Source organism: Schistocerca americana, chromosome 5, assembly GCF_021461395.2.
Source record: "Schistocerca americana isolate TAMUIC-IGC-003095 chromosome 5, iqSchAmer2.1, whole genome shotgun sequence".
Classification (NCBI taxonomy): Eukaryota; Metazoa; Arthropoda; class Insecta; order Orthoptera; family Acrididae; genus Schistocerca; species Schistocerca americana.
Genome location: NC_060123.1, coordinates 775,059,263 through 775,203,441, shown reverse-complemented (window position 1 = coordinate 775,203,441; position 144,179 = coordinate 775,059,263).

Here is a 144,179-nt window from a genome sequence, read left to right as displayed (position 1 = left end):
TGCCTCGGGCACCTTTTGGTCGTTCTCTTGTAAGTCTAGATTATCGAATCCGACGCAAAAATGATAGTTAATTGTAACGTTCAGGTCCTCCTAATGAAGATGGAACTCTCAAATTGCGTCGAGATTCAATACATCGGCCTCCAGCCGACTTGTCTCCAAGGGTCTATTGCTGCCTCGGGCACCTCATGGTCCTTCTCCTGTGAGTCTAGATTTTCGAATCCAACGCAAAAATGATAGTTAATTCTAACGTTCAGGGCCTTGTAGTGACGATGGAACACTCAAATTGCGTCGAGATTCAATACATCGGCCTGCAGCCGACTTGTCTCCAAGGGTCTGTTGCTGCCTCGGGCACCACATGGTCCTTCTCCTGTGAGTCTAGATTTTCGAATCCGACGCGAAAATGATAGTGAATTGTAACGTTTAGGGCCTCCTAATGACGATGGAACACTCAAATTGCGTCGAGATTCAATACATCGTCCTCCAGCCGACTTGTCCCCAAGGGTCTATTGCTGCCTCGGGCACCTTATGGTCGTTCTCCTGTGAGTCTAGATTTTCGAATCCGACGCAAAAATGATTGTTAATTGTAACGTTCAGGGCCTCCTAATGACGATGGAACTCTCAAATTGCGTCGAGATTCAATACATCGGCCTCCAGCCTACTTGTCTCCAAGGGTCCTTTGCTGCCTCGGGCACCTTATGGTTGTTCTCCTGTGATTTTAGATTATCTAATCCGACGCAATAATGATAGTTAATTGTAACGTTTAGGGCCTCCTAATGACGACGGGACACTCAAATTGCGTCGAGATTCAATACATCGTCCTCCAGCCGACTTGTCTCCAAGAGTCTAATGCTGCCTCGGGAACCTTAAGTTCGTTCTCTTGTAGGTCTAGATTTTCGAATCCGACGCAAAAATGATAGTGAATTGTAACGTTTAGGGCCTCCTAATGACGATGGAACACTCAAATTGCGTCGAGATTCAATACATCGGCCTCCAGCCGACTTGTCTCCAAGGGGATATCGCTGCCTCGGGCACCACATGGTCCGTCTCCGGTGAGTCTAGATTTTCGAATCCGACGCAAATATGATATTTAATTGTAACGTTCAGGGCCTCCTAATGACGATGGAACACTCAAATTGTGTCGAGATTCAATACATCAGCCTCCAGCCGACTTGTCTCCAAGGGTCTATTGCTGCCTCGGGCACCTTATGGTCATTCTCCTGTGAGTCTAGATTTTCGAATCCGACGCAAAAATGAACGTTAATTGTAACGTTCAGGGCCTCCTAATGACGATGGAACTCTCAAATTGCGTCGAGATTCAATACATCGGACTCCAGCCGACTTGTCTCCAAGGGGATATCGCTGCCTCGGGCACCACATGGTCCGTCTCCGGTGAGTCTAGATTATCGTATCCGACGCAAAAATGATAGTTAATTGTAACGTTCAGGGCCTTGTAATGACGATGGAACACTCAAATTGCGTCGAGATTCAATACATCGGCCTCCAGCCTACTTGTCTCCAAGGGTCTGTTGCTGCCTCGGGCACCTTATGGTTGTTCTCCTGTGATTTTAGATTATCTAATCCGACGCAATAATGATAGATAATTGTAACGTTTAGGGCCTCCTAATGACGACGGGACACTCAAATTGCGTCGAGATTCAATACATCGTCCTCCAGCCGACTTGTCTCCAAGAGTCTAATGCTGCCTCGGGAACCTTAAGTTCGTTCTCTTGTAAGTCTAGATTTTCGAATCCGACGCAAAAATGATTGTTAATTGTAACGTTCATGGCCTCCTAATGACGATGGAACTCTCAAATTGCGTCGAGATTCAATACATCGGCCTCCAGCCTACTTGTCTCCAAGGGTCTGTTGCTGAGTCGGGCACCTTATGGTTGTTCTCCTGTGGTTTTAGATTATCGAATCCGACGCAATAATGATAGTTAATTGTAACGTTCAGGGCCTCCTAATGCCGATGGAACACTCAAATTGCGTCGAGATTCAATACATCGGCCTCCAGCCGACTTGTCTCCAAGGGTCTATTGCTGCCTCGGGCACCTCATGGTCCTTCTCCTGTGAGTCTAGATTTTCGAATCCGACGCAAAAATGATAGTTAATTCTAACGTTCAGGGCCTTGTAGTGACGATGGAACACTCAAATTGCGTCGAGATTCAATACATCGGCCTGCAGCCGACTTGTCTCCAAGGGTCTGTTGCTGCCTCGGGCACCACATGGTCCTTCTCCTGTGAGTCTAGATTTTCGAATCCGACGCGAAAATGATAGTGAATTGTAACGTTTAGGGCCTCCTAATGACGATGGAAGACTCAAATTGCGTCGAGATTCAATACATCGGCCTCCAGCCGACTTGTCTCCAAGGGTCTATTGCTGCCTCGGGCACCTCATGGTCCTTCACCTGTGAGTCTAGATTTTCGAATCCGACGCAAAAATGATAGTTAATTCAACCGTTCAGGGCCTGCAGCCGACTTGTCTCCAAGGGTCTGTTGCTGCCTCGGACACCACATGGTCCTTCTCCTGTGAGTCTAGATTTTCGAATCCGACGCAAAAATGATAGTGAATTGTAACGTTTAGGGCCTCCTAATGACGATGGAACACTCAAATTGCGTCGAGATTCAATACATCGGCCTCCAGCCGACTTGTCTCCAAGGGGATATCGCTGCCTCGGGCACCACATGGTCCGTCTCCGGTGAGTCTAGATTTTCGAATCCGACGCAAATATGATATTTAATTGTAACGTTCAGGGCCTCCTAATGACGATGGAACACTCAAATTGCGTCGAGATTCAATACATCAGCCTCCAGCCGACTTGTCTCCAAGGGTCTATTGCTGCCTCGGGCACCTTATGGTCGTTCTCCTGTGAGTCTAGATTTTCGAATCCGACGCAAAAATGAAAGTTAATTGTAACGTTCAGGGCCTTGTAATGATGATGGAACACTCAAATTGCGTCAAGATTCAATACATCGGCTTGCAGCCGACTTGCCTCCAAGGGTCTATTGCTGCCTCGGGCACCACATGGTCCTTCTCCTGTGAGTCTAGATTTTCGAATCCGACGCAAAAATGATAGTTAATTGTAACGTTCAGGTCCTCCTAATGAAGATGGAACTCTCAAATTGCGTCGAGATTACATACATCGGCCTCCAGCCGACTTGTCTCCAAGGGTCTATTGCTGCCTCGGGCACCTTTTGGTCGTTCTCTTGTAAGTCTAGATTATCGAATCCGACGCAAAAATGAATGTTAATTGTAACGTTCAGGGCCTCCTAATGACGATGGAACTCTCAAATTGCGTCGAGATTCAATACATCGGCCTCCAGCCGACTTGTCTCCAAGGGGATATCGCTGCCTCGGGCACCACATGGTCCGTCTCCGGTGAGTCTAGATTTTCGAATCCGACGCAAAAATGATAGTTAATTGAAACGTTCAGGGCCTCGTAATGCCGATGGAACTCTCAAATTGCGTCGAGATTCAATACATCGTCCTCCAGCCGACTTGTCTCCAAGGGTCTATTGCTGCCTCGGGCACCTTATGGTCATTCTCCTGTGAGTCTAGATTTTCGAATCCGACGCAAAAATGAATGTTAATTGTAACGTTCAGGGCCTCCTAATGACGATGGAACTCTCAAATTGCGTCGAGATTCAATACATCGGCCTCCAGCCGACTTGTCTCCAAGGGGATATCGCTGCCTCGGGCACCACATGGTCCGTCTCCGGTGAGTCTAGATTATCGTATCCGACGCAAAAATGATAGTTAATTGTAACGTTCAGGGCCTTGTAATGACGATGGAACACTCAAATTGCGTCGAGATTCAATACATCGGCCTCCAGCCTACTTGTCTCCAAGGGTCTGTTGCTGCCTCGGGCACCTTATGGTTGTTCTCCTGTGATTTTAGATTATCTAATCCGACGCAGTAATGATAGTTAATTGTAACGTTTAGGGCCTCCTAATGACGACGGGACACTCAAATTGCGTCGAGATTCAATACATCGTCCTCCAGCCGACTTGTCTCCAAGAGTCTAATGCTGCCTCGGGAACCTTAAGTTCGTTCTCTTGTAAGTCTAGATTTTCGAATCCGACGCAAAAATGATTGTTAATTGTAACGTTCAGGGCCTCCTAATGACAATGGAACTCTCAAATTGCGTCGAGATTCAATACATCGGCCTCCAGCCTACTTGTCTCCAAGGGTCTGTTGCTGCCTCGGGCACCTTATGGTTGTTCTCCTGTGATTTTAGATTATCGAATCCGACGCAATAATGATAGTTAATTGTAACGTTCAGGGCCTCCTAATGCCGATGGAACACTCAAATTGCGTCGAGATTCAATACATCGGCCTCCAGCCGACTTGTCTCCAAGGGTCTATTGCTGCCTCGGGCGCCTCATGGTCCTTCTCCTGTGAGTCTAGATTTTCGAATCCGACGCAAAAATGATAGTTAATTCTAACGTTCAGGGCCTTGTAGTGACGATGGAACACTCAAATTGCGTCGAGATTCAATACATCGGCCTGCAGCCGACTTGTCTCCAAGGGTCTGTTGCTGCCTCGGGCACCACATGGTCCTTCTCCTGTGAGTCTAGATTTTCGAATCCGACGCGAAAATGATAGTGAATTGTAACGTTTAGGGCCTCCTAATGACGATGGAAGACTCAAATTGCGTCGAGATTCAATACATCGGCCTCCAGCCGACGTGTCTCCAAGGGTCTATTGCTGCCTCGGGCACCTCATGGTCCTTCACCTGTGAGTCTAGATTTTCGAATCCGACGCAAAAATGATAGTTAATTCTAACGTTCAGGGCCTGCAGCCGACTTGTCTCCAAGGGTCTGTTGCTGCCTCGGGCACCACATGGTCCTTCTCCTGTGAGTCTAGATTTTCGAATCCGACGCAAAAATGATAGTGAATTGTAACGTTTAGGGCCTCCTAATGACGATGGAACACTCAAATTGCGTCGAGATTCAATACATCGGCCTCCAGCCGACTTGTCTCCAAGGGGATATCGCTGCCTCGGGCACCACATGGTCCGTCTCCGGTGAGTCTAGATTTTCGAATCCGACGCAAATATGATATTTAATTGTAACGTTCAGGGCCTCCTAATGACGATGGAACACTCAAATTGCGTCGAGATTCAATACATCAGCCTCCAGCCCACTTGTCTCCAAGGGTCTATTGCTGCCTCGGGCACCTTATGGTCGTTCTCCTGTGAGTCTAGATTTTCGAATCCGACGCAAAAATGAAAGTTAATTGTAACGTTCAGGGCCTTGTAATGATGATGGAACACTCAAATTGCGTCAAGATTCAATACATCGGCTTGCAGCCGACTTGCCTCCAAGGGTCTATTGCTGCCTCGGGCACCACATGGTCCTTCTCCTGTGAGTCTAGATTTTCGAATCCGACGCAAAAATGATAGTTAATTGTAACGTTCAGGTCCTCCTAATGAAGATGGAACTCTCAAATTGCGTCGAGATTCCATACATCGGCCTCCAGCCGACTTGTCTCCAAGGGTCTATTGCTGCCTCGGGCACCTTTTGGTCGTTCTCTTGTAAGTCTAGATTATCGAATCCGACGCAAAAATGAATGTTAATTGTAACGTTCAGGGCCTCCTAATGACGATGGAACTCTCAAATTGCGTCGAGATTCAATACATCGGCCTCCAGCCGACTTGTCTCCAAGGGGATATCGCTGCCTCGGGCACCACATGGTCCGTCTCCGGTGAGTCTAGATTTTCGAATCCGACGCAAAAATGATAGTTAATTGTAACGTTCAGGGCCTTGTAATGACGATGGAACACTCAAATTGCGTCGAGATTCAATACATCGGCCTCCAGCCGACTTGTCTCCAAGGGTCTAATGCTGCCTCGGGAACCTTAAGTTCGTTCTCTTGTAAGTCTAGATTTTCTAATCCGACGCAAAAATGATTGTTAATTGTAACGTTCTGGACCTCCTAATGCCGATGGAACACTCAAATTGCGTCGAGATTCAATACATCGGCCTCCAGCCGACTTGTCTCCAAGGGTCTATTGCTGCCTTGGGCACCACATGGTCCTTCTCCTGTGAGTCTAGATTTTCGAACCCGACGCAAAACTGATAGTGAATTGTAACGTTTAGGGCCTCCTAATGACGATGGAACACTCAAATTGCGTCGTGATTCAATACATCGGCCTCCAGCCGACTTGTCTCCAAGGGTCTGTTGCTGCCTCAGGCACCTCATGGTCTTTCTCCTGTGACTCTAAATTTTCGAATCCGACGCAAAAATGATAGTTAATTGTAACGTTCAGGGCCTTGTAATAACGATGGAACTCTCAAATTGCGTCGAGATTCAATACATCGGCCTCCAGCCGACTTGTCTCCAAGGGGATATCGCTGCCTCGGGCACCACATGGTCCGTCTCCGCTGAGTCTAGATTTTCGAATCCGCCGCAAAAATGATAGTTAATTGTAACGTTCAGGGCCTCCTAATGCCGATGGAACACTCAAATTGCGTCGAGATTCAATACATCGGCCTCCAGCCGACTTGCCTCGGGCACCTTATGGTCGTTCTCCTGTGAGTCTAGATTTTCGAATCCGACGCAAAAATGAAAGTTAATTGTAACGTTCAGGGCCTTGTAATGATGATGGAACACTCAAATTGCGTCAAGATTCAATACATCGGCCTGCAGCCGACTTGTCTCCAAGGGTCTATTGCTGCCTCGGGCACCACATGGTCCTTCTCCTGTGAGTCTAGATTTTCGAATCCGACGCAAAAATGATAGTGAATTGTAACGTTCAGCGCCTCCTAATGACGATAGAAGACTCAAATTGCGTCGAGATTCAATACATCGACCTCCAGTCCACTTGTATCCAAGAGGATATTGCAGTCTCAGGCACCTCATGGTCGTTCTCTTGTAAGTCTAGATTTTCGAATCCGACGCAAAAATGATAGTTAATTGTAACGTTCAGGTCCTCCTAATGACGATGGAACTCTCAAATTGCGTCGAGATTCAATACATCGGCCTCCAGCCGACTTGTCTCCAAGGGTCTATTGCTGCTTCGGGCACCTTTTGGTCGTTCTCTTGTAAGTCTAGATTATCGAATCCGACGCAAAAATGATAGTTAATTGTACCGTTTAGGGCCTCCTAATGACGATGGAACACTCAAATTGCGTCGAGATTCAATACATCGGCCTCCAGCCGACTTGTCTCCAAGGGTCTAATGCTGCCTCGGGCACCTTATGGTCGTTCTCTTGTAAGTCTAGATTTTCGAATCCGACGCAAAAATGATAGTTAATTGTAACGTTCAGGGCCTCCTAATGTCGATGGAACTCTCAAATTGCGTCGAGATTCAATACATCGGCCTCCAGCCTACTTGTCTCCAAGGGTCTGTTGCTGCCTCGGGCACCTTATGGTTGTTCTCCTGTGATTTTAGATTATCGAATCCGACGCAATAATGATAGTTAATTGTAACGTTTAGGGCCTCCTAATGACGATGGGGCACTCAAATTGCGTCGAGATTCAATACATCGTCCTCCAGCCGACTTGTCTCCAAGGGTCTAATGCTGCCTCGGGAACCTTACGTTCGTTCTCTTGTAAGTCTAGATTTTCGAATCCGACGCAAAAATGATTGTTAATTGGAACGTTCAGGGCCTCCTAATGACGATGGGACTCTCAAATTGCGTCGAGATTCAATACATCGGCCTCCAGCCGACTTATCTCCAAGGGGATGTCGCTGCCTCGGGCACCACATTTTCCGTCTCCGGTGAGTCTAGATTTTCGAATCCGACGCAAAAATGATAGTTAATTGAAACGTTCAAGGCCTCCTAATGCCGATGGAACACTCAAATTGCGTCGAGATTCAATACATCGGCCTCCAGCCGACTTGTCTCCAAGGGTCTATTGCTGCCTCGGGCACCACATGGTCCTTCTCCTGTGAGTCTAGATTTTCGAATCCGACGCAAAAATGAATGTTAATTGTAACGTTCAGGGCCTCCTAATGACGATGGAACTCTCAAATTGCGTCGAGATTCAATACATCGGCCTCCAGCCGACTTGTCTCCAAGGGGATATCGCTGCCTCGGGCACCACATGGTCCGTCTCTGGTGAGTCTAGATTTTCGAATCCGACGCAAAAATGATAGTTAATTGTAACGTTCAGGGCCTTGTAATGACGATGGAACACTCAAATTGCGTCGAGATTCAATACATCGGCCTCCAGCCGACTTGTCTCCAAGGGTCTGTTGCTGCCTCGGGCACCTTATGGTCGTTCTCTTGTAAGTCTAGATTATCGAATCCGACGCAAAAATGATAGTTAATTGTACCGTTTAGTTCCTCCTAATGACGAGGGAACACTCAAATTGCGTCGAGATTCAATACATCGGCCTCCAGCCGACTTGTCTCCAAGGGTCTAATGCTGCCTCGGGCACCTTATGGTCGTTCTCTTGTAAGTCTAGATTATCGAATCCGACGCAATAATGATAGTTATTGTAACGTTTAGGGCCTCCTAATGACGATGGGACACTCAAATTGCGTCGAGATTCAATACATCGTCCTCCAGCCGACTTGTCTCCAAGGGTCTAATGCTGCCTCGGGAACCTTACGTTCGTTCTCTTGTAAGTCTAGATTTTCGAATCCGACGCAAAAATGATTGTTAATTGTAACGTTCAGGGCCTCCTAATGACGATGGGACTCTCAAATTGCGTCGAGATTCAATACATCGGCCTCCAGCCGACTTATCTCCAAGGGGATGTCGCTTCCTCGGGCACCACATTTTCCGTCTCCGGTGAGTCTAGATTTTCGAATCCGACGCAAAAATGATAGTTAATTGAAACGTTCAAGGCCTCCTAATGCCGATGGAACACACAAATTGCGTCGAGATTCAATACATCGGCCTCCAGCCGACTTGTCTCCAAGGGTCTATTGCGGCCTCGGGCACCACATTGTCCTTTTCCTGTGAGTCTAGATCATCGAACCCGACGCAAAACTGATAGTGAATTGTAACGTTTAGGGCCTCCTAATGACGATGGAACACTCAAATTGCTTCGAGATTCAATACAACGGTCTTCAGCCGACTTGTCTCCAAGGGTCTGTTGCTGCCTCGGGCACCACATGGTCCTTCTCCTGTGAGTCTAGATTTTCGAATCCGACGCAAAAATGAATGTTAATTGTAACGTTCAGGGCCTCCTAATGACGATGGAACTCTCAAATTGCGTCGAGATTCAATACATCGGCCTCCAGCCGACTTGTCTCCAAGGGGATATCGCTGCCTCGGGCACCACATGGTCCGTCTCCGGTGAGTCTAGATTTTCGAATCCGACGCAAAAATGATAGTTAATTGTAACGTTCAGGGCCTTGTAATGACGATGGAACACTCAAATTGCGTCGAGATTCAATACATCGGCCTCCAGCCGACTTGTCTCCAAGGGTCTGTTGCTGCCTCGGGCACCTTATGGTCGTTCTCTTGTAAGTCTAGATTATCGAATCCGACGCAAAAATGATAGTTAATTGTACCGTTTAGGGCCTCCTAATGACGATGGAACACTCAAATTGCGTCGAGATTCAATACATCGGCCTCCAGCCGACTTGTCTCCAAGGGTCTAATGCTGCCTCGGGCACCTTATGGTCGTTCTCTTGTAAGTCTAGATTTTCGAATCCGACGCAAAAATGATAGTTAATTGAAACGTTCAGGGCCTCGTAATGCCGATGGAACTCTCAAATTGCGTCGAGATTCAATACATCGTCCTCCAGCCGACTTGTCTCCAAGGGTCTATTGCTGCCTCGGGCACCTTATGGTCGTTCTCCTGTGAGTCTAGATTTTCGAATCCGACGCAAAAATGATTGTTAATTGTAACGTTCAGGGCCTCCTAATGACGATGGAACTCTCAAATTGCGTCGAGATTCAATACATCGGCCTCCAGCCGACTTGTCTCCAAGGGTCTATTGCTGCCTCGGGCACCTCATGGTCCTTCTCCTGTGAGTCTAGATTTTCGAATCCGACGCAAAAATGATAGTTAATTCTAACGTTCAGGGCCTGCAGCCGACTTGTCTCCAAGGGTCTGTTGCTGCCTCGGGCACCACATGGTCCTTCTCCTGTGAGTCTAGATTTTCGAATCCGACGCAAAAATGATAGTGAATTGTAACGTTTAGGGCCTCCTAATGACGATGGAACACTCAAATTGCGTCGAGATTCAATACATCGGCCTCCAGCCGACTTGTCTCCAAGGGGATATCGCTGCCTCAGGCACCACATGGTCCGTCTGCGGTGAGTCTAGATTTTCGAATCCGACGCAAATATGATATTTAATTGTAACGTTCAGGGCCTCCTAATGACGATGGAACACTCAAATTGCGTCGAGATTCAATACATCGGCCTCCAGCCGACTTGTCTCCAAGGGTCTATTGCTGCCTCGGGCACCTTATGGTCGTTCTCCTGTGAGTCTAGATTTTCGAATCCGACGCAAAAATGAAAGTTAATTGTAACGTTCAGGGCCTTGTAATGATGATGGAACACTCAAATTGCGTCAAGATTCAATACATCGGCTTGCAGCCGACTTGTCTCCAAGGGTCTATTGCTGCCTCGGGCACCACATGGTCCTTCTCCTGTGAGTCTAGATTTTCGAATCCGACGCAAATATGGTATTTAATTGTAACGTTCAGGGCCTCCTAATGACGATGGAACACTCAAATTGCGTCGAGATTCAATACATCGGCCTCCAGCCGACTTGTCTCCAAGGGTCTGTTGCTGCCTCAGCACCTTAAGGTCGTTCTCCTGTGAGTTTAGATTATCGAATCCGACGCTAAAATGATAGTGAATTGTAACGTTCAGCGCCTCCTAATGACGATAGAAGACTCAAATTGCGTCGAGATTCAATACATCGACCTCCAGTCCAATTGTATCCAAGAGGATATTGCAGTCTCAGGCACCTCATGGTCGTTCTCTTGTAAGTCTAGATTTTCGAATCCGACGCAAAAACGATAGTTAATTGTAACGTTCAGGTCCTCCTAATGACGATGGAACTCTCAAATTGCGTCGAGATTCCATACATCGGCCTCCAGCCGACTTGTCTTCAAGGGTCTATTGCTGCCTCGGGCACCTTTTGGTCGTTCTCTTGTAAGTCTAGATTATCGAATCCGACGCAAAAATGATAGTTAATTGTACCGTTTAGGGCCTCCTAATGACGATGGAACACTCAAATTGCGTCGAGAATCAATACATCGGCCTCCAGCCGACTTGTCTCCAAGGGTCTAATGCTGCCTCGGGCACCTTATGGTCGTTCTCTTGTAAGTCTAGATTTTCGAATCCGACGCAAAAATGATAGTTAATTGTAACGTTCAGGGCCGCCTAATGTCGATGGAACTCTCAAATTGCGTCGAGATTCAATACATCGGCCTCCAGCCTACTTGTCTCCAAGGGACTGTTGCTGCCTCGGGCACCTTATGGTTGTTCTCCTGTGATTTTAGATTATCGAATCCGACGCAATAATGATAGTTAATTGTAACGTTTAGGGCCTCCTAATGACGATGGGACACTCAAATTGCGTCGAGATTCAATACATCGTCCTCCAGCCGACTTGTCTCCAAGGGTCTAATGCTGCCTCGGGAACCTTACGTTCGTTCTCTTGTAAGTCTAGATTTTCGAATCCGACGCAAAAATGATTGTTAATTGCAACGTTCAGGGCCTCCTAATGACGATGGGACTCTCAAATTGCGTCGAGATTCAATACATCGGCCTCCAGCCGACTTGTCTCCAAGGGTCTATTGCTGCCTCGGGCACCACATGGTCCTTCTCCTGTGAGTCTAGATTTTCGAACCCGACGCTAAACTGATAGTGAATTGTAACGTTTAGGGCCTCCTAATGACGATGGAACACTCAAATTGCGTCGAGATTCAATACATCGGCCTCCAGCCGACTTGTCTCCAAGGGTCTGTTGCTGCCTCAGGCACCTCATGGTCTTTCTCCTGTGAGTCTAAATTTTCGAATCCGACGCAAAAATGATAGTTAATTGTAACGTTCAGGGCCTTGTAATGACGATGGAACACTCACATTGCGTCTAGAATCAATACATCGGGCTGCAGCCGACTTGTCTCCAAGGGTCTATTGCTGCCTCGGGCACCACATGGTCCTTCTCCTGCGAGTCTAGATTTTCGAATCCGACGCAAAAATGATAGTGAATTGTAACGTTTAGGGCCTCCTAATGACGATGGAACACTCAAATTGCGTCGAGATTCAATACATCGGCCTCCAGCCGACTTGTCTCCAAGGGTCTATTGCTGCCTCGGGCACCTCATGGTCCTTCTCCTGTGAGTCTAGATTTTCGAATCCGACGCAAAAATGACAGTTAATTGTAACGTTCAGGGCCTTGTAGTGACGATGGAACAATCAAATTGCGTCGAGATTAAATACATCGGCCTGCAGCCGACTTGTCTCCAAGTGTCTGTTCCTGCCTCGGGCACCACATGGTCCTTCTCCTGTGAGTCTAGATTTTCGAATCCGACGCAAAAATGATAGTGAATTGTAACGTTTAGGACCTCCTAATGACGATGGAACACTCAAATTGCGTCGAGATTCAATACATCGGCCTCCAGCCGACTTGTCTCCAAGGGTCTGTTGCTGCCTCGGGCACCTTATGGTCGTTCTCCTGTGAGTCTAGATTTTCGAATCCGACGCAAAAATGATTCTTAATTTTAACGTTCAGGGCCTTGTAATGACGATGGAACACTCAAATTGCGTCAAGATTCAATACATCGGCCTGCAGCCGACTTGTCTCCAAGGGTCTATTGCTGCCTCGGGCACCACATGGTCCTTCTCCTATGAGTCTAGATTTTCGAATCCGACGCAAAAATGATAGTTAATTGTAACGTTCAGGACCTCCTAATGACGAAGGAACACTCAAATTGCGTCGAGATTCAATACATCGGCCTCCAGCCGACTTGTCTCCAAGGGTCTGTTGCTGCCTCGGCACCTTATGGTCGTTCTCCTGTGAGTTTAGATTATCGAATCCGACGCAAAAATGATAGTGAATTGTAACGTTCAGGGCCTCCTAATGACGATGGAACTCTCAAATTGCGTCGAGATTCAATACATCGGCCTCCAGCCGACTTGTCTCCAAGGGGATATCGCTGCCTCGGGCACCACATGGTCCGTCTCCGGTGAGTCTAGATTTTCGAATCCGACGCAAAAATGATAGTTAATTGTAACGTTCAGGGCCTTGTAATGACGATGGAACACTCAAATTGCGTCGAGATTCAATACATCGGCCTCCAGCCTACTTGTCTCCAAGGGTCTGTTGCTGCCTCGGGCACCTTGTGGTTGTTCTCCTGTGATTTTAGATTATCGAATCCGATGCAATAATGATAGTTAATTGTAACGTTAAGGGCCTCCTAATGACGACGGGACACTCAAATTGCGTCGAGATTCAATACATCGTCCTCCAGCCGACTTGTCTCCAAGGGTCTAATGCTGCCTCGGGAACCTTAAGTTCGGTCTCTTGTAAGTCTAGATTTTCGAATCCGACGCAAAAATGATAGTTAATTGTAACGTTCAGGGCCTCCTAATGACGATGGAACTCTCAAATTGCGTCGAGATTCAATACATCGGCCTCCAGCCTACTTGTCTCCAAGGGTCTGTTGCTGCCTCGGGCACCTTATGGTTGTTCTCCTGTGATTTTAGATTATCGAATCCGACGCAATAATGATAGTTAATTGTAACGTTCAGGGCCTCCTAATGCCGATGGAACACTCAAATTGCGTCGAGATTCAATACATCGGCCTCCAGCCGACTTGTCTCCAAGGGTCTATTGCTGCCTCGGGCACCTCATGGTCCTTCTCCTGTGAGTCTAGATTTTCGAATCCGACGCAAAAATGATAGTTAATTCTAACGTTCAGTGCCTTGTAGTGACGTTGGAACACTCAAATTGCGTCGAGATTCAATACATCGGCCTGCAGCCGCCTTGCCTCCAAGGGTCTGTTGCTGCCTCGGGCACCACATGCTCCTTCTCCTGTGAGTCTAGATTTTCGAATCCGACGCAAAACTGATAGTGAATTGTAACGTTTAGGGCCTCCTAATGACGATGGAACACTCAAATTGCGTCGTGATTCAATACAACGGCCTCCAGCCGACTTGTCTCCAAGGGGATATCGCTGCCTCGGGCACCACATGGTCCATCTCCGGTGAGTCTAGATTTTCGAATCCGACGCAAATATTTTATTTAATTGTAACGTTCAGGGCCTCCTAATGACGATGGAACACTCAAATTGCGTCGAGATTCAATACATCAGCCTCCAGCCGACTTGTCTCCAAGGGTCTATTGCTGCCTCGGGCACCACATGGTCCTTCTCCTGTGAGTCTAGATTTTCGAATCCGACGCAAATATGATAGTGAATTGTAACGTTTAGGGCCTCCTAATGACGATGGAACACTCAAATTGCGTCGTGATTCAATACATCGGCCTCCAGCCGACTTGTCTCCAAGGGTCTGTTGCTGCCTCAGGCACCTCATGGTCTTTCTCCTGTGACTCTAAATTTTCGAATCCGACGCAAAAATGATAGTTAATTGTAACGTTCAGGGCCTTGTAATAACGATGGAACTCTCAAATTGCGTCGAGATTCAATACATCGGCCTCCAGCCGACTTGTCTCCAAGGGGATATCGCTGCCTCGGGCACCACATGGTCCGTCTCCGGTGAGTCTAGATTTTCGAATCCGCCGCAAAAATGATAGTTAATTGTAACGTTCAGGGCCTCCTAATGCCGATGGAACACTCAAATTGCGTCGAGATTCAATACATCGGCCTCCAGCCGACTTGCCTCGGGCACCTTATTGTCGGTCTCCTGTGAGTCTAGATTTTCGAATCCGACGCAAAAATGAAAGTTAATTGTAACGTTCAGGGCCTTGTAATGATGATGGAACACTCAAATTGCGTCAAGATTCAATACATCGGCCTGCAGCCGACTTGTCTCCAAGGGTCTATTGCTGCCTCGGGCACCACATGGTCGTTCTCTTGTAAGTCTAGATTATCGAATCCGACGCAAAAATGATAGTTAATTGTACCGTTTAGGGCCTCCTAATGACGATGGAACACTCAAATTGCGTCGAGATTCAATACATCGGCCTCCAGCCGACTTGTCTCCAAGGGTCTAATGCTGCCTCGGGCACCTTATGGTCGTTCTCTTGTAAGTCTAGATTTTCGAATCCGACGCAAAAATGATAGTTAATTGTAACGTTCAGGGCCTCCTAATGTCGATGGAACTCTCAAATTGCGTCGAGATTCAATACATCGGCCTCCAGCCTACTTGTCTCCAAGGGTCTGTTGCTGCCTCGGGCACCTTATGGTTGTTCTCCTGTGATTTTAGATTATCGAATCCGACGCAATAATGATAGTTAATTGTAACGTTTAGGGCCTCCTAATGACGATGGGACACTCAAATTGCGTCGAGATTCAATACATCGTCCTCCAGCCGACTTGTCTCCAAGGGTCTAATGCTGCCTCGGGAACCTTACGTTCGTTCTCTTGTAAGTCTAGATTTTCGAATCCGACGCAAAAATGATTGTTAATTGGAACGTTCAGGGCCTCCTAATGACGATGGGACTCTCAAATTGCGTCGAGATTCAATACATCGGCCTCCAGCCGACTTATCTCCAAGGGGATGTCGCTGCCTCGGGCACCACATTTTCCGTCTCCGGTGAGTCTAGATTTTCGAATCCGACGCAAAAATGATAGTTAATTGAAACGTTCAAGGCCTCCTAATGCCGATGGAACACTCAAATTGCGTAGAGATTCAATACATCGGCCTCCAGCCGACTTGTCTCCAAGGGTCTATTGCTGCCTCGGGCACCACATGGTCCTTCTCCTGTGAGTCTAGATTTTCGAATCCGACGCAAAAATGAATGTTAATTGTAACGTTCAGGGCCTCCTAATGACGATGGAACTCTCAAATTGCGTCGAGATTCAATACATCGGCCTCCAGCCGACTTGTCTCCAAGGGGATATCGCTGCCTCGGGCACCACATGGTCCGTCTCCGGTGAGTCTAGATTTTCGAATCCGACGCAAAAATGATAGTTAATTGTAACGTTCAGGGCCTTGTAATGACGATGGAACAGTCAAATTGCGTCGAGATTCAATACATCGGCCTCCAGCCGACTTGTCTCCAAGGGTCTGTTGCTGCCTCGGGCACCTTATGGTCGTTCTCTTGTAAGTCTAGATTATCGAATCCGACGCAAAAATGATAGTTAATTGTACCGTTTAGGGCCTCCTAATGACGAGGGAACACTCAAATTGCGTCGAGATTCAATACATCGGCCTCCAGCCGACTTGTCTCCAAGGGTCTAATGCTGCCTCGGGCACCTTATGGTCGTTCTCTTGTAAGTCTAGATTATCGAATCCGACGCAATAATGATAGTTATTGTAACGTTTAGGGCCTCCTAATGACGATGGGACACTCAAATTGCGTCGAGATTCAATACATCGTCCTCCAGCCGACTTGTCTCCAAGGGTCTAATGCTGCCTCGGGAACCTTACGTTCGTTCTCTTGTAAGTCTAGATTTTCGAATCCGACGCAAAAATGATTGTTAATTGTAACGTTCAGGGCCTCCTAATGACGATGGGACTCTCAAATTGCGTCGAGATTCAATACATCGGCCTCCAGCCGACTTATCTCCAAGGGGATGTCGCTTCCTCGGGCACCACATTTTCCGTCTCCGGTGAGTCTAGATTTTCGAATCCGACGCAAAAATGATAGTTAATTGAAACGTTCAAGGCCTCCTAATGCCGATGGAACACTCAAATTGCGTCGAGATTCAATACATCGGCCTCCAGCCGACTTGTCTCCAAGGGTCTATTGCTGCCTCGGGCACCACATTGTCCTTTTCCTGTGAGTCTAGATCATCGAACCCGACGCAAAACTGATAGTGAATTGTAACGTTTAGGGCCTCCTAATGACGATGGAACACTCAAATTGCTTCGAGATTCAATACAACGGTCTCCAGCCGACTTGTCTCCAAGGGTCTGTTGCTGCCTCGGGCACCACATGGTCCTTCTCCTGTGAGTCTAGATTTTCGAATCCGACGCAAAAATGAATGTTAATTGTAACGTTCAGGGCCTCCTAATGACGATGGAACTCTCAAATTGCGTCGAGATTCAATACATCGGCCTCCAGCCGACTTGTCTCCAAGGGGATATCGCTGCCTCGGGCACCACATGGTCCGTCTCCGGTGAGTCTAGATTTTCGAATCCGACGCAAAAATGATAGTTAATTGTAACGTTCAGGGCCTTGTAATGACGATGGAACACTCAAATTGCGTCGAGATTCAATACATCGGCCTCCAGCCGACTTGTCTCCAAGGGTCTAATGCTGCCTCGGGCACCTTATGGTCGTTCTCTTGTAAGTCTAGATTTTCGAATCCGACGCAAAAATGATAGTTAATTGAAACGTTCAGGGCCTCGTAATGCCGATGGAACTCTCAAATTGCGTCGAGATTCAATACATCGTCCTCCAGCCGACTTGTCTCCAAGGGTCTATTGCTGCCTCGGGCACCTTATGGTCGTTCTCCTGTGAGTCTAGATTTTCGAATCCGACGCAAAAATGATTGTTAATTGTAACGTTCAGGGCCTCCTAATGACGATGGAACTCTCAAATTGCGTCGAGATTCAATACATCGGCCTCCAGCCGACTTGTCTCCAAGGGTCTATTGCTGCCTCGGGCACCTCATGGTCCTTCTCCTGTGAGTCTAGATTTTCGAATCCGACGCAAAAATGATAGTTAATTCTAACGTCCAGGGCCTGCAGCCGACTTGTCTCCAAGGGTCTGTTGCTGCCTCGGGCACCACATGGTCCTTCTCCTGTGAGTCTAGATTTTCGAATCCGACGCAAAAATGATAGTGAATTGTAACGTTTAGGGCCTCCTAATGACGATGGAACACTCAAATTGCGTCGAGATTCAATACATCGGCCTCCAGCCGACTTGTCTCCAAGGGGATATTGCTGCCTCGGGCACCACATGGTCCGTCTGCGGTGAGTCTAGATTTTCGAATCCGACGCAAATATGATATTTAATTGTAACGTTCAGGGCCTCCTAATGACGATGGAACACTCAAATTGCGTCGAGATTCAATACATCGGCCTCCAGCCGACTTGTCTCCAAGGGTCTATTGCTGCCTCGGGCACCTTATGGTCGTTCTCCTGTGAGTCTAGATTTTCGAATCCGACGCAAAAATGAAAGTTAATTGTAACGTTCAGGGCCTTGTAATGATGATGGAACACTCAAATTGCGTCAAGATTCAATACATCGGCTTGCAGCCGACTTGTCTCCAAGGGTCTATTGCTGCCTCGGGCACCACATGGTCCTTCTCCTGTGAGTCTAGATTTTCGAATCCGACGCAAATATGGTATTTAATTGTAACGTTCAGGGCCTCCTAATGACGATGGAACACTCAAATTGCGTCGAGATTCAATACATCGGCCTCCAGCCGACTTGTCTCCAAGGGTCTGTTGCTGCCTCGGCACCTTATGGTCGTTCTCCTGTGAGTTTAGATTTTCGAATCCGACGCAAAAACGATAGTTAATTGTAACGTTGAGGTCCTCCTAATGACGATGGAACTCTCAAATTGCGTCGAGATTCCATACATCGGCCTCCAGCCGACTTGTCTTCAAGGGTCTATTGCTGCCTCGGGCACCTTTTGGTCGTTTTCTTGTAAGTCTAGATTATCGAATCCGACGCAAAAATGATAGTTAATTGTAACGTTCAGGGCCTTGTAATGACGATGGAACACTCACATTGCGTCTAGAATCAATACATCGGCCTGCAGCCGACTTGTCTCCAAGGGTCTATTGCTGCCTCGGGCACCACATGGTCCTTCTCCTGCGAGTCTAGATTTTCGAATCCGACGCAAAAATGATAGTGAATTGTAACGTTTAGGGCCTCCTAATGACGATGGAACACTCAAATTGCGTCGAGATTCAATACATCGGCCTCCAGCCGACTTGTCTCCAAGGGTCTATTGCTGCCTCGGGCACCTCATGGTCCTTCTCCTGTGAGTCTAGATTTTCGAATCCGACGCAAAAATGACAGTTAATTGTAACGTTCAGGGCCTTGTAGTGACGATGGAACAATCAAATTGCGTCGAGATTAAATACATCGGCCTGCAGCCGACTTGTCTCCAAGGGTCTGTTCCTGCCTCGGGCACCACATGGTCCTTCTCCTGTGAGTCTAGATTTTCGAATCCGACGCAAAAATGATAGTGAATTGTAACGTTTAGGACCTCCTAATGACGATGGAACACTCAAATTGCGTCGAGATTCAATACATCGGCCTCCAGCCGACTTGTCTCCAAGGGTCTGTTGCTGCCTCGGGCACCTTATGGTCGTTCTCCTGTGAGTCTAGATTTTCGAATCCGACGCAAAAATGATTCTTAATTTTAACGTTCAGGGCCTTGTAATGACGATGGAACACTCAAATTGCGTCAAGATTCAATACATCGGCCTGCAGCCGACTTGTCTCCAAGGGTCTATTGCTGCCTCGGGCACCACATGGTCCTTCTCCTATGAGTCTAGATTTTCGAATCCGACGCAAAAATGATAGTTAATTGTAACGTTCAGGACCTCCTAATGACGAAGGAACACTCAAATTGCGTCGAGATTCAATACATCGGCCTCCAGCCGACTTGTCTCCAAGGGTCTGTTGCTGCCTCGGCACCTTATGGTCGTTCTCCTGTGAGTTTAGATTATCGAATCCGACGGAAAAATGATAGTGAATTGTAACGTTCAGGGCCTCCTAATGACGATGGAACTCTCAAATTGCGTCGAGATTCAATACATCGGCCTCCAGCCGACTTGTCTCCAAGGGGATATCGCTGCCTCGCGCACCACATGGTCCGTCTCCGGTGAGTCTAGATTTTCGAATCCGACGCAAAAATGATAGTTAATTGTAACGTTCAGGGCCTTGTAATGACGATGGAACACTCAAATTGCGTCGAGATTCAATACATCGGCCTCCAGCCTACTTGTCTCCAAGGGTCTGTTGCTGCCTCGGGCACCTTATGGTTGTTCTCCTGTGATTTTAGATTATCGAATCCGATGCAATAATGATAGTTAATTGTAACGTTAAGGGCCTCCTAATGACGACGGGACACTCAAATTGCGTCGAGATTCAATACATCGTCCTCCAGCCGACTTGTCTCCAAGGGTCTAATGCTGCCTCGGGAACCTTAAGTTCGGTCTCTTGTAAGTCTAGATTTTCGAATCCGACGCAAAAATGATTGTTAATTGTAACGTTCAGGACCTCCTAATGACGATGGAACTCTCAAATTGCGTCGAGATTCAATACATCGGCCTCCAGCCTACTTGTCTCCAAGGATCTGTTGCTGCCTCGGGCACCTTATGGTTGTTCTCCTGTGATTTTAGATTATCGAATCCGACGCAATAATGATAGTTAATTGTAACGTTCAGGGCCTCCTAATGCCGATGGAACACTCAAATTGCGTCGAGATTCAATACATCGGCCTCCAGCCGACTTGTCTCCAAGGGTCTATTGCTGCCTCGGGCACCTCATGGTCCTTCTCCTGTGAGTCTAGATTTTCGAATCCGACGCACAAATGATAGTTAATTCTAACGTTCAGTGCCTTGTAGTGACGTTGGAACACTCAAATTGCGTCGAGATTCAATACATCGGCCTGCAGCCGACTTGCCTCCAAGGGTCTGTTGCTGCCTCGGGCACCACATGCTCCTTCTCCTGTGAGTCTAGATTTTCGAATCCGACGCAAAACTGATAGTGAATTGTAACGTTTAGGGCCTCCTAATGACGATGGAACACTCAAATTGCGTCGTGATTCAATACAACGGCCTCCAGCCGACTTGTCTCCAAGGGGATATCGCTGCCTCGGGCACCACATGGTCCATCTCCGGTGAGTCTAGATTTTCGAATCCGACGCAAATATTTTATTTAATTGTAACGTTCAGGGCCTCCTAATGACGATGGAACACTCAAATTGCGTCGAGATTCAATACATCAGCCTCCAGCCGACTTGTCTCCAAGGGTCTATTGCTGCCTCGGGCACCTTATGGTCGTTCTCCTGTGAGTCTAGATTTTCGAATCCGACGCAAAAATGAAAGTTAAGTGTAACGTTCAGGGCCTTGTAATGATGATGGAACACTCAAATTGCGTCAAGATTCAATACATCGGCTTGCAGCCGACTTGCCTCCAAGGGTCTATTGCTGCCTCGGGCACCACATGGTCCTTCTCCTGTGAGTCTAGATTTTCGAATCCGACGCAAATATGATATTTAATTGTAACGTTCAGGGCCTCCTAATGCCGATGGAACACTCAAATTGCGTCGAGATTCAATACATCGGCCTCCAGCCGACTTGTCTCCAAGGGACTGTTGCTGCCTCGGCACCTTATGGTCGTTCTCCTGTGAGTTTAGATTATCGAATCCGACGCAAAAATGATAGTGAATTGTAACGTTCAGCGCCTCCTAATGACGATAGAAGACTCAAATTGCGTCGAGATTCAATACATCGACCTCCAGTCCAATTGTATCCAAGAGGATATTGCAGTCTCAGGCACCTCATGGTCGTTCTCTTGTAAGTCTAGATTTTCGAATCCGACGCAAAAATGATAGTTAATTGTAACGTTCAGGTCCTCCTAATGAAGATGGAACTCTCAAATTGCGTCGAGATTCCATACATCGGCCTCCAGCCGACTTGTCTCCAAGGGTCTATTGCTGCCTCGGGCACCTTTTGGTCGTTCTCTTGTAAGTCTAGATTATCGAATCCGACGCAAAAATGATAGTTAATTGTAACGTTCAGGGCCTTGTAATGACGATGGAACACTCAAATTGCGTCGAGATTCAATACATCGGCCTCCAGCCTACTTGTCTCCAAGTGTATGTTCCTGCCTCGGGCACCTAATGGTTGTTCTCCTGCGATTTTAGATTATCGAATGCGACGCAATAATGATAGTTAATTGTAACGTTTAGGGCCTCCTAATGACGATGGGACACTTAAATTGCGTCGAGATTCAATACATCGTCCTCCAGCCGACTTGTCTCCAAGGGTCTATTGCTGCCTCGGGCACCTCATGGTCCTTCTCCTGTGAGTCTAGATTTTCGAATCCGACGCAAAAATGATAGTTAATTCTAACGTTCAGGGCCTTGTAGTGACGTTGGAACACTCAAATTGCGTCGAGATTCAATACATCGGCCTGCAGCCGACTTGTCTCCAAGGGTCTGTTGCTGCCTCAGGCACCACATGGTCCTTCTCCTGTGAGTCTAGATTTTCGAATCCGACGCAAATATGATATTTAATTGTAACGTTCATGGCCTCCTAATGCCGATGGAACACTCAAATTGCGTCGAGATTCAATACATCGGCCTCCAGCCGACTTGTCTCCAAGGGTCTGTTGCTGCCTCGGGCACCTTATGGTCGTTGTCTTGTAAGTCTAGATTATCGAATCCGACGCAAAAATTATAGTTAATTGTAACGTTCATGGCCTCCTAATGCCGATGGAAAACACAAATTGCGTCGAGATTCAATACATCGGCCTCCAGCCGACTTGTCTCCAAGGGTCTAATGCTGCCTCGGGCACCTGATGGTCGTTCTCTTGTAAGTCTAGATTTTCGAATCCGACGCAAAAATTGTAACGTTCTGGGCCTCCTAATGCCGATGGAACACTCAAATTGCGTCGAGATTCAATACATCGGCCTCCAGCCGACTTGTCTCCAAGGGTCTATTGCTGCCTCGGGCACCACATGGTCCTTCTCCTGTGAGTCTAGATTTTCGAACCCGACGCAAAACTGATAGTGAATTGTAACGTTGAGGGCCTCCTAATGACGATGGAACACTCAAATTGCGTCGAGATTCAATACATCGGCCTCCAGCCGACTTGTCTCCAAGGGTCTAATGCTGCCTCGGGCACCTTATGGTCGTTCTCTTGTAAGTCTAGATTTTCGAATCCGACGCAAAAATGATAGTTAATTGAAACGTTCAGGGCCTCGTAATGCCGATGGAACTCTCAAATTGCGTCGAGATTCAATACATCGTCCTCCATCCGACTTGTCTCCAAGGGTCTATTGCTGCCTCGGGCACCTTATGGTCGATCTCCTGTGAGTCTAGATTTTCGAATCCGACGCAAAAATGATTGTTAATTGTAACGTTCATTGCCTCCTAATGACGATGGAACTCTCAAATTGCGTCGAGATTCAATACATCGGCCTCCAGCCGACTTGTCTCCAATGGGATATCGCTGCCTCGGGCACCACATGGTCCGTCTCCGGTGAGTCTAGATTTTCCAATCCGACGCAAAAATGATAGTTAATTGTAACGTTCAGGGCCTTGTAATGACGATGGAGCACTCAAATTGCGTCGAGATTCAATACATCGGCCTCCAGCCTACTTGTCTCCAAGGGTCTGTTGCTGCCTCGGGCACCTTATGGTTGTTCTCCTGTGATTTTAGATTATCCAATCCGACGCAATAATGATAGTTAATTGTAACGTTTAGGGCCTCCTAATGACGACGGGACACTCAAATTGCGTCGAGATTCAATACATCGTCCTCCAGCCGACTTGTCTCCTAGGGTCTAATGCTGCCTCGGGAACCTTAAGTTCGTTCTCTTGTAAGTCTAGATTTTCGAATCAGACGCAAAAATGATTGTTAATTGTAACGTTCAGGGCCTTCTAATGACGATGGAACTCTCAAATTGCGTCGAGATTCAATACATCGGCCTCCAGCCTACTTGTCTCCAAGGGTCTGTTGCTGCCTCGGGCACCTTATGGTTGTTCTCCTGTGATTTTAGATTATCGAATCCGACGCAATAATGATAGTTAATTGTAACGTTCAGGGCCTCCTAATGCCGATGGAACACTCAAATTGCGTCGAGATTCAATACATCGGCCTCCAGCCGACTTGTCTCCAAGGGTCTATTGCTGCCTCGGGCACCTCATGGTCCTTCTCCTGTGAGGCTAGATTTTCGAATCCGACGCAAAAATGATAGTTAATTCTAACGTTCAGGGCCTGCAGCCGACTTGTCTCCAAGGGTCTGTTGCTGCCTCGGGCACCTGATGGTCGTTCTCTTGTAAGTCTAGATTTTCGAATCCGACGCAAAAATGATAGTTAATTGAAACGTTTAGGGCCTCCTAATGCCGATGGAACTCCCAAATTGCGTCGAGATTCAATACATCGTCCTCCAGCCGACTTGTCTCCAAGGGTCTATTGCTGCCTGGGGCACCTTATGGTCGTTCTCCTGTGAGTCTAGATTTTCGAATCCGACGCAAAAATGATTGTTAATTGTAACGTTCAGGGTCTCCTAATGACGATGGAACTCTCAAATTGCGTCGAGATTCAATACATCGGCCTCCAGCCTACTTGCCTCCAAGGGTCTGTTGCTGCCTCGGGCACCTTATGGATGTTCTCCTGTGATTTAGATTATCGAATCCGACGCAATAATGATAGTTAATTGTAACGTTCAGGGCCTCCTAATGCCGATGGAACACTCAAGTTGCGTCGAGATTCAATACATCGGCCTCCAGCCGACTTGTCTCCAAGGGTCTATTGCTGCCTCGGGCACCTCATGGTCCTTCTCCTGTGAGACTAGATTTTCGAAACCGACGCAAAAATGGTAGTAAATTCTAACGTTCAGGGCCTTGTAGTGACGATGGAACACTCAAATTGCGTCGAGATTCAATACATCGGCCTGCAGCCGACTTGTCTCCAAGGGTCTGTTGCTGCCTCGGGCACCACATGGTCCTTCTCCTGTGAGTCTAGATTTTCGAATCCGACGCAAAAATGATAGTGAATTGTAACGTTTAGGGCCTCCTAATGACGATGGAACACTCAAATTGCGTCGAGATTCAATACATCGGCCTCCAGCGGACTTGTCTCCAAGGGTCTGTTGCTGCCTCGGGCACCTTATGGTCGTTCTCCTGTGATTTTAGATTATCGAATCCGACGCAATAATGATAGTTAATTGTAACGGTTAGGGCCTCCTAATGACGACGGGACACTCAAGTTGCGTCGAGATTCAATACATCGTCCTCCAGCCGACTTGTCTCCAAGGGTCTAATGCTGCCTCGGGAACCTTAAGTTCGTTCTCTTGTAATTCTAGATTTTCGAATCCGACGCAAAAATGATTGTTAATTGTAACGTTCAGGGCCTCCTAATGACGATGGAACTCTCAAATTGCGTCGAGATTCAATACATCGGCCTCCAGCCTACTTGTCTCCAAGGGTCTGTTGCTGCCTCGGGCACCTTATGGTTGTTCTCCTGTGATTTTAGATTATCGAATCCGTCGCAATAATGATAGTTAATTGTAACGTTCAGGGCCTCCTATTGCCGATGGAACACTCAAATTGCGTCGAGATTCAATACATCGGCCTCCAGCCGACTTGTCTCCAAGGGTCTATTGCTGCCTCGGGCACCACATGGTCCTTCTCCTGTGAGTCTAGATTTTCGAACCCGACGCAAAACTGATAGTGAATTGTAACGTTGAGGGCCTCCTAATGACGATGGAACACTCAAATTGCGTCGAGATTCAATACATCGGCCTCCAGCCGACTTGTCTCCAAGGGTCTAATGCTGCCTCGGGCACCTTATGGTCGTTCTCTTGTAAGTCTAGATTTTCGAATCCGACGCAAAAATGATAGTTAATTGAAACGTTCAGGGCCTCGTAATGCCGATGGAACTCTCAAATTGCGTCGAGATTCAATACATCGTCCTCCAGCCGACTTGTCTCCAAGGGTCTATTGCTGCCTCGGGCACCTTATGGTCTTTCTCCTGTGAGTCTAGATTTTCGAATCCGACGCAAAAATGATTGTTAATTGTAACGTTCAGGGCCTCCTAATGACGATGGAACTCTCAAATTGCGTCGAGATTCAATACATCGGCCTCCAGCCGACTTGTCTCCAATGGGATATCGCTGCCTCGGGCACCACATGGTCCGTCTCCGGTGAGTCTAGATTTTCCAATCCGACGCAAAAATGATAGTTAATTGTAACGTTCAGGGCCTTGTAATGACGATGGAACACTCAAATTGCGTCGAGATTCAATACATCGGCCTCCAGCCGACTTGTCTCCAAGGGTCTAATGCTGCCTCGGGAACCTTAAGTTCGTTCTCTTGTAATTCTAGATTTTCGAATCCGACGCAAAAATGATTGTTAATTGTAACGTTCAGGGCCTCCTAATGACGATGGAACTCTCAAATTGCGTCGAGATTCAATACATCGGCCTCCAGCCTACTTGTCTCCAAGGGTCTGTTGCTGCCTCGGGCACCTTATGGTTGTTCTCCTGTGATTTTAGATTATCGAATCCGTCGCAATAATGATAGTTAATTGTAACGTTCAGGGCCTCCTAATGCCGATGGAACACTCAAATTGCGTCGAGATTCAATACATCGGCCTCCAGCCGACTTGTCTCCAAGGGTCTATTGCTGCCTCGGGCACCACATGGTCCTTCTCCTGTGAGTCTAGATTTTCGAACCCGACGCAAAACTGATAGTGAATTGTAACGTTGAGGGCCTCCTAATGACGATGGAACACTCAAATTGCGTCGAGATTCAATACATCGGCCTCCAGCCGACTTGTCTCCAAGGGTCTAATGCTGCCTCGGGCACCTTATGGTCGTTCTCTTGTAAGTCTAGATTTTCGAATCCGACGCAAAAATGATAGTTAATTGAAACGTTCAGGGCCTCGTAATGCCGATGGAACTCTCAAATTGCGTCGAGATTCAATACATCGTCCTCCAGCCGACTTGTCTCCAAGGGTCTATTGCTGCCTCGGGCACCTTATGGTCTTTCTCCTGTGAGTCTAGATTTTCGAATCCGACGCAAAAATGATTGTTAATTGTAACGTTCAGGGCCTCCTAATGACGATGGAACTCTCAAATTGCGTCGAGATTCAATACATCGGCCTCCAGCCGACTTGTCTCCAATGGGATATCGCTGCCTCGGGCACCACATGGTCCGTCTCCGGTGAGTCTAGATTTTCCAATCCGACGCAAAAATGATAGTTAATTGTAACGTTCAGGGCCTTGTAATGACGATGGAACACTCAAATTGCGTCGAGATTCAATACATCGGCCTCCAGCCTACTTGTCTCCAAGGGTCTGTTGCTGCCTCGGGCACCTTATGGTTGTTCTCCTGTGATTTTAGATTATCCAATCCGACGCAATAATGATAGTTAATTGTAACGTTTAGGGCCTCCTAATGACGACGGGACACTCAAATTGCGTCGAGATTCAATACATCGTCCTCCAGCCGACTTGTCTCCTAGGGTCTAATGCTGCCTCGGGAACCTTAAGTTCGTTCTCTTGTAAGTCTAGATTTTCGAATCCGACGCAAAAATGATTGTTAATTGTAACGTTCAGGGCCTCCTAATGACGATGGAACTCTCAAATTGCGTCGAGATTCAATACATCGGCCTCCAGCCTACTTGTCTCCAAGGGTATGTTGCTGCCTGGGGCACCTTATGGTTGTTCTCCTGTGATTTTAGATTATCGAATCCGACGCAATAATGATAGTTAATTGTAACGTTCAGGGCCTCCTAATGCCGATGGAACACTCAAATTGCGTCGAGATTCAATACATCGGCCTCCAGCCGACTTGTCTCCAAGGGTCTATTGCTGCCTCGGGCACCTCATGGTCCTTCTCCTGTGAGGCTAGATTTTCGAATCCGACGCAAAAATGATAGTTAATTCTAACGTTCAGGGCCTGCAGCCGACTTGTCTCCAAGGGTCTGTTGCTGCCTCGGGCACCTGATGGTCGTTCTCTTGTAAGTCTAGATTTTCGAATCCGACGCAAAAATGATAGTTAATTGAAACGTTTAGGGCCTCCTAATGCCGATGGAACTCCCAAATTGCGTCGAGATTCAATACATCGTCCTCCAGCCGACTTGTCTCCAAGGGTCTATTGCTGCCTGGGGCACCTTATGGTCGTTCTCCTGTGAGTCTAGATTTTCGAATCCGACGCAAAAATGATTGTTAATTGTAACGTTCAGGGTCTCCTAATGACGATGGAACTCTCAAATTGCGTCGAGATTCAATACATCGGCCTCCAGCCTACTTGCCTCCAAGGGTCTGTTGCTGCCTCGGGCACCTTATGGATGTTCTCCTGTGATTTAGATTATCGAATCCGACGCAATAATGATAGTTAATTGTAACGTTCAGGGCCACCTAATGCCGATGGAACACTCAAGTTGCGTCGAGATTCAATACATCGGCCTCCAGCCGACTTGTCTCCAAGGGTCTATTGCTGCCTCGGGCACCTCATGGTCCTTCTCCTGTGAGACTAGATTTTCGAATCCGACGCAAAAATGGTAGTAAATTCTAACGTTCAGGGCCTTGTAGTGACGATGGAACACTCAAATTGCGTCGAGATTCAATACATCGGCCTGCAGCCGACTTGTCTCCAAGGGTCTGTTGCTGCCTCGGGCACCACATGGTCCTTCTCCTGTGAGTCTAGATTTTCGAATCCGACGCAAAAATGATAGTGAATTGTAACGTTTAGGGCCTCCTAATGACGATGGAACACTCAAATTGCGTCGAGATTCAATACATCGGCCTCCAGCGGACTTGTCTCCAAGGGTCTGTTGCTGCCTCGGGCACCTTATGGTCGTTCTCCTGTGATTTTAGATTATCGAATCCGACGCAATAATGATAGTTAATTGTAACGGTTAGGGCCTCCTAATGACGACGGGACACTCAAGTTGCGTCGAGATTCAATACATCGTCCTCCAGCCGACTTGTCTCCAAGGGTCTAATGCTGCCTCGGGAACCTTAAGTTCGTTCTCTTGTAATTCTAGATTTTCGAATCCGACGCAAAAATGATTGTTAATTGTAACGTTCAGGGCCTCCTAATGACGATGGAACTCTCAAATTGCGTCGAGATTCAATACATCGGCCTCCAGCCTACTTGTCTCCAAGGGTCTGTTGCTGCCTCGGGCACCTTATGGTTGTTCTCCTGTGATTTTAGATTATCGAATCCGTCGCAATAATGATAGTTAATTGTAACGTTCAGGGCCTCCTAATGCCGATGGAACACTCAAATTGCGTCGAGATTCAATACATCGGCCTCCAGCCGACTTGTCTCCAAGGGTCTATTGCTGCCTCGGGCACCACATGGTCCTTCTCCTGTGAGTCTAGATTTTCGAACCCGACGCAAAACTGATAGTGAATTGTAACGTTGAGGGCCTCCTAATGACGATGGAACACTCAAATTGCGTCGAGATTCAATACATCGGCCTCCAGCCGACTTGTCTCCAAGGGTCTAATGCTGCCTCGGGCACCTTATGGTCGTTCTCTTGTAAGTCTAGATTTTCGAATCCGACGCAAAAATGATAGTTAATTGAAACGTTCAGGGCCTCGTAATGCCGATGGAACTCTCAAATTGCGTCGAGATTCAATACATCGTCCTCCAGCCGACTTGTCTCCAAGGGTCTATTGCTGCCTCGGGCACCTTATGGTCTTTCTCCTGTGAGTCTAGATTTTCGAATCCGACGCAAAAATGATTGTTAATTGTAACGTTCAGGGCCTCCTAATGACGATGGAACTCTCAAATTGCGTCGAGATTCAATACATCGGCCTCCAGCCGACTTGTCTCCAATGGGATATCGCTGCCTCGGGCACCACATGGTCCGTCTCCGGTGAGTCTAGATTTTCCAATCCGACGCAAAAATGATAGTTAATTGTAACGTTCAGGGCCTTGTAATGACGATGGAACACTCAAATTGCGTCGAGATTCAATACATCGGCCTCCAGCCTACTTGTCTCCAAGGGTCTGTTGCTGCCTCGGGCACCTTATGGTTGTTCTCCTGTGATTTTAGATTATCCAATCCGACGCAATAATGATAGTTAATTGTAACGTTTAGGGCCTCCTAATGACGACGGGACACTCAAATTGCGTCGAGATTCAATACATCGTCCTCCAGCCGACTTGTCTCCTAGGGTCTAATGCTGCCTCGGGAACCTTAAGTTCGTTCTCTTGTAAGTCTAGATTTTCGAATCCGACGCAAAAATGATTGTTAATTGTAACGTTCAGGGCCTCCTAATGACGATGGAACTCTCAAATTGCGTCGAGATTCAATACATCGGCCTCCAGCCTACTTGTCTCCAAGGGTATGTTGCTGCCTGGGGCACCTTATGGTTGTTCTCCTGTGATTTTAGATTATCGAATCCGACGCAATAATGATAGTTAATTGTAACGTTCAGGGCCTCCTAATGCCGATGGAACACTCAAATTGCGTCGAGATTCAATACATCGGCCTCCAGCCGACTTGTCTCCAAGGGTCTATTGCTGCCTCGGGCACCTCATGGTCCTTCTCCTGTGAGGCTAGATTTTCGAATCCGACGCAAAAATGATAGTTAATTCTAACGTTCAGGGCCTGCAGCCGACTTGTCTCCAAGGGTCTGTTGCTGCCTCGGGCACCTGATGGTCGTTCTCTTGTAAGTCTAGATTTTCGAATCCGACGCAAAAATGATAGTTAATTGAAACGTTTAGGGCCTCCTAATGCCGATGGAACTCCCAAATTGCGTCGAGATTCAATACATCGTCCTCCAGCCGACTTGTCTCCAACGGTCTATTGCTGCCTGGGGCACCTTATGGTCGTTCTCCTGTGAGTCTAGATTTTCGAATCCGACGCAAAAATGATTGTTAATTGTAACGTTCAGGGCCTCCTAATGACGATGGAACTCTCAAATTGCGTCGAGATTCAATACATCGGCCTCCAGCCGACTTGTCTCGAAGGGGATATCGCTGCCTCGGGCACCTTATGGTTGTTCTCCTGTGATTTTAGATTATCGAATCCGACGCAATAATGATAGTTAACTGTAACGTTTCGGGCCTCCTAATGACGATGGGACACTCAAATTGCATCGAGATTCAATACATCGTCCTCCAGCCGACTTGACTCCAAGGGTCTAATGCTGCCTCGGGAACCTTACGTTCGTTCTCTTGTAAGTCTAGATTTTCAAATCCGACGCAAAAATGATTCTTAATTGTAACGTTCAGGGCCTCCTAATGACGATGGAACTCTCAAATTGCGTCGAGATTCAATACATCGGCCTCCAGCCGACTTGTCTCGAAGGGGATATCGCTGCCTCGGGCACCACATGGTCCGTCTCCGGTGAGTCTAGATTTTCGAATCCGACGCAAAAATGATAGTTAATTGTAACGTTCAGGGCCTCCTAATGCCGATGGAACACTCAAATTGCGTCGAGATTCAATACATCGGCCTCCAGCCGACTTGTCTCCAAGGGTCTATTGCTGCCTCGGGCACCACATGGTCCTTCTCCTGTGAGTCTAGATTTTCGAATCCGACGCAAAAATGATAGTTAATTCTAACGTTCAAGGCCTTGTAGTGACGATGGAACACTCAAATTGCGTCGAGATTCAATACATCGGCCTGCAGCCGACTTGTCTCCAAGGGTCTGTTGCTGCCTCGGGCACCACATGGTCCTTCTCCTGTGAGTCTAGATTTTCGAATCCGACGCAAAAATGATAGTGAATTGTAACGTTTAGGGCCTCCTAATGACGATGGAACACTGAAATTGCGTCGAGATTCAATACATCGGCCTCCAGCGGACTTGTCTCCAAGGGTCTGTTGCTGCCTCGGGCACCTTATGGTCGTTCTCTTGTAAGTCTAGATTTTCGAATCCGACGCAAATATAAAAGTTAATTGTAACGTTCATGGCCTCCTAATGCCGATGGAACACTCAAATTGCGTCGAGATTCAATACATCGGCCTCCAGCCGACTTGTCTCCAAGGGTCTGTTGCTGCCTCGGGCACCTTATGGTCGTTGTCTTGTAAGTCTAGATTATCGAATCCGACGCAAAAATGATAGTTAATTGTAACGTTTAGGGCCTCCTAATGACGATGGAACACTCAAATTGCGTCGAGATTCAATACATCGGCCTCCAGCCGACTTGTCTCCAAGGGTCTAATGCTGCCTCGGGCACCTGATGGACGTTCTCTTGTAAGTCTAGATTTTCGAATCCGACGCAAAAATGATAGTTAATTGAAACGTTTAGGGCCTCCTAATGCCGATGGAACTCCCAAATTGCGTCGAGATTCAATACATCGTCCTCCAGCCGACTTGTCTCCAAGGGTCTATTGCTGCCTGGGGCACCTTATGGTCGTTATCCTGTGAGTCTAGATTTTCGAATCCGACGCAAAAATGATTGTTAATTGTAACGTTCAGGGCCTCCTAATGACGATGGAACTCTCAAATTGCGTCGAGATTCAATACATCGGCCTCCAGCCGACTTGTCTCCAAGGGGATATCGCTGCCTCGGGCACCACAAGGTCCGTCTCCGGTGAGTCTAGATTTTCGAATCCGACGCAAAAATGATAGTTAATTGTAACGTTCAGGGCCTTGTAATGACGATGGAACACTCAAATTGCGTCGAGATTCAATACATCGGCCTCCAGCCTACTTGTCTCCAAGGATCTGTTGCTGCCTCGGGCACCTTATGGTTGTTCTCCTGTGATTTTAGATAATCGAATCCGACACAATAATGATAGTTAATTGTAACGTTCAGGGCCTCCTAATGCCGATGGAACACTCAAATTGCGTCGAGATTCAATACATCGGCCTCCAGCCGACTTGTCTCCAAGGGTCTGTTGCTGCCTCGGGCACCACATGGTCCTTCTCCAGTGAGTCTAGATTTTCGAATCCGACGCAAAAATGATAGTGAATTGTAACGTTTAGGGCCTCCTAATGACGATGGAACACTCAAATTGCGTCGAGATTCAATACATCGGCCTCCAGCGGACTTGTCTCCAAGGGTCTGTTGCTGCCTCGGGCACCTTATAATCGTTCTCTTGTAAGTCTAGATTTTCGAATCCGACGCAAATATGAAAGTTAATTGTAACGTTCATGGCCTCCTAATGCCGATGGAACACTCAAATTGCGTCGAGATTCAATACATCGGCCTCCAGCCGACTTGTCTCCAAGGGTCTGTTGCTGCCCCGGGCACCTTATGGTCGTTGTCATGTAAGTCTAGTTTATCGAATCCGACGCAAAAATGATAGTTAATTGTAACGTTTAGGGCCTCCTAATGACGATGGAACACTCAAATTGCGTCGAGATTCAATACATCGGCCTCCAGCCGACTTGTCTCCAAGGGTCTAATGCTGCCTCGGGCACCTGATGGTCGTTCTCTTGTAAGTCTAGATTTTCGAATCCGACGCAAAAATGATAGTTAATTGAAACGTTTAGGGCCTCCTAATGCCGATGGAACTCCCAAATTGCGTCGAGATTCAATACATCGTCCTCTAGCCGACTTGTCTCCAAGGGTCTATTGCTGCCTGGGGCACCTTATGGTCGTTCTCCTGTGAGTCTAAATTTTCGAATCCGACGCAAAAATGATTGTTAATTGTAACGTTCAGGGCCTCCTAATGACGATGGAACTCTCAAATTGCGTCGAGATTCAATACATCGGCCTCCAGCCGACTTGTCTCCAAGGGGATATCGCTGCCTCGGGCACCACATGGTCCGTCTCCGGTGAGTCTAGATTTTCGAATCCGACGCAAAAATGATAGTTAAGGGCCTTGTAATGACGATGGAACACTCCAATTGCGTCGAGATTCAATACATCGGCCTCCAGCCTACTTGTCTCCAAGGATCTGTTGCTGCTTCGGGCACCTTATGGTTGTTCTCCTGTGATTTTAGATTATCGAATCCGACGCAATAATGATAGTTAATTGTAACGTTTAGGGCCTCCTAATGACGACGGGACACTCAAATTGCGTCGAGATTCAATACATCGTCCTCCAGCCGACTTGTCTCCAAGGGTCTAATGCTGCCTCGGGAACCTTAAGTTCGTTCTCTTGTAAGTCTAGATTTTCGAATCCGACGCAAAAATGATTGTTAATTGTAACGTTCATGGCCTCCTAATGACGATGGAACTCTCAAATTGCGTCGAGATTCAATACATCGGCCTCCAGCCTACTTGTCTCCAAGGGTCTGTTGCTGCCTCGGGCACCTTATGGTTGTTCTCCTGTGATTTTAGATTATCGAATCCGACGCAATAATGATAGTTAATTGTAACGTTCAGGGCCTCCTAATGCCGATGGAACACTCAAATTGCGTCGAGATTCAATACATCGGCCTCCAGCCGACTTGTCTCCAAGGGTCTAATGCTGCCTCGGGAACCTTAAGTTCGTTCTCTTGTAAGTCTAGATTTTCGAATCCGACGCAAAAATGATTGTTAATTGTAACGTTCATGGCCTCCTAATGACGATGGAACTCTCAAATTGCGTCGAGATTCAATACATCGGCCTCCAGCCTACTTGTCTCCAAGGGTCTGTTGCTGCCTCGGGCACCTTATGGTTGTTCTCCTGTGATTTTAGATTATCGAATCCGACGCAATAATGATAGTTAATTGTAACGTTCAGGGCCTCCTAATGCCGATGGAACACTCAAATTGCGTCGAGATTCAATACATCGGCCTCCAGCCGACTTGTCTCCAACGGGATATCGCTGCCTCGGGCACCACATGGTCCGTCTCCGGTGAGTCTAGATTTTCGAATCCGACGCAAAAATGATAGTTAATTGTAACGTTCAGGGCCTTGTAATGACGATGGAACACTCAAATTGCGTCGAGATTCAATACATCGGCCTCCAGCCTACTTGTCTCCAAGGATCTGTTGCTGCCTCGGGCACCTTATGGTTGTTCTCCTGTGATTTTAGATTATCGAATCCGACGCAATAATGATAGTTAACTGTAACGTTTCGGGCCTCCTAATGACGATGGGACACTCAAATTGCATCGAGATTCAATACATCGTCCTCCAGCCGACTTGACTCCAAGGGTCTAATGCTGCCTCGGGAACCTTACGTTCGTTCTCTTGTAAGTCTAGATTTTCAAATCCGACGCAAAAATGATTCTTAATTGTAACGTTCAGGGCCTCCTAATGACGATGGAACTCTCAAATTGCGTCGAGATTCAATACATCGGCCTCCAGCCGACTTGTCTCGAAGGGGATATCGCTGCCTCGGGCACCACATGGTCCGTCTCCGGTGAGTCTAGATTTTCGAATCCGACGCAAAAATGATAGTTAATTGTAACGTTCAGGGCCTCCTAATGCCGATGGAACACTCAAATTGCGTCGAGATTCAATACATCGGCCTCCAGCCGACTTGTCTCCAAGGGTCTATTGCTGCCTCGGGCACCACATGGTCCTTCTCCTGTGAGTCTAGATTTTCGAATCCGACGCAAAAATGATAGTTAATTCTAACGTTCAAGGCCTTGTAGTGACGATGGAACACTCAAATTGCGTCGAGATTCAATACATCGGCCTGCAGCCGACTTGTCTCCAAGGGTCTGTTGCTGCCTCGGGCACCACATGGTCCTTCTCCTGTGAGTCTAGATTTTCGAATCCGACGCAAAAATGATAGTGAATTGTAACGTTTAGGGCCTCCTAATGACGATGGAACACTGAAATTGCGTCGAGATTCAATACATCGGCCTCCAGCGGACTTGTCTCCAAGGGTCTGTTGCTGCCTCGGGCACCTTATGGTCGTTCTCTTGTAAGTCTAGATTTTCGAATCCGACGCAAATATAAAAGTTAATTGTAACGTTCATGGCCTCCTAATGCCGATGGAACACTCAAATTGCGTCGAGATTCAATACATCGGCCTCCAGCCGACTTGTCTCCAAGGGTCTGTTGCTGCCTCGGGCACCTTATGGTCGTTGTCTTGTAAGTCTAGATTATCGAATCCGACGCAAAAATGATAGTTAATTGTAACGTTTCGGGCCTCCTAATGACGATGGAACACTCAAATTGCGTCGAGATTCAATACATCGGCCTCCAGCCGACTTGTCTCCAAGGGTCTAATGCTGCCTCGGGCACCTGATGGACGTTCTCTTGTAAGTCTAGATTTTCGAATCCGACGCAAAAATGATAGTTAATTGAAGCGTTTAGGGCCTCCTAATGCCGATGGAACTCCCAAATTGCGTCGAGATTCAATACATCGTCCTCCAGCCGACTTGTCTCCAAGTGTCTATTGCTGCCTGGGGCACCTTATGGTCGTTATCCTGTGAGTCTAGATTTTCGAATCCGACGCAAAAATGATTGTTAATTGTAACGTTCAGGGCCTCCTAATGACGATGGAACTCTCAAATTGCGTCGAGATTCAATACATCGGCCTCCAGCCGACTTGTCTCCAAGGGGATATCGCTGCCTCGGGCACCACAAGGTCCGTCTCCGGTGAGTCTAGATTTTCGAATCCGACGCAAAAATGATAGTTAATTGTAACGTTCAGGGCCTTGTAATGACGATGGAACACTCAAATTGCGTCGAGATTCAATACATCGGCCTCCAGCCTACTTGTCTCCAAGGATCTGTTGCTGCCTCGGGCACCTTATGGTTGTTCTCCTGTGATTTTAGATAATCGAATCCGACGCAATAATGATAGTTAATTGTAACGTTCAGGGCCTCCTAATGCCGATGGAACACTCAAATTGCGTCGAGATTCAATACATCGGCCTCCAGCCGACTTGTCTCCAAGGGTCTGTTGCTGCCTCGGGCACCACATGGTCCTTCTCCAGTGAGTCTAGATTTTCGAATCCGACGCAAAAATGATAGTGAATTGTAACGTTTAGGGCCTCCTAATGACGATGGAACACTCAAATTGCGTCGAGATTCAATACATCGGCCTCCAGCGGACTTGTCTCCAAGGGTCTGTTGCTGCCTCGGGCACCTTATAATCGTTCTCTTGTAAGTCTAGATTTTCGAATCCGACGCAAATATGAAAGTTAATTGTAACGTTCATGGCCTCCTAATGCCGATGGAACACTCAAATTGCGTCGAGATTCAATACATCGGCCTCCAGCCGACTTGTCTCCAAGGGTCTGTTGCTGCCCCGGGCACCTTATGGTCGTTGTCATGTAAGTCTAGTTTATCGAATCCGACGCAAAAATGATAGTTAATTGTAACGTTTAGGGCCTCCAAATGACGATGGAACACTCAAATTGCGTCGAGATTCAATACATCGGCCTCCAGCCGACTTGTCTCCAAGGGTCTAATGCTGCCTCGGGCACCTGATGGTCGTTCTCTTGTAAGTCTAGATTTTCGAATCCGACGCAAAAATGATAGTTAATTGAAACGTTTAGGGCCTCCTAATGCCGATGGAACTCCCAAATTGCGTCGAGATTCAATACATCGTCCTCCAGCCGACTTGTCTCCAAGGGTCTATTGCTGCCTGGGGCACCTTATGGTCGTTCTCCTGTGAGTCTAAATTTTCGAATCCGACGCAAAAATGATTGTTAATTGTAACGTTCAGGGCCTCCTAATGACGATGGAACTCTCAAATTGCGTCGAGATTCAATACATCGGCCTCCAGCCGACTTGTCTCCAAGGGGATATCGCTGCCTCGGGCACCACATGGTCCGTCTCCGGTGAGTCTAGATTTTCGAATCCGACGCAAAAATGATAGTTAAGGGCCTTGTAATGACGATGGAACACTCCAATTGCGTCGAGATTCAATACATCGGCCTCCAGCCTACTTGTCTCCAAGGATCTGTTGCTGCTTCGGGCACCTTATGGTTGTTCTCCTGTGATTTTAGATTATCGAATCCGACGCAATAATGATAGTTAATTGTAACGTTTAGGGCCTCCTAATGACGACGGGACACTCAAATTGCGTCGAGATTCAATACATCGTCCTCCAGCCGACTTGTCTCCAAGGGTCTAATGCTGCCTCGGGAACCTTAAGTTCGTTCTCTTGTAAGTCTAGATTTTCGAATCCGACGCAAAAATGATTGTTAATTGTAACGTTCATGGCCTCCTAATGACGATGGAACTCTCAAATTGCGTCGAGATTCAATACATCGGCCTCCAGCCTACTTGTCTCCAAGGGTCTGTTGCTGCCTCGGGCACCTTATGGTTGTTCTCCTGTGATTTTAGATTATCGAATCCGACGCAATAATGATAGTTAATTGTAACGTTCAGGGCCTCCTAATGCCGATGGAACACTCAAATTGCGTCGAGATTCAATACATCGGCCTCCAGCCGACTTGTCTCCAAGGGTCTATTGCTGCCTCGGGCACCTCATGGTCCTTCTCCTGTGAGTCCTGATTTTCGAATCCGACGCAAAAATGATAGTTAATTCTAACGTTCAGGGCCTTGTAGTGACGATGGAACACCCAAATTGCGTCGAGATTCAATACATCGGCCTGCAGCCGACTTGTCTCCAAGGGTCTGTTGCTGCTTCGGGCACCACATGGTCCTTCTCCTGTGAGTCTAGATTTTCGAATCCGACGCAAAAATGATAGTGAATTGTAACGTTTAGGGCCTCCTAATGACGATGGAACACTCAAATTGCGTCGAGGTTCAATACATCGGCCTCCAGCGGACTTGTCTCCAAGGGTCTGTTGCTGCCTCGGACACCTTATGGTCGTTTTCTTGTAAGTCTAGATTTTCGAATCCGACGCAAATATGAAAGTTAATTGTAACGTTCATGGCCTCCTAATGCCGATGGAACACTCAAATTGCGTCGAGATTCAATACATCGGCCTCCAGCCGACTTGTCTCCAAGGGTCTAATGCTGCCTCGGGCACCTGATGGTCGTTCTCTTGTAAGTCTAGATTTTCGAATCCGACGCAAAAATGATAGTGAATTGTAACGTTCAGGGCCTCCTAATGACGATGGAACTCTCAAATTGCGTCGACATTCAATACATCGGCCTCCAGCCGACTTGTCTCCAAGGGGATATCGCTGCCTCGGGGACCACATGGTCCGTCTCCGGTGAGTCTAGATTTTCGAATCCGACGCAAAAATGATTGTTAATTGTAACGTTCAGGGCCTCCTAATGACGATGGAACTCTCAAATTGCGTCGAGATTCAATACATCGGCCTCCAGCCTACTTGTCTCCAAGGGTCTGTTGCTGCCTCGGGCACCTTATGGTTGTTCTCCTGTGATTTTAGATTATCGAATCCGACGCAATAATGATAGTTAATTGTAACGTTCAGGGCCTCCTAATGCCGATGGAACACTCAAATTGCGTCGAGATTCAATACGTCGTCCTCCAGCCGACTTGTCTCCAAGGGTCTATTGCTGCCTGGGGCACCTTATGGTCGTTCTCCTGTGAGTCTAGATTTTCGAATCCGACGCAAAAATGATTGTTAATTGTAACGTTCAGGGCCTCCTAATGACGATGGAACTCTCAAATTGCGTCGACATTCAATACATCGGCCTCCAGCCGACTTGTCTCCAAGGGGATATCGCTGCCTCGGGGACCACATGGTCCGTCTCCGGTGAGTCTAGATTTTCGAATCCGACGCAAAAATGATAGTTAATTGTAACGTTCAGGGCCTCCTAATGACGATGGAACTCTCAAATTGCGTCGAGATTCAATACATCGGCCTCCAGCCTACTTGTCTCCAAGGGTCTATTGCTGCCTCGGGCACCTCATGGTCCTTCTCCTGTCAGTCTAGATTTTCGAATCCGACGCAAAAATGATAGTTAATTCTAACGTTCAGGGCCTGCAGCCGACTTGTCTCCAAGGGTCTAATGCTTCCTCGGGCACCACATGGTCCTTCTCCTGTGAGTCTAGATTTTCGAATCCGACGCAAAAATGATAGTGAATTGTAACGTTTAGGGCCTCCTAATGACGATGGAACACTCAAATTGCGTCGAGATTCAATTCATCGGCCTCCAGCCGACTTGTCTCCAAGGGGATATCGCTGCCTCGGGCACCACATGGTCCGTCTCCGGTGAGTCTAGATTTTCGAATCCGACGCAAAAATGATAGTTAATTGTAACGTTCAGGGCCTTGTAATGACGATGGAACACTCAAATTGTGTCGAGATTCAATACATCGGCCTCCAGCCTACTTGTCTCCAAGGGTCTGTTGCTGCCTCGGGCACCTTATGGTTGTTCTCCTGTGATTTTAGATTATCGAATCCGACGCAATAATGATAGTTAATTGTAACGTTTAGGGCCTCCTAATGACGACGGAACACTCAAGTTGCGTCGAGATTCAATACATCGTCCTCCAGCCGACTTGTCTCCAAGGGTCTAATGCTGCCTCGGGAACCTTAAGTTCGTTCTCTTGTAAGTCTAGATTTTCGAATCCGACGCAAAAATGATTGTTAATTGTAACGTTCAGGGCCTCCTAATGACGATGGAACTCTCAAATTGCGTCGAGATTCAATACATCGGCCTCCAGCCTACTTGTCTCCAAGGGTCTGTTGCTGCCTCGGGCACCTTATGGTTGTTCTCCTGTGATTTTAGATTATCGAATCCGACGCAATAATGATAGTTAATTGTAACGTTCAGGGCCTCCTAATGCCGATGGAACACTCAAATTGCGTCGAAATTCAATACATCGGCCTCCAGCCGACTTGTCTCCAAGGGTCTATTGCTGCCTCGGGCACCTCATTGTAATTCTCCTGTGAGTCTAGATTTTCGAATCCGACGCAAAAATGATACTTAATTCTAACGTTCAGGGCCTTGTAGTGACGATGGAACACTCAAATTGCGTCGAGATTCAATACATCGGCCTGCAGCCGACTTGTCTCCAAGGGTCTGTTGCTGCCTCGGGCACCACATGGTCCTTCTCCTGTGAGTCTAGATTTTCGAATCCGACGCAAAAATGATAGTGAATTGTAACGTTTAGGGCCTCCTAATGACGATGGAACACTGAAATTGCGTCGAGATTCAATACATCGGCCTCCAGCGGACTTGTCTCCAAGGGTCTGTTGCTGCCTCGGGCACCTTATGGTCATTCTCTTGTAAGTCTAGATTTTCGAATCCGACGCAAATATGAAAGTTAATTGTAACGTTCATGGCCTCCTAATGCCGATGGAACACTCAAATTGCGTCGAGATTCAATACATCGGCCTCCAGCCGACTTGTCTCCAAGGGTCTGTTGCTGCCTCGGGCACCTTATGGTCGTTGTCTTGTAAGTCTAGATTTTCGAATCCGACGCAAATATGAAAGTTAATTGTAACGTTCATGGCCTCCTAATGCCGATGGAACACTCAAATTGCGTCGAGATTCAATACATCGGCCTCCAGCCGACTTGTCTCCAAGGGTCTAATGCTGCCTCGGGCACCTGATGGTCGTTCTCTTGTAAGTCTAGATTTTCGAATCCGACGCAAAAATGATAGTTAATTGTAACGTTTAGGGCCTCCTAATGCCGATGGAACTCCCAAATTGCGTCGAGATTCAATACACCGTCCTCCAGCCGACTTGTCTCCAAGGGTCTATTGCTGCCTGGGGCACCTTATGGTCGTTCTCCTGTGAGTCTAGATTTTCGAATCCGACGCAAAAATGATTGTTAATTGTAACGTTCAGGGCCTCCTAATGACGATGGAACTCTCAAATTGCGTCGACATTCAATACATCGGCCTCCAGCCGACTTGTCTCCAAGGGGATATCGCTGCCTCGGGGACCACATGGTCCGTCTCCGGTGAGTCTAGATTTTCGAATCCGACGCAAAAATGATAGTTAATTGTAACGTTCAGGGCCTCCTAATGACGATGGAACTCTCAAATTGCGTCGAGATTCAATACATCGGCCTCCAGCCTACTTGTCTCCAAGGGTCTGTTGCTGCCTCGGGCACCTTATGGTTGTTCTCCTGTGATTTTAGATTATCGAATCCGACGCAATAATGATAGTTAATTGTAACGTTCAGGGCCTCCTAATGCCGATGGAACACTCAAATTGCGTCGAGATTCAATACATCGGCCTCCAGCCGACTTGTCTCCAAGGGTCTATTGCTGCCTCGGGCACCTCATGGTCCTTCTCCTGTCAGTCTAGATTTTCGAATCCGACGCAAAAATGATAGTTAATTCTAACGTTCAGGGCCTGCAGCCGACTTGTCTCCAAGGGTCTAATGCTGCCTCGGGCACCACATGGTCCTTCTCCTGTGAGTCTAGATTTTCGAATCCGACGCAAAAATGATAGTGAATTGTAACGTTTAGGGCCTCCTAATGACGATGGAACACTCAAATTGCGTCGAGATTCAATTCATCGGCCTCCAGCCGACTTGTCTCCAAGGGGATATCGCTGCCTCGGGCACCACATGGTCCGTCTCCGGTGAGTCTAGATTTTCGAATCCGACGCAAAAATGATAGTTAATTGTAACGTTCAGGGCCTTGTAATGACGATGGAACACTCAAATTGTGTCGAGATTCAATACATCGGCCTCCAGCCTACTTGTCTCCAAGGGTCTGTTGCTGCCTCGGGCACCTTATGGTTGTTCTCCTGTGATTTTAGATTATCGAATCCGACGCAATAATGATAGTTAATTGTAACGTTTAGGGCCTCCTAATGACGACGGAACACTCAAGTTGCGTCGAGATTCAATACATCGTCCTCCAGCCGACTTGTCTCCAAGGGTCTAATGCTGCCTCGGGAACCTTAAGTTCGTTCTCTTGTAAGTCTAGATTTTCGAATCCGACGCAAAAATGATTGTTAATTGTAACGTTCAGGGCCTCCTAATGACGATGGAACTCTCAAATTGCGTCGAGATTCAATACATCGGCCTCCAGCCTACTTGTCTCCAAGGGTCTGTTGCTGCCTCGGGCACCTTATGGTTGTTCTCCTGTGATTTTAGATTATCGAATCCGACGCAATAATGATAGTTAATTGTAGCGTTCAGGGCCTCCTAATGCCGATGGAACACTCAAATTGCGTCGAAATTCAATACATCGGCCTCCAGCCGACTTGTCTCCAAGGGTCTATTGCTGCCTCGGGCACCTCATTGTAATTCTCCTGTGAGTCTAGATTTTCGAATCCGACGCAAAAATGATACTTAATTCTAACGTTCAGGGCCTTGTAGTGACGATGGAACACTCAAATTGCGTCGAGATTCAATACATCGGCCTGCAGCCGACTTGTCTCCAAGGGTCAGTTGCTGCCTCGGGCACCACATGGTCCTTCTCCTGTGAGTCTAGATTTTCGAATCCGACGCAAAAATGATAGTGAATTGTAACGTTTAGGGCCTCCTAATGACGATGGAACACTGAAATTGCGTCGAGATTCAATACATCGGCCTCCAGCGGACTTGTCTCCAAGGGTCTGTTGCTGCCTCGGGCACCTTATGGTCATTCTCTTGTAAGTCTAGATTTTCGAATCCGACGCAAATATGAAAGTTAATTGTAACGTTCATGGCCTCCTAATGCCGATGGAACACTCAAATTGCGTCGAGATTCAATACATCGGCCTCCAGCCGACTTGTCTCCAAGGGTCTGTTGCTGCCTCGGGCACCTTATAGTCGTTGTCTTGTAAGTCTAGATTTTCGAATCCGACGCAAATATGAAAGTTAATTGTAACGTTCATGGCCTCCTAATGCCGATGGAACACTCAAATTGCGTCGAGATTCAATACATCGGCCTCCAGCCGACTTGTCTCCAAGGGTCTAATGCTGCCTCGGGCACCTGATGGTCGTTCTCTTGTAAGTCTAGATTTTCGAATCCGACGCAAAAATGATAGTTAATTGTAACGTTTAGGGCCTCCTAATGCCGATGGAACTCCCAAATTGCGTCGAGATTCAATACACCGTCCTCCAGCCGACTTGTCTCCAAGGGTCTATTGCTGCCTGGGGCACCTTATGGTCGTTCTCCTGTGAGTCTAGATTTTCGAATCCGACGCAAAAATGATTGTTAATTGTAACGTTCAGGGCCTCCTAATGACGATGGAACTCTCAAATTGCGTCGACATTCAATACATCGGCCTCCAGCCGACTTGTCTCCAAGGGGATATCGCTGCCTCGGGGACCACATGGTCCGTCTCCGGTGAGTCTAGATTTTCGAATCCGACGCAAAAATGATAGTTAATTGTAACGTTCAGGGCCTCCTAATGACGATGGAACTCTCAAATTGCGTCGAGATTCAATACATCGGCCTCCAGCCTACTTGTCTCCAAGGGTCTGTTGCTGCCTCGGGCACCTTATGGTTGTTCTCCTGTGATTTTAGATTATCGAATCCGACGCAATAATGATAGTTAATTGTAACGTTCAGGGCCTCCTAATGCCGATGGAACACTCAAATTGCGTCGAGATTCAATACATCGGCCTCCAGCCGACTTGTCTCCAAGGGTCTATTGCTGCCTCGGGCACCTCATGGTCCTTCTCCTGTCAGTCTAGATTTTCGAATCCGACGCAAAAATGATAGTTAATTCTAACGTTCAGGGCCTGCAGCCGACTTGTCTCCAAGGGTCTAATGCTGCCTCGGGCACCACATGGTCCTTCTCCTGTGAGTCTAGATTTTCGAATCCGACGCAAAAATGATAGTGAATTGTAACGTTTAGGGCCTCCTAATGACGATGGAACACTCAAATTGCGTCGAGATTCAATTCATCGGCCTCCAGCCGACTTGTCTCCAAGGGGATATCGCTGCCTCGGGCACCACATGGTCCGTCTCCGGTGAGTCTAGATTTTCGAATCCGACGCAAAAATGATAGTTAATTGTAACGTTCAGGGCCTTGTAATGACGATGGAACACTCAAATTGTGTCGAGATTCAATACATCGGCCTCCAGCCTACTTGTCTCCAAGGGTCTGTTGCTGCCTCGGGCACCTTATGGTTGTTCTCCTGTGATTTTAGATTATCGAATCCGACGCAATAATGATAGTTAATTGTAACGTTTAGGGCCTCCTAATGACGACGGAACACTCAAGTTGCGTCGAGATTCAATACATCGTCCTCCAGCCGACTTGTCTCCAAGGGTCTAATGCTGCCTCGGGAACCTTAAGTTCGTTCTCTTGTAAGTCTAGATTTTCGAATCCGACGCAAAAATGATTGTTAATTGTAACGTTCAGGGCCTCCTAATGACGATGGAACTCTCAAATTGCGTCGAGATTCAATACATCGGCCTCCAGCCTACTTGTCTCCAAGGGTCTGTTGCTGCCTCGGGCACCTTATGGTTGTTCTCCTGTGATTTTAGATTATCGAATCCGACGCAATAATGATAGTTAATTGTAACGTTCAGGGCCTCCTAATGCCGATGGAACACTCAAATTGCGTCGAAATTCAATACATCGGCCTCCAGCCGACTTGTCTCCAAGGGTCTATTGCTGCCTCGGGCACCTCATTGTAATTCTCCTGTGAGTCTAGATTTTCGAATCCGACGCAAAAATGATACTTAATTCTAACGTTCAGGGCCTTGTAGTGACGATGGAACACTCAAATTGCGTCGAGATTCAATACATCGGCCTGCAGCCGACTTGTCTCCAAGGGTCTGTTGCTGCCTCGGGCACCACATGGTCCTTCTCCTGTGAGTCTAGATTTTCGAATCCGACGCAAAAATGATAGTGAATTGTAACGTTTAGGGCCTCCTAATGACGATGGAACACTGAAATTGCGTCGAGATTCAATACATCGGCCTCCAGCGGACTTGTCTCCAAGGGTCAGTTGCTGCCTCGGGCACCTTATGGTCATTCTCTTGTAAGTCTAGATTTTCGAATCCGACGCAAATATGAAAGTTAATTGTAACGTTCATGGCCTCCTAATGCCGATGGAACACTCAAATTGCGTCGAGATTCAATACATCGGCCTCCAGCCGACTTGTCTCCAAGGGTCTGTTGCTGCCTCGGGCACCTTATGGTCGTTGTCTTGTAAGTCTAGATTATCGAATCCGACGCAAAAATGATAGTTAATTGTAACGTTTAGGGCCTCCTAATGACGATGGAACACTCAAATTGCGTCGAGATTCAATACATCGGCCTCCAGCCGACTTGTCTCCAAGGGTCTAATGCTGCCTCGGGCACCTGATGGTCGTTCTCTTGTAAGTCTAGATTTTCGAATCCGACGCAAAAATGATAGTTAATTGAAACGTTTAGGGCCTCCTAATGCCGATGGAACTCCCAAATTGCGTCGAGATTCAATACATCGTCCTCCAGCCGACTTGTCTCCAAAGGTCTATTGCTGCCTGGGGCACCTTATGTTCGTTCTCCTGTGAGTCTAGATTTTCGAATCCGACGCAAAAATGATTGTTAATTGTAACGTTCAGGGCCTCCTAGTGACGATGGAACTCTCAAATTGCGTCGAGATTCAATACATCGGCCTCCAGCCGACTTGTCTCCAAGGGGATATCGCTGCCTCGGGCCCCACATGGTCCGTCTCCGGTGAGTCTAGATTTTCGAATCCGACGCAAAAATGATAGTTAATTGTAACGTTCAGCGCCTTGTAATGACGATGGAACACTCAAATTGCGTCGAGATTCAATACATCGGCCTCCAGCCGACTTGTCTCCAAGGGTCTATTGCTGCCTCGGGCACCACATGGTCCTTCTCCTGTGAGTCTAGATTTTCGAACCCGACGCAAAAATGATAGTGAATTGTAACGTTTAGGGCCTCCTAATGACGATGGAACACTCAAATTGCGTCGAGATTCAATACATCGGCCTCCAGCGGACTTGTCTCCAAGGGTCTGTTGCTGCCTCGGGCACCTTATGGTCGTTCACTTGTAAGTCTAGATTTTCGAATCCGACGCAAATATGAAAGTTAATTGTAACGTTCATGGCCTCCTAATGCCGATGGAACACTCAAATTGCGTCGAGATTCAATACATCGGCCTCCAGCCGACTTGTCTGCAAGGGTCTGTTGCTGCCTCGGGCACCTTATGGTCGTTGTCTTGTAAGTCTAGATTATCGAATCCGACGCAAAAATGATAGTTAATTGTAACGTTAAGGGCCTCCTAATGACGATGGAACACTCAAATTGCGTCGAGATTCAATACATCGGCCTCCAGCCGACTTGTCTCCAAGGGTCTAATGCTGCCTCGGGCACCTGATGGTCGTTCTCTTGTAAGTCTAGATTTTCGAATCCGACGCAAAAATGATAGTTAATTGAAACGTTTAGGGCCTCCTAATGCCGATGGAACTCCCAAATTGCGTTGAGATTCAATACATCGTCCACCAGCCGACTTGTCTCCAAAGGTCTATTGCTGCCTGGAGCACCTTATGGTCGTTCTCCTGTGAGTCTAGATTTTCGAATCCGACGCAAAAATGATTGTTAATTGTAACGTTCAGGGCCTTCTAATGACGATGGAACTCTCAAATTGCGTCGAGATTCAATACATCGGCCTCCAGCCGACTTGTCTCCAAGGGGATATCGCTGCCTCGGGCCCCACATGGTCCGTCTCCGGTGAGTCTAGATTTTCGAATCCGACGCAAAAATGATAGTTAATTGTAACGTTCAGGGCCTTGTAATGACGATGGAACACTCAAATTGCGTCGAGATTCAATACATCGGCCTCCAGCCTACTTGTCTCCAAGGGTCTGTTGCTGCCTCGGGCACCTTATGGTTGTTCTCCTGTGATTTTAGATTATCGAATCCGACGCAATAATGATAGTTAACTGTAACGTTTCGGGCCTCCTAATGACGATGGGACACTCAAATTGCGTCGAGATTCAATACATCGTCCTCCAGCCGACTTGTCTCCAAGGGTCTAATGCTGCCTCGGGAACCTTACGTTCGTTCTCTTGTAAGTCTAGATTTTCGAATCCGACGCAAAAATGATTGTTAATTGTAACGTTCAGGGCCTCCTAATGACGATGGAACTTTCAAATTGCGTCGAGATTCAATACATCGGCCTCCAGCCGACTTGTCTCGAAGGGGATATCGCTGCCTCGGGCACCACATGGTCCGTCTCCGGTGAGTCTAGATTTTCGAATCCGACGCAAAAATGATAGTTAATTGTAACGTTTAGGGCCTCCTAATGACGATGGAACACTCAAATTGCGTCGAGATTCAATACATCGGCCTCCAGCCGACTTGTCTCCAAGGGTCTAATGCTGCCTCGGGCACCTGATGGTCGTTCTCTTGTAAGTCTAGATTTTCGAATCCGACGCAAAAATGATAGTTAATTGAAACGTTTAGGGCCTCCTAATGCCGATGGAACTCCCAAATTGCGTCGAGATTCAATACATCGTCCTCCAGCCGACTTGTCTCCAAATGTCTATTGCTGCCTGGGGCACCTTATGGTCGTTCTCCTGTGAGTCTAGATTTTCGAATCCGACGCAAAAATGATTGTTAATTGTAACGTTCAGGGCCTCCTAATGACGATGGAACTCTCAAATTGCGTCGAGATTCAATACATCGGCCTCCAGCCGACTTGTCTCCAAGGGGATATCGCTGCCTCGGGCCCCACATGGTCCGTCTCCGGTGAGTGTAGATTTTCGAATCCGACGCCAAAATGATAGTTAATTGTAACGTTCAGGGCCTTGTAATGACGATGGAACACTCAAATTGCGTCGAGATTCAATACATCGGCCTCCAGCCTACTTGTCTCCAAGGGTCTGTTGCTGCCTCGGGCACCTTATGGTTGTTCTCCTGTGATTTTAGATTATCGAATCCGACGCAATAATGATAGTTAACTGTAACGTTTCGGGCCTCCTAATGACGATGGGACACTCAAATTGCGTCGAGATTCAATACATCGTCCTCCAGCCGACTTGTCTCCAAGGGTCTAATGCTGCCTCGGGAACCTTACGTTCGTTCTCTTGTAAGTCTAGATTTTCGAATCCGACGCAAAAATGATTGTTAATTGTAACGTTCAGGGCCTCCTAATGACGATGGAACTTTCAAATTGCGTCGAGATTCAATACATCGGCCTCCAGCCGACTTGTCTCGAAGGGGATATCGCTGCCTCGGGCACCACATGGTCCGTCTCCGGTGAGTCTAGATTTTCGAATCCGACGCAAAAATGATAGTTAATTGTAACGTTCAGGGCCTCCTAATGCCGATGGAACACTCAAATTGCGTCGAGATTCAATACATCGGCCTCCAGCCGACTTGTCTCCAAGGGTCTATTGCTGCCTCGGGCACCACATGGTCCTTCTCCTGTGAGTCTAGATTTTCGAACCCGACGCAAAAATGATAGTGAATTGTAACGTTTAGGGCCTCCTAATGACGATGGAACACTCAAATTGCGTCGAGATTCAATACATCGGCCTCCAGCGGACTTGTCTCCAAGGGTCTGTTGCTGCCTCGGGCACCTTATGGTCGTTCTCTTGTATGTCTAGATTTTCGAATCCGACGCAAATATGAAAGTTAATTGTAACGTTCATGGCCTCCTAATGCCGATGGAACACTCAAATTGCGTCGAGATTCAATACATCGGCCTCCAGCCGACTTGTCTGCAAGGGTCTGTTGCTGCCTCGGGCACCTTATGGTCGTTGTCTTGTAAGTCTAGATTATCGAATCCGACGCAAAAATGATAGTTAATTGTAACGTTTAGGGCCTCCTAATGACGATGGAACACTCAAATTGCGTCGAGATTCAATACATCGGCCTCCAGCCGACTTGTCTCCAAGGGTCTAATGCTGCCTCGGGCACCTGATGGTCGTTCTCTTGTAAGTCTAGATTTTCGAATCCGACGCAAAAATGATAGTTAATTGAAACGTTTAGGGCCTCCTAATGCCGATGGAACTCCCAAATTGCGTCGAGATTCAATACATCGTCCTCCAGCCGACTTGTCTCCAAAGGTCTATTGCTGCCTGGGGCACCTTATGGTCGTTCTCCTGTGAGTCTAGATTTTCGAATCCGACGCAAAAATGATTGTTAATTGTAACGTTCAGGGCCTCCTAATGACGATGGAACTCTCAAATTGCGTCGAGATTCAATACATCGGCCTCCAGCCGACTTGTCTCCAAGGGGATATCGCTGCCTCGGGCCCCACATGGTCCGTCTCCGGTGAGTGTAGATTTTCGAATCCGACGCCAAAATGATAGTTAATTGTAACGTTCAGGGCCTTGTAATGACGATGGAACACTCAAATTGCGTCGAGATTCAATACATCGGCCTCCAGCCTACTTGTCTCCAAGGGTCTGTTGCTGCCTCGGGCACCTTATGGTTGTTCTCCTGTGATTTTAGATTATCGAATCCGACGCAATAATGATAGTTAACTGTAACGTTTCGGGCCTCCTAATGACGATGGGACACTCAAATTGCGTCGAGATTCAATACATCGTCCTCCAGCCGACTTGTCTCCAAGGGTCTAATGCTGCCTCGGGAACCTTACGTTCGTTCTCTTGTAAGTCTAGATTTTCGAATCCGACGCAAAAATGATTGTTAATTGTAACGTTCAGGGCCTCCTAATGACGATGGAACTTTCAAATTGCGTCGAGATTCAATACATCGGCCTCCAGCCGACTTGTCTCGAAGGGGATATCGCTGCCTCGGGCACCACATGGTCCGTCTCCGGTGAGTCTAGATTTTCGAATCCGACGCAAAAATGATAGTTAATTGTAACGTTCAGGGCCTCCTAATGCCGATGGAACACTCAAATTGCGTCGAGATTCAATACATCGGCCTCCAGCCGACTTGTCTCCAAGGGTCTATTGCTGCCTCGGGCACCACATGGTCCTTCTCCTGTGAGTCTAGATTTTCGAACCCGACGCAAAAATGATAGTGAATTGTAACGTTTAGGGCCTCCTAATGACGATGGAACACTCAAATTGCGTCGAGATTCAATACATCGGCCTCCAGCGGACTTGTCTCCAAGGGTCTGTTGCTGCCTCGGGCACCTTATGGTCGTTCTCTTGTATGTCTAGATTTTCGAATCCGACGCAAATATGAAAGTTAATTGTAACGTTCATGGCCTCCTAATGCCGATGGAACACTCAAATTGCGTCGAGATTCAATACATCGGCCTCCAGCCGACTTGTCTGCAAGGGTCTGTTGCTGCCTCGGGCACCTTATGGTCGTTGTCTTGTAAGTCTAGATTATCGAATCCGACGCAAAAATGATAGTTAATTGTAACGTTTAGGGCCTCCTAATGACGATGGAACACTCAAATTGCGTCGAGATTCAATACATCGGCCTCCAGCCGACTTGTCTCCAAGGGTCTAATGCTGCCTCGGGCACCTGATGGTCGTTCTCTTGTAAGTCTAGATTTTCGAATCCGACGCAAAAATGATAGTTAATTGAAACGTTTAGGGCCTCCTAATGCCGATGGAACCCCCAAATTGCGTCGAGATTCAATACATCGTCCTCCAGCCGACTTGTCTCCAAAGGTCTATTGCTGCCTGGGGCACCTTATGGTCGTTCTCCTGTGAGTCTAGATTTTCGAATCCGACGCAAAAATGATTGTTAATTGTAACGTTCAGGGCCTCCTAATGACGATGGAACTCTCAAATTGCGTCGAGATTCAATACATCGGCCTCCAGCCGACTTGTCTCCAAGGGGATATCGCTGCCTCGGGCCCCACGTGGTCCGTCTCCGGTGAGTCTAGATTTTCGAATCCGACGCAAAAATGATAGTTAATTGTAACGTTCAGGGCCTTGTAATGACGATGGAACACTCAAATTGCGTCGAGATTCAATACATCGGCCTCCAGCCTACTTGTCTCCAAGGGTCTGTTGCTGCCTCGGGCACCTTATGGTTGTTCTCCTGTGATTTTAGATTATCGAATCCGACGCAATAATGATAGTTAACTGTAACGTTTCGGGCCTCCTAATGACGATGGGACACTCAAATTGCGTCGAGATTCAATACATCGTCCTCCAGCCGACTTGTCTCCAAGGGTCTAATGCTGCCTCGGGAACCTTACGTTCGTTCTCTTGTAAGTCTAGATTTTCGAATCCGACGCAAAAATGATTGTTAATTGTAACGTTCAGGGCCTCCTAATGACGATGGAACTTTCAAATTGCGTCGAGATTCAATACATCGGCCTCCAGCCGACTTGTCTCGAAGGGGATATCGCTGCCTCGGGCACCACATGGTCCGTCTCCGGTGAGTCTAGATTTTCGAATCCGACGCAAAAATGATAGTTAATTGTAACGTTCAGGGCCTCCTAATGCCGATGGAACACTCAAATTGCGTCGAGATTCAATACATCGGCCTCCAGCCGACTTGTCTCCAAGGGTCTATTGCTGCCTCGGGCACCACATGGTCCTTCTCCTGTGAGTCTAGATTTTCGAACCCGACGCAAAAATGATAGTGAATTGCAACGTTTAGGGCCTCCTAATGACGATGGAACACTCAAATTGCGTCGAGATTCAATACATCGGCCTCCAGCGGACTTGTCTGCAAGGGTCTGTTGCTGCCTCGGGCACCTTATGGTCGTTGTCTTGTAAGTCTAGATTATCGAATCCGACGCAAAAATGATAGTTAATTGTAACGTTTAGGGCCTCCTAATGACGATGGAACACTCAAATTGCGTCGAGATTCAATACATCGGCCTCCAGCCGACTTGTCTCCAAGGGTCTAATGCTGCCTCGGGCACCTGATGGTCGTTCTCTTGTAAGTCTAGATTTTCGAATCCGACGCAAAAATGATAGTTAATTGAAACGTTTAGGGCCTCCTAATGCCGATCGAACTCCCAAATTGCGTCGAGATTCAATACATCGTCCTCCAGCCGACTTGTCTCCAAAGGTCTATTGCTGCCTGGGGCACCTTATGGTCGTTCTCTTGTGAGTCTAGATTTTCGAATCCGACGCAAAAATGATTGTTAATTGTAACGTTCAGGGCCTCCTAATGACGATGGAACTCTCAAATTGCGTCGAGATTCAATACATCGGCCTCCAGCCGACTTGTCTCCAAGGGGATATCGCTGCCTCGGGCCCCACATGGTCCGTCTCCGGTGAGTCTAGATTTTCGAATCCGACGCAAAAATGATAGTTAATTGTAACGTTCAGGGCCTTGTAATGACGATGGAACACTCAAATTGCGTCGAGATTCAATACATCGGCCTCCAGCCTACTTGTCTCCAAGGGTCTGTTGCTGCCTCGGGCACCTTATGGTTGTTGTCCTGTGATATTAGATTATCGAATCCGACGGAATAATGATAGTTAACTGTAACGTTTCGGGCCTCCTAATGACGATGGGACACTCAAATTGCGTCGAGATTCAATACATCGTCCTCCAGCCGACTTGTCTCCAAGGGTGTCATGCTGCCTCGGGAACCTTACGTTCGTTCTCTTGTAAGTCTAGATTTTCGAATCCGACGCAAAAATGATTGTTAATTGTAACGTTCAGGGCCTCCTAATGACGATGGAACTTTCATATTGCGTCGAGATTCAATACATCGGCCTCCAGCCGACTTGTCTCGAAGGGGATATCGCTGCCTCGGGCACCACATGGTCCGTCTCCGGTGAGTCTAGATTTTCGAATCCGACGCAAAAATGATAGTTAATTGTAACGTTCAGGGCCTCCTAATGCCGATGGAACACTCAAATTGCGTCGAGATTCAATACATCGGCCTCCAGCCGACTTGTCTCCAAGGGTCTATTGCTGCCTCGGGCACCACATGTTCCTTCTCCTGTGAGTCTAGATTTTCGAACCCGACGCAAAAATGATAGTGAATTGTAACGTTTAGGGCCTCCTAATGACGATGGAACACTCAAATTGCGTCGAGATTCAATACATCGGCCTCCAGCGGACTTGTCTCCAAGGGTCTGTTGCTGCCTCGGGCACCTTATGGTCGTTCTCTTGTAAGTCTAGATTTTCGAATCCGACGCAAATATGAAAGTTAATTGTAACGTTCATGGCCTCCTAATGCCGATGGAACACTCAAATTGCGTCGAGATTCAATACATCGGCCTCCAGCCGACTTGTCTCCAAGGGTCTGTTGCTGCCTCGGGCACCTTATGGTCGTTGTCTTGTAAGTCTAGATTATCGAATCCGACGCAAAAATGATAGTTAATTGTAACGTTTAGGGCCTCCTAATGACGATGGAACACTCAAATTGCGTCGAGATTCAATACATCGGCCTCCAGCCGACTTGTCTCCAAGGGTCTAATGCTGCCTCGGGCACCTGATGGTCGTTCTCTTGTAAGTCTAGATTTTCGAATCCGACGCAAAAATGATAGTTAATTGAAACGTTTAGGGCCTCCTAATGCCGATGGAACTCCCAAATTGCGTCGAGATTCAATACATCGTCCTCCAGCCGACTTGTCTCTAAAGGTCTAGTGCTGCCTGGGGCACCTTATGGTCGTTCTCCTGTGAGTCTAGATTTTCGAATCCGACGCAAAAATGATTGTTAATTGTAACGTTCAGGGCCTCCTAATGGCGATGGAACTCTCAAATTGCGTCGAGATTCAATACATCGGCCTCCAGCCGACTTGTCTCCAAGGGGATATCGCTGCCTCGGGCCCCACATGGTCCGTCTCCGGTGAGTCTAGATTTTCGAATCCGACGCAAAAATGATAGTTAATTGTAACGTTCAGGGCCTTGTAATGACGATGGAACACTCAAATTGCGTCGAGATTCAATACATCGGCCTCCAGCCTACTTGTCTCCAAGGGTCTGTTGCTGCCTCGGGCACCTTATGGTTGTTCTCCTGTGATTTTAGATTATCGAATCCGACGCAATAATGATAGTTAACTGTAACGTTTCGGGCCTCCTAATGACGATGGGACACTCAAATTGCGTCGAGATTCAATACATCGTCCTCCAGCCGACTTGTCTCCAAGGGTCTCATGCTGCCTCGGGAACCTTACGTTCGTTCTCTTGTAAGTCTAGATTTTCGAATCCGACGCAAAAATGATTGTTAATTGTAACGTTCAGGGCCTCCTAATGACGATGGAACTTTCAAATTGCGTCGAGATTCAATACATCGGCCTCCAGCCGACTTGTCTCCAAGGGTCTATTGCTGCCTCGGGCACCACATGGTCCTTCTCCTGTGAGTCTAGATTTTCGAACCCGACGCAAAACTGATAGTGAATTGTAACGTTTAGGGCCTCCTAATGACGATGGAACACTCAAATTGCGTCGAGATTCAATACATCGGCCTCCAGCCGACTTGTCTCCAAGGGTCTAATGCTGCCTCGGGCACCTTATGGTCGTTCTCTTGTAAGTCTAGATTTTCGAATCCGACGCAAAAATGATAGTTAATTGAAACGTTCAGGGCCTCGTAATGCCGATGGAACTCTCAAATTGCGTCGAGATTCAATACATCGGCCTCCAGCCGACTTGTCTCCAAGGGGATATCGCTGCCTCGGGCACCACATGGTCCGTCTCCGGTGAGTCTAGATTTTCGAATCCGACGCAAAAATGATAGTTAATTGTTACGTTCAGGGCCTTGTAATGACGATGGAACACTCAAATTGCGTCGAGATTCAATACATCGGCCTCCAGCCTACTTGTCTCCAAGGGTCTGTTGCTGCCTCGGGCACCTTATGGTTGTTCTCCTGTGATTTTAGATTATCGAATCCGACGCAATAATGATAGTTAATTGTAACGTTCAGGGCCTCCTAATGCCGATGGAACACTCAAATTGCGTCGAGATTCAATACATCGGCCTCCAGCCGACTTGTCTCCAAGGGTCTATTGCTGCCTCGGGCACCTCATGGTCCTTCTCCTGTGAGTCTAGATTTTCGAATCCGACGCAAAAATGATAGTTAATTCTAACGTTCAGGGCCTGCAGCCGACTTGTCTCCAAGGGTCTGTTGCTGCCTCGGGCACCACATGGTCCTTCTCCTGTGAGTCTAGATTTTCGAATCCGACGCAAAAATGATAGTGAATTGTAACGTTTAGGGCCTCCTAATGACGATGGAACACTCAAGTTGCGTCGAGATTCAATACATCGGCCTCCAGCCGACTTGTCTCCAAGGGTCTGTTGCTGCCCCGGGCACCACATGGTTTATTATCGAATCCGACGCAAAAATGATAGTTAATTGTAACGTTTAGGGCCTCCTAATGACGATGGAACACTCAAATTGCGTCGAGATTCAATACATCGGCCTCCAGCCGACTTGTCTCTAAGGGTCTAATGCTGTCTCGGGCACCTGATGGTCGTTCTCTTGTAAGTCTAGATTTTCGAATCCGACGCAAAAATGATAGTTAATTGAAACGTTTAGGGCCTCCTAATGCCGATGGAACTCCCAAATTGCGTCGAGATTCAATACATCGGCCTCCAGCCGACTTGTCTCGAAGGGGATATCGCTGCCTCGGGCACCACATGGTCCGTCTCCGGTGAGTCTAGATTTTCGAATCCGACGCAAAAATGATAGTTAATTGTAACGTTCAGGGCCTCCTAATGCCGATGGAACACTCAAATTGCGTCGAGATTCAATACATCGGCCTCCAGCCGACTTGTCTCCAAGGGTCTATTGCTGCCTCGGGCACCACATGGTCCTTCTCCTGTGAGTCTAGATTTTCGAACCCGACGCAAAACTGATAGTGAATTGTAACGTTTAGGGCCTCCTAATGACGATGGAACACTCAAATTGCGTCGAGATTCAATACATCGGCCTCCAGCCGACTTGTCTCCAAGGGTCTAATGCTGCCTCGGGCACCTGATGGTCATTCTCTTGTAAGTCTAGATTTTCGAATCCGACGCAAAAATGATAGTTAATTGAAACGTTCAGGGCCTCGTAATGCCGATGGAACTCTCAAATTGCGTCGAGATTCAATACATCGTCCTCCAGCCGACTTGTCTCCAAGGGTCTATTGCTGCCTCGGGCACCTTATGGTCGTTCTCCTGTGAGTCTAGATTTTCGAATCCTACGCAAAAATGATTGTTAATTGTAACGTTCAGGGCCTCCTAATGACGATGGAACTCTCAAATTGCGTCGAGATTCAATACATCGGCCTCCAGCCGACTTGTCTCCAAGGGGATATCGCTGCCTCGGGCACCACATGGTCCGTCTCCGGTGAGTCTAGATTTTCGAATCCGACGCAAAAATGATAGTTAGTTGTAACGTTCAGGGCCTTGTAATGACGATGGAACACTCAAATTGCGTCGAGATTCAATACATCGGCCTCCAGCCTACTTGTCTCCAAGGGTCTGTTGCTGCCTCGGGCACCTTATGGTTGTTCTCCTGTGATTTTAGATTATCGAATCCGACGCAATAATGATAGTTAACTGTAACGTTTCGGGCCTCCTAATGACGACGGGACACTCAAATTGCGTCGAGATTCAATACATCGTCCTCCAGCCGACTTGTCTCCAAGGGTCTAATGCTGCCTCGGGAACCTTAAGTTCGTTCTCTTGTAAGTCTAGATTTTCGAATCCGACGCAAAAATGATTGTTAATTGTAACGTTCAGGGCCTCCTAATGACGATGGAACTCTCAAATTGCGTCGAGATTCAATACATCGGCCTCCAGCCTACTTGTCTCCAAGGGTCTGTTGCTGCCTCGGGCACCCTATGGTTGTTCTCCTGTGATTTTAGATTATCGAATCCGACGCAATAATGATAGTTAATTGTAACGTTTAGGGCCTCCTAATGCCGATGGAACACTCAAATTGCGTCGAGATTCAATACATCGGCCTCCAGCCGACTTGTCTCCAAGGGTCTATTGCTGCCTCGGGCACCTCATGGTCCTTCTCCTGTGAGTCTAGATTTTCGAATCCGACGCAAAAATGATAGTTAATTCTAACGTTCAGGGCCTGCAGCCGACTTGTCTCCAGGGGTCTGTTGCTGCCTCGGGCACCACATGGTCCTTCTCCTGTGAGTCTAGATTTTCGAATCCGACGCAAAAATGATAGTGAATTGTAACGTTTAGGGCCTCCTAATGACGATGGAACACTCAAATTGCGTCGAGATTCAATACATCGGCCTCCAGCCGGCTTGCCTCCAAGGGTCTGTTGCTGCCCCGGGCACCTTTTGGTTTATTATCGAATCCGACGCAAAAATGATAGTTAATTGTAACGTTTAGGGCCTCCTAATGACGATGGGACACTCAAATTGCGTCGAGATTCAATACATCGTCCTCCAGCCGACTTGTCCCCAAGGGTCTAATGCTGCCTCGGGAACCTTACGTTCGTTCTCTTGTAAGTCTAGATTTTCGAATCCGACGCAAAAATGATTGTTAATTGTAACGTTCAGGGCCTCCTAATGACGATGGAACTTTCAAATTGCGTCGAGATTCAATACATCGGCCTCCAGCCGACTTGTCTCGAAGGGGATATCGCTGCCTCGGGCACCACATGGTCCGTCTCCGGTGAGTCTAGATTTTCGAATCCGACGCAAAAATGATAGTTAATTGTAACGTTCAGGACCTCCTAATGCCGATGTAACACTCAAATTGCGTCGAGATTCAATACATCGGCCTCCAGCCGACTTGTCTCCAAGGGTCTATTGCTGCCTCGGGCACCACATGGCCCTTCTCCTGTGAGTCTAGATTTTCGAACCCGACGCAAAACTGATAGTGAATTGTAACGTTTAGGGCCTCCTAATGACGATGGAACACTCAAATTGCGTCGAGATTCAATACATCGGCCTCCAGCCGACTTGTCTCCAAGGGTCTATTGCTGCCTCGGGCACCACATGGTCCTTCTCCTGCGAGTCTAGATTTTCGAATCCGACGCAAAAATGATAGTGAATTGTAACGTTTAGGGCCTCCTAATGACGATGGAACACTCAAATTGCGTCGAGATTCAATACATCGGCCTCCAGCCGACTTGTCTCCAAGGGTCTATTGCTGCCTCGGGCACCTCATGGTCCTTCTCCTGTGAGTCTAGATTTTCGAATCCGACGCAAAAATGATGGTTAATTGTAAGGTTCAGGGCCTCCTAATGTCGATGGAACTCTCAAATTGCGTCGAGATTCAATACATCGGCCTCCAGCCGACTTGTCTCCAAGGGGATATCGCTGCCTCGGGCACCACATGGTCCGTCTCCGGTGAGTCTAGATTTTCGAATTCGACGCAAAAATGACAGTTAATTGTAACGTTCAGGGCCTCCTAATGCCGATGGAACACTCAAATTGCGTCGAGATTCAATACATCGGCCACCAGCCGACTTGTCTCCGAGGGTCTATTGCTGCATCGGGCGCCTTATGGTCGTTCTCCTGTGAGTCTAGATTTTCGAACCCGACGCAAAACTGATAGTGAATTGCAACGTTTAGGGCCTCCTAATGACGATGGAACACTCAAATTGCGTCGAGATTCAATACATCGGCCTCCAGCCGACTTGTCTCCAAGGGTCTGTTGCTGCCTCAGGCACCTCATGGTCTTTCTCTTGTGAGTCTAAATTTTCGAATCCGACGCAAAAATGATAGTTAAATGTAACGTTCAGGGCCTTGTAATGACGATGGAACACTCAAATTGCGTCGAGATTCAATACATCGGCTTGCAGCCGACTTGTCTCCAAGGGTCTATTGCTGCCTCGGGCACCACATGGTCCTTCTCCTGCGAGTCTAGATTTTCGAATCCGACGCAAAAATGATAGTGAATTGTAACGTTTAGGGTCTCCTAATGACGATGGAACACTCAAATTGCGTCGAGATTCAATACATCGGCCTCCAGCCGACTTGTCTCCAAGGGGCTATTGCTGCCTCGGGCACCACATGGTCCTTCTCCTGTGAGTCTAAATTTTCGAATCCGACGCAAAAATGATAGTTAATTGTAACGTTCAGGGCCTTGTAGTGACGATGGAACACTCAAATTGCGTCGAGATTCAATACATCGGCCTGCAGCCGACTTGTCTCCAAGGGTCTGATGCTGCCTCGGGCACCAGATGGTCCTTCTCCTGTGAGTCTAGATTTTCGAATCCGACGCAAAAATGATAGTGAATTGTAACGTTTAGGGCCTCCTAATGACGATGGAACACTCAAATTGCGTCGAGATTCAATACATCGGCCTCCAGCCGACTTGTCTCCAAGGGTCTGTTGCTGCCTCGGGCACCTTATGGTCGTTCTCCTGTGAGTCTAGATTTTCGAATCCGACGCAAAAATGATAGTTAATTGTAACGTTCAGGGCCTCCTAATGCCGATGGAACACTCAAATTGCGTCGAGATCCAATACATCGGCCTCCAGCCGACTTGTCTCCAAGGGTCTGTTGCTGCCTCGGGCACCACATGGTCCTTCTCCTGCGAGTCTAGATTTTCTAATCCGACGCAAAAATGATAGTGAATTGTAACGTTTAGGGCCTCCTAATGACGATGGAACACTCAAATTGCGTCGAGATTCAATACATCGGCCTCCAGCCGACTTGTCTCCAAGGGTCTATTGCTGCCTCGGGCACCTCATGGTCCTTCTCCTGTGAGTCTACATTTTCGAATCCGACGCAAAATAGATAGTTAATTGTAAGGTTCAGGGCCTCCTAATGTCGATGGAACTCACAAATTGCGTCGAGATTCAATACATCGGCCTCCAGCCGACTTGTCTCCAAGGGGATATCGCTGCCTCGGGCACCACATGGTCCGTCTCCGGTGAGTCTAGATTTTCGAATCCGACGCAAAAATGATAGTTAATTGTAACGTTCAAGGCCTCCTAATGCCGATGGAACACTCAAATTGCGTCGAGATTCAATACATCGGCCACCAGCCGACTTGTCTCCAAGGGTCTATTGCTGCATCGGGCGCCTTATGGTCGTTCTCCTGTGAGTCTAGATTTTCGAATCCGACCCAAAAATGATAGTTAATTGTAACGTTCAGGGCCTTGTAATGACGATGGAACACTCAAATTGCGTCGAGATTCAATACATCGGCCTGCAGCCGACTTGTCTCCAAGGGTTTATTGCTGCCTCGGGCACCACATGGTCCTTCTCCTGTGAGTCTAGATTTTCGAACCCGACGCAAAACTGATAGTGAATTGTAACGTTTAGGGCCTCCTAATGACGTTGGAACACTCAAATTGCGTCGAGATTCAATACATCGGCCTCCAGCCGACTTGTCTCCAAGGGTCTGTTGCTGCCTCAGGCACCTCATGGTCTTTCTGCTGTGAGTCTAAATTTTCGAATCCGACGCAAAAATGATAGTTAAATGTAACGTTCAGGGCCTTGTAATGACGATGAAACACTCAAATTGCGTCGAGATTCAATACATCGGCCTCCAGCCGACTTGTCTCCAAGGGTCTGTTGCTGCCTCAGGCACCTCATGGTCTTTCTCCTGTGAGTCTAAATTTTTGAATCCGACGCAAAAATGATAGTTAAATGTAACGTTCAGGGCCTTATAATGACGATGGAACACTCAAATTGCGTCGAGATTCAATACATCGGCCTGCAGCCGACTTGTCTCCAAGGGTCTGTTGCTGCCTCGCGCACCTTATGGTCCTTCTCCTGTGAGTCTAGATTTTCGAACCCGACGCAAAAATGATAGTTAATTGTAACGTTTAGGGCCTCCTAATGACGATGGAACACTCAAATTGCTTCGAGATTCAATACATCGGCCTCCAGCCGACTTGTCTCCAAGGGTCTGTTGCTGCCTCGGGCACCTTATGGTCGTTCTCTTGTAAGTCTAGATTATCGAATCCGACGCAAAAATGATAGTTAATTGTAACGTTTAGGGCCTCCTAATTACGATGGAACACTCAAATTGCGTCGAGATTCAATACATCGGCCTCCAGCCGACTTGTCTCCAAGGGTCTAATGCTGCCTCGGGCACCTGATGGTCGTTCTCTTGTAAGTCTAGATTTTCGAATCCGACGCAAAAATGATAGTTAATTAAAACGTTCAGGGCCTCCTAATGCCGATGGAACTCCCAAATTGCGTCGAGATTCAATACATCGTCCTCCAGCCGACTTGTCTCCAAGGGTCTATTGCTGCCTGGGGCACCTTATGGTCGTTCTCCTGTGAGTCTAGATTTTCGAATCCGACGCAAAAATGATTGTTAATTGTAACGTTCAGGGCCTCCTAATGACGATGGAACTCTCAAATTGCGTCGAGATTCAATACATCGGCCTCCAGCCGACTTGTCTCCAAGGGGATATCGCTGCCTCGGGCACCACATGGTCCGTCTCCGGTGAGTCTAGATTTTCGAATCCGACGCAAAAATGATAGTCAATTGTAACGTTCAGGGCCTTGTAATGATGATGGAACACTCAAATTGCGTCGAGATTCAATACATCGGCCTCCAGCCTACTTGTCTCCAAGGGTCTGTTGCTGCCTCGGGCACCTTATGGTTGTTCTCCTGTGATTTTAGATTATCGAATCCGACGCAATATTGATAGTTAACTGTAACGTTTCGGGCCTCCTAATGACGATGGGACACTCAAATTGCGTCGAGATTCAATACATCGTCCTCCAGCCGACTTGTCTCCAAATGTCTAATGCTGCCTCGGGAACCTTACGTTCGTTCTCTTGTAAGTCTAGATTTTCGAATCCGACGAAAAACGATTGTTAATTGTAACGTTCAGGGCCTCCTAATGACGATGGAACTCTCAAATTGCGTCGAGATTCAATACATCGGCCTCAAGCCGACTTGTGTCGAAGGGGATATCGCTGCCTCGGGCACCACATGGTCCGTCTCCGGTGAGTCTAGATTTTCGAATCCGACGCAAAAATGATAGTTAATTGTAACGTTCATGGCCTCCTAATGCCGATGCAACACTCAAATTGCGTCGAGATTCAATACATCGGCCTCCAGCCGACTTGTCTCCAAGGGTCTATTGCTGCCTCGGGCACCACATGGTCCTTCTCCTGCGAGTCTAGATTTTCGAATCCGACGCAAAAATGATAGTGAATTGTAACGTTTAGGGCCTCGTAATGACGATGGAACACTCAAATTGCGTCGAGATTCAATACAGCGGCCTCCAGCCGACTTGTCTCCAAGGGTCTATTGCTGCCTCGGGCACCACATGGTCCTTCTCCTGTGAGTCTAAATTTTCGAATCCGACGCTAAAATGATAGTTAATTGTAACGTTCAGGGCCTTGTAGTGACGATGGAACACTCAAATTGCGTCGAGATTCAATACATCGGCATGCAGCCGACTTGTCTCCAAGGGTCTGTTGCTGCCTCGGGCACCACATGGTCCTTCTCCTGCGAGTCTAGATTTTCGAATCCGACGCAAAAATGATAGTGAATTGTAACGTTTAGGGCCTCCTAATGACGATGGAACACTCAAATTGCGTCGAGATTCAATACATCGGCCTCCAGCCGACTTGTCTCCAAGGGTCTATTGCTGCCTCGGGCACCTCATGGTCCTTCTCCTGTGAGTATAGATTTTCGAATCCGACGCAAAAATGATATTGAATTGTAACGTTTAGGGCCTCCTAATGACGATGGAACACTCAAATTGCGTCGAGATTCAATACATCGGCCTCCAGCCGACTTGTCTCCAAGGGTCTATTGCTGCCTCGGGCACCTCATGGTCCTTCTCCTGTGAGTCTAGATTTTCGAATCCGACGCAAAAATGATAGTTATTTGTAAGGTTCAGGGCCTCCTAATGTCGATGGAACTCTCAAATTGCGTCGAGATTCAATACATCGGCCTCCAGCCGACTTGTCTCCAAGGGGATATCGCTGCCTCGGGCACCGCATGGTCCGTCTCCGGTGAGTCTAAATTTTCGAATCCGACGCAAAAATGATAGTTAAATGTAACGTTCAGGGCCTTGTAATGACGATGGAACACTCAAATTGCATCGAGATTCAATACATCGGCCTGCAGCCGACTTGTCTCCAAGGGTCTATTGCTGCCTCGGGCACCACATGGTCCTTCTCCTGCGAGTCTAGATTTTCGAATCCGACGCAAAAATGATAGTGAATTGTAACGTTTAGGGCCTCCTAATGACGATGGAACACTCAAATTGCGTCGAGATTCAATACATCGGCCTCCAGCCGACTTGTCTCCAAGGGTCTGTTGCTGCCTCAGGCACCTCATGGTCTTTCTCTTGTGAGTCTAAATTTTCGAATCCGACGCAAAAATGATAGTTAAATGTAACGTTCAGGGCCTTGTAATGACGATGGAACACTCAAATCGCGTCGAGATTCAATACATCGGCCTGCAGCCGACTTGTCTCCAAGGGTCTATTGCTGCCTCGGGCACCACATGGTCCTTCTCCTGCGAGTCTAGATTTTCGAATCCGACGCAAAAATGATAGTCAATTGTAACGTTTAGGGTCTCCTAATGACGATGGAACACTCAAATTGCGTCGAGATTCAATACATCGGCCTCCAGCCGACTTGTCTCCAAGGGTCTATTGCTGCCTCGGGCACCACATGGTCCTTCTCCTGTGAGTCTAAATTTTCGAATCCGACGCAAAAATGATAGTTAATTGTAACGTTCAGGGCCTTGTAGTGACGATGGAACACTCAAATTGCGTCGAGATTCAATACATCGGCCTGCAGCCGACTTGTCTCCAAGGGTCTGATGCTGCCTCGGGCACCAGATGGTCCTTCTCCTGTGAGTCTAGATTTTCGAATCCGACGCAAAAATGATAGTGAATTGTAACGTTTAGGGCCTCCTAATGACGATGGAACACTCAAATTGCGTCGAGATTCAATACATCGGCCTCCAGCCGACTTGTCTCCAAGGGTCTGTTGCTGCCTCGGGCACCTTATGGTCGTTCTCCTGTGAGTCTAGATTTTCGAATCCGACGCAAAAATGATAGTTAATTGTAACGTTCAGGGCCTCCTAATGCCGATGGAACACTCAAATTGCGTCGAGATCCAATACATCGGCCTCCAGCCGACTTGTCTCCAAGGGTCTGTTGCTGCCTCGGGCACCACATGGTCCTTCTCCTGCGAGTCTAGATTTTCTAATCCGACGCAAAAATGATAGTGAATTGTAACGTTTAGGGCCTCCTAATGACGATGGAACACTCAAATTGCGCCGAGATTCAATACATCGGCCTCCAGCCGACTTGTCTCCAAGGGTCTATTGCTGCCTCGGGCACCTCATGGTCCTTCTCCTGTGAGTCTACATTTTCGAATCCGACGCAAAATAGATAGTTAATTGTATGGTTCAGGGCCTCCTAATGTCGATGGAACTCACAAATTGCGTCGAGATTCAATACATCGGCCTCCAGCCGACTTGTCTCCAAGGGGATATCGCTGCCTCGGGCACCACATGGTCCGTCTCCGGTGAGTCTAGATTTTCGAATCCGACGCAAAAATGATAGTTAATTGTAACGTTCAGGGCCTCCTAATCCCCATGGAACACTCAAATTGCGTCGAGATTCAATACATCGGCCACCAGCCGACTTGTCTCCAAGGGTTTATTGCTGCCTCGGGCACCACATGGTCCTTCTCCTGTGAGTCTAGATTTTCGAACCCGACGCAAAAATGATAGTTAATTGTAACGTTTAGGGCCTCCTAATGATGATGGAACACTCAAATTGCTTCGAGATTCAATACATTGGCCTCCAGCCGACTTGTCTCCAAGGGTCTGTTGCTGCCTCGGGCACCTTATGGTTGTTCTCCTGTGATTTTAGATTATCGAATCCGACGCAATAATGATAGTTAACTGTAACGTTTCGGGCCTCCTAATGACGATGGGACACTCAAATTGCGTCGAGATTCAATACATCGTCCTCCAGCCGACTTGTCTCCAAGGGTCTAATGCTGCCTCGGGAACCTTACGTTCGTTCTCTTCTAAGTCTAGATTTTCGAATCCGACGAAAAAATGATTGTTAATTGTAACGTTCAGGGCCTCCTAATGACGATGGAACTCTCAAATTGCGTCGAGATTCAATACATCGGCCTCCAGCCGACTTGTGTCGAAGGGGATATCGCTGCCTCGGGCACCACATGGTCCGTCTCCGGTGAGTCTAGATTTTCGAATCCGACGCAAAAATGATAGTTAATTGTAACGTTCATGGCCTCCTAATGCCGATGGAACACTCAAATTGCGTCGAGATTCAATACATCGGCCTCCAGCCGACTTGTCTCCAAGGGTCTATTGCTGCCTCGGGCACCACATGGTCCTTCTCCTGTGAGTCTAGATTTTCGAACCCGACGCAAAACTGATAGTGAATTGTAACGTTTAGGGCCTCCTAATGCCGATGGAACACTCAAATTGCGTCGAGATTCAATACATCGGCCACCAGCCGACTTGTCTCCAAGGGTCTATTGCTGCCTCGGGCACCACATGGTCCTTCTCCTGTGAATCTAAATTTTCGAATCCGACGCAAAAATGATAGTTAATTGTAACGTTCAGGGCCTTGTAGTGACGATGGAACACTCAAATTGCGTCGAGATTCAATACATCGGCCTGCAGCCGACTTGTCTCCAAGGGTCTGTTGCTGCCTCGGGCACCACATGGTCCTTCTCCTGCGAGTCTAGATTTTCGAATCCGACGCAAAAATGATAGTGAATTGTAACGTTTAGGGCCTCCTAATGACGATGGAACACTCAAACTGCGTCGAGATTCAATACATCGGCCTCCAGCCGACTTGTCTCCAAGGGTCTATTGCTGCCTCGGGCACCTCATGGTCCTTCTCCTGTGAGTCTAGATTTTCGAATCCGACGCAAAAATGATATTGAATTGTAACGTTTAGGGCCTCCTAATGACGATGGAACACTCAAATTGCGTCGAGATTCAATACATCGGCCTCCAGCCGACTTGTCTCCAAGGGTCTATTGCTGCCTCGGGCACCTCATGGTCCTTCTCCTGTGAGTCTAGATTTTCGAATCCGACGCAAAAATGATAGTTATTTGTAAGGTTCAGGGCCTCCTAATGTCGATGGAACTCTCAAATTGCGTCGAGATTCAATACATCGGCCTCCAGCCGACTTGTCTCCAAGGGGATATCGCTGCCTCGGGCACCACATGGTCCGTCTCCGGTGAGTCTAAATTTTCGAATCCGACGCAAAAATGATAGTTAAATGTAACGTTCAGGGCCTTGTAGTGACGATGGAACACTCAAATTGCGTCGAGATTCAATACATCGGCCTGCAGCCGACTTGTCTCCAAGGGTCTGTTGCTGCCTCGGGCACCACATGGTCCTTCTCCTGCGAGTCTAGATTTTCGAATCCGACGCAAAAATGATAGTGAATTGTAACGTTTAGGGCCTCCTAATGACGATGGAACACTCAAATTGCGTCGAGATTCAATACATCGGCCTCCAGCCGACTTGTCTCCAAGGGTCTATTGCTGCCTCGGGCACCTCATGGTCCTTCTCCTGTGAGTCTAGATTTTCGAATCCGACGCAAAAATGATATTGAATTGTAACGTTTAGGGCCTCCTAATGACGATGGAACACTCAAATTGCGTCGAGATTCAATACATCGGCCTCCAGCCGACTTGTCTCCAAGGGTCTATTGCTGCCTCGGGCACCTCATGGTCCTTCTCCTGTGAGTCTAGATTTTCGAATCCGACGCAAAAATGATAGTTATTTGTAAGGTTCAGGGCCTCCTAATGTCGATGGAACTCTCAAATTGCGTCGAGATTCAATACATCGGCCTCCAGCCGACTTGTCTCCAAGGGGATATCGCTGCCTCGGGCACCACATGGTCCGTCTCCGGTGAGTCTAAATTTTCGAATCCGACGCAAAAATGATAGTTAAATGTAACGTTCAGGGCCTTGTAATGACGATGGAACACTCAAATTGCATCGAGATTCAATACATCGGCCTGCAGCCGACTTGTCTCCAAGGGTCTATTGCTGCCTCGGGCACCACATGGTCCTTCTCCTGCGAGTCTAGATTTTCGAATCCGACGCAAAAATGATAGTGAATTGTAACGTTTAGGGCCTCCTAATGACGATGGAACACTCAAATTGCGTCGAGATTCAATACATCGGCCTCCAGCCGACTTGTCTCCAAGGGTCTGTTGCTGCCTCAGGCACCTCATGGTCTTTCTCCTGTGAGTCTAAATTTTCGAATCCGACGCAAAAATGATAGTTAAATGTAACGTTCAGGGCCTTGTAATGACGATGGAACACTCAAATTGCGTCGAGATTCAATACATCGGCCACCAGCCGACTTGTCTCCAAGGGTCTGTTGCTGCCGCGGGCACCACATGGTCCTTCTCCTGCGAGTCTAGATTTTCGAATCCGACGCAAAAATGATAGTGAATTGTAACGTACAGGGCCTTGTAATGACGATGGAACACTCAAATTGCGTCGAGATTCAATACATCGGCCTCCAGCCGACTTGTCTCCAAGGGTCTGTTGCTGCCTCGGGCACCACATGGTCCTTCTCCTGTGAGTCTAGATTTTCGAATCCGACGCAAAAATGATAGTGAATTGTAACGTTTAGGGCCTCCTAATGACGATGGAACACTCAAATTGCGTCGAGATTCAATACATCGGCCTCCAGCCGACTTGTCTCCAAGGGTCTGTTGCTGCCTCGGGCACCTTATGGTCGTTTTCCTGTGAGTCTAGATTTTCGAATCCGACGCAAAAATGATAAATTATTGTAACGTTCAGGGCCTCCTAATGCCGATGGAACACTCAAATTGCGTCTAGATCCAATACATCGGCCTCCAGCCGACTTGTCTCCAAGGGGATATCGCTGCCTCGGTCCGTCTCCGGTGAGTCTAGATTTTCGAATCCGACGCAAAAATGATAGTTAATTGTAACGTTCAGGGCCTCCTAATGCCGATGGAACACTCAAATTGCGTCGAGATTCAAAACATCGGCCTCCAGCCGACTTGTCTAAAAGGGTCTGTTGCTGTCTCGGGTCCTTCTCCTGTGAGTCTAGATTTTCGAATCCGACGCAAAAATGATAGTGAATTGTAACGTTCAGGGCCTCCTAATGACGATGGAACTCTCAAATTGCGTCGAGATTCAATACATCGGCCTGCAGCCGACTTGTCTCCAAGGGTCTATTGCTGCCTCGGGCACCACATGGTCCTTCTCCTGTGAGTCTAGATTTTCGAATCCGACGCAAAAATGATAGTTAATTGTAACGTTCAGGGCCACCTAATGACGATGGAACACTCAAATTGCGTCGAGATTCAATACATCGGCCTCCAGCCGGCTTGTATCCAAGGGGAAATTGCAGTCTCGTGCACCATATGATCCTTCTCCTGTTAGTAGATTTTCGAATCCGACGCTAAAATGATAGTTAACTGTAACGTTCAGGGCCTCCTAATGCCGATGGAACACTCAAATTGCGTCGAGATTCAATACATCGGCCTGCAGCCGACTTGTCTCCAAGGGTCTATTGCTGCCTCGGGCACCACATGGTCCTTCTCCTCTGAGTCTAGATTATCGAATCCGACGCAAAAATGATAGTTAATTGTAACGTTCAGGGCCTCCTAATTACGATGGAACACTCAAATTGCGTCGAGGTTCAATACATCGGCCTCCAGCCGACTTGTCTCCAAGGGTCTGTTGCTGCCTCGGCACCTTATGGTCGTTCTCCCTGTGAGTTTAGATTATCGAATCCGACGCAAAAATGATAGTGAATTGTAACGTTCGGCGCCTCCTAATGACGATAGAAGACTCAAATTGCGTCGAGATTCAATACATCGACCTCCTGTCGACTTGTATCCAAGAGGATATTGCAGTCTCAGGCACCTCATGGTCGTTCTCCTGTGAGTCTAGATTATCGAATCCGACGCAAAAATGATAGTTAATTGTATCGTTCAGGGCCTCCTAATGCCGATGGAACACTCAAATTGCGTCGAGATTCAATACATCGGCCTCCAGCCGGCTTGTCTCCAAGGGTCTATTGCTGCCTCGGGCACCTTATGGTCGTTCTCCCTGTGAGTCAAAATTTTCGAATCCGACGCAAAAATGATAGTTAAATGTAACGTTCAGGTCCTTGTAATGACGATGGAACACTCAAATTGCATCGAGATTCAATACATCGGCCTGCAGCCGACTTGTCTCCAAGGGTCTATTGCTGCCTCGGGCACCTTATGGTCGTTTTCCTGTGAGTCTAGATTTTCGAATCCGACGCAAAAATGATAGTTAATTGTAACGTTCAGGGCCTCCTAATGACGATGGAACACTCAAATTGCGTCGAGATCCAATACATCGGCCTCAAGCCGGCTTGTATCCAAGGGGAAATTGCAGTCTCGTGCACCATATGATCCTTCTCCTGTTAGTAGATTTTCGAATCCGACGCTAAAATGATAGTTAACTGTAACGTTCAGGGCCTCCTAATGCCGATGGAACACTCAAATTGCGTCGAGATTCAATACATCGGCCTGCAGCCGACTTGTCTCCAAGGGTCTATTGCTGCCTCGGGCACCACATGGTCCTTCTCCTGTGAGTCTAGATTATCGAATCCGACGCAAAAAATGATAGTTAATTGTAACGTTCAGGGCCTCCTAATGACGATGGAACACTCAAATTGCGTCGAGGTTCAATACATCGGCCTCCAGCCGACTTGTCTCCAAGGGTCTGTTGCTGCCTCGGCACCTTATGGTCGTTCTCCTGTGAGTTTAGATTATCGAATCCGACGCAAAAATGATAGTGAATTGTAACGTTCGGCGCCTCCTAATGACGATAGAAGACTCAAATTGCGTCGAGATTCAATACGTCGACCTCCAGTCGACTTGTATCCAAGAGGATATTGCAGTCTCAGGCACCTCATGGTCGTTCTCCTGTGAGTCTAGATTATCTAATCCGACGCAAAAATGATAGTTAATTGTAACGTTCAGGGCCTCCTAATGCCGATGGAACACTCAAATTGCGTCGAGATTCAATACATCGGCCTCCAGCCGGCTTGTCTCTAAGGGTCTATTGCTGCCTCGGGCACCTTATGGTCGTTCTCCTGTGAGTCTAAATTTTCGAATCCGACGCAAAAATGATAGTTAAATGTAACGTTCAGGGCCTTGTAATGACGATGGAACACTCAAATTGCATCGAGATTCAATACATCGGGCCTGCAGCCGACTTGTCTCCAAGGGTCTATTGCTGCCTCGGGCACCACATGGTCCTTCTCCTGCGAGTCTAGATTTTCGAATCCGACGCAAAAATGATAGAGAATTGTAACGTTTAGGGCCTCCTAATGACGATGGAACACTCAAATTGCGTCGAGATCCAATACATCGGCCTCCAGCCGACTTGTCTCCAAGGGGATATCGCTGCCTCGGGCACCACATGGTCCGTCTCCGGTGAGTCTAGATTTTCGAATCCGACGCAAAAATGATAGTTAATTGTAACGTTCAGGACCTCCTAATGCCGATGGAACACTCAAATTGCGTCGAGATTCAAAACATCGGCCTCCAGCCGACTTGTCTAAAAGGGTCTGTTGCTGCCTCGGGCACCGCATGGTCCTTCTCCTGTGAGTCTAGATTCTCGAATCCGACGCAAAAATGATAGTGAATTGTAACGTTCAGGGCCTCCTAATGACGATGGAACTCTCAAATTGCGTCGAGATTCAATACATCGGCCTCCAGCCGACTTGTCTCCAAGGGGATATCGCTGCCTCGGGCACCACATGGTCCGTTTCCGGTGAGTCTAGATTTTCGAATCCGACGCAAAAATGAAAGTTAATTGTAACGTTCAGGGCCTTGTAATGACGATGGAACACTCAAATTGCGTCAAGATTCAATACATCAGCCTGCAGCCGACTTGTCTCCAAGGGTCTATTGCTGCCTCGGGCACCACATGGTCCTTCTCCTGTGAGTGTAGATTTTCGAATCCGACGCAAAAATGATAGTTAATTGTAACGTTCAGGGCCTCCTAATGACGATGGAACACTCAAATTGCGTCGAGATTCAATACATCGGCCTCCAGCCGACTTGTCTCCAAGGGTCTGTTGCTGCCTCGGCACCTTATGGTCGTTCTCCTGTGAGTTTAGATTATCGAATCCGACGCAAAAATGATAGTTAATTGTAACGTTCAGGGCCTCCTAATGCCGATGGAACACTCAAATTGCGTCGAGATCCAATACATCGGCCTCCAGCCGACTTGTCTCCAAGGGGATATCGCTGCCTCGGGCACCACATGGTCCGTCTCCGGTGAGTATAGATTTTCGAATCCGACGCAAAAATGATAGTTAATTGTAACGTTCAGGGCCTCCTAATGCCGATGGAACACTCAAATTGCGTCGAGATTCAATACATCGTCCTCCAGCCGACTTGTCTAAAAGGGTCTGTTGCTGCCTCGGGCACCACATGGTCCTTCTCCTGTGAGTCTAGATTTTCGAATCCGACGCAAAAATGATAGTGAATTGTAACGTTCAGGGCCTCCTAATGACGATGGATTTCTCAAATTGCGTCGAGATTCAATACATCGGCCTCCAGCCGACTTGTCTCCAAGGGGATATCGCTGCCTCGGGCACCACATGGTCCGTCTCCGGTGAGTCTAGATTTTCGAATCCGACTCAAAAATGATAGTTAATTGTAACGTTCAGGGCCTCCTAATGCCGATGGAACACTCAAATTGCGTCGAGATTCAATACATCGGCCTCCAGCCGGCTTGTCTCCAAGGGTCTATTGCTGCCTCGGGCACCTTATGGTCGTTCTCCTGTGAGTCTAGATTTTCGAATCCGACGCAAAAATGAAAGTTAATTGTAACGTTCAGGGCCTTGTAATGACGATGGAACACTCAAATTGCGTCAAGATACAATACATCGGCCTGCAGCCGACTTGTCTCCAAGGGTCTATTGCTGCCTCGGGCACCACATGGTCCTTCTCCTGTGAGTGTAGATTTTCGAATCCGACGCAAAAATGATAGTTAATTGTAACGTTCAGGGCCTCCTAATGACGATGGAACACTCAAATTGCGTCGAGATTCAATACATCGGCCTCCAGCCGGCTTGTATCCAAGGGGAAATTGCAGTCTCGTGCACCATATGATCCTTCTCCTGTTAGTAGATTTTCGAATCCGACGCTAAAATGATAGTTAACTGTAACGTTCAGGGCCTCCTAATGCCGATGGAACACTCAAATTGCGTCGAGATTCAATACATCGGCCTGCAGCCGACTTGTCTCCAAGGGTCTATTGCTGCCTCGGGCACCACATGGTCCATCTCCTGTGAGTCTAGATTATCGAATCCGACGCAAAAATGATAGTTAATTGTAACGTTCAGGGCCTCCTAATGACGATGGAACACTCAAATTGCGTCGAGGTTCAATACATCGGCCTCCAGCCGACTTGTCTCCAAGGGTCTGTTGCTGCCTCGGCACCTTATGGCCGTTCTCCTGTGAGTTTAGATTATCGAATCCGACGCAAAAATGATAGTGAATTGTAACGTTCGGCGCCTCCTAATGACGATAGAAGACTCAAATTGCGTCGAGATTCAATACATCGACCTCCAGTCGACTTGTATCCAAGAGGATATTGCAGTCTCAGGCACCTCATGGTCGTTCTCCTGTGAGTCTAGATTATCGAATCCGACGCAAAAATGATAGTTAATTGTAACGTTCAGGGCCTCCTAATGCCGATGGAACACTCAAATTGCGTCGAGATTCAATACATCGGCCTCCAGCCGGCTTGTCTCCAAGGGTCTATTGCTGCCTCGGGCACCTTATGGTCGTTCTCCTGTGAGTCTAAATTTTCGAATCCGACGCAAAAATGATAGTTAAATGTAACGTTCAGGGCCTTGTAATGACGATGGAACACTCAAATTGCATCGAGATTCAATACATCGGCCTGCAGCCGACTTGTCTCCAGGGGTCTATTGCTGCCTCGGGCACCACATGGTCCTTCTCCTGCGAGTCTAGATTTTCGAATCCGACGCAAAAATGATAGTGAATTGTAACGTTTAGGGCCTCCTAATGACGATGGAACACTCAAATTGCGTCGAGATTCAATACATCGGCCTCCAGCCGACTTGTCTCCAAGGGTCTGTTGCTGCCTCAGGAACCTCATGTTCTTTCTCCTGTGAGCCTAAATTTTCGAATCCGACGCAAAAATGATAGTTAAATGTAACGTTCAGGGCCTTGTAATGACGATGGAACATTCAAATTGCGTCGAGATTCAATACATCGGCCTGCAGCCGACTTGTCTCCAAGGGTCTGTTGCTGCCTCGGGCACCACATGGTCCTTCTCCTGTGAGTCTAGATTTTCGAATCCGACGCAAAAATGATAGTGAATTGTAACGTTTAGGGCCTCCTAATGACGATGGAACACTCAAATTGCGTCGAGATTCAATACATCGGCCTCCAGCCGACTTGTCTCCAAGGGTCTGTTGCTGCCTCGGGCACCTTATGGTCGTTTTCCTGTGAGTCTAGATTTTCGAATCCGACGCAAAAATGATAGTTAATTGTAACGTTCAGGGCCTCCTAATGCCGATGGAACACTCAAATTGCGTCGAGATCCAATACATCGGCCTCCAGCCGACTTGTCTCCAAGGGGATATCGCTGCCTCGGGCACCACATGGTCCTTCTCCTGTGAGTCTAGATTTTCGAATCCGACGCAAAAATGATAGTGAATTGTAACGTTTAGGGCCTCCTAATGACGATGGAACACTCAAATTGCGTCGAGATTCAATACATCGGCCTCCAGCCGACTTGTCTCCAAGGGTCTGTAGCTGCCTCGGGCACCTTATGGTCGTTCTCCTGTGAGTCTAGATTTTCGAATCCGACGCAAAAATGAAAGTTAATTGTAACGTTCAGGGCCTTGTAATGACGATGGAACACTCAAATTGCGTCAAGATTCAATACATCGGCCTGCAGCCGACTTGTCTCCAAGGGTCTGTTGCTGCCTCGGCACCTTATGGTCGTTCTCCTGTGAGTTTAGATTATCGAATCCGACGCAAAAACGATAGTTAATTGTAACGTTCAGGGCCTCCTAATGCCGATGGAACACTCAAATTGTGTCGAGATCCAATACATCGACCTCCAGCCGACTTGTCTCCAAGGGGATATCGCTGCCTCGGGCACCACATGGTCCGTCTCCGGTGAGTCTAGATTTACGAATCCGACGCAAAAATGATAGTTAATTGTAACGTTCAGGGCCTCCTAATGCCGATGGAACACTCAAATTGCGTCGAGATTCAAAACATCGGCCTCCAGCCGACTTGTCTAAAAGGGTCTGTTGCTGCCTCGGGCACCGCATGGTCCTTCTCCTGTGAGTCTAGATTCTCGAATCCGACGCAAAAATGATAGTGAATTGTAACGTTCAGGGCCTCCTAATGACGATGGAACTCTCAAATTGCGTCGAGATTCAATACATCGGCCTCCAGCCGACTTGTCTCCAAGGGGATATCGCTGCCTCGGGCACCACATGGTCCGTTTCCGGTGAGTCTAGATTTTCGAATCCGACGCAAAAATGAAAGTTAATTGTAACGTTCAGGGCCTTGTAATGACGATGGAACACTCAAATTGCGTCAAGATTCAATACAACAGCCTGCAGCCGACTTGTCTCCAAGGGTCTATTGCTGCCTCGGGCACCACATGGTCCTTCTCCTGTGAGTGTAGATTTTCGAATCCGACGCAAAAATGATAGTTAATTGTAACGTTCAGGGCCTCCTAATGACGATGGAACACTCAAATTGCGTCGAGATTCAATACATCGGCCTCCAGCCGACTTGTCTCCAAGGGTCTGTTGCTGCCTCGGCACCTTATGGTCGTTCTCCTGTGAGTTTAGATTATCGAATCCGACGCAAAAATGATAGTTAATTGTAACGTTCAGGGCCTCCTAATGCCGATGGAACACTCAAATTGCGTCGAGATCCAATACATCGGCCTCCAGCCGACTTGTCTCCAAGGGGATATCGCTGCCTCGGGCACCACATGGTCCGTCTCCGGTGAGTATAGATTTTCGAATCCGACGCAAAAATGATAGTTAATTGTAACGTTCAGGGCCTCCTAATGCCGATGGAACACTCAAATTGCGTCGAGATTCAATACATCGGCCTCCAGCCGACTTGTCTAAAAGGGTCTGTTGCTGCCTCGGGCACCACATGGTCCTTCTCCTGTGAGTCTAGATTTTCGAATCCGACGCAAAAATGATAGTGAATTGTAACGTTCAGGGCCTCCTAATGACGATGGATTTCTCAAATTGCGTCGAGATTCAATACATCGGCCTCCAGCCGACTTGTCTCCAAGGGGATATCGCTGCCTCGGGCACCACATGGTCCGTCTCCGGTGAGTCTAGATTTTCGAATCCGACTCAAAAATGATAGTTAATTGTAACGTTCAGGGCCTCCTAATGCCGATGGAACACTCAAATTGCGTCGAGATTCAATACATCGGCCTCCAGCCGGCTTGTCTCCAAGGGTCTATTGCTGCCTCGGGCACCTTATGGTCGTTCTCCTGTGAGTCTAGATTTTCGAATCCGACGCAAAAATGAAAGTTAATTGTAACGTTCAGGGCCTTGTAATGACGATGGAACACTCAAATTGCGTCAAGATACAATACATCGGCCTGCAGCCGACTTGTCTCCAAGGGTCTATTGCTGCCTCGGGCACCACATGGTCCTTCTCCTGTGAGTGTAGATTTTCGAATCCGACGCAAAAATGATAGTTAATTGTAACGTTCAGGGCCTCCTAATGACGATGGAACACTCAAATTGCGTCGAGATTCAATACATCGGCCTCCAGCCGGCTTGTATCCAAGGGGAAATTGCAGTCTCGTGCACCATATGATCCTTCTCCTGTTAGTAGATTTTCGAATCCGACGCTAAAATGATAGTTAACTGTAACGTTCAGGGCCTCCTAATGCCGATGGAACACTCAAATTGCGTCGAGATTCAATACATCGGCCTGCAGCCGACTTGTCTCCAAGGGTCTATTGCTGCCTCGGGCACCACATGGTCCATCTCCTGTGAGTCTAGATTATCGAATCCGACGCAAAAATGATAGTTAATTGTAACGTTCAGGGCCTCCTAATGACGATGGAACACTCAAATTGCGTCGAGGTTCAATACATCGGCCTCCAGCCGACTTGTCTCCAAGGGTCTGTTGCTGCCTCGGCACCTTATGGCCGTTCTCCTGTGAGTTTAGATTATCGAATCCGACGCAAAAATGATAGTGAATTGTAACGTTCGGCGCCTCCTAATGACGATAGAAGACTCAAATTGCGTCGAGATTCAATACATCGACCTCCAGTCGACTTGTATCCAAGAGGATATTGCAGTCTCAGGCACCTCATGGTCGTTCTCCTGTGAGTCTAGATTATCGAATCCGACGCAAAAATGATAGTTAATTGTAACGTTCAGGGCCTCCTAATGCCGATGGAACACTCAAATTGCGTCGAGATTCAATACATCGGCCTCCAGCCGGCTTGTCTCCAAGGGTCTATTGCTGCCTCGGGCACCTTATGGTCGTTCTCCTGTGAGTCTAAATTTTCGAATCCGACGCAAAAATGATAGTTAAATGTAACGTTCAGGGCCTTGTAATGACGATGGAACATTCAAATTGCGTCGAGATTCAATACATCGGCCTGCAGCCGACTTGTCTCCAAGGGTCTGTTGCTGCCTCGGGCACCACATGGTCCTTCTCCTGTGAGTCTAGATTTTCGAATCCGACGCAAAAATGATAGTGAATTGTAACGTTTAGGGCCTCCTAATGACGATGGAACACTCAAATTGCGTCGAGATTCAATACATCGGCCTCCAGCCGACTTGTCTCCAAGGGTCTGTTGCTGCCTCGGGCACCTTATGGTCGTTTTCCTGTGAGTCTAGATTTTCGAATCCGACGCAAAAATGATAGTTAATTGTAACGTTCAGGGCCTCCTAATGCCGATGGAACACTCAAATTGCGTCGAGATCCAATACATCGGCCTCCAGCCGACTTGTCTCCAAGGGGATATCGCTGCCTCGGGCACCACATGGTCCTTCTCCTGTGAGTCTAGATTTTCGAATCCGACGCAAAAATGATAGTGAATTGTAACGTTTAGGGCCTCCTAATGACGATGGAACACTCAAATTGCGTCGAGATTCAATACATCGGCCTCCAGCCGACTTGTCTCCAAGGGTCTGTAGCTGCCTCGGGCACCTTATGGTCGTTCTCCTGTGAGTCTAGATTTTCGAATCCGACGCAAAAATGAAAGTTAATTGTAACGTTCAGGGCCTTGTAATGACGATGGAACACTCAAATTGCGTCAAGATTCAATACATCGGCCTGCAGCCGACTTGTCTCCAAGGGTCTGTTGCTGCCTCGGCACCTTATGGTCGTTCTCCTGTGAGTTTAGATTATCGAATCCGACGCAAAAACGATAGTTAATTGTAACGTTCAGGGCCTCCTAATGCCGATGGAACACTCAAATTGTGTCGAGATCCAATACATCGGCCTCCAGCCGACTTGTCTCCAAGGGGATATCGCTGCCTCGGGCACCACATGGTCCGTCTCCGGTGAGTCTAGATTTACGAATCCGACGCAAAAATGATAGTTAATTGTAACGTTCAGGGCCTCCTAATGACGATGGAACACTCAAATTGCGTCGAGGTTCAATACATCGGCCTCCAGCCGACTTGTCTCCAAGGGTCTGTTGCTGCCTCGGCACCTTATGGTTGTTCTCCTGTGAGTTTAGATTATCGAATCCGACGCAAAAATGATAGTGAATTGTAACGTTCGGCGCCTCCTAATGACGATAGAAGACTCAAATTGCGTCGAGATTCAATACATCGACCTCCAGTCGACTTGTATCCAAGAGGATATTGCAGTCTCAGGCACCTCATGGTCGTTCTCCTGAGAGTCTAGATTTTCGAATCCGACGCAAAAATGATAGTTAATTGTAACGTTCAGGGCCTCCTAATGCCGATGGAACACTCAAATTGCGTCGAGATTCAATACATCGGCCTCCAGCCGGCTTGTCTCCAAGGGTCTATTGCTGCCTCGGGCACCTTATGGTCGTACTCCTGTGAGTCTAAATTTTCGAATCCGACGCAAAAATGATAGTTAAATGTAATGTTCAGGGCCTTGTAATGACGATGGAACACTCAAATTGCATCGAGATTCAATACATCGGCCTGCAGCCGACTTGTCTCCAAGGGTCTATTGCTGCCTCGGGCACCACATGGTCCTTCTCCTGCGAGTCTAGATTTTCGAATCCGACGCAAAAATGATAGTGAATTGTAACGTATAGGGCCTCCTAATGACGATGGAACACTCAAATTGCGTCGAGATTCAATACATCGGCCTCCAGCCGACTTGTCTCCAAGGGTCTGTTGCTGCCTCAGGCACCTCATGGTCTTTCTCCTGTGAGTCTAAATTTTCGAATCCGACGCAAAAATGATAGTTAATCGTAACGTTCAGGGCCTCCTAATGCCGATGGAACACTCAAATTGCGTCGAGATTCAATACATCGGCCTCCAGCCGACTTGTCTAAAAGGGTCTGTTGCTGCCTCGGGCACCACATAGTCCTTCTCCTGTGAGTCTAGATTTTCGAATCCGACGCAAAAATGATAGTGAATTGTAACGTTCAGGGCCTCCTAATGCCGATGGAACACTCAAATTGCGTCGAGATTCAAAACATCGGCCTCCAGCCGACTTGTCTAAAAGGGTCTGTTGCTGCCTCGGGCACCACATGGTCCTTCTCCTGTGAGTCTAGATTTTCGAATCCGACGCAAAAATGATAGTGAATTGTAACGTTCAGGGCCTCCTAATGACGATGGAACTCTCAAATTGCGTCGAGATTCAATACATCGGCCTCCAGCCGACTTGTCTCCAAGGGGATATCGCTGCCTCGGGCACCACATGGTCCGTCTCCGGTGAGTCTAGATTTTCGAATCCGACGCAAAAATGATAGTTAATTGTAACGTTCAGGGCCTCCTAATGCCGATGGAACACTCAAATTGCGTCGAGATTCAATACATCCGCCTCCAGCCGGCTTGTCTCCAAGGGTCTATTGCTGCCTCGGGCACCTTATGGTCGTTCTCCTGTGAGTCTAGATTTTCGAATCCGACGCAAAAATGAAAGTTAATTGTAACGTTCAGGGCCTTGTAATGACGATGGAACACTCAAATTGCGTCAAGATTCAATACATCGGCCTGCAGCCGACTTGTCTCCAAGGGTCTATTGCTGCCTCGGGCACCACATGGTCCTTCTCCTGTGAGTGTAGATTTTCGAATCCGACGCAAAAATGATAGTTAATTGTAACGTTCAGGGCCTCCTAATGACGATGGAACACTCAAATTGCGTCGAGATTCAATACATCGGCCTCCAGCCGGCTTGTATCCAAGGGGAAATTGCAGTCTCGTGCACCATATGATCCTTCTCCTGTTAGTAGATTTTCGAATCCGACGCTAAAATGATAGTTAACTGTAACGTTCAGGGCCTCCTAATGCCGATGGAACACTCAAATTGCGTCGAGATTCAATACATCGGCCTGCAGCCGACTTGTCTCCAAGGGTCTATTGCTGCCTCGGGCACCACATGGTCCTTCTCCTGTGAGTCTAGATTATCGAATCCGACGCAAAAATGATAGTTAATTGTAACGTTCAGGGCCTCCTAATGACGATGGAACACTCAAATTGCGTCGAGGTTCAATACATCGGCCTCCAGCCGACTTGTCTCCAAGGGTCTGTTGCTGCCTCGGCACCTTATGGCCGTTCTCCTGTGAGTTTAGATTATCGAATCCGACGCAAAAATGATAGTGAATTGTAACGTTCGGCGCCTCCTAATGACGATAGAAGACTCAAATTGCGTCGAGATTCACTACATCGACCTCCAGTCGACTTGTATCCAAGAGGATATTGCAGTCTCAGGCACCTCATGGTCGTTCTCCTGTGAGTCTAGATTATCGAATCCGACGCAAAAATGATAGTTAATTGTAACGTTCAGGGCCTCCTAATGCCGATGGAACACTCAAATTGCGTCGAGATTCAATACATCGGCCTCCAGCCGGCTTGTCTCCAAGGGTCTATTGCTGCCTCGGGCACCTTATGGATGTTCTCCTGTGAGTCTAAATTTTCGAATCCGACGCAAAAATGATAGTTAAATGTAACGTTCAGGGCCTTGTAATGACGATGGAACACTCAAATTGCATCGAGATTCAATACATCGGCCTGCAGCCGACTTGTCTCCAAGGGTCTATTGCTGCCTCGGGCACCACATGGTCCTTCTCCTGCGAGTCTAGATTTTCGAATCCGACGCAAAAATGATAGTGAATTGTAACGTTTAGGGCCTCCTAATGACGATGGAACACTCAAATTGCGTCGAGATTCAATACATCGGCCTCCAGCCGACTTGTCTCCAAGGGTCTGTTGCTGCCTCAGGCACCTCATGGTCTTTCTCCTGTGAGTCTAAATTTTCGAATCCGACGCAAAAATGATAGTTAAATGTAACGTTCAGGGCCTTGTAATGACGATGGAACATTCAAATTGCGTCGAGATTCAATACATCGGCCTGCAGCCGACTTGTCTCCAAGGGTCTGTTGCTGCCTCGGGCACCACATGGTCCTTCTCCTGTGAGTCTAGATTTTCGAATCCGACGCAAAAATGATAGTGAATTGTAACGTTTAGGGCCTCCTAATGACGATGGAACACTCAAATTGCGTCGAGATTCAATACATCGGCCTCCAGCCGACTTGTCTCCAAGGGTCTGTTGCTGCCTCGGGCACCTTATGGTCGTTTTCCTGTGAGTCTAGATTTTCGAATCCGACGCAAAAATGATAGTTAATTGTAACGTTCAGGGCCTCCTAATGCCGATGGAACACTCAAATTGCGTCGAGATCCAATACATCGGCCTCCAGCCGACTTGTCTCCAAGGGGATATCGCTGCCTCGGGCACCACATGGTCCTTCTCCTGTGAGTCTAGATTTTCGAATCCGACGCAAAAATGATAGTGAATTGTAACGTTTAGGGCCTCCTAATGACGATGGAACACTCAAATTGCGTCGAGATTCAATACATCGGCCTCCAGCCGACTTGTCTCCAAGGGTCTGTAGCTGCCTCGGGCACCTTATGGTCGTTCTCCTGTGAGTCTAGATTTTCGAATCCGACGCAAAAATGAAAGTTAATTGTAACGTTCAGGGCCTTGTAATGACGATGGAACACTCAAATTGCGTCAAGATTCAGTACATCGGCCTGCAGCCGACTTGTCTCCAAGGGTCTATTGCTGCCTCGGGCACCACATGGTCCTTCTCCTGTGAGTCTAGATTTTCGAATCCGACGCAAAAATGATAGTTAATTGTAACGTTCAGGGCCTCCTAATGACGATGGAACACTCAAATTGCGTCGAGATTCAATACATCGGCCTCCAGCCGACTTGTCTCCAAGGGTCTGTTGCTGCCTCGGCACCTTATGGTCGTTCTCCTGTGAGTTTAGATTATCGACTCCGACGCAAAAACGATAGTTAATTGTAACGTTCAGGGCCTCCTAATGCCGATGGAACACTCAAATTGTGTCGAGATCCAATACATCGGCCTCCAGCCGACTTGTCTCCAAGGGGATATCGCTGCCTCGGGCACCACATGGTCCGTCTCCGGTGAGTCTAGATTTACGAATCCGACGCAAAAATGATAGTTAATTGTAACGTTCAGGGCCTCCTAATGACGATGGAACACTCAAATTGCGTCGAGGTTCAATACATCGGCCTCCAGCCGACATGTCTCCAAGGGTCTGTTGCTGCCTCGGCACCTTATGGTTGTTCTCCTGTGAGTTTAGATTATCGAATCCGACGCAAAAATGATAGTGAATTGTAACGTTCGGCGCCTCCTAATGACGATAGAAGACTCAAATTGCGTCGAGATTCAATACATCGACCTCCAGTCGACTTGTATCCAAGAGGATATTGCAGTCTCAGGCACCTCATGGTCGTTCTCCTGAGAGTCTAGATTTTCGAATCCGACGCAAAAATGATAGTTAATTGTAACGTTCAGGGCCTCCTAATGCCGATGGAACACTCAAATTGCGTCGAGATTCAATACATCGGCCTCCAGCCGGCTTGTCTCCAAGGGTCTATTGCTGCCTCGGGCACCTTATGGTCGTTCTCCTGTGAGTCTAAATTTTCGAATCCGACGCAAAAATGATAGTTAAATGTAATGTTCAGGGCCTTGTAATGACGATGGAACACTCAAATTGCATCGAGATTCAATACATCGGCCTGCAGCCGACTTGTCTCCAAGGGTCTATTGCTGCCTCGGGCACCACATGGTCCTTCTCCTGCGAGTCTAGATTTTCGAATCCGACGCAAAAATGATAGTGAATTGTAACGTATAGGGCCTCCTAATGACGATGGAACACTCAAATTGCGTCGAGATTCAATACATCGGCCTCCAGCCGACTTGTCTCCAAGGGTCTGTTGCTGCCTCAGGCACCTCATGGTCTTTCTCCTGTGAGTCTAAATTTTCGAATCCGACGCAAAAATGATAGTTAATCGTAACGTTCAGGGCCTCCTAATGCCGATGGAACACTCAAATTGCGTCGAGATTCAATACATCGGCCTCCAGCCGACTTGTCTAAAAGGGTCTGTTGCTGCCTCGGGCACCACATGGTCCTTCTCCTGTGAGTCTAGATTTTCGAATCCGACGCAAAAATGATAGTGAATTGTAACGTTCAGGGCCTCCTAATGCCGATGGAACACTCAAATTGCGTCGAGATTCAAAACATCGGCCTCCAGCCGACTTGTCTAAAAGGGTCTGTTGCTGCCTCGGGCACCACATGGTCCTTCTCCTGTGAGTCTAGATTTTCGAATCCGACGCAAAAATGATAGTGAATTGTAACGTTCAGGGCCTCCTAATGACGATGGAACTCTCAAATTGCGTCGAGATTCAATACATCGGCCTCCAGCCGACTTGTCTCCAAGGGGATATCGCTGCCTCGGGCACCACATGGTCCGTCTCCGGTGAGTCTAGATTTTCGAATCCGACGCAAAAATGATAGTTAATTGTAACGTTCAGGGCCTCCTAATGCCGATGGAACACTCAAATTGCGTCGAGATTCAATACATCGTCCTCCAGCCGACTTGTCTCCAAGGGTCTATTGCTGCCTCGGGCACCTTATGGTCGTTCTCCTGTGAGTCTAGATTTTCGAATCCGACGCAAAAATGAAAGTTAATTGTAACGTTCAGGGCCTTGTAATGACGATGGAACACTCAAATTGCGTCAAGATTCAATACATCGGCCTGCAGCCGACTTGTCTCCAAGGGTCTATTGCTGCCTCGGGCACCACATGGTCCTTCTCCTGTGAGTCTAGATTTTCGAATCCGACGCAAAAATGATAGTTAATTGTAACGTTCAGGGCCTCCTAATGACGATGGATCACTCAAATTGCGTCGAGATTCAATACATCGGCCTCCAGCCGACTTGTCTCCAAGGGTCTGTTGCTGCCTCGGCACCTTATGGTCGTTCTCCTGTGAGTTTAGGTTATCGAATCCGACGCAAAAATGATAGTTAATTGTAACGTTCAGGGCCTCCTAATGCCGATGGAACACTCAAATTGTGTCGAGATCCAATACATCGGCCTCCAGCCGACTTGTCTCCAAGGGGATATCGCTGCCTCGGGCACCACATGGTCCGTCTCCGGTGAGTCTAGATTTACGAATTCGACGCAAAAATGATAGTTAATTGTAACGTTCAGGGCCTCCTAATGCCGATGGAACACTCAAATTGCGTCGAGATTCAATACATCGGCCTGCAGCCGACTTGTCTCCAAGGGTCTATTGCTGCCTCGGGCACCACATGGTCCTTCTCCTGTGAGTCTAGATTATCGAATCCGACGCAAAAATGATAGTGAATTGTAACGTTCGGCGCCTCCTAATGACGATAGAAGACTCAAATTGCGTCGAGATTCAATACATCGACCTCCAGTCGACTTGTATCCAAGAGGATATTGCAGTCTCAGGCACCTCATGGTCGTTCTCCTGTGAGTCTAGATTTTCGAATCCGACGCAAAAATGATAGTTAATTGTAACGTACAGGGCCTCCTAATGCCGATGGAACACTCAAATTGCGTCGAGATTCAATACATCGGCCTCCAGCCGGCTTGTCTCCAAGGGTCTATTGCTGCCTCGGGCACCTTATGGTCGTTCTCCTGTGAGTCTAAATTTTCGAATCCGACGCAAAAATGATAGTTAAATGTAATGTTCAGGGCCTTGTAATGACGATGGAACACTCAAATTGCATCGAGATTCAATACATCGGCCTGCAGCCGACTTGTCTCCAAGGGTCTATTGCTGCCTCGGGCACCACATGGTCCTTCTCCTGCGAGTCTAGATTTTCGAATCCGACGCAAAAATGATAGTGAATTGTAACGTATAGGGCCTCCTAATGACGATGGAACACTCAAATTGCGTCGAGATTCAATACATCGGCCTCCAGCCGACTTGTCTCCAAGGGGATATCGCTGCCTCGGGCACCACATGGTCCGTCTCCGGTGAGTCTAGATTTTCGAATCCGACTCAAAAATGATAGTTAATTGTGACGTTCAGGGCCTCCTAATGCCGATGGAACACTCAAATTGCGTCGAGATTCAATACATCGACCTCCAGTCGACTTGTATCCAAGAGGATATTGCAGTCTCAGGCACCTCATGGTCGTTCTCCTGTGAGTCTAGATTTTCGAATCCGACGCAAAAATGATAGTTAATTGTAACGTTCAGGGCCTCCTAATGCCGATGGAACACTCAAATTGCGTCGAGATTCAATACATCGGCCTCCAGCCGGCTTGTCTCCAAGGGTCTATTGCTGCCTCGGGCACCTTATGGTCGTTCTCCTGTGAGTCTAAATTTTCGAATCCGACGCAAAAATGATAGTTAAATGTAACGTTCAAGGCCTTGTAATGACGATGGAACACTCAAATTGCATCGAGATTCAATACATCGGCCTGCAGCCGACTTGTCTCCAAGGGTCTATTGCTGCCTCGGGCACCACATGGTCCTTCTCCTGCGAGTCTAGATTTTCGAATCCGACGCAAAAATGATAGTGAATTGTAACGTTTAGGGCCTCCTAATGACGATGGAACACTCAAATTGCGTCGAGATTCAATACATCGGCCTCCAGCCGACTTGTCTCCAAGGGTCTGTTGCTGCCTCAGGCACCTCATGGTCTTTCTCCTGTGAGTCTAAATTTTCGAATCCGACGCAAAAATGATAGTTAAATGTAACGTTCAGGGCCTTGTAATGACGATGGAACACTCAAATTGCGTCGAGATTCAATACATCGGCCTGCAGCCGACTTGTCTCCAAGGGTCTGTTGCTGCCTCGGGCACCACATGGTCCTTCTCCTGTGAGTCTAGATTTTCGAATCCGACGCAAAAATGATAGTGAATTGTAACGTTTAGGGCCTCCTAATGACGATGGAACACTCAAATTGCGTCGAGATTCAATACATCGGCCTCCAGCCGACTTGTCTCCAAGGGTCTGTTGCTGCCTCGATCACCTTATGGTCGTTTTCCTGTGAGTCTAGATTTTCGAATCCGACGCAAAAATGATAGTTAATTGTAACGTTCAGGGCCTCCTAATGCCGATGGGACACTCAAATTGCGTCGAGATCCAATACATCGGCCTCCAGCCGACTTGTCTCCAAGGGGATATCGCTGCCTCGGGCACCACATGGTCCGTCTCCGGTGAGTCTAGATTTTCGAATCAGACGCAAAAATGATAGTTAATTGTAACGTTCAGGGCCTCCTAATGCCGATGGAACACTCAAATTGCGTCGAGATCCAATACATCGGCCTCCAGCCGACTTGTCTCCAAGGGGATATCGCTGCCTCGGGCACCACATGGTCCGTCTCCGGTGAGTCTAGATTTACGAATCCGACGCAAAAATGATAGTTAATTGTAACGTTCAGGGCCTCCTAATGCCGATGGAACACTCAAATTGCGTCGAGATTCAATACATCGGCCTCCAGCCGACTTGTCTAAAAGGGTCTGTTGCTGCCTCGGGCACCACATGGTCCTTCTCCTGTGAGTCTAGATTTTCGAATCCGACGCAAAAATGATAGTGAATTGTAACGTTCAGGGCCTCCTAATGACGATGGATCACTCAAATTGCGTCGAGATTCAATACATCGGCCTCCAGCCGACTTGTCTCCAAGGGTCTGTTGCTGCCTCGGCACCTTATGGTCGTTCTCCTGTGAGTTTAGGTTATCGAATCCGACGCAAAAATGATAGTTAATTGTAACGTTCAGGGCCTCCTAATGCCGATGGAACACTCAAATTGTGTCGAGATCCAATACATCGGCCTCCAGCCGACTTGTCTCCAAGGGGATATCGCTGCCTCGGGCACCACATGGTCCGTCTCCGGTGAGTCTAGATTTACGAATTCGACGCAAAAATGATAGTTAATTGTAACGTTCAGGGCCTCCTAATGCCGATGGAACACTCAAATTGCGTCGAGATTCAATACATCGGCCTGCAGCCGACTTGTCTCCAAGGGTCTATTGCTGCCTCGGGCACCACATGGTCCTTCTCCTGTGAGTCTAGATTATCGAATCCGACGCAAAAATGATAGTGAATTGTAACGTTCGGCGCCTCCTAATGACGATAGAAGACTCAAATTGCGTCGAGATTCAATACATCGACCTCCAGTCGACTTGTATCCAAGAGGATATTGCAGTCTCAGGCACCTCATGGTCGTTCTCCTGTGAGTCTAGATTTTCGAATCCGACGCAAAAATGATAGTTAATTGTAACGTACAGGGCCTCCTAATGCCGATGGAACACTCAAATTGCGTCGAGATTCAATACATCGGCCTCCAGCCGGCTTGTCTCCAAGGGTCTATTGCTGCCTCGGGCACCTTATGGTCGTTCTCCTGTGAGTCTAAATTTTCGAATCCGACGCAAAAATGATAGTTAAATGTAATGTTCAGGGCCTTGTAATGACGATGGAACACTCAAATTGCATCGAGATTCAATACATCGGCCTGCAGCCGACTTGTCTCCAAGGGTCTATTGCTGCCTCGGGCACCACATGGTCCTTCTCCTGCGAGTCTAGATTTTCGAATCCGACGCAAAAATGATAGTGAATTGTAACGTATAGGGCCTCCTAATGACGATGGAACACTCAAATTGCGTCGAGATTCAATACATCGGCCTCCAGCCGACTTGTCTCCAAGGGGATATCGCTGCCTCGGGCACCACATGGTCCGTCTCCGGTGAGTCTAGATTTTCGAATCCGACTCAAAAATGATAGTTAATTGTGACGTTCAGGGCCTCCTAATGCCGATGGAACACTCAAATTGCGTCGAGATTCAATACATCGACCTCCAGTCGACTTGTATCCAAGAGGATATTGCAGTCTCAGGCACCTCATGGTCGTTCTCCTGTGAGTCTAGATTTTCGAATCCGACGCAAAAATGATAGTTAATTGTAACGTTCAGGGCCTCCTAATGCCGATGGAACACTCAAATTGCGTCGAGATTCAATACATCGGCCTCCAGCCGGCTTGTCTCCAAGGGTCTATTGCTGCCTCGGGCACCTTATGGTCGTTCTCCTGTGAGTCTAAATTTTCGAATCCGACGCAAAAATGATAGTTAAATGTAACCTTCAAGGCCTTGTAATGACGATGGAACACTCAAATTGCATCGAGATTCAATACATCGGCCTGCAGCCGACTTGTCTCCAAGGGTCTATTGCTGCCTCGGGCACCACATGGTCCTTCTCCTGCGAGTCTAGATTTTCGAATCCGACGCAAAAATGATAGTGAATTGTAACGTTTAGGGCCTCCTAATGACGATGGAACACTCAAATTGCGTCGAGATTCAATACATCGGCCTCCAGCCGACTTGTCTCCAAGGGTCTGTTGCTGCCTCAGGCACCTCATGGTCTTTCTCCTGTGAGTCTAAATTTTCGAATCCGACGCAAAAATGATAGTTAAATGTAACGTTCAGGGCCTTGTAATGACGATGGAACACTCAAATTGCGTCGAGATTCAATACATCGGCCTGCAGCCGACTTGTCTCCAAGGGTCTGTTGCTGCCTCGGGCACCACATGGTCCTTCTCCTGTGAGTCTAGATTTTCGAATCCGACGCAAAAATGATAGTGAATTGTAACGTTTAGGGCCTCCTAATGACGATGGAACACTCAAATTGCGTCGAGATTCAATACATCGGCCTCCAGCCGACTTGTCTCCAAGGGTCTGTTGCTGCCTCGGGCACCTTATGGTCGTTTTCCTGTGAGTCTAGATTTTCGAATCCGACGCAAAAATGATAGTTAATTGTAACGTTCAGGGCCTCCTAATGCCGATGGGACACTCAAATTGCGTCGAGATCCAATACATCGGCCTCCAGCCGACTTGTCTCCAAGGGGATATCGCTGCCTCGGGCACCACATGGTCCGTCTCCGGTGAGTCTAGATTTTCGAATCAGACGCAAAAATGATAGTTAATTGTAACGTTCAGGGCCTCCTAATGCCGATGGAACACTCAAATTGCGTCGAGATCCAATACATCGGCCTCCAGCCGACTTGTCTCCAAGGGGATATCGCTGCCTCGGGCACCACATGGTCCGTCTCCGGTGAGTCTAGATTTACGAATCCGACGCAAAAATGATAGTTAATTGTAACGTTCAGGGCCTCCTAATGCCGATGGAACACTCAAATTGCGTCGAGATTCAATACATCGGCCTGCAGCCGACTTGTCTCCAAGGGTCTATTGCTGCCTCGGGCACCACATGGTCCTTCTCCTGTGAGTCTAGATTATCGAATCCGACGCAAAAATGATAGTTAATTGTAACGTTCAGGGCCTCCTAATGACGATGGAACACTCAAATTGCGTCGAGGTTCAATACATCGGCCTCCAGCCGACTTGTCTCCAAGGGTCTGTTGCTGCCTCGGCACCTTATGGTCGTTCTCCTGTGAGTTTAGATTATCGAATCCGACGCAAAAATGATAGTGAATTGTAACGTTCGGCGCCTCCTAATGACGATAGAAGACTCAAATTGCGTCGAGATTCAATACATCGACCTCCAGTCGACTTGTATCCAAGAGGATATTGCAGTCTCAGGCAGCTCATGGTCGTTCTCCTGTGAGTCTAGATTTTCGAATCCGACGCAAAAATGATAGTTAATTGTAACGTTCAGGGCCTCCTAATGCCGATGGAACACTCAAATTGCGTCGAGATTCAATACATCGGCCTCCAGCCGGCTTGTCTCCAAGGGTCTATTGCTGCCTCGGGCACCTTATGGTCGTTCTCCTGTGAGTCTAAATTTTCGAATCCGACGCAAAAATGATAGTTAGATGTAATGTTCAGGGCCTTGTAATGACGATGGAACACTAAAATTGCATCGAGATTCAATAAATCGGCCTGCAGCCGACTTGTCTCCAAGGGTCTATTGCTGCCTCGGGCACCCCATGGTCCTTCTCCTGCGAGTCTAGATTTTCGAATCCGACGCAAAAATGATAGTGAATTGTAACGTTCAGGGCCTCCTAATGACGATGGAACTCTCAAATTGCGTCGAGATTCAATACATCGGCCTCCAGCCGACTTGTCTCCAAGGGGATATCGCTGCCTCGGGCACCACATGGTCCGTCTCCGGTGAGTCTAGATTTTCGAATCCGACTCAAAAATGATAGTTAATTGTAACGTTCAGGGCCTCCTAATGCCGATGGAACACTCAAATTGCGTCGAGATTCAATACATCGGCCTCCAGCCGGCTTGTCTCCAAGGGTCTATTGCTGCCTCGGGCACCTTATGGTCGTTCTCCTTTGAGTTTAGATTATCGAATCCGACGCAAAAATGATAGTTAATTGTAACGTTCAGGGCCTCCTAATGCCGATGGAACACTCAAATTGCGTCGAGATCCAATACATCGGCCTCCAGCAGACTTGTCTCCAAGGGGATATCGCTGCCTCGGGCACCACATGGTCCGTCTCCGGTGAGTCTAGATTTTCGAATCCGACGCAAAAATGATAGTTAATTGTAACGTTCGGCGCCTCCTAATGACGATAGAAGACTCAAATTGCGTCGAGATTCAATACATCGACCTCCAGTCGACTTGTATCCAAGAGGATATTGCAGTCTCAGGCACCTCATGGTCGTTCTCCTGTGAGTCTAGATTTTCGAATCCGACGCAAAAATGATAGTTAATTGTAACGTTCAGGGCCTCCTAATGCCGATGGAACACTCAAATTGCGTCGAGATTCAATACATCGGCCTCCAGCCGGCTTGTCTCCAAGGGTCTATTGCTGCCTCGGGCACCTTATGGTCGTTCTCCTGTGAGTCTAGATTTTCGAATCCGACGCAAAAATGAAAGTTAATTGTAACGTTCAGGGCCTTGTAATGACGATGGAACACTCAAATTGCGTCAAGATTCAATACATCGGCCTGCAGCCGACTTGTCTCCAAGGGTCTATTGCTGCCTCGGGCACCACATGGTCCTTCTCCTGTGAGTCTAGATTTTCGAATCCGACGCAAAAATGATAGTTAATTGTAACGTTCAGGGCCTCCTAATGACGATGGAACACTCAAATTGCGTCGAGATTCAATACATCGGCCTCCAGCCGACTTGTCTCCAAGGGGATATCGCTGCCTCGGGCACCACATGGTCGTTCTCCTGTGAGTTTAGGTTATCGAATCCGACGCAAAAATGATAGTTAATTGTAACGTTCAGGGCCTCCTAATGCCGATGGAACACTCAAATTGTGTCGAGATCCAATACATCGGCCTCCAGCCGACTTGTCTCCAAGGGGATATCGCTGCCTCGGGCACCACATGGGCCGTCTCCGGTGAGTCTAGATTTACGAATCCGACGCAAAAATGATAGTTAATTGTAACGTTCAGGGCCTCCTAATGCCGATGGAACACTCAAATTGCGTCGAGATTCATGGTCCTTCTCCTGTGAGTCTAGATTATCGAATCCGACGCAAAAATGATAGTGAATTGTAACGTTCGGCGCCTCCTAATGACGATAGAAGACTCAAATTGCGTCGAGATTCAATACATCGACCTCCAGTCGACTTGTATCCAAGAGGATATTGCAGTCTCAGGCACCTCATGGTCGTTCTCCTGTGAGTCTAGATTTTCGAATCCGACGCAAAAATGATAGTTAATTGTAACGTTCAGGGCCTCCTAATGCCGATGGAACACTCAAATTGCGTCGAGATTCAATACATCGGCCTCCAGCCGGCTTGTCTCCAAGGGTCTATTGCTGCCTCGGGCACCTTATGGTCGTTCTCCTGTGAGTCTAAATTTTCGAATCCGACGCAAAAATGATAGTTAAATGTAATGTTCAGGGCCTTGTAATGACGATGGAACACTCAAATTGCATCGAGATTCAATACATCGGCCTGCAGCCGACTTGTCTCCAAGGGTCTATTGCTGCCTCGGGCACCACATGGTCCTTCTCCTGCGAGTCTAGATTTTCGAATCCGACGCAAAAATGATAGTGAATTGTAACGTATAGGGCCTCCTAATGACGATGGAACACTCAAATTGCGTCGAGATTCAATACATCGGCCTCCAGCCGACTTGTCTCCAAGGGGATATCGCTGCCTCGGGCACCACATGGTCCGTCTCCGGTGAGTCTAGATTTTCGAATCCGACTCAAAAATGATAGTTAATTGTGACGTTCAGGGCCTCCTAATGCCGATGGAACACTCAAATTGCGTCGAGATTCAATACATCGACCTCCAGTCGACTTGTATCCAAGAGGATATTGCAGTCTCAGGCACCTCATGGTCGTTCTCCTGTGAGTCTAGATTTTCGAATCCGACGCAAAAATGATAGTTAATTGTAACGTTCAGGGCCTCCTAATGCCGATGGAACACTCAAATTGCGTCGAGATTCAATACATCGGCCTCCAGCCGGCTTGTCTCCAAGGGTCTATTGCTGCCTCGGGCACCTTATGGTCGTTCTCCTGTGAGTCTAAATTTTCGAATCCGACGCAAAAATGATAGTTAAATGTAACCTTCAAGGCCTTGTAATGACGATGGAACACTCAAATTGCATCGAGATTCAATACATCGGCCTGCAGCCGACTTGTCTCCAAGGGTCTATTGCTGCCTCGGGCACCACATGGTCCTTCTCCTGCGAGTCTAGATTTTCGAATCCGACGCAAAAATGATAGTGAATTGTAACGTTTAGGGCCTCCTAAAGACGATGGAACACTCAAATTGCGTCGAGATTCAATACATCGGCCTCCAGCCGACTTGTCTCCAAGGGTCTGTTGCTGCCTCAGGCACCTCATGGTCTTTCTCCTGTGAGTCTAAATTTTCGAATCCGACGCAAAAATGATAGTTAAATGTAACGTTCAGGGCCTTGTAATGACGATGGAACACTCAAATTGCGTCGAGATTCAATACATCGGCCTGCAGCCGACTTGTCTCCAAGGGTCTGTTGCTGCCTCGGGCACCACATGGTCCTTCTCCTGTGAGTCTAGATTTTCGAATCCGACGCAAAAATGATAGTGAATTGTAACGTTTAGGGCCTCCTAATGACGATGGAACACTCAAATTGCGTCGAGATTCAATACATCGGCCTCCAGCCGACTTGTCTCCAAGGGTCTGTTGCTGCCTCGGGCACCTTATGGTCGTTTTCCTGTGAGTCTAGATTTTCGAATCCGACGCAAAAATGATAGTTAATTGTAACTTTCAGGGCCTCCTAATGCCGATGGGACACTCAAATTGCGTCGAGATCCAATACATCGGCCTCCAGCCGACTTGTCTCCAAGGGGATATCGCTGCCTCGGGCACCACATGGTCCGTCTCCGGTGAGTCTAGATTTTCGAATCCGACGCAAAAATGATAGTTAATTGTAACGTTCTGGGCCTCCTAATGCCGATGGAACACTCAAATTGCGTCGAGATCCAATACATCGGCCTCCAGCCGACTTGTCTCCAAGGGGATATCGCTGCCTCGGGCACCACATGGTCCGTCTCCGGTGAGTCTAGATTTACGAATCCGACGCAAAAATGATAGTTAATTGTAACGTTCAGGGCCTCCTAATGCCGATGGAACACTCAAATTGCGTCGAGATTCAATACATCGGCCTGCAGCCGACTTGTCTCCAAGGGTCTATTGCTGCCTCGGGCACCACATGGTCCTTCTCCTGTGAGTCTAGATTATCGAATCCGACGCAAAAATGATAGTTAATTGTAACGTTCAGGGCCTCCTAATGACGATGGAACACTCAAATTGCGTCGAGGTTCAATACATCGGCCTCCAGCCGACTTGTCTCCAAGGGTCTGTTGCTGCCTCGGCACCTTATGGTCGTTCTCCTGTGAGTTTAGATTATCGAATCCGACGCAAAAATGATAGTGAATTGTAACGTTCGGCGCCTCCTAATGACGATAGAAGACTCAAATTGCGTCGAGATTCAATACATCGACCTCCAGTCGACTTGTATCCAAGAGGATATTGCAGTCTCAGGCAGCTCATGGTCGTTCTCCTGTGAGTCTAGATTTTCGAATCCGACGCAAAAATGATAGTTAATTGTAACGTTCAGGGCCTCCTAATGCCGATGGAACACTCAAATTGCGTCGAGATTCAATACATCGGCCTCCAGCCGGCTTGTCTCCAAGGGTCTATTGCTGCCTCGGGCACCTTATGGTCGTTCTCCTGTGAGTCTAAATTTTCGAATCCGACGCAAAAATGATAGTTAGATGTAATGTTCAGGGCCTTGTAATGACGATGGAACACTCAAATTGCATCGAGATTCAATACATCGGCCTGCAGCCGACTTGTCTCCAAGGGTCTGTTGCTGCCTCGGGCACCACATGGTCCTTCTCCTGCGAGTCTAGATTTTCGAATCCGACGCAAAAATGATAGTGAATTGTAACGTTCAGGGCCTCCTAATGACGATGGAACTCTCAAATTGCGTCGAGATTCAATACATCGGCCTCCAGCCGACTTGTCTCCAAGGGGATATCGCTGCCTCGGGCACCACATGGTCCGTCTCCGGTGAGTCTAGATTTTCGAACCCGACTCAAAAATGATAGTTAATTGTAACGTCCTAATGCCGATGGAACACTCAAATTGCGTCGAGATTCAATACATCGGCCTCCAGCCGGCTTGTCTCCAAGGGTCTATTGCTGCCTCGGGCACCTTATGGTCGTTCTCCTGTGAGTTTAGATTATCGAATCCGACGCAAAAATGATAGTTAATTGTAACGTTCAGGGCCTCCTAATGCCGATGGAACACTCAAATTGCGTCGAGATCCAATACATCGGCCTCCAGCAGACTTGTCTCCAAGGGGATATCGCTGCCTCGGGCACCACATGGTCCGTCTCCGGTGAGTCTAGATTTTCGAATCCGACGCAAAAATGATAGTTAATTGTAACGTTCGGCGCCTCCTAATGACGATAGAAGACTCAAATTGCGTCGAGATTCAATACATCGACCTCCAGTCGACTTGTCTCCAAGGGTCTGTTGCTGCCTCAGGCACCTCATGGTCTTTCTCCTGTGAGTCTAAATTTTCGAATCCGACGCAAAAATGATAGTTAAATGTAACGTTCAGGGCCTTGTAATGACGATGGAACACTCAAATAGCGTCGAGATTCAATACATCGGCCTGCAGCCGACTTGTCTCCAAGGGTCTGTTGCTGCCTCGGGCACCACATGGTCCTTCTCCTGTGAGTCTAGATTTTCGAATCCGACGCAAAAATGATAGTGAATTGTAACGTTTAGGGCCTCCCAATGACGATGGAACACTCAAATTGCGTCGAGATTCAATACATCGGCCTGCAGCCGACTTGTCTCCAAGGGTCTGTTGCTGCCTCGGGCACCTTATGGTCGTTTTCCTGTGAGTCTAGATTTTCGAATCCGACGCAAAAATGATTGTTAATTGTAACGTTCAGGGCCTCCTAATGCCGATGGAACACTCAAATTGCGTCGAGATCCAATACATCGGCCTCCAGCCGACTTGTCTCCAAGGGGATATCGCTGCCTCGGGCACCACATGGTCCGTCTCCGGTGAGTCTAGATTTTCGAATCCGACGCAAAAATGATAGTTAATTGTAACGTTCAGGGCCTCCTAATGCCGATGGAACACTCAAATTGCGTCGAGATTCAAAACATCGGCCTCCAGCCGACTTATCTAAAAGGGTCTGTTGCTGCCTCGGGCACCACATGGTCCTTCTCCTGTGAGTCTAGATTTTCGAATCCGACGCAAAAATGATAGTGAATTGTAACGTTCAGGGCCTCCTAATGACGATGGAACTCTCAAATTGCGTCGAGATTCAATACATCGGCCTCCAGCCGACTTGTCTCCAAGGGGATATCGCTGCCTCGGGCACCACATGGTCCGTCTCCGGTGAGTCTAGATTTTCGAATCCGACGCAAAAATGATAGTTAATTGTAACGTTCAGGGCCTCCTAATGCCGATGGAAAACTCAAATTGCGTCGAGATTCAATACATCGTCCTCCAGCCGACTTGTCTCCAAGGGTCTATTGCTGCCTCGGGCACCTTATGGTCGTTCTCCTGTGAGTCTAGATTTTCGAATCCGACGCAAAAATGACAGTTAATTGTAACGTTCAGGGCCTTGTAATGACGATGGAACACTCAAATTGCGTCAAGATTCAATACATCTGCCTGCAGCCGACTTGTCTCCAAGGGTCTATTGCTGCCTCGGGCACCACATGGTCCTTCTCCTGTGAGTCTAGATTTTCGAATCCGACGCAAAAATGATAGTTAATTGTAACGTTCAGGGCCTCCTAATGACGATGGAACACTCAAATTGCGTCGAGATTCAATACATCGGCCTCCAGCCGACTTGTCTCCAAGGGTCTGTTGCTGCCTCGGCACCTTATGGTCGTTCTCCTGTGAGTTTAGATTATCGAATCCGACGCAAAATGATAGTTAATTGTAACGTTCAGGGCCTCCTAATGCCGATGGAACACTCAAATTGCGTCGAGATCCAATACATCGGCCTCCAGCCGACTTGTCTCCAAGGGGATATCGCTGCCTCGGGCACCACATGGTCCGTCTCCGGTGAGTCTAGATTTTCGAATCCGACGCAAAAATGATAGTTAATTGTAACGTTCAGGGCCTCCTAATGCCGATGGAACACTCAAATTGCGTCGAGATTCAATACATCGGCCTGCAGCCGACTTGTCTCCAAGGGTCTATTGCTGCCTCGGGCACCTTATGGTCGTTCTCCTGTGAGTTTAGATTATCGAATCCGACGCAAAAATGATAGTTAATTGTAACGTTCAGGGCCTCCTAATGCCGATGGAAAACTCAAATTGCGTCGAGATTCAATACATCGTCCTCCAGCCGACTTGTCTCCAAGGGTCTATTGCTGCCTCGGGCACCTTATGGTCGTTCTCCTGTGAGTCTAGATTTTCGAATCCGACGCAAAAATGAAAGTTAATTGTAACGTTCAGGGCCTTGTAATGACGACGGAACACTCAAATTGCGTCAAGATTCAATACATCTGCCTGCAGCCGACTTGTCTCCAAGGGTCTATTGCTGCCTCGGGCACCACATGGTCCTTCTCCTGTGAGTCTAGATTTTCGAATCCGACGCAAAAATGATAGTTAATTGTAACGTTCAGGGCCTCCTAATGACGATGGAACACTCAAATTGCGTCGAGATTCAATACATCGGCCTCCAGCCGACTTGTCTCCAAGGGTCTGTTGCTGCCTGGGCACCTTATGGTCGTTCTCCTGTGAGTTTAGATTATCGAATCCGACGCAAAAATGATAGTTAATTGTAACGTTCAGGGCCTCCTAATGCCGATGGAACACTCAAATTGCGTCGAGATCCAATACATCGGCCTCCAGCCGACTTGTCTCCAAGGGGATATCGCTGCCTCGGGCACCACATGGTCCGTCTCCGGTGAGTCTAGATTTTCGAATCCGACGCAAAAATGATAGTTAATTGTAACGTTCAGGGCCTCCTAATGCCGATGGAACACTCAAATTTCGTCGAGATTCAATACATCGGCCTGCAGCCGACTTGTCTCCAAGGGTCTATTGCTGCCTCGGGCACCTTATGGTCGTTCTCCTGTGAGTTTAGATTATCGAATCCGACGCAAAAATGATAGTTAATTGTAACGTTCAGGGCCTCCTAATGCCGATGGAACACTCAAATTGCGTCGAGATCCAATACATCGGCCTCCAGCCGACTTGCCTCCAAGGGGATATCGCTGCCTCGGGCACCACATGGTCCGTCTCCGGTGAGTCTAGATTTTCGAATCCGACGCAAAAATGATAGTTAATTGTAACGTTCGGCGCCTCCTAATGACGATAGAAGACTCAAATTGCGTCGAGATTCAATACATCGACCTCCAGTCGACTTGTATCCAAGAGGATATTGCAGTCTCAGGCACCTCATGGTCGTTCTCCTGTGAGTCTAGATTTTCGAATCCGACGCAAAAATGATAGTTAATTGTAACGTTCAGGGCCTCCTAATGCCGATGGAACACTCAAATTGCGTCGAGATTCAATACATCGGCCTCCAGCCGGCTTGTCTCCAAGGGTCTATTGCTGCCTCGGGCACCTTATGGTCGTTCTCCTGTGAGTCTAAATTTTCGAATCCGACGCAAAAATGATAGTTAAATGTAACGTTCAGGGCCTTGTAATGACGATGGAACACTCAAATTGCATCGAGATTCAATACATCGGCCTGCAGCCGACTTGTCTCCAAGGGTCTAGTGCTGCCTCGGGCACCACATGGTCCTTCTCCTGCGAGTCTAGATTTTCGAATCCGACGCAAAAATGATAGTGAATTGTAACGTTTAGGGCCTCCTAATGACGATGGAACACTCAAATTGCGTCGAGATTCAATACATCGGCCTCCAGCCGACTTGTCTCCAAGGGTCTGTTGCTGCCTCAGGCACCTCATGGTCTTTCTCCTGTGAGTCTAAATTTTCGAATCCGACGCAAAAATGATAGTTAAATGTAACGTTCAGGGCCTTGTAATGACGATGGAACACTCAAATAGCGTCGAGATTCAATACATCGGCCTGCAGCCGATTTGTCTCCAAGGGTCTGTTGCTGCCTCGGGCACCACATGGTCCTTCTCCTGTGAGTCTAGATTTTCGAATCCGACGCAAAAATGATAGTGAATTGTAACGTTTAGGGCCCCCTAATGACGATGGAACACTCAAATTGCGTCGAGATTCAATACATCGGCCTCCAGCCGACTTGTCTCCAAGGGTCTGTTGCTGCCTCGGGCACCTTATGGTCGTTTTCCTGTGAGTCTGGATTTTCGAATCCGACGCAAAAATGATTGTTAATTGTAACGTTCAGGGCCTCCTAATGACGATGGAACTCTCAAATTGCGTCGAGATTCAATACATCGGCCTCCAGCCGACTTGTCTCCAAGGGGATATCGCTGCCTCGGGCACCACATGGTCCGTCTCCGGTGAGTCTAGATTTTCGAATCCGACGCAAAAATGATAGTTAATTGTAACGTTCAGGGCCTCCTAATGCCGATGGAACACTCAAATTGCGTCGAGATTCAAAACATCGGCCTCCAGCCGACTTGTCTAAAAGGGTCTGTTGCTGCCTCGGGCACCACATGGTCCTTCTCCTGTGAGTCTAGATTTTCGAATCCGACGCAAAAATGATAGTGAATTGTAACGTTCAGGGCCTCCTAATGACGATGGAACTCTCAAATTGCGTCGAGATTCAATACATCGGCCTCCAGCCGACTTGTCTCCAAGGGGATATCGCTGCCTCGGGCACCACATGGTCCGTCTCCGGTGAGTCTAGATTTTCGAATCCGACGCAAAAATGATAGTTAATTGTAACGTTCAGGGCCTCCTAATGCCGATGGAACACTCAAATTGCGTCGAGATTCAAAACATCGGCCTCCAGCCGACTTGTCTAAAAGGGTCTGTTGCTGCCTCGGGCACCACATGGTCCTTCTCCTGTGAGTCTAGATTTTCGAATCCGACGCAAAAATGATAGTGAATTGTAACGTTCAGGGCCTCCTAATGACGATGGAACTCTCAAATTGCGTCGAGATTCAATACATCGGCCTCCAGCCGACTTGTCTCCAAGGGGATATCGCTGCCTCGGGCACCACATGGTCCGTCTCCGGTGAGTCTAGATTTTCGAATCCGACGCAAAAATGATAGTTAATTGTAACGTTCAGGGCCTCCTAATGCCGATGGAACACTCAAATTGCGTCGAGATTCAAAACATCGGCCTCCAGCCGACTTGTCTAAAAGGGTCTGTTGCTGCCTCGGGCACCACATGGTCCTTCTCCGGTGAGTCTAGATTTTCGAATCCGACGCAAAAATGATAGTGAATTGTAACGTTCAGGGCCTCCTAATGACGATGGAACTCTCAAATTGCGTCGAGATTCAATACATCGGCCTCCAGCCGACTTGTCTCCAAGGGGATATCGCTGCCTCGGGCACCACATGGTCCGTCTCCGGTGAGTCTAGATTTTCGAATCCGACGCAAAAATGATAGTTAATTGTAACGTTCAGGGCCTCCTAATGCCGATGGAACACTCAAATTGCGTCGAGATTCAATACATCGTCCTCCAGCCGACTTGTCTCCAAGGGTCTATTGCTGCCTCGGGCACCTTATGGTCGTTCTCCTGTGAGTCTAGATTTTCGAATCCGACGCAAAAATGAAAGTTAATTGTAACGTTCAGGGCCTTGTAATGACGATGGAACACTCAAATTGCGTCAAGATTCAATACATCGGCCTGCAGCCGACTTGTCTCCAAGGGTCTATTGCTGCCTCGGGCACCACATGGTCCTTCTCCTGTGAGTCTAGATTTTCGAATCCGACGCAAAAATGATAGTTAATTGTAACGTTCAGGGCCTCCTAATGACGATGGAACACTCAAATTGCGTCGAGATTCAATACATCGGCCTCCAGCCGACTTGTCTCCAAGGGTCTGTAGCTGCCTCGGCACCTTATGGTCGTTCTCCTGTGAGTTTAGATTATCGAATCCGACGCAAAAGTGATAGTTAATTGTAACGTTCAGGGCCTCCTAATGCCGATGGAACACTCAAATTGCGTCGAGATCCAATACATCGGCCTCCAGCCGACTTGTCTCCAAGGGGATATCGCTGCCTCGGGCACCACATGGTCCGTCTCCGGTGAGTCTAGATTTTCGAATCCGACGCAAAAATGATAGTTAATTGTCACGTTCAGGGCCTCCTAATGCCGATGGAACACTCAAATTGCGTCGAGATTCAAAACATCGGCCTCCAGCCGACTTGTCTAAAAGGGTCTGTTGCTGCCTCGGGCACCACATGGTCCTTCTCCTGTGAGTCTAGATTTTCGAATCCGACGCAAAAATGATAGTGAATTGTAACGTTCAGGGCCTCCTAATGACGATGGAACTCTCAAATTGCGTCGAGATTCAATACATCGGCCTCCAGCCGACTTGTCTCCAAGGGGATATCGCTGCCTCGGGCACCACATGGTCCGTCTCCGGTGAGTCTAGATTTTCGAATCCGACGCAAAAATGATAGTTAATTGTAACGTTCAGGGCCTCCTAATGCCGATGGAACACTCAAATTGCGTCGAGATTCAAAACATCGGCCTCCAGCCGACTTGTCTAAAAGGGTCTGTTGCTGCCTCGGGCACCACATGGTCCTTCTCCTGTGAGTCTAGATTTTCGAATCCGACGCAAAAATGATAGTGAATTGTAACGTTCAGGGCCTCCTAATGACGATGGAACTCTCAAATTGCGTCGAGATTCAATACATCGGCCTCCAGCCGACTTGTCTCCAAGGGGATATCGCTGCCTCGGGCACCACATGGTCCGTCTCCGGTGAGTCTAGATTTTCGAATCCGACGCAAAAATGATAGTTAATTGTAACGTTCAGGGCCTCCTAATGCCGATGGAACACTCAAATTGCGTCGAGATTCAAAACATCGGCCTCCAGCCGACTTGTCTAAAAGGGTCTGTTGCTGCCTCGGGCACCACATGGTCCTTCTCCTGTGAGTCTAGATTTTCGAATCCGACGCAAAAATGATAGTGAATTGTAACGTTCAGGGCCTCCTAATGACGATGGAACTCTCAAATTGCGTCGAGATTCAATACATCGGCCTCCAGCCGACTTGTCTCCAAGGGGATATCGCTGCCTCGGGCACCACATGGTCCGTCTCCGGTGAGTCTAGATTTTCGAATCCGACGCAAAAATGATAGTTAATTGTAACGTTCAGGGCCTCCTAATGCCGATGGAACACTCAAATTGCGTCGAGATTCAAAACATCGGCCTCCAGCCGACTTGTCTAAAAGGGTCTGTTGCTGCCTCGGGCACCACTTGGTCCTTCTCCTGTGAGTCTAGATTTTCGAATCCGACGCAAAAATGATAGTGAATTGTAACGTTCAGGGCCTCCTAATGACGATGGAACTCTCAAATTGCGTCGAGATTCAATACATCGGCCTCCAGCCGACTTGTCTCCAAGGGGATATCGCTGCCTCGGGCACCACATGGTCCGTCTCCGGTGAGTCTAGATTTTCGAATCCGACGCAAAAATGATAGTTAATTGTAACGTTCAGGGCCTCCTAATGCCGATGGAACACTCAAATTGCGTCGAGATCCAATACATCGGCCTCCAGCCGACTTGTCTCCAAGGGGATATCGCTGCCTCGGGCACCACATGGTCCGTCTCCGGTGAGTCTAGATTTTCGAATCCGACGCAAAAATGATAGTTAATTGTAACGTTCAGGGCCTCCTAATGCCGATGGAACACTCAAATTGCGTCGAGATTCAAAACATCGGCCTCCAGCCGACTTGTCTAAAAGGGTCTGTTGCTGCCTCGGGCACCACATGGTCCTTCTCCTGTGAGTCTAGATTTTCGAATCCGACGCAAAAATGATAGTGAATTGTAACGTTCAGGGCCTCCTAATGACGATGGAACTCTCAAATTGCGTCGAGATTCAATACATCGGCCTCCAGCCGACTTGTCTCCAAGGGGATATCGCTGCCTCGGGCACCACATGGTCCGTCTCCGGTGAGTCTAGATTTTCGAATCCGACGCAAAAATGATAGTTAATTGTAACGTTCAGGGCCTTGTAATGACGATGGAACACTCAAATTGCGTCAAGATTCAATACATCGGCCTGCAGCCGACTTGTCTCCAAGGGTCTATTGCTGCCTCGGGCACCACATTGTCCTTCTCCTGTGAGTCTAGATTTTCGAATCCGACGCAAAAATGATAGTTAATTGTAACGTTCAGGGCCTCCTAATGACGATGGAACACTCAAATTGCGTCGAGATTCAATACATCGGCCTCCAGCCGACTTGTCTCCAAGGGTCTGTTGCTGCCTCGGCACCTTATGGTCGTTCTCCTGTGAGTTTAGATTATCGAATCCGACGCAAAAATGATAGTTAATTGTAACGTTCAGGGCCTCCTAATGCCGATGGAACACTCAAATTGCGTCGAGATCCAATACATCGGCCTCCAGCCGACTTGTCTCCAAGGGGATATCGCTGCCTCGGGCACCACATGGTCCGTCTCCGGTGAGTCTAGATTTTCGAATCCGACGCAAAAATGATAGTTAATTGTAACGTTCAGGGCCTCCTAATGCCGATGGAACACTCAAATTGCGTCGAGATTCAATACATCGGCCTGCAGCCGACTTGTCTCCAAGGGTCTATTGCTGCCTCGGGCACCACATGGTCCTTCTCCTGTGAGTCTAGATTATCGAATCCGACGCAAAAATGATAGTTAATTGTAACGTTCAGGGCCTCCTAATGACGATGGAACACTCAAATTGCGTCGAGGTTCAATACATCGGCCTCCAGCCGACTTGTCTCCAAGGGTCTGTTGCTGCCTCGGCACCTTATGGTCGTTCTCCTGTGAGTTTAGATTATCGAATCCGACGCAAAAATGATAGTGAATTGTAACGTTCGGCGCCTCCTAATGACGATAGAAGACTCAAATTGCGTCGAGATTCAATACATCGACCTCCAGTCGACTTGTATCCAAGAGGATATTGCAGTCTCAGGCACCTCATGGTCGTTCTCCTGTGAGTCTAGATTTTCGAATCCGACGCAAAAATGATAGTTAATTGTAACGTTCAGGGCCTCCTAATGCCGATGGAACACTCAAATTGACTCGAGATTCAATACATCGGCCTCCAGCCGGCTTGTCTCCAAGGGTCTGTTGCTGCCTCAGGCACCTCATGGTCTTTCTCCTGTGAGTCTAAATTTTCGAATCCGACGCAAAAATGATAGTTAAATGTAACGTTCAGGGCCTTGTAATGACGATGGAACACTCAAATTGCGTCGAGATTCAATACATCGGCCTGCAGCCGACTTGTCTCCAAGGGTCTGTTGCTGCCTCGGGCACCACATGGTCCTTCTCCTGTGAGTCTAGATTTTCGAATCCGACGCAAAAATGATAGTGAATTGTAACGTTTAGGGCCTCCTAATGACGATGGAACACTCAAATTGCGTCGAGATTCAATACATCGGCCTCCAGCCGACTTGTCTCCGAGGGTCTGTTGCTGCCTCGGGCACCTTATGGTCGTTTTCCTGTGAGTCTAGATTTTCGAATCCGACGCAAAAATGATAGTTAATTGTAACGTTCAGGGCCCCCTAATGCCGATGGAACACTCAAATTGCGTCGAGATCCAATACATCGGCCTCCAGCCGACTTGTCTCCAAGGGGATATCGCTCCCTCGGGCACCACATGGTCCGTCTCCGGTGAGTCTAGATTTTCGAATCCGACGCAAAAATGATAGTTAATTGTAACGTTCAGGGCCTCCTAATGCCGATGGAACACTCAAATTGCGTCGAGATTCAATACATCGGCCTCCAGCCGGCTTGTCTCCAAGGGTCTATTGCTGCCTCGGGCACCACATGGTCCTTCTCCTGTGAGTCTAGATTATCGAATCCGACGCAAAAATGATAGTTAATTGTAACGTTCAGGGCCTCCTAATGACGATGGAACACTCAAATTGCGTCGAAAGTTCAATACATCGGCCTCCAGCCGACTTGTCTCCAAGGGTCTGTTGCTGCCTCGGCACCTTATGGTCGTTCTCCTGTGAGTTTAGATTATCGATTCCGACGCAAAAATGATAGTGAATTGTAACGTTCGGCGCCTCCTAATGACGATAGAAGACTCAAATTGCGTCGAGATTCAATACATCGACCTCCAGTCGACTTGTATCCAAGAGGATATTGCAGTCTCAGGCACCTCATGGTCGTTCTCCTGTGAGTCTAGATTTTCGAATCCGACGCAAAAATGATAGTTAATTGTAACGTTCAGGGCCTCCTAATGCCGATGGAACACTCAAATTGCGTCGAGATTCAATACATCGGCCTCCAGCCGGCTTGTCTCCAAGGGTCTATTGCTGCCCCGGGCACCTTATGGTCGTTCTCCTGTGAGTTTAGATTATCGAATCCGACGCAAAAATGATAGTTAATTGTAACGTTCAGGGCCTCCTAATGCCGATGGAACACTCAAATTGCGTCGAGATCCAATACATCGGCCTCCAGCCGACTTGTCTCCAAGGGGATATCGCTGCCTCGGGCACCACATGGTCCGTCTCCGGTGAGTCTAGATTTTCGAATCCGACGCAAAAATGATAGTTAATTGTAACGTTCGGCGCCTCCTAATGACGATAGAAGACTCAAATTGCGTCGAGATTCAATACATCGACCTCCAGTCGACTTGTATCTAAGAGGATATTGCAGTCTCAGGCACCTCATGGTCGTTCTCCTGTGAGTCAAGATTTTCGAATCCGACGCAAAAATGATAGTTAATTGTAACGTTCAGGGCCTCCTAATGCCGATGGAACACTCAAATTGCGTCGAGATTCAATACATCGGCCTCCAGCCGGCTTGTCTCCAAGGGTCTATTGCTGCCTCGGGCACCTTATGGTCGTTCTCCTGTGAGTCTAAATTTTCGAATCCGACGCAAAAATGATAGTTAAATGTAACGTTCAGGGCCTTGTAATGACGATGGAACACTCAAATTGCATCGAGATTCAATACATCGGCCTGCAGCCGACTTGTCTCCAAGGGTCTATTGCTGCCTCGGGCACCACATGGTCCTTCTCCTGCGAGTCTAGATTTTCGAATCCGACGCAAAAATGATAGTGAATTGTAACGTTTAGGGCCTCCTAATGACGATGGAACACTCAAATTGCGTCGAGATTCAATACATCGGCCTCCAGACGACTTGTCTCCAAGGGTCTGTTGCTGCCTCAGGCACCTCATGGTCTTTCTCCTGAGTGTCTAAATTTTCGATTCCGACGCAAAAATGATAGTTAAATGTAACGTTCAGGGCCTTGTAATGACGATGGAACACTCAAATTGCGTCGAGATTCAATACATCGGCCTGCAGCCGACTTGTCTCCAAGGGTCTGTTGCTGCCTCGGGCACCACATGGTCCTTCTCCTGTGAGTCTAGATTTTCGAATCCGACGCAAAAATGATAGTGAATTGTAACGTTTAGGGCCTCCTAATGACGATGGAACACTCAAATTGCGTCGAGATTCAATACATCGGCCTCCAGCCGACTTGTCTCCAAGGGTCTGTTGCTGCCTCGGGCACCTCATGGTCGTTTTCCTGTGAGTCTAGATTTTCGAATCCGACGCAAAAATGATTGTTAATTGTAACGTTCAGGGCCTCCTAATGCCGATGGAACACTCAAATTGCGTCGAGATCCAATACATCGGCCTCCAGCAGACTTGTCTCCAAGGGGATATCGCTGCCTCGGGCACCACACGGTCCGTCTCCGGTGAGTCTAGATTTTCGAATCCGACGCAAAAATGATAGTTAATTGTAACGTTCAGGGCCTCCTAATGCCGATGGAACACTCAAATTGCGTCGAGATTCAAAACATCGGCCTCCAGCCGACTTGTCTAAAAGGGTCTGTTGCTGCCTCGGGCACCACATGGTCCTTCTCCTTTGAGTCTAGATTTTCGAATCCGACGCAAAAATGATAGTGAATTGTAACGTTCAGGGCCTCCTAATGACGATGGAACTCTCAAATTGCGTCGAGATTCAATACATCGGCCTCCAGCCGACTTGTCTCCAAGGGGACATCGCTGCCTCGGGCACCACATGGTCCGTCTCCGGTGAGTCTAGATTTTCGAATCCGACGCAAAAATGATAGTTAATTGTAACGTTCAGGGCCTCCTAATGCCGATGGAACACTCAAATTGCGTCGAGATTCAATACATCGTCCTCCAGCCGACTTGTCTCCAAGGGTCTATTGCTGCCTCGGGCACCTTATGGTCGTTCTCCTGTGAGTCTAGATTTTCGAATCCGACGCAAAAATGAAAGTTAATTGTAACGTTCAGGGGATTGTAATGACGATGGAACACTCAAATTGCGTCAAGATTCAATACATCGGCCTGCAGCCGACTTGTCTCCAAGGGTCTATTGCTGCCTCGGGCACCACATGGTCCTTCTCCTGTGAGTCTAGATTTTCGAATCCGACGCAAAAATGATAGTTAATTGTAACGTTCAGGGCCTCCTAATGACGATGGAACACTCAAATTGCGTCGAGATTCAATACATCGGCCTCCAGCCGACTTGTCTCCAAGGGTCTGTTGCTGCCTCGGCACCTTATGGTCGTTCTCCTGTGAGTTTAGATTATCGAATCCGACGCAAAAATGATAGTTAATTGTAACGTTCAGGGCCTCCTAATGCCGATGGAACACTCAAATTGCGTCGAGATCCAATACATCGGCCTCCAGCCGACTTGTCTCCAAGGGGATATCGCTGCCTCGGGCACCACATGGTCCGTCTCCGGTGAGTCTAGATTTTCGAATCCGACGCAAAAATGATAGTTAATTGTAACGTTCAGGGCCTCCTAATGCCGATGGAACACTCAAATTGCGTCGAGATTCAATACATCGGCCTGCAGCCGACTTGTCTCCAAGGGTCTGTTGCTGCCTCGGCACCTTATGGTCGTTCTCCTGTGAGTTTAGATTATCGAATCCGACGCAAAAATGATAGTGAATTGTAACGTTCGGCGCCTCCTAATGACGATAGAAGACTCAAATTGCGTCGAGATTCAATACATCGTCCTCCAGCCGACTTGTCTCCAAGGGTCTATTGCTGCCTCGGGCACCTTATGGTCGTTCTCCTGTGAGTCTAGATTTTCGAATCCGACGCAAAAATGAAAGTTAATTGTAACGTTCAGGGCCTTGTAATGACGATGGAACACTCAAATTGCGTCAAGATTCAATACATCGGCCTGCAGCCGACTTGTCTCCAAGGGTCTGTTGCTGCCTCAGGCACCTCATGGTCTTTCTCCTGTGAGTCTAAATTTTCGAATCTGACGCAAAAATGATAGTTAAATGTAACGTTCAGGGCCTTGTAATGACGATGGAACACTCAAATTGCGTCGAGATTCAATACATCGGCCTCCAGCCGACTTGTCTCCAAGGGTCTGTTGCTGCCTCAGGCACCTCATGGTCTTTCTCCTGTGAGTCTAAATTTTCGAATCCGACGCAAAAATGATAGTTAAATGTAACGTTCAGGGCCTTGTAATGACGATGGAACACTCAAATTGCGTCGAGATTCAATACATCGGCCTGCAGCCGACTTGTCTCCAAGGGTCTGTTGCTGCCTCGGGCACCACATGGTCCTTCTCCTGTGAATCATTCCATGTAGGCTTTCACGGCCGGCGTCTTTATCAGTAAACTCTTCCGGGCTAAGTTGCCGTGGTCGATCTGTAGAACTTCTTCTCCCTGACGTTTCGTTCTCAACTACGGAGAACATCTTCCGAGGTGAGTCGACGACTCACCTCGGAAGATGTTCTCCGTAGTTGAGAACGAAACGTCAGGGAGAAGAAGTTCTACAGATCGACCACGGCAACTTAGCCCGGAAGAGTCTTCTCCTGTGAGTCTAGATTTTCGAATCCGACGCAAAAATGATAGTGAATTGTAACGTTTAGGGCCTCCTAATGACGATGGAACACTCAAATTGCGTCGAGATTCAATACATCGGCCTCCAGCCGACTTGTCTCCGAGGGTCTGTTGCTGCCTCGGGCACCTTATGGTCGTTTTCCTGTGAGTCTAGATTTTCGAATCCGACGCAAAAATGATAGTGAATTGTAACGTTAAGGCCTCCTAATGCCGATGGAACACTCAAATTGCGTCGAGATCCAATACATCGGCCTCCAGCCGACTTGTCTCCAAGGGGATATCGCTCCCTCGGGCACCACATGGTCCGTCTCCGGTGAGTCTAGGTTTTCGAATCCGACGCAAAAATGATAGTTAATTGTAACGTTCAGGGCCTCCTAATGCCGATGGAACACTCAAATTGCGTCGAGTTTCAATACATCGGCCTCCAGCCGGCTTGTCTCCAAGGGTCTATTGCTGCCTCGGGCACCACATGGTCCTTCTCCTGTGAGCCTAGATTATCGAATCCGACGCAAAAATGATAGTTAATTGTAACGTTCAGGGCCTCCTAATGACGATGGAACACTCAAATTGCGTCGAGGTTCAATACATCGGCCTCCAGCCGACTTGTCTCCAAGGGTCTGTTGCTGCCTCGGCACCTTATGGTCGTTCTCCTGTGAGTTTAGATTATCGATTCCGACGCAAAAATGATAGTGAAATGTAACGTTCGGCGCCTCCTAATGACGATAGAAGACTCAAATTGCGTCGAGATTCAATACATCGACCTCCAGTCGACTTGTATCCAAGAGGATATTGCAGTCTCAGGCACCTCATGGTCGTTCTCCTGTGAGTCTAGATTTTCGAATCCGACGCAAAAATGATAGTTAATTGCAACGTTCAGGGCCTCCTAATGCCGATGGAACACTCAAATTGCGTCGAGATTCAATACATCGGCCTCCAGCCGACTTGTCTAAAAGGGTCTGTTGCTGCCTCGGGCACCACATGGTCCTTCTCCTGTGAGTCTAGATTTTCTAATCCGACGCAAAAATGATAGTGAATTGTAACGTTCAGGGCCTCCTAATGACGATGGAACTCTCAAATTGCGTCGAGATTCAATACATCGGCCTCCAGCCGACTTGTCTCCAAGGGGATATCGCTGCCTCGGGCACCACATGGTCCGTCTCCGGTGAGTCTAGATTTTCGAATCCGACTCAAAAATGATAGTTAATTGTAACGTTCAGGGCCTCCTAATGCCGATGGAACACTCAAATTGCGTCGAGATTCAATACATCGGCCTCCAGCCGGCTTGTCTCCAAGGGTCTATTGCTGCCTCGGGCACCTTATGGTCGTTCTCCTGTGAGTTTAGATTATCGAATCCGACGCAAAAATGATAGTTAATTGTAACGTTCAGGGCCTCCTAATGCCGATGGAACACTCAAATTGCGTCGAGATCCAATACGTCGGCCTCCAGCCGACTTGTCTCCAAGGGGATATCGCTGCCTCGGGCACCACATGGTCCGTCTCCGGTGAGTCTAGATTTTCGAATCCGACGCAAAAATGATAGTTAATTGTAACGTTCGGCGCCTCCTAATGACGATAGAAGACTCAAATTGCGTCGAGATTCAATACATCGACCTCCAGTCGACTTATATCCAAGAGGATATTGCAGTCTCAGGCACCTCATGGTCGTTCTCCTGTGAGTCTAGATTTTCGAATCCGACTCAAAAATGATAGTGAATTGTAACGTTTAGGGCCTCCTAATGACGATGGAACACTCAAATTGCGTCGAGATTCAATACATCGGCCTCCAGCCGACTTGTCTCCAAGGGTCTGTTGCTGCCTCAGGCACCTCATGGTCTTTCTCCTGTGAGTCTAAATTTTCGAATCCGACGCAAAAATGATAGTTAAATGTAACGTTCAGGGCCTTGTAATGACGATGGAACACTCAAATAGCGTCGAGATTCAATACATCGGCCTGCAGCCGACTTGTCTCCAAGGGTCTGTTGCTGCCTCGGGCACCACATGGTCCTTCTCCTGTGAGTCTAGATTTTCGAATCCGACGCAAAAATGATAGTTAATTGTAACGTTCAGGGCCTCCTAATGACGATGGAACACTCAAATTGCGTCGAGATTCAATACATCGGCCTCCAGCCGACTTGTCTCCAAGGGTCTGTTGCTGCCTCGGCACCTTATGGTCGTTCTCCTGTGAGTTTAGATTATCGAATCCGACGCAAAAATGATAGTTAATTGTAACGTTCAGGGCCTCCTAATGCCGATGGAACACTCAAATTGCGTCGAGATCCAATACATCGGCGTCCAGCCGACTTGTCTCCAAGGGGATATCGCTGCCTCGGGCACCACATGGTCCGTCTCCGGTGAGTCTAGATTTTCGAATCCGACGCATAAATGATAGTTAATTGTAACGTTCAGGGCCTCCTAATGCCGATGGAACACTCAAATTGCGTCGAGATTCAATACATCGGCCTGCAGCCGACTTGTCTCCAAGAGTCTATTGCTGCCTCGGGCACCACATGGTCCTTCTCCTGTGAGTCTAGATTATCGAATCCGACGCAAAAATGATAGTTAATTGTAACGTTCAGGGCCTCCTAATGACGATGGAACACTCAAATTGCGTCGAGGTTCAATACATCGGCCTCCAGCCGACTTGTCTCCAAGGGTCTGTTGCTGCCTCGGCACCTTATGGTCGTTCTCCTGTGAGTTTAGATTATCGAATCCGACGCAAAAATGATAGTGAATTGTAACGTTCGGCGCCTCCTTATGACGATAGAAGACTCAAATTGCGTCGAGATTCAATACATCGACCTCCAGTCGACTTGTATCCAAGAGGATATTGCAGTCACAGGCACCTCATGGTCGTTCTCCTGTGAGTCTAGATTTTCGAATCCGACGCAAAAATGATAGTTAATTGTAACGTTCAGGGCCTCCTAATGCCGATGGAACACTCAAATTGCGTCGAGATTCAATACATCGGCCTCCAGCCGGCTTGTCTCCAAGGGTCTATTGCTGCCTCGGGCACCTTATGGTCGTTCTCCTGTGAGTCTAAATTTTCGAATCCGACACAAAAATGATAGTTAAATGTAATGTTCAGGGCCTTGTAATGACGATGGAACACTCAAATTGCATCGAGATTCAATACATCGGCCTGCAGCCGACTTGTCTCCAAGGGTCTATTGCTGCCTCGGGCACCACATGGTCCTTCTCCTGCGAGTCTAGATTTTCGAATCCGACGCAAAAATGATAGTGAATTGTAACGTTTAGGGCCTCCTAATGACGATGGAACACTCAAATTGCGTCGAGATTCAATACATCGGCCTCCAGCCGACTTGTCTCCAAGGGTCTGTTGCTGCCTCAGGCACCTCATGGTCTTTCTCCTGTGAGTCTAAATTTTCGAATCCGACGCAAAAATGATAGTTAAATGTAACGTTCAGGGCCTTGTAATGACGATGGAACACTCAAATTGCGTCGAGATTCAATACATCGGCCTGCAGCCGACATGTCTCCAAGGGTCTGTTGCTGCCTCGGGCACCACATGGTCCTTCTCCTGTGAGTCTAGATTTTCGAATCCGACGCAAAAATGATAGTGAATTGTAACGTTTAGGGCCTCCTAATGACGATGGAACACTCAAATTGCGTCGAGATTCAATACATCGGCCTCCAGCCGACTTGTCTCCGAGGGTCTGTTGCTGCCTCGGGCACCTTATGGTCGTTTTCCTGTGAGTCTAGATTTTCGAATCCGACGCAAAAATGATAGTTAATTGTAACGTTCAGGGCCTCCTAATGCCGATGGAACACTCAAATTGCGTCGAGATCCAAAACATCGGCCTCCAGCCGACTTGTCTCCAAGGGGATATCGCTCCCTCGGGCACCACATGGTCCGTCTCCGGTGAGTCTAGATTTTCGAATCCGACGCAAAAATGATAGTTAATTGTAACGTTCAGGACCTCCTAATGCCGATGGAACACTCAAATTGCGTCGAGATTCAATACATCGGCCTCCAGCCGACTTGTCTAAAAGTGTCTGTTGCTGCCTCGGGCACCACATGGTCCTTCTCCTGTGAGTCTAGATTTTCGAATCCGACGCAAAAATGATAGTGAATTGTAACGTTCAGGGCCTCCTAATGACGATGGAACTCTCAAATTGCGTCGAGATTCAATACATCGGCCTCCAGCCGACTTGTCTCCAAGGGGATATCGCTGCCTCGGGCACCACATGGTCCGTCTCCGGTGAGTCTAGATTTTCGAATCCGACTCAAAAATGATAGTTAATTGTAACGTTCAGGGCCTCCTAATGCCGGTGGAACACTCAAATTGCGTCGAGATTCAATACATCGGCCTCCAGCCGGCTTGTCTCCAAGGGTCTGTTGCTGCCTCAGGCACCTCATGGTCTTTCTCCTGTGAGTCTAAATTTTCGAATCCGACGCAAAAATGATAGTTAAATGTAACGTTCAGGGCCTTGTAATGACGATGGAACACTCAAATTGCGTCGAGATTCAATACATCGGGCTCCAGCCGAGTTGTCTCCAAGGGTCTGTTGCTGCCTCAGGCACCTCATGGTCTTTCTCCTGTGAGTCTAAATTTTCGAATCCGACGCAAAAATGATAGTTAAATGTAACGTTCAGGGCCTTGTAATGACGATGGAACACTCAAATTGCGTCGAGATTCAATACATCGGCCTGCAGCCGACTTGTCTCCAAGGGTCTGTTGCTGCCTCGGGCACCACATGGTCCTTCTCCTGTGAGTCTAGATTTTCGAATCCGACGCAAAAATGATAGTGAATTGTAACGTTTAGGGCCTCCTAATGACGATGGAACACTCAAATTGCGTCGAGATTCAATACATCGGCCTCCAGCCGACTTGTCTCCAAGGGTCTGTTGCTGCCTCGGGCACCTTATGGTCGTTTTCCTGTGAGTCTAGATTTTCGAATCCGACGCAAAAATGATAGTTATTTTTAACGTTCAGGGCCTCCTAATGCCGATGGAACACACAAATTGCGTCGAGATCCAATACATCGGCCTCCAGCCGACTTGTCTCCAAGGGGATATCGCTGCCTCGGGCACCACATGGTCCGTCTCCGGTGAGTCTAGATTTTCGAATCCGACGCAAAAATGATAGTTAATTGTAACGTTCAGGGCCTCCTAATGCCGATGGAACACTCAAATTGCGTCGAGATTCAAAACATCGGCCTCCAGCCGACTTGTCTAAAAGGGTCTGTTGCTGCCTCGGGCACCACATGGTCCTTCTCCTGTGAGTCTAGATTTTCGAATCCGACGCAAAAATGATAGTGAATTGTAACGTTCAGGGCCTCCTAATGACGATGGAACTCTCAAATTGCGTCGAGATACAATACATCGGCCTCCAGCCGACTTGTCTCCAAGGGGATATCGCTGCCTCGGGCACCACATGGTCCGTCTCCGGTGAGTCTAGATTTTCGAATCCGACTCAAAAATGATAGTTAATTGTAACGTTCAGGGCCTCCTAATGCCGATGGAACACTCAAATTGCGTCGAGATTCAATACATCGGCCTCCAGCCGGCTTGTCTCCAAGGGTCTATTGCTGCCCCGGGCACCTTATGGTCGTTCTCCTGTGAGTCTAGATTTTCGAATCCGACGCAAAAATGAAAGTTAATTGTAACGTTCAGGGCCTTGTAATGACGATGGACACTCAAATTGCGTCAAGATTCAATACATCGGCCTGCAGCCGACTTGTCTCCAAGGGTCTATTGCTGCCTCTGGCACCACATGGTCCTTCTCCTGTGAGTCTAGATTATCGAATCCGACGCAAAAATGATAGTTAATTGTAACGTTCAGGGCCTCCTAATGACGATGGAACAATCAAATTGCGTCGAGGTTCAATACATGGGCCTCCAGCCGACTTGTCTCCAAGGGTCTGTTGCTGCCTCGGCACCTTATGGTCGTTCTCCTGTGAGTTTAGATTATCGAATCCGACGCAAAAATGATAGTGAATTGTAACGTTCGGCGCCTCCTAATGACGATAGAAGACTCAAATTGCGTCGAGATTCAATACATCGGCCTCCAGCCGACTTGTCTCCAAGGGTCTGTTGCTGCCTCAGGCACCTCATGGTCTTTCTCCTGTGAGTCTAAATTTTCGAATCCGACGCAAAAATGATAGTTAAATGTAACGTTCAGGGCCTTGTAATGACGATGGAACACTCAAATTGCGTCGAGATTCAATACATCGGCCTCCAGCCGGCTTGTCTCCAAGGGTCTATTGCTGCCTCGGGCACCTTATGGTCGTTCTCCTGTGAGTCTAAATTTTCGAATCCGACGCAAAAATGATAGTTAAATGTAACGTTCAGGGCCTTGTAATGACGATGGAACACTCAAATTGCGTCGAGATTCAATACATCGGCCTCCAGCCGACTTGTCTCCAAGGGTCTGTTGCTGCCTCAGGCACCTCATGGTCTTTCTCCTGTGAGTCTAAATTTTCGAATCCGACGCAAAAATGATAGTTAAATGTAACGTTCAGGGCCTTGTAATGACGATGGAACACTCAAATTGCGTCGAGATTCAATACATCGGCCTGCAGCCGACTTGTCTCCAAGGGTCTGTTGCTGCCTCGGGCACCACATGGTCCTTCTCCTGTGAGTCTAGATTTTCGAATCCGACGCAAAAATGAAAGTGAATTGTAACGTTTAGGGCCTCCTAATGACGATGGAACACTCAAATTGCGTCGAGATTCAATACATCGGCCTCCAGCCGACTTGTCTCCGAGGGTCTGTTGCTGCCTCGGGCACCTTATGGTCGTTTTCCTGTGAGTCTAGATTTTCGAATCCGACGCAAAAATGATAGTTAATTGTAACGTTCAGGGCCTCCTAATGCCGATGGAACACTCAAATTGCGTCGAGATTCAATACATCGGCCTCCAGCCGACTTGTCTAAAAGTGTCTGTTGCTGCCTCGGGCACCACATGGTCCTTCTCCTGTGAGTCTAGATTTTCGAATCCGACGCAAAAATGAAAGTGAATTGTAACGTTTAGGGCCTCCTAATGACGATGGAACACTCAAATTGCGTCGAGATTCAATACATCGGCCTCCAGCCGACTTGTCTCCGAGGGTCTGTTGCTGCCTCGGGCACCTTATGGTCGTTCTCCTGTGAGTTTAGATTATCGAATCCGACGCAAAAATGATAGTGAATTGTAACGTTCGGCGCCTCCTTATGACGATAGAAGACTCAAATTGCGTCGAGATTCAATACATCGACCTCCAGTCGACTTGTATCCAAGAGGATATTGCAGTCACAGGCACCTCATGGTCGTTCTCCTGTGAGTCTAGATTTTCGAATCCGACGCAAAAATGATAGTTAATTGTAACGTTCAGGGCCTCCTAATGCCGATGGAACACTCAAATTGCGTCGAGATTCAATACATCGGCCTCCAGCCGGCTTGTCTCCAAGGGTCTATTGCTGCCTCGGGCACCTTATGGTCGTTCTCCTGTGAGTCTAAATTTTCGAATCCGACACAAAAATGATAGTTAAATGTAATGTTCAGGGCCTTGTAATGACGATGGAACACTCAAATTGCATCGAGATTCAATACATCGGCCTGCAGCCGACTTGTCTCCAAGGGTCTATTGCTGCCTCGGGCACCACATGGTCCTTCTCCTGCGAGTCTAGATTTTCGAATCCGACGCAAAAATGATAGTGAATTGTAACGTTTAGGGCCTCCTAATGACGATGGAACACTCAAATTGCGTCGAGATTCAATACATCGGCCTCCAGCCGACTTGTCTCCAAGGGTCTGTTGCTGCCTCAGGCACCTCATGGTCTTTCTCCTGTGAGTCTAAATTTTCGAATCCGACGCAAAAATGATAGTTAAATGTAACGTTCAGGGCCTTGTAATGACGATGGAACACTCAAATTGCGTCGAGATTCAATACATCGGCCTGCAGCCGACATGTCTCCAAGGGTCTGTTGCTGCCTCGGGCACCACATGGTCCTTCTCCTGTGAGTCTAGATTTTCGAATCCGACGCAAAAATGATAGTGAATTGTAACGTTTAGGGCCTCCTAATGACGATGGAACACTCAAATTGCGTCGAGATTCAATACATCGGCCTCCAGCCGACTTGTCTCCGAGGGTCTGTTGCTGCCTCGGGCACCTTATGGTCGTTTTCCTGTGAGTCTAGATTTTCGAATCCGACGCAAAAATGATAGTTAATTGTAACGTTCAGGGCCTCCTAATGCCGATGGAACACTCAAATTGCGTCGAGATCCAAAACATCGGCCTCCAGCCGACTTGTCTCCAAGGGGATATCGCTCCCTCGGGCACCACATGGTCCGTCTCCGGTGAGTCTAGATTTTCGAATCCGACGCAAAAATGATAGTTAATTGTAACGTTCAGGACCTCCTAATGCCGATGGAACACTCAAATTGCGTCGAGATTCATTACATCGGCCTCCAGCCGACTTGTCTAAAAGTGTCTGTTGCTGCCTCGGGCACCACATGGTCCTTCTCCTGTGAGTCTAGATTTTCGAATCCGACGCAAAAATGATAGTGAATTGTAACGTTCAGGGCCTCCTAATGACGATGGAACTCTCAAATTGCGTCGAGATTCAATACATCGGCCTCCAGCCGACTTGTCTCCAAGGGGATATCGCTGCCTCGGGCACCACATGGTCCGTCTCCGGTGAGTCTAGATTTTCGAATCCGACTCAAAAATGATAGTTAATTGTAACGTTCAGGGCCTCCTAATGCCGGTGGAACACTCAAATTGCGTCGAGATTCAATACATCGGCCTCCAGCCGGCTTGTCTACAAGGGTCTAATGCTGCCTCGGACACCTTATGGTCGTTCTCCTGTGAGTCTAAATTTTCGAATCCGACGAAAAATGATAGTTAAATGTAACGTTCAGGGCCTTGTAATGACGATGGAACACTCAAATTGCATCGAGATTCAATACATCGGCCTGCAGCCGACTTGTCTCCAAGGGTCTATTGCTGCCTCGGGCACCACATGGTCCTTCTCCTGCGAGTCTAGATTTTCGAATCCGACGCAAAAATGATAGTGAATTGTAACGTTTAGGGCCTCCTAATGACGATGGAACACTCACATTGCGTCGAGATTCAATACATCGGCCTCCAGCCGACTTGTCTCCAAGGGTCTGTTGCTGCCTCAGGCACCTCATGGTCTTTCTCCTGTGAGTCTAAATTTTCGAATCCGACGCAAAAATGATAGTTAAATGTAACGTTCAGGGCCTTGTAATGACGATGGAACACTCAAATTGCGTCGAGATTCAATACATCGGCCTGCAGCCGACTTGTCTCCAAGGGTCTATTGCTGCCTCTGGCACCACATGGTCCTTCTCCTGTGAGTCTAGATTTTCGAATCCGACGCAAAAATGATAGTGAATTGTAACGATTAGGGCCTCCTAATGACGATGGAACACTCAAATTGCGTCGAGATTCAATACATCGGCCTCCAACCGACTTGTCTCCAAGGGTCTGTTGCTGCCTCGGGCACCTTATGGTCGTTTTCCTGTGAGTCTAGATTTTCGAATCCGACGCAAAAATGATAGTTATTTTTAACGTTCAGGGCCTCCTAATGCCGATGGAACACTCAAATTGCGTCGAGATCCAATACATCGGCCTCCAGCCGACTTGTCTCCAAGGGGATATCGCTGCCTCGGGCACCACATGGTCCGTCTCCGGTGAGTCTAGATTTTCGAATCCGACGCAAAAATGATAGTGAATTGTAACGTTCAGGGCCTCCTAATGACGATGGAACTCTCAAATTGCGTCGAGATTCAATACATCGGCCTCCAGCCGACTTGTCTCCAAGGGGATATCGCTGCCTCGGGCACCACATGGTCCGTCTCCGGTGAGTCTAGATTTTCGAATCCGACGCAAAAATGATAGTGAATTGTAACGTTCAGGGCCTCCTAATGACGATGGAACTCTCAAATTGCGTCGAGATTCAATACATCGGCCTCCAGCCGACTTGTCTCCAAGGGGATATCGCTGCCTCGGGCACCACATGGTCCGTCTCCGGTGAGTCTAGATTTTCGAATCCGACTCAAAAATGATAGTTAATTGTAACGTTCAGGGCCTCCTAATGCCGATGGAACACTCAAATTGCGTCGAGATTCAATACATCGGCCTCCAGCCGGCTTGTCTCCAAGGGTCTATTGCTGCCCCGGGCACCCTATGGTCGTTCTCCTGTAAGTCTAGATTTTCGTATCCGACGCAAAAATGAAAGTTAATTGTAACGTTCAGGGCCTTGTAATGACGATGGACACTCAAATTGCGTCAAGATTCAATACATCGGCCTGCAGCCGACTTGTCTCCAAGGGTCTATTGCTGCCTCTGGCACCACATGGTCCTTCTCCTGTGAGTCTAGATTATCGAATCCGACGCAAAAATGATAGTTAATTGTAACGTTCAGGGCCTCCTAATGACGATGGAACAATCAAATTGCGTCGAGGTTCAATACATGGGCCTCCAGCCGACTTGTCCCCAAGGGTCTGTTGCTGCCTCGGCACCTTATGGTCGTTCTCCTGTGAGTTTAGATTATCGAATCCGACGCAAAAATGATAGTGAATTGTAACGTTCGGCGCCTCCTAATGACGATAGAAGACTCAAATTGCGTCGAGATTCAATACATCGGCCTCCAGCAGACTTGTCTCCAAGGGTCTGTTGCTGCCTCAGGCACCTCATGGTCTTTCTCCTGTGAGTCTAAATTTTCGAATCCGACGCAAAAATGATAGTTAAATGTAACGTTCATTGCCTTGTAATGACGATGGAACACTCAAATTGCGTCGAGATTCAATACATCGGCCTGCAGCCGACTTGTCTCCAAGGGTCTGTTGCTGCCTTGGGCACCACATGGTCCTTCTCCTGTGAGTCTAGATTTTCGAATCCGACGCAAAAATGATAGTGAATTGTAACGTTCAGGGCCTCCTAATGACGATGGAACTCTCAAATTTCGTCGAGATTCAATACATCGGCCTCCAGCCGACTTGTCTCCAAGGGGATATCGCTGCCTCGGGCACCACATGGTCCGTCTCCGGTGAGTCTAGATTTTCGAATCCGACTCAAAAATGATAGTTAATTGTAACGTTCAGGGCCTCCTAATGCCGATCGAACACTCAAATTGCGTCGAGATTCAATACATCGGCCTCCAGCCGGCTTGTCTCCAAGGGTCTATTGCTGCCACGGGCACCTTATGGTAGTTCTCCTGTGAGTCTAGATTTTCGAATCCGACGCAAAAATGAAAGTTAATTGTAACGTTCAGGGCCTTGTAATGACGATGGACACTCAAATTGCGTCAAGATTCAATACATCGGCCTGCAGCCGACTTGTCTCCAAGGGTCTATTGCTGCCTCTGGCACCACATGGTCCTTCTCCTGTGAGTCTAGATTATCGAATCCGACGCAAAAATGATAGTTAATTGTAAGGTTCAGGGCCTCCTAATGACGATGGAACACTCAAATTGCGTCGAGGTTCAATACATCGGCCTCGAGCCGACTTGTCTCCAAGGGTCTGTTGCTGCCTCGGCACCTTATGGTCGTTCTCCTGTGAGTTTAGATTATTGAATCCGACGCAAAAATGATAGTGAATTGTAACGTTCGGCGCCTCCTAATGACGATAGAAGACTCAAATTGCGTCGAGATTCAATTCATCGGCCTCCAGCCGACATGTCTCCAAGGGTCTGTTGCTGCCTCAGGCACCTCATGGTCTTTCTCCTGTGAGTCTAAATTTTCGAATCCGACGCAAAAATGATAGTTAAATGTAACGTTCAGGGCCTTGTAATGACGATGGAACACTCAAATTGCGTCGAGATTCAATACATCGGCCTGCAGCCGACTTGTCTCCAAGGGTCTGTTGCTGCCTCGGGCACCACATGGTCCTTCTCCTGTGAGTCTAGATTTTCGAATCCGACGCAAAAATGATAGTGAATTGTAACGTTTAGGGCCTCCTAATGACGATGGAACACTCAAATTGGGTCGAGATTCAATACATCGGCCTCCAGCCGACTTGTCTCCAAGGGTCTGTTGCTGCCTCGGGCACCTTATGGTCGTTTTCCTGTGAGTCTAGATTTTCGAATCCGACGCAAAAATGATAGTTAATTGTAACGTTCAGGGCCTCCTAACGCCGATGGAACACTCAAATTGCGTCGAGATCCAATACATCGGCCTCCAGCCGACTTGTCTCCAAGGGGATATCGCTGCCTCGGGCACCACATGGTCCGTCTCCGGTGAGTCTAGATTTTCGAATCCGACGCAAAAATGATAGTTAATTGTAACGTTCAGGGCCTCCTAATGCCGATGGAACACTCAAATTGCGTCGAGATTCAAAACATCGGCCTCCAGCCGACTTGTCTAAAAGGGTCTGTTGCTGCCTCGGGCACCACATGGTCCTTCTCCTGTGAGTCTAGATTTTCGAATCCGACGCAAAAATGATAGTGAATTGTAACGTTCAGGGCCTCCTAATGACGATGGAACTCTCAAATTGCGTCGAGATTCAATACATCGGCCTCCAGCCGACTTGTCTCCAAGGGGATATCGCTGCCTCGGGCACTACATGGTCCGTCTCCGGTGAGTCTAGATTTTCGAATCCGACGCAAAAATGATAGTTAATTGTAACGTTCAGGGCCTCCTAATGCCGATGGAACACTCAAATTGCGTCGAGATTCAATACATCGTCCTCCAGCCGACTTGTCTCCAAGGGTCTATTGCTGCCTCGGGCACCTTATGGTCGTTCTCCTGTGAGTCTAGATTTTCGAATCCGACGCAAAAATGAAAGTTAATTGTAACGTTCAGGGCCTTGTAATGACGATGGAACACTCAAATTGCGTCAAGATTCAATACATCGGCCTGCAGCCGACTTGTCTCCAAGGGTCTATTGCTGCCTCGGGCACCACATGGTCCTTCTCCTGTGAGTGTAGATTTTCGAATCCGACGCAAAAATGATAGTTAATTGTAACGTTCAGGGCCTCCTAATGACGATGGAACACTCAAATTGCGTCGAGATTCAATACATCGGCCTCCAGCCGACTTGTCTCCAAGGGTCTGTTGCTGCCTCGGCACCTTATGGTCGTTCTCCTGTGAGTTTAGATTATCTAATCCGACGCAAAAATGATAGTTAATTGTAACGTTCAGGGCCTCCTAATGCCGATGGAACACTCAAATTGCGTCGAGATCCAATACATCGGCCTCCAGCCGACTTGTCTCCAAGGGGATATCACTGCCTCGGGCACCACATGGTCCGTCTCCGGTGAGTCTAGATTTTCGAATCCGACGCAAAAATGATAGTTAATTGTAACGTTCAGGGCCTCCTAATGCCGATGGAACACTCAAATTGCGTCGAGATTCAATACATCGGCCTCCAGCCGACTTGTCTAAAAGGGTCTGTTGCTGCCTCGGGCACCACATGGTCCTTCTCATGTGAGTCTAGATTATCGAATCCGACACAAAAATGATAGTGACTTGTAACGTTCAGGGCCTCCTAATGACGATGGAACTCTCAAATTGCGTCGAGATTCAATACATCGGCCTCCAGCCGACTTGTCTCCAAGGGGATATCGCTGCCTCGGGCACCACATGGTCCGTCTCCGGTGAGTCTAGATTTTCGAATCCGACTCAAAAATGATAGTTAATTGTAACGTTCAGGCCTCCTAATGCCGATGGAACACTCAAATTGCGTCGAGATTCAATACATCGGCCTCCAGCCGGCTTGTCTCCAAGGGTCTATTGCTGCTCGGGCACCTTATGGTCGTTCTCCTGTGAGTCTAAATTTTCGAATCCTACGCAAAAATGATAGTTAAATGTAACGTTCAGGGCCTTGTAATGACGATGGAACACTCAAATTGCATCGAGATTCAATACATCGGCCTCCAGCCGACTTGTCTCCAAGGGTCTATTGCTGCCTCGGGCACAACATGGTCCTTCTCCTGCGAGTCTAGATTTTCGAATCCGACGCAAAAATGATAGTGAATTGTAACGTTTAGGGCCTCCTAATGACGATGGAACACTCACATTGCGTCGAGATTCAATACATCGGCCTCCAGCCGACTTGTCTCCAAGGGTCTGTTGCTGCCTCAGGCACCTCATGGTCTTTCTCCTGTGAGTCTAAATTTTCGAATCCGACGCAAAAATGATAGTTAAATGTAACGTTCAGGGCCTTGTAATGACGATGGAACACTCAAATTGCGTCGAGATTCAATACATCGGCCTCCAGCCGAGTTGTCTCCAAGGGTCTGTTGCTGCCTCAGGCACCTCATGGTCTTTCTCCTGTGAGTCTAAATTTTCGAATCCGACGCAAAAATGATAGTTAAATGTAACGTTCAGGGCCTTGTAATGACGATGGAACACTCAAATTGCGTCGAGATTCAATACATCGGCCTGCAGCCGACTTGTCTCCAAGGGTCTGTTGCTGCCTCGGGCACCACATGGTCCTTCTCCTGTGAGTCTAGATTTTCGAATCCGACGCAAAAATGATAGTGAATTGTAACGTTTAGGGCCTCCTAATGACGATGGAACACTCAAATTGCGTCGAGATTCAATACATCGGCCTCCAGCCGACTTGTCTCCAAGGGTCTGTTGCTGCCTCGGGCACCTTATGGTCGTTTTCCTGTGAGTCTAGATTTTCGAATCCGACGCAAAAATGATAGTTAATTGTAACGTTCAGGGCCTCCTAATGCCGATGGAACACTCAAATTGCGTCGAGATCCAATACATCGGCCTCCAGCCGACTTGTCTCCAAGGGGATATTGCTGCCTCGGGCACCACATGGTCCGTCTCCGGTGAGTCTAGATTTTCGAATCCGACGCAAAAATGATAGTTAATTGTAACGTTCAGGGCCTCCTAATGCCGATGGAACACTCAAATTGCGTCGAGATTCAATACATCGGCCTCCAGCTGACTTGTCTAAAAGGGTCTGTTGCTGCCTCGGGCACCACATGGTCCTTTTCCTCTGAGTCTAGATTTTCGAATCCGACGCAAAAATGATAGTTAAATGTAACGTTTAGGGCCTCCTAATGACGATGGAACACTCAAATTGGGTCGAGATTCAATACATCGGCCTCCAGCCAACTTGTCTCCAAGGGGATATCGCTGCCTCGGGCACCACATGGTCCGTCTCCGGTGAGTCTAGATTTTCGAATCCGACGCAAAAATGATAGTTAATTGTAACGTTCAGGGCCTCCTAATGCCGATGGAACACTCAAATTGCGTCGAGATTCAATACATCGTCCTCCAGCCGACTTGTCTCCAAGGGTCTATTGCTGCCTCGGGCACCTTATGGTCGTTCTCCTGTGAGTCTAGATTTTCGAATCCGACGCAAAAATGAAAGTTAATTGTAACGTTCAGGGCCTTGTAATGACGATGGAACACTCAAATTGCGTCAAGATTCAATACATCGGCCTGCAGCCGACTTGTCTCCAAGGGTCTATTGCTGCCTCGGGCACCACATGGTCCTTCTCCTGTGAGTGTAGATTTTCGAATCCGACGCAAAAATGATAGTTAATTGTAACGTTCAGGGCCTCCTAATGACGATGGAACACTCAAATTGCGTCGAGATTCAATACATCGGCCTCCAGCCGACTTGTCTCCGAGGGTCTGTTGCTGCCTCGGGCACCTTATGGTCGTTTTCCTGTGAGTCTAGATTTTCGAATCCGACGCAAAAATGATAGTTAATTGTAACGTTCAGGGCCTCCTAATGCCGATGGAACACTCAAATTGCGTCGAGATCCAATACATCGGCCTCCAGCCGACTTGTCTCCAAGGGGATATCGCTGCCTCGGGCACCACATGGTCCGTCTCCGGTGAGTATAGATTTTCGAATCCGACGCAAAAATGATAGTTAATTGTAACGTTCAGGGCCTCCTAATGCCGATGGAACACTCAAATTGCGTCGAGATTCAATACATCGGCCTCCAGCCGACTTGTCTAAAAGGGTCTGTTGCTGCCTCGGGCACCACATGGTCCTTCTCCTGTGAGTCTAGATTATCGAATCCGACACAAAAATGATAGTGACTTGTAACGTTCAGGGCCTCCTAATGACGATGGAACTCTCAAATTGCGTCGAGATTCAATACATCGGCCTCCAGCCGACTTGTCTCCAAGGGGATATCGCTGCCTCGGGCACCACATGGTCCGCCTCCGGTGAGTCTAGATTTTCGAATCAGACTCAAAAATGATAGTTAATTGTAACGTTCAGGGCCTCCTAATGCCGATGGAACACTCAAATTGCGTCGAGATTCAATACATCGGCCTCCAGCCGGCTTGTCTCCAAGGGTCTATTGCTGCTCGGGCACCTTATGGTCGTTCTCCTGTGAGTCTAGATTTTCGAATCCGACGCAAAAATGAAAGTTAATTGTAACGTTCAGGGCCTTGTAATGACGATGGACGCTCAAATTGCGTCAAGATTCAATACATCGGCCTGCAGCCGACTTGTCTCCAAGGGTCTATTGCTGCCTCGGGCACCACATGGTCCTTCTCCTGTGAGTCTAGATTATCGAATCCGACGCAAAAATGATAGTTAATTGTAACGTTCAGGGCCTCCTAATGACGATGGAACACTCAAATTGCGTCGAGGTTCAATACATCGGCCTCCAGCCGACTTGTCTCCAAGGGTCTGTTGCTGCCTCGGCACCTTATCGTCGTTCTCCTGTGAGTTTAGATTATCGAATCCGACGCAAAAATGATAGTGAATTGTAACGTTCGGCGCCTCCTAATGACGATAGAAGACTCAAATTGCGTCGAGATTCAATACATCGACCTCCAGTCGACTTGTATCCAAGAGGATATTGCAGTCTCAGGCACCTCATGGTCGTTCTCCTGTGAGTCTAGATTTTCGAATCCGACGCAAAAATGATAGTTAATTGTAACGTTCAGGGCCTCCTAATGCCGATGGAATACTCAAATTGCGTCGAGATTCGATACATCGGCCTCCAGCCGGCTTGTCTCCAAGGGTCTATTGCTGCCTCGGGCACCTTATGGTCGTTCTCCTGTGAGTCTAAATTTTCGAATCCTACGCAAAAATGATAGTTAAATGTAACGTTCAGGGCCTTGTAATGACGATGGAACACTCAAATTGCATCGAGATTCAATACATCGGCCTCCAGCCGACTTGTCTCCAAGGGTCTATTGCTGCCTCGGGCACCACATGGTCCTTCTCCTGCGAGTCTAGATTTTCGAATCCGACGCAAAAATGATAGTGAATTGTAACGTTTAGGGCCTCCTAATGACGATGGAACACTCAAATTGCGTCGAGATTCAATACATCGGCCTCCAGCCGACTTGTCTCCAAGGGTCTGTTGCTGCCTCGGGCACCTTATGGTCGTTTTCCTGTGAGAGTAGATTTTCGAATCCGACGCAAAAATGATAGTTAATTGTAACGTTCAGGGCCTCCTAATGCCGATGGAACACTCAAATTGCGTCGAGATCCAATACATCGGCCTCCAGCCGACTTGTCTCCAAGGGGATATTGCTGCCTCGGGCACCACATGGTCCGTCTCCGGTGAGTCTAGATTTTCGAATCCGACGCAAAAATGATAGTTAATTGTAACGTTCAGGGCCTCCTAATGCCGATGGAAGACTCAAATTGCGTCGAGATTCAAAACATCGGCCTCCAGCCGACTTGTCTAAAAGGGTCTGTTGCTGCCTCGGGCACCACATGGTCCTTCTCCTGTGAGTCTAGATTTTCGAATCCGACGCCAAAATGATAGTGAATTGTAACGTTCAGGGCCTCCTAATGACGATGGAACTCTCAAATTGCGTCGAGATTCAATACATCGGCCTCCAGCCGACTTGTCTCCAAGGGGATATCGCTGCCTCGGGCACCACATCTTCCGTCTCCGGTGAGTCTAGATTTTCGAATCCGACGCAAAAATGATAGTTAATTGTAACGTTCAGGGCCTCCTAATGCCGATGGAAAACTCAAATTGCGTCGAGATTCAATACATCGTCCTCCAGCCGACTTGTCTCCAAGGGTCTATTGCTGCCTCGGGCACCTTATGGTCGTTCTCCTGTGAGTCTAGATTTTCGAATCCGACGCAAAAATGATAGTTAATTGTAACGTTCAGGGCCTCCTAATGACGATGGAACACACAAATTGCGTCGAGATTCAATACATCGGCCTCCAGCCGACTTGTCTCCAAGGGTCTGTTGCTGCCTCGGCACCTTATGGTCGTTCTCCTGTGAGTTTAGATAATCGAATCTGACGCAAAAATGATAGTTAATTGTAACGTTCAGAGCCTCCTAATGCCGATGGAACACTCAAATTGCGTCGAGATCCAATACATCGGCCTCCAGCCGACTTGTCTCCAAGGGGATATCGCTGCCTCGGGCACCACATGGTCCGTCTCCGGTGAGTCTAGATTTTCGAATCCGACGCAAAAATGATAGTTAATTGTAACGTTCAGGGCCTCCTAATGCCGATGGAACACTCAAATTGCGTCGAGATTCAATACATCGGCCTCCAGCTGACTTGTCTAAAAGGGTCTGTTGCTGCCTCGGGCACCACATGGTCCTTTTCCTCTGAGTCTAGATTTTCGAATCCGACGCAAAAATGATAGTGAATTGTAACGTTCAGGTCCTCCTAATGACGATGGAACTCTCAAATTGCGTCGAGATTCAATACATCGGCCCCCAGCCGACTTGTCTCCAAGGGGATATCGCTGCCTCGGGCACCACATGGTCCGTCTCCGGTGAGTCTAGATTTTCGAATCCGACTCAAAAATGATAGTTAATTGTAACGTTCAGGGCCTCCTAATGCCGATGGAACACTCAAATTGCGTCGAGATTCAATACATCGGCCTCCAGCCGGCTTGTCTCCAAGGGTCTATTGCTGCCTCGGGCACCTTATGGTCGTTCTCCTGTGAGTCTAGATTTTCGAATCCGACGCAAAAATGAAAGTTAATTGTAACGTTCAGGGCCTTGTAATGACGATGGACACTCAAATTGCGTCAAGATTCAATACATCGTCCTCCAGCCGACTTGTCTCCAAGGGTCTAATACTGCCTCGGGAACCTTATGTTCGTTCTCTTGTAAGTCTAGATTTTCGAATCCGACGCAAAAATGATTGTTAATTGTAACGTTCAGGGCCTCCTAATGACGATGGAACACTCAAATTGCGTCGAGATTCAATACATCGGCCTCCAGCCGACTTGCCTCCAAGGGTCTATTGCTGCCTCGGGCACCTCATGGTCCTTCTCCTGTGAGTCTAGATTTTCGAATCCGACGCAAAAATGATAGTGAATTGTAACGTTTAGGGCCTCCTAATGACGATGGAACACTCAAATTGCGTCGAGATTCAGTACATCGGCCTCCAGCCGACTTGTCTCCAAGGGTTTGTTGCTGCCTCGGGCACCTTATGGTCGTTCTCCTGTGAGTCTAGATTTTCGAATCCGACGCAAAAATGATAGTTAATTGGAACGTTCAGGGCCTTGTATTGACGATGGAACACTCAAATTGCGTCAAGATTCAATACATCGGCCTGCAGCCGACTTGTCTGCAAGGGTCTATTGCTGCCTCGGGCACCACATGGTCCTTCTCCTGAGACTCTAGATTTTCGAATCCGACGCAAAAATGATAGTTAATTGTAACGTTCAGGGCCTCCTAATGACGTTGGAACACTCAATTTGCGTCGAGATTCAATACATCGGCCTCCAGCCGAATTGTCTCCAAGGGTCTGTTGCTGCCTCGGCACCTTATAGTCGTTCTCCTGTGAGTTTAGATTATCGAATCCGACGCTAAAATGATAGTGGATTGTAACGTTCAGCCCCTCCTAATGACGATAGAAGACTCAAATTGCGTCGAGATTCAATACATCGACCTCCAGTCGACTTGTATCCAAGAGGATATTGCAGTCTCAGGCACCTCATGGTCGTTCTCTTGTAAGTCTGGATATTCGAATCCGACGCAAAAATGATAGTTAATTGTAACGTTCAGCGCCTTGTAATGACGATGGAACACTCAAATTGCGTCTAGATTCAATACATCGGCCTGCAGCCGACTTGTCTCCAAGGGTCTATTGCTGCCTCGGGCACCACATGGTCCTTCTCCTGCGAGTCTAGATTTTCGAATCCGACGCAAAAATGATAGTGAATTGTAACGTTTAGGGCCTCCTAATGACGATGGAACACTCAAATTGCGTCGAGATTCAATACATCGGCCTCCAGCCGACTTGTCTCCAAGGGTCTGTTGCTGCCTCAGGCACCTCATGGTCTTTCTCCTGTGAGTCTAAATTTTCGAATCCGACGCAAAAATGATAGTTGATTGTAACGTTCAGGGCCTAGTAATGACGATGGAACACTCAAATTGCGTCTAGATTCAATACATCGGCCTGCAGCCGACTTGTCTCCAAGGGTCTATTGCTGCCTCGGGCACCACATGGTCCTTCTCCTGCGAGTCTAGATTTTCGAATCCGACGCAAAAATGATAGTGAATTGTAACGTTTAGGGCCTCCTAATGACGATGGAACACTCAAATTGCGTCGAGATTCAATACATCGGCCTCCAGCCGACTTGTCTCCAAGGGTCTATTGCTGCCTCGGGCACCTCGTGGTCCTTCTCCTGTGAGTCTAGATTTTCGAATCCGACGCAAAAATGATAGTTAATTGTAACGTTCAGGGCCTTGTAGTGACGATGGAACACTCAAATTGCGTCGAGATTCAATACATCGGCCTGCAGCCGACTTGTCTCCAAGGGTCTGTTGCTGCCTCGGGCACCACATGGTCCTTCTCCTGTGAGTCTAGATTTTCGAATCCGACGCAAAAATGATAGTGAATTGTAACGTTTAGGGCCTCCTAATGACGATGGAAGACTAAAATTGCGTCGAGATTCAATACATCGGCCTCCAGCCAACTTGTCTCCAAGGGTCTGTTGCTGCCTCGGGCACCTTATGGTCGCTCTCCTGTGAGTCTAGATTTTCGAATCCGACGCAAAAATGATAGTAAATTGTAACGTTCAGGGCCTCCTAATGCCGATGGAACACTCAAATTGCGTCGAGATCCAATACATCGGCCTCCAGCCGACTTGTCTCCAAGGGTCTGTTGCTGCGTCGGGCACCTTATGGTCATTCTCTTGTATGTCTAGATTATCGATTTCGACGCAAAAATGATAGTTAATTGTAACGTTTAGTGCCTCCTAATTACGATGGAACTCACAGATTGCGTCGAGATTCAATACATCGGCCTCCAGCCGACTTGTCTCCAAGGGTCTATTGCTTCCTCGGGCACCTTATGGTCGTTCTCCTGTGAGTCTAGATTTTCAAATCCGACTCAAAAATGATTGTTAATTGTAACGTTCAGGGCCTCCTAATGACGATGGAACTCTCAAATTGCGTCGAGATTCAATACATCGGCCTCCAGCCGACTTGTCTCCAAGGGGATATCGCTGCCTCGGGCACCACATGGTCCGTCTCCGGTGAGTCTAGATTTTCGAATCCGACGCAAAAATGATAGTTAATTGTAACGTTCAGGGCCTCCTAATGCCGATGGAACACTCAATTTGCGTCGAGATTCAATACATCGGCCTCCAGCCGACTTGTCTCCAAGGGTCTGTTGCTGCCTCAGGCACCTCATGGTCTTTCTCCTGTGAGTCTAAATTTTCGAATCCGACGCAAAAACGATAGTTAATTGTAACGTTCAGGGCCTTGTAATGACGATGGAACACTCAAATTGCGTCTAGATTCAATACATCGGCCTGCAGCCGACTTGTCTCCAAGTTTCCATTGCTGCCTCAGGCACCACATGGTCCTTCTCCTGTGAGTCTAGATTTTCGAATCCGACGCCAAAATGATAGTGAATTGTAACGTTTAGGGCCTTGTAATGACGATGGAACACTCAAATTGCATCGAGATTCAATACATCGGCCTCCAGCCGACTTGTCTCCAAGGGTCTATTGCTGCCTCGGGCACCACATGGTCCTTCTCCTGCGAGTCTAGATTTTCGAATCCGACGCAAAAATGATAGTGAATTGTAACGTTTAGGGCCTCCTAATGACGATGGAACACTCACATTGCGTCGAGATTCAATACATCGGCCTCCAGCCGACTTGTCTCCAAGGGTCTGTTGCTGCCTCAGGCACATCATGATCTTTCTCCTGTGAGTCTAAATTTTCGAATCCGACGCAAAAATGATAGTTAAATGTAACGTTCAGGGCCTTGTAATGACGATGGAACACTCAAATTGCGTCGAGATTCAATACATCGGCCTCCAGCCGAGTTGTCTCCAAGGGTCTGTTGCTGCCTCAGGCACCTCATGGTCTTTCTCCTGTGAGTCTAAATTTTCGAATCCGACGCAAAAATGATAGTTAAATGTAACGTTCAGGGCCTTGTAATGACGATGGAACACTCAAATTGCGTCGAGATTCAATACATCGGCCTGCAGCCGACTTGTCTCCAAGGGTCTGTTGCTGCCTCGGGCACCACATGGTCCTTCTCCTGTGAGTCTAGATTTTCGAATCCGACGCAAAAATGATAGTGAATTGTAACGTTTAGGGCCTCCTAATGACGATGGAACACTCAAATTGCGTCGAGATTCAATACATCGGCCTCCAGCCGACTTGTCTCCAAGGGTCTGTTGCTGCCTCGGGCACCTTATGGTCGTTTTCCTGTGAGTCTAGATTTTCGAATCCGACGCAAAAATGATAGTTAATTGTAACGTTCAGGGCCTCCTAATGCCGATGGAACACTCAAATTGCGTCGAGATCCAATACATCGGCCTCCAGCCGACTTGTCTCCAAGGGGATATTGCTGCCTCGGGCACCACATGGTCCGTCTCCGGTGAGTCTAGATTTTCGAATCCGACGCAAAAATGATAGTTAATTGGAACGTTCAGGGCCTCCTAATGCCGATGGAACACTCAATTTGCGTCGAGATTCAATACATCGGCCTCCAGCCGACTTGTCTCCAAGGGTCTGTTGCTGCCTCAGGCACCTCATGGTCTTTCTCCTGTGAGTCTAAATTTTCGAATCCGACGCAAAAACGATAGTTAATTGTAACGTTAAGGGCCTTGTAATGACGATGGAACACTCAAATTGCGTCTAGATTCAATACATCGGCCTGCAGCCGACTTGTCTCCAAGTTTCTATTGCTGCCTCAGGCACCACATGGTCCTTCTCCTGTGAGTCTAGATTTTCGAATCCGACGCCAAAATGATAGTGAATTGTAACGTTTAGGGCCTTGTAATGACGATGGAACACTCAAATTGCATCGAGATTCAATACATCGGCCTCCAGCCGACTTGTCTCCAAGGGTCTATTGCTGCCTCGGGCACCACATGGTCCTTCTCCTGCGAGTCTAGATTTTCGAATCCGACGCAAAAATGATAGTGAATTGTAACGTTTAGGGCCTCCTAATGACGATGGAACACTCACATTGCGTCGAGATTCAATACATCGGCCTCCAGCCGACTTGTCTCCAAGGGTCTGTTGCTGCCTCAGGCACATTATGATCTTTCTCCTGTGAGTCTAAATTTTCGAATCCGACGCAAAAATGATAGTTAAATGTAACGTTCAGGGCCTTGTAATGACGATGGAACACTCAAATTGCGTCGAGATTCAATACATCGGCCTCCAGCCGAGTTGTCTCCAAGGGTCTGTTGCTGCCTCAGGCACCTCATGGTCTTTCTCCTGTGAGTCTAAATTTTCGAATCCGACGCAAAAATGATAGTTAAATGTAACGTTCAGGGCCTTGTAATGACGATGGAACACTCAAATTGCGTCGAGATTCAATACATCGGCCTGCAGCCGACTTGTCTCCAAGGGTCTGTTGCTGCCTCGGGCACCACATGGTCCTTCTCCTGTGAGTCTAGATTTTCGAATCCGACGCAAAAATGATAGTGAATTGTAACGTTTAGGGCCTCCTAATGACGATGGAACACTCAAATTGCGTCGAGATTCAATACATCGGCCTCCAGCCGACTTGTCTCCAAGGGTCTGTTGCTGCCTCGGGCACCTTATGGTCGTTTTCCTGTGAGTCTAGATTTTCGAATCCGACGCAAAAATGATAGTTAATTGTAACGTTCAGGGCCTCCTAATGCCGATGGAACACTCAAATTGCGTCGAGATCCAATACATCGGCCTCCAGCCGACTTGTCTCCAAGGGGATATTGCTGCCTCGGGCACCACATGGTCCGTCTCCGGTGAGTCTAGATTTTCGAATCCGACGCAAAAATGATAGTTAATTGGAACGTTCAGGGCCTCCTAATGCCGATGGAAGACTCAAATTGCGTCGAGATTCAAAACATCGGCCTCCAGCCGACTTGTCTAAAAGGGTCTGTTGCTGCCTCGGGCACCACTTGGTCCTTCTCCTGTGAGTCTAGATTTTCGAATCCGACGCAAAAATGATAGTTAATTGTAACGTTCAGGGCCTCCTAATGACGATGGAACACTCAAATTGCGTCGAGATTCAATACATCGGCCTCCAGCCGACTTGTCTCCAAGGGTCTGTTGCTGCCTCGGCACCTTATGGTCGTTCTCCTGTGAGTTTAGATTATCGAATCCGACGCAAAAATGATAGTTAATTGTAACGTTCAGGGCCTCCTAATGCCGATGGAACACTCAAATTGCGTCGAGATTCAATACATCGGCCTCCAGCCGGCTTGTCTCCAAGGGTCTATTGCTGCCTCGGGCACCTTATGGTCGTTCTCCTGTGAGTCTAAATTTTCGAATCCTACGCAAAAATGATAGTTAAATGTAACGTTCAGGGCCTTGTAATGACGATGGAACACTCAAATTGCATCGAGATTCAATACATCGGCCTCCAGCCGACTTGTCTCCAAGGGTCTATTGCTGCCTCGGGCACCACATGATCCTTCTCCTGCGAGTCTAGATTTTCGAATCCGACGCAAAAATGATAGTGAATTGTAACGTTTAGGGCCTCCTAATGACGATGGAACACTCACATTGCGTCGAGATTCAATACATCGGCCTCCAGCCGACTTGTCTCCAAGGGTCTGTTGCTGCCTCAGGCACATCATGATCTTTCTCCTGTGAGTCTAAATTTTCGAATCCGACGCAAAAATGATAGTTAAATGTAACGTTCAGGGCCTTGTAATGACGATGGAACACTCAAATTGCGTCGAGATTCAATACATCGGCCTCCAGCCGAGTTGTCTCCAAGGGTCTGTTGCTGCCTTAGGCACCTCATGGTCTTTCTCCTGTGAGTCTAAATTTTCGAATCCGACGCAAAAATGATAGTTAAATGTAACGTTCAGGGCCTTGTAATGACGATGGAACACTCAAATTGCGTCGAGATTCAATACATCGGCCTGCAGCCGACTTGTCTCCAAGGGTCTGTTGCTGCCTCGGGCACCACATGGTCCTTCTCCTGTGAGTCTAGATTTTCGAATCCGACGCAAAAATGATAGTGAATTGTAACGTTTAGGGCCTCCTAATGACGATGGAACACTCAAATTGCGTCGAGATTCAATACATCGGCCTCCAGCCGACTTGTCTCCAAGGGTCTGTTGCTGCCTCGGGCACCTTATGGTCGTTTTCCTGTGAGTCTAGATTTTCGAATCCGACGCAAAAATGATAGTTAGTTGTAACGTTCAGGGCCTCCTAATGCCGACGGAACACTCAAATTGCGTCGAGATCCAATACATCGGCCTCCAGCCGACTTGTCTCCAAGGGGATATTGCTGCCTCGGGCACCACATGGTCCGTCTCCGGTGAGTCTAGATTTTCGAATCCGACGCAAAAATGATAGTTAATTGGAACGTTCAGGGCCTCCTAATGCCGATGGAAGACTCAAATTGCGTCGAGATTCAAAACATCGGCCTCCAGCCGACTTGTCTAAAAGGGTCTGTTGCTGCCTCGGGCACCACGTGGTCCTTCTCCTGTGAGTCTAGATTTTCGAATCCGACGCCAAAATGATAGTGAATTGTAACGTTCAGGGCCTCCTAATGACGGTGGAACTCTCAAATTGCGTCGAGATTCAATACATCGGCCTCCAGCCGACTTGTCTCCAAGGGGATATCGCTGCCTCGGGCACCACATGGTCCGTCTCCGGTGAGTCTAGATTTTCGAATCCGACGCAAAAATGATAGTTAATTGTAACGTTCAGGGCCTCCTAATGCCGATGGAAAACTCAAATTGCGTCGAGATTCAATACATCGTCCTCCAGCCGACTTGTCTCCAAGGGTCTATTGCTGCCTCGGGCACCTTATGGTCGTTCTCCTGTGAGTCTAGATTTTCGAATCCGACGCAAAAATGATAGTTAATTGTAACGTTCAGGGCCTCCTAATGACGATGGAACACTCAAATTGCGTCGAGATTCAATACATCGGCCTCCAGCCGACTTGTCTCCAAGGGTCTGTTGCTGCCTCGGCACCTTATGGTCGTTCTCCTGTGAGTTTAGATTATCGAATCCGACGCAAAAATGATAGTTAATTGTAACGTTCAGAGCCTCCTAATGCCGATGGAACACTCAAATTGCGTCGAGATCCAATACATCGGCCTCCAGCCGACTTGTCTCCAAGGGGATATCGCTGCCTCGGGCACCACATGGTCCGTCTCCGGTGAGTCTAGATTTTCGAATCCGACGCAAAAATGATAGTTAATTGTAACGTTCAGGGCCTCCTAATGCCGATGGAACACTCAAATTGCGTCGAGATTCAATACATCGGCCTCCAGCTGACTTGTCTAAAAGGGTCTGTTGCTGCCTCGGGCACCACATGGTCCTTTTCCTCTGAGTCTAGATTTTCGAATCCGACGCAAAAATGATAGTGAATTGTAACGTTCAGGGCCTCCTAATGACGATGGAACTCTCAAATTGCGTCGAGATTCAATACATCGGCCCCCAGCCGACTTGTCTCCAAGGGGATATCGCTGCCTCGGGCACCACATGGTCCGTCTCCGGTGAGTCTAGATTTTCGAATCCGACTCAAAAATGATAGTTAATTGTAACGTTCAGGGCCTCCTAATGCCGATGGAACACTCAAATTGCGTCGAGATTCAATACATCGGCCTCCAGCCGACTTGTCTCCAAGGGTCTGTTGCTGCCTCAGGCACCTCATGGTCTTTCTCCTGTGAGTCTAAATTTTCGAATCCGACGCAAAAACGATAGTTAATTGTAACGTTCAGGGCCTTGTAATGACGATGGAACACTCAAATTGCGTCTAGATTCAATACATCGGCCTGCAGCCGACTTGTCTCCAAGTTTCTATTGCTGCCTCGGGCACCACATGGTCCTTCTCCTGTGAGTCTAGATTTTCGAACCCGACGCAAAAATGATAGTGAATTGTAACGTTTAGGGCCTCCTAATGACGATGGAACACTCAAATTGCGTCGAGATTCAATACATCGGCCTCCAGCCGACTTGTCTCCAAGGGTCTGTTGCTGCCTCGGGCACCTTATGGTCGTTTTCCTGTGAGTCTAGATTTTCGAATCCGACGCAAAAATGATAGTTAGTTGTAACGTTCAGGGCCTCCTAATGAAGATGGAACACTCAAATTGCGTCGAGATCCAATACATCGGCCTCCAGCCGACTTGTCTCCAAGGGGATATTGCTGCCTCGGGCACCACATGGTCCGTCTCCGGTGAGTCTAGATTTTCGAATCCGACGCAAAAATGATAGTTAATTGGAACGTTCAGGGCCTCCTAATGCCGATGGAAGACTCAAATTGCGTCGAGATTCAAAACATCGGCCTCCAGCCGACTTGTCTAAAAGGGTCTGTTGCTGCCTCGGGCACCACGTGGTCCTTCTCCTGTGAGTCTAGATTTTCGAATCCGACGCCAAAATGATAGTGAATTGTAACGTTCAGGGCCTCCTAATGACGATGGAACTCTCAAATTGCGTCGAGATTCAATACATCGGCCTCCAGCCGACTTGTCTCCAAGGGGATATCGCTGCCTCGGGCACCACATGGTCCGTCTCCGGTGAGTCTAGATTTTCGAATCCGACGCAAAAATGATAGTTAATTGTAACGTTCAGGGCCTCCTAATGCCGATGGAAAACTCAAATTGCGTCGAGATTCAATACATCGTCCTCCAGCCGACTTGTCTCCAAGGGTCTATTGCTGCCTCGGGCACCTTATGGTCGTTCTCCTGTGAGTCTAGATTTTCGAATCCGACGCAAAAATGATAGTTAATTGTAACGTTCAGGGCCTCCTAATGACGATGGAACACTCAAATTGCGTCGAGATTCAATACATCGGCCTCCAGCCGACTTGTCTCCAAGGGTCTGTTGCTGCCTCGGCACCTTATGGTCGTTCTCCTGTGAGTTTAGATTATCGAATCCGACGCAAAAATGATAGTTAATTGCAACGTTCAGAGCCTCCTAATGCCGATGGAACACTCAAATTGCGTCGAGATCCAATACATCGGCCTCCAGCCGACTTGTCTCCAAGGGGATATCGCTGCCTCGGGCACCACATGGTCCGTCTCCGGTGAGTCTAGATTTTCGAATCCGACGCAAAAATGATAGTTAATTGTAACGTTCAGGGCCTCCTAATGCCGATGGAACACTCAAATTGCGTCGAGATTCAATACATCGGCCTCCAGCTGACTTGTCTAAAAGGGTCTGTTGCTGCCTCGGGCACCACATGGTCCTTTTCCTCTGAGTCTAGATTTTCGAATCCGACGCAAAAATGATAGTGAATTGTAACGTTCAGGGCCTCCTAATGACGATGGAACTCTCAAATTGCGTCGAGATTCAATACATCGGCCCCCAGCCGACTTGTCTCCAAGGGGATATCGCTGCCTCGGGCACCACATGGTCCGTCTCCGGTGAGTCTAGATTTTCGAATCCGACTCAAAAATGATAGTTAATTGTAACGTTCAGGGCCTCCTAATGCCGATGGAACACTCAAATTGCGTCGAGATTCAATACATCGGCCTCCAGCCGACTTGTCTCCAAGGGTCTGTTGCTGCCTCAGGCACCTCATGGTCTTTCTCCTGTGAGTCTAAATTTTCGAATCCGACGCAAAAACGATAGTTAATTGTAACGTTCAGGGCCTTGTAATGACGATGGAACACTCAAATTGCGTCTAGATTCAATACATCGGCCTGCAGCCGACTTGTCTCCAAGTTTCTATTGCTGCCTCGGGCACCACATGGTCCTTCTCCTGTGAGTCTAGATTTTCGAACCCGACGCAAAAATGATAGTGAATTGTAACGTTTAGGGCCTCCTAATGACGATGGAACACTCAAATTGCGTCGAGATTCAATACATCGGCCTCCTGCCGACTTGTCTCCAAGGGTCTCTTGCTGCCTCGGGCACCTCGTGGTCCTTCCCCAGTGAGTCTAGATTTTCGAATCCGACGCAAAAATGAAAGTTAATTGTAACGTTCAGGGCCTTGTAATGACGATGGACACTCAAATTGCGTCAAGATTCAATACATCGGCCTCCAGCCGACTTGTCTCCAAGGGGATATCGCTGCCTCGGGCACCACATGGTCCGTCTCCGGTGATTCTAGATTTTCGAATCCGACGCAAAAATGATAGTTAATTGTAACGTTCAGGGCCTCCTAATGCCGATGGAACACTCAAATTGCGTCGAGATTCAATACATCGGCCTCCAGCCGGCTTGTCTCCAAGGGTCTATTGCTGCCTCGGGCACCTTATGGTCGTTCTCCTGTGAGTCTAGATTTTCGAATCCGACGCAAAAATGAAAGTTAATTGTAACGTTCAGGGCCTTGTAATGACGATGGACACTCAAATTGCGTCAAGATTCAATACATCGGCCTGCAGCCGACTTGTCTCCAAGGGTCTATTGCTGCCTCGGGCACCACATGGTCCTTCTCCTGTGAGTCTAGATTATCGAATCCGACGCAAAAATGATAGTTAATTGTAACGTTCAGGGCCTCCTAATGCCGATGGAACACTCAAATTGCGTCGAGATTCAATACATCAGCCTCCAGCCGACTTGTCTCCAAGGGTCTGTTGCTGCCTCGGGCACCTCGTGGTCCTTCTCCAGTGAGTCTAGATTTTCGAATCCGACGCAAAAATGAAAGTTAATTGTAACGTTCAGGGCCTTGTAATGATGATGGACACTCAAATTGCGTCAAGATTCAATACATCGGCCTCCAGCCGACTTGTCTCCAAGGGGATATCGCTGCCTCGGGCACCACATGGTCCGTTTCCGGTGATTCTAGATTTTCGAATCCGACGCAAAAATGATAGTTAATTGTAACGTTCAGGGCCTCCTAATGCCGATGGAACACTCAAATTGCGTCGAGATTCAATACATCGGCCTCCAGCCGGCTTGTCTCCAAGGGTCTATTGCTGCCTCGGGCACCTTATGGTCGTTCTCCTGTGAGTCTAGATTTTCGAATCCGACGCAAAAATGAAAGTTAATTGTAACGTTCAGGGCCTTGTAATGACGATGGACACTCAAATTGCGTCAAGATTCAATACATCGGCCTGCAGCCGACTTGTCTCCAAGGGTCTATTGCTGCCTCGGGCACCACATGGTCCTTCTCCTGTGAGTCTAGATTATCGAATCCGACGCAAAAATGATAGTTAATTGTAACGTTCAGGGCCTCCTAATGCAATGGAACACTCAAATTGCGTCGAGGTTCAATACATCGGCCTCCAGCCGACTTGTCTTCAAGGGTCTGTTGCTGCCTCGGCACCTTAAGGTCGTTCTCCTGTGAGTTTAGATTATCGAATCCGACGCAAAAATGATAGTGAATTGTAACGTTCGGCGCCTCCTAATGACGACAGAAGACTCAAATTGCGTCGAGATTCAATACATCGACCTCCAGTCGACTTGTATCCAAGAGGATATTGCAGTCTCAGGCACCTCATGGTCGTTCTCCTGTGAGTCTAGATTTTCGAATCCGACGCAAAAATGATAGTTAATTGTAACGTTCAGGGCCTCCTAATGCCGATGGAACACTCAAATTGCGTCGAGATTCAATACATCGGCCTCCAGCCGGCTTGTCTCCAAGGGTCTATTGCTGCCTCGGGCACCTTATGGTCGTTCTCCTGTGAGTCTAAATTTTCGAATCCTACGCAAAAATGATAGTTAAATGTAACGTTCAGGGCCTTGTAATGACGATGGAACACTCAAATTGCATCGAGATTCAATACATCGGCCTCCAGCCGCCTTGTCTCCAAGGGTCTATTGCTGCCTCGGGCACCACATGGTCCTTCTCCTGCGAGTCTAGATTCTCGAATCCGACGCAAAAATGATAGTGAATTGTAACGTTTAGGGCCTCCTAATGACGATGGAACACTCACATTGCGTCGAGATTCAATACATCGGCCTCCAGCCGACTTGTCTCCAAGGGTCTGTTGCTGCCTTAGGCACCTCATGGTCTTTCTCCTGTGAGTCTAAATTTTCGAATCCGACGCAAAAATGATAGTTAAATGTAACGTTCAGGGCCTTGTAATGACGATGGAACACTCAAATTGCGTCGAGATTCAATACATCGGCCTCCAGCCGACTTGTCTCCAAGCGTCTGTTGCTGCCTCGGGCAGCTTATGGTCGTTTTCCTGTGAGTCTAGATTTTCGAATCCGACGCAAAAATGATAGTTAATTGTAACGTTCAGGGCCTCCTAATGCCGATGGAACACTCAAATTGCGTCGAGATCCAATACATCGGCCTCCAGCCGACTTGTCTCCAAGGGGATATTGCTGCCTCGGGCACCACATGGTCCGTCTCCGGTGAGTCTAGATTTTCGAATCCGACGCAAAAATGATAGTTAATTGGAACGTTCAGGGCCTCCTAATGCCGATGGAAGACTCAAATTGCGTCGAGATTCAAAACATCGGCCTCCAGCCGACTTGTCTAAAAGGGTCTGTTGCTGCCTTGGGCACCACATGGTCCTTCTCCTGTGAGTCTAGATTTTCGAATCCGACGCCAAAATGATAGTGAATTGTAACGTTCAGGGCCTCCTAATGACGATGGAACTCTCAAATTGCGTCGAGATTCAATACATCGGCCCCCAGCCGACTTGTCTCCAAGGGGATATCGCTGCCTCGGGCACCACATGGTCCGTCTCCGGTGAGTCTAGATTTTCGAATCCGACTCAAAAATGATAGTTAATTGTAACGTTCAGGGCCTCCTAATGCCGATGGAACACTCAAATTGCGTCGAGATTCAATACATCGGCCTCCAGCCGACTTGTCTCCAAGGGTCTGTTGCTGCCTCAGGCACCTCATGGTCTTTCTCCTGTGAGTCTAAATTTTCGAATCCGACGCAAAAACGATAGTTAATTGTAACGTTCAGGGCCTTGTAATGACGATGGAACACTCAAATTGCGTCTAGATTCAATACATCGGCCTGCAGCCGACTTGTCTCCAAGTTTCTATTGCTGCCTCGGGCACCACATGGTCCTTCTCCTGTGAGTCTAGATTTTCGAACCCGACGCAAAAATGATAGTGAATTGTAACGTTTAGGGCCTCCTAATGACGATGGAACACTCAAATTGCGTCGAGATTCAATACATCGGCCTCCTGCCGACTTGTCTCCAAGGGTCTCTTGCTGCCTCGGGCACCTCGTGGTCCTTCCCCAGTGAGTCTAGATTTTCGAATCCGACGCAAAAATGAAAGTTAATTGTAACGTTCAGGGCCTTGTAATGACGATGGACACTCAAATTGCGTCAAGATTCAATACATCGGCCTCCAGCCGACTTGTCTCCAAGGGGATATCGCTGCCTCGGGCACCACATGGTCCGTCTCCGGTGATTCTAGATTTTCGAATCCGACGCAAAAATGATAGTTAATTGTAACGTTCAGGGCCTCCTAATGCCGATGGAACACTCAAATTGCGTCGAGATTCAATACATCGGCCTCCAGCCGGCTTGTCTCCAAGGGTCTATTGCTGCCTCGGGCACCTTATGGTCGTTCTCCTGTGAGTCTAGATTTTCGAATCCGACGCAAAAATGAAAGTTAATTGTAACGTTCAGGGCCTTGTAATGACGATGGACACTCAAATTGCGTCAAGATTCAATACATCGGCCTGCAGCCGACTTGTCTCCAAGGGTCTATTGCTGCCTCGGGCACCACATGGTCCTTCTCCTGTGAGTCTAGATTATCGAATCCGACGCAAAAATGATAGTTAATTGTAACGTTCAGGGCCTCCTAATGCCGATGGAACACTCAAATTGCGTCGAGATTCAATACATCAGCCTCCAGCCGACTTGTCTCCAAGGGTCTGTTGCTGCCTCGGGCACCTCGTGGTCCTTCTCCAGTGAGTCTAGATTTTCGAATCCGACGCAAAAATGAAAGTTAATTGTAACGTTCAGGGCCTTGTAATGATGATGGACACTCAAATTGCGTCAAGATTCAATACATCGGCCTCCAGCCGACTTGTCTCCAAGGGGATATCGCTGCCTCGGGCACCACATGGTCCGTTTCCGGTGATTCTAGATTTTCGAATCCGACGCAAAAATGATAGTTAATTGTAACGTTCAGGGCCTCCTAATGCCGATGGAACACTCAAATTGCGTCGAGATTCAATACATCGGCCTCCAGCCGGCTTGTCTCCAAGGGTCTATTGCTGCCTCGGGCACCTTATGGTCGTTCTCCTGTGAGTCTAGATTTTCGAATCCGACGCAAAAATGAAAGTTAATTGTAACGTTCAGGGCCTTGTAATGACGATGGACACTCAAATTGCGTCAAGATTCAATACATCGGCCTGCAGCCGACTTGTCTCCAAGGGTCTATTGCTGCCTCGGGCACCACATGGTCCTTCTCCTGTGAGTCTAGATTATCGAATCCGACGCAAAAATGATAGTTAATTGTAACGTTCAGGGCCTCCTAATGACGATGGAACACTCAAATTGCGTCGAGGTTCAATACATCGGCCTCCAGCCGACTTGTCTTCAAGGGTCTGTTGCTGCCTCGGCACCTTAAGGTCGTTCTCCTGTGAGTTTAGATTATCGAATCCGACGCAAAAATGATAGTGAATTGTAACGTTCGGCGCCTCCTAATGACGACAGAAGACTCAAATTGCGTCGAGATTCAATACATCGACCTCCAGTCGACTTGTATCCAAGAGGATATTGCAGTCTCAGGCACCTCATGGTCGTTCTCCTGTGAGTCTAGATTTTCGAATCCGACGCAAAAATGATAGTTAATTGTAACGTTCAGGGCCTCCTAATGCCGATGGAACACTCAAATTGCGTCGAGATTCAATACATCGGCCTCCAGCCGGCTTGTCTCCAAGGGTCTATTGCTGCCTCGGGCACCTTATGGTCGTTCTCCTGTGAGTCTAAATTTTCGAATCCTACGCAAAAATGATAGTTAAATGTAACGTTCAGGGCCTTGTAATGACGATGGAACACTCAAATTGCATCGAGATTCAATACATCGGCCTCCAGCCGCCTTGTCTCCAAGGGTCTATTGCTGCCTCGGGCACCACATGGTCCTTCTCCTGCGAGTCTAGATTCTCGAATCCGACGCAAAAATGATAGTGAATTGTAACGTTTAGGGCCTCCTAATGACGATGGAACACTCACATTGCGTCGAGATTCAATACATCGGCCTCCAGCCGACTTGTCTCCAAGGGTCTGTTGCTGCCTTAGGCACCTCATGGTCTTTCTCCTGTGAGTCTAAATTTTCGAATCCGACGCAAAAATGATAGTTAAATGTAACGTTCAGGGCCTTGTAATGACGATGGAACACTCAAATTGCGTCGAGATTCAATACATCGGCCTCCAGCCGACTTGTCTCCAAGCGTCTGTTGCTGCCTCGGGCAGCTTATGGTCGTTTTCCTGTGAGTCTAGATTTTCGAATCCGACGCAAAAATGATAGTTAATTGTAACGTTCAGGGCCTCCTAATGCCGATGGAACACTCAAATTGCGTCGAGATCCAATACATCGGCCTCCAGCCGACTTGTCTCCAAGGGGATATTGCTGCCTCGGGCACCACATGGTCCGTCTCCGGTGAGTCTAGATTTTCGAATCCGACGCAAAAATGATAGTTAATTGGAACGTTCAGGGCCTCCTAATGCCGATGGAAGACTCAAATTGCGTCGAGATTCAAAACATCGGCCTCCAGCCGACTTGTCTAAAAGGGTCTGTTGCTGCCTTGGGCACCACATGGTCCTTCTCCTGTGAGTCTAGATTTTCGAATCCGACGCCAAAATGATAGTGAATTGTAACGTTCAGGGCCTCCTAATGACGATGGAACTCTCAAATTGCGTCGAGATTCAATACATCGGCCTCCAGCCGACTTGTCTCCAAGGGGATATCGCTGCCTCGGGCACCACATGGTCCGTCTCCGGTGAGTCTAGATTTTCGAATCCGACGCAAAAATGATAGTTAATTGTAACGTTCAGGGCCTCCTAATGCCGATGGAAAACTCAAATTGCGTCGAGATTCAATACATCGTCCTCCAGCCGACTTGTCTCCAAGGGTCTATTGCTGCCTCGGGCACCTTATGGTCGTTCTCCTGTGAGTCTAGATTTTCGAATCCGACGCAAAAATGATAGTTAATTGTAACGTTCAGGGCCTCCTAATGACGATGGAACACTCAAATTGCGTCGAGATTCAATACATCGGCCTCCAGCCGACTTGTCTCCAAGGGTCTGTTGCTGCCTCGGCACCTTATGGTCGTTCTCCTGTGAGTTTAGATTATCGAATCCGACGCAAAAATGATAGTTAATTGTAACGTTCAGGGCCTCCTAATGCCGATGGAACACTCAAATTGCGTCGAGATTCAATACATCGGCCTCCAGCCGGCTTGTCTCCAAGGGTCTATTGCTGCCTCGGGCACCTTATGGTCGTTCTCCTGTGAGTCTAGATTTTCGAATCCGACGCAAAAATGAAAGTTAATTGTAACGTTCAGGGCCTTGTAATGACGATGGACACTCAAATTGCGTCAAGATTCAATACATCGGCCTGCAGCCGACTTGTCTCCAAGGGTCTATTGCTGCCTCGGGCACCACATGGTCCTTCTCCTGTGAGTCTAGATTATCGAATCCGACGCAAAAATGATAGTTAATTGTAACGTTCAGGGCCTCCTAATGACGATGGAACACTCAAATTGCGTCGAGGTTCAATACATCGGCCTCCAGCCGACTTGTCTCCAAGGGTCTGTTGCTGCCTCGGCACCTTAAGGTCGTTCTCCTGTGAGTTTAGATTATCGAATCCGACGCAAAAATGATAGTGAATTGTAACGTTCGGCGCCTCCTAATGACGATAGAAGACTCAAATTGCGTCGAGATTCAATACATCGACCTCCAGTCGACTTGTATCCAAGAGGATATTGCAGTCTCAGGCACCTCATGGTCGTTCTCCTGTGAGTCTAGATTTTCGAATCCGACGCAAAAATGATAGTTAATTGTAACGTTCAGGGCCTCCTAATGCCGATGGAACACTCAAATTGCGTCGAGATTCAATACATCGGCCTCCAGCCGG